The 144,179-nt window shown below is 41.5% G+C and overlaps 1 protein-coding gene across 3 annotated transcripts; it reads left to right on the top strand.

The window, feature by feature from the left end:
- Window positions 1-29,460: 29,460 nt before the first annotated feature.
- LOC126267357 (uncharacterized) lies at window positions 29,461-94,877 on the top strand. 3 transcript variants are annotated; one of them, XM_049972494.1, is made up of 5 exons: window positions 29,473-29,574; window positions 34,073-34,098; window positions 46,160-46,289; window positions 64,442-64,596; window positions 94,401-94,877. In XM_049972494.1, exons 1-5 carry the CDS (start codon window positions 29,529-29,531, stop codon window positions 94,605-94,607), a joined length of 564 nt encoding a protein of 187 aa, XP_049828451.1. In that variant the 5' UTR covers window positions 29,473-29,528; the 3' UTR covers window positions 94,608-94,877. The 3 variants fall into 3 exon arrangements, with proteins under 3 accessions (XP_049828452.1, XP_049828451.1, XP_049828449.1); XM_049972492.1 differs by having other exon boundaries at window positions 64,439-64,596; XM_049972495.1 differs by lacking the exons at window positions 64,442-64,596; window positions 94,401-94,877 and adding an exon at window positions 48,802-53,360 and having other exon boundaries at window positions 29,461-29,574.
- The last annotated feature ends 49,302 nt before the right edge of the window (window positions 94,878-144,179 follow it).

The raw sequence follows: 144,179 nt of genomic DNA, 5'->3' as shown, positions 1-144,179 counted from the left end.
GAGAGCTGCTGAAAGAACTGCGTTTGGCAAATAAGGGAGCAATGCGTGAAGCCTTCGGTGACTAACATTGCAGAATACTGCTGAAAGATATTTTACAAAACCAAAAGAATTCTGGTCATATTAAATGGTTTGAGAAGGTTCAAAGTTAGTGTCCAATCAGTTATGGACAAGACAGGAACTTAAATTTAGAATAGTCAAGCAAAAGCAGAAATTGTTAACACTGTTTTCAAATGTTCCTTAACAAAGAAAAACCAAGGAATATCGACCCAGTTTAATTCTCGTATCACTGAAAAGATGAGTGAAATAAGTGTTTGTATCAGTGATGTTGAGAAAGAGCTGAAATCATTAAAATTAAACAAAGCCACAGGGCCTGATGGAATTCCTATCAGATTCTGTATCTGCTTTACAGCTGAGTCAGTCCCACCATTATTTATAATCTAGTGTAGATCCCTAGAACAAAAAACCATGCCCAGTATCCAGACGAGAGCACAGTTCACATCTGTTTACAAGAAGGGTTGCAGAATTGATCAACAAAACTATCATTGACACTCATTTGTTGTAGAATTTTAGAACATATTCTAAGCTCAAACATAATGAGGTATATCGAACAGAACGTCCTCGATGCCAACTAGGGATTTCAACATGACATACTGTAGGCTGTAGATCAGGCCAGACATGTAGATGCAGTATTTCTCGATTTCCGAAAAGCGTTTGGCTCAGTTCCACATGTACACTGATTATCATAGTGTGATCGTATTTGATATTAGGTGAAATATTTGACTACATTGAGGATTTCTCAATAGCGAGGACACAGCAAGTTATCTTGGATGAAGAGTCTTTGACAGATGCAGAATTAACTTGAGGTGTACCCCACAGAGGTATATTGGATCCCTTGCTGTTCATGTTGTATATTAATGATCTTGTGGATAGCATTAATAGTAACCCCCGACTTTTCGCAGATAATGTTGCCACAGAGTGTCCCAGGGAAGTGTGATAGGACCGCTGCTATTTTCTATACACAAAAATAATCTGTCAGAAAAGGGCGAGCAGCAAAATATGGCTGTTTGATGAAGATGCTGTGGTGCACAAGAAGGCGCTGTCGACGAGAGATGTAGGAGGACACAAGATGACTTAAACTAAATTTCTAGTTGGTGTGAAGAGTGGCAGCTGGTTGTAAATGTACAAAAACATAATTAATGCGGATGACTAGGAGAATAGAAACCACTATGTTCGAATACAGCATTAGTAGCGTGCTGCTTGACATAGTCATGTCCATTAAATATAAAGGTGTAACGCTGCAAAGCTATTTTAAATGAAACGAGCAGGTAAATTTTATAATAGGGAAAATGAATGGTCGACTTTGGTGCGCAGGGAGAATTTTAGGAAAATATTTCCATCTGTAAAACAAGCCTCATGTAGGACACTAGTGCAAGTAGTATGGCTGTGGGCATTCTGGCAGCAAACGATGATTCATTATTTGTCAGGACTTCTTTACTGCAGAGTCAAGTTACAGCTTAATTAGGGGCGCATGCCATATTTTTCTGAAACCAACAACAGCACTTCCTTATCTCCAAGGTCTTTCCAGGAATCATTGCATCCTCTGCCACATACCAAAGATCCAGGAGGGGATGGCCTACCCAAACCTAATGCACTCCTTTAAATTTCACATGAAGCATCTCCCTCCCTGATTTCCCCTCTGCTCCCCTGCCCTGCATTCATGACACTGGGACTTGACTGCAGTTCACATGTATATCATATTTTGCTGATATTAACACACCCACTCCCACCCCATGCCTGCACTTCTGCAAATTTTTCATGAAGAACCCACACCCCACGCTTCCATGCTCCTGTGCCTAAGCTCCGCGGCCATGTTTGCATTATTGACTTCCAAATAGTTCGTTTGAGGACTGACTCACCAGACCTCATACTGAAAACTTTGGTTTGAAACTATATGTTATTCGCCATGGAATAATGGAATGAGCAGATAGCATATAATTAAAAACCAAAAACTGCATTGAAAATTAGTTTTCTACCATAAACACTCTCCGAAAAGCTCTGAAAACATAAAGGCAAGTGCATTTCCACATCCTACTTGATCCTGTCATCAGCAGATGGCTGCACTGAGAAATAGATGGTTCTCTACAAATAATTGAAAAGCAATTTAACCTTAAATACCATACCACAAACCCAGAAAACGTAAAATAACAGCAAGTCATCGTTACTCCAGCCACTGCACTGGAAAATCGAGATCATAGTTCGATCATTGTACTACGTCAATTGATGTATCCAGTAGCAATTAAAAACGCAACAGATCGTAAATTAATTATGATCTATATCTAAAATGTTGCAGATATTCTAAAATGTGTGCAGAACGCGCCAGCAGCGAGAAAAATGCAAAGGTCTCAGAGCTTGCTGCGTTAAAGTTCGATCCGTAGTTTACAGTTTCGTACTGCCATGAATAGAACGCTGCACGATTTACAAAAAAAAAAAAAAAAAAAACTCAGCAGAGTCATAAATTAATTATTTTATGCATCTAAGAAACTGATTTTTTTTAAATGTGTGCAGCTGCACTAAAATGTGCTGAGATTAAAATATTAAAAACGCTGTTTGACGTCACAATATTGGAAAGAAAGTCAGAAGTGTAAAAGAAAGCACGAGTTAATTTCCACATGTATACAATTAGTGCATCAAAATTCTGACGTATGTATTGTAACGGTAGGTTCAACATTTGACACTCATAGGACTTGGCGCTAAAAGTTCTATGTCGTGTAAGTAACCTGGCCAGGCTAATAAGTGCAGAAACGTAAGTGTTAGCTAAACAGGCAAATAAACAGACTGAATGTAGCTAATTAAGCACATTCCCCCCACCCCAAAAAAAATTCAGAGACAGTGCAAAAAGTACGACGTTTACATTGCCAGTTGAGGTTAATACACCCTCAACATCCAATGAAGAGCCAAAGAAACTGACACACCTACCTCTAATATCATGTAGGGTCATAGAAAATGTGCTGCCAGCTGGAAAGTCATCTCAGAATTCCTTTTTTTGGATAGACGCCTTCGTAAAGGACCATGGGCGGAATCTACATACGGGCAGCATTACAACTAGGAACCACTGTGTTTCCCTTTGTTCTCCATGTGTTGCGAGCACGAGGAAGTGCCACAACGTGCCATGGACTTAACTAATATATGAAGTAATACTGGAGGAAGTTGACACCATGAATCATGCAGGGCTGTCCATAAATTCGTAAGAGTACGAGGGGGTGGAGCCTTCTTGTGCACAGCATGTTGCAGGCCTCCCAGATGTGCTCAATGATGTTCATGTCTTGCGAGTCTGGTGGCCAGAGGAAGTGTTTAAACTCGGAAGAGTGTTCCTGGACCCACAATGTAGCAATTCTGGACGCTTGGGGTGTCGCATTGTCCTCCTGGAATTGCCCTAGTCCGTTGGAATGCACAATGGTCATGAACAGATGCAGGTGATGAGACAGGATCCTTACATGTGTGTCACCTGTCAGAGTCGTATCGAGGGTCCCATATCACTCCAACTGCACACGCCCCTCCATTTCAGAGCTTCCTCCACCTTGAAGAATCCGCTGGTGACATGGAGGGTTCATGGATTTATGATGTTGTTCCATACCTGTATATGTCAATCCGCTCGATGCAATTTGAAACGAGACTCGTCTGACTTGGCAACATGTATCCAGTCATCAACAGTCCAATGTCGGTGTCAAAGGGCCCAGGCGAGGCATAAAGCTTTGTCTCATCAGGGGTACTAAAACGTGCCTTCAGCTCCGAAAGTCCATGTTGATGATGTTCCATTGAATGGTTCCCACTATGACACTTGTTGATGGCCCAGCATTGAAATCTGCAGCAATTTGCGGAAGGGTTGCACTTCTGTCCTGCTCATCGATTCTCTTCAGTCGTCGTTGGTCCCGTTCCTGCAGGATCTTTGTCCGGCCGCAGCAGTGCCGGAGATTTGATGTTTTAGCAGATTCCTGATATTCACGGTACATTCGTGAAATGGTCGAACGGAAAAATCCACACTTCATCTCTACCTCAGAGATGCTGTGTTTCATCGCTCATGCTCCACCTATAACACCATGTTAAAACACACTTTAATCTTGATAACCTGTCACTGTAGGAGCAGTAACCGATGTAACAACTGCGCCAGACACTTATTGCCTTATATAGGCGTTGCCGACCGCAGGGCCGTATTCTGCCTATTTACATATGTCTGTAGTCGAGTACGCATGCCTATACCAGGTTCTTTGGTGCTTCAATGGATATGTTTGTTTACGAGCCGTACATGTTCTTGGGTTGTCTATGCGATATTTTTGTTAGTAAGGAACACCTTCGTCTTTCCTTCCTTTCCTAATGAGACAATTGTGTTATATTTATGTGTTTATGGTGGTGTGGTTGGTAGCAGGTTTTTATCTTTGTGGGCCATCTTTTTTCGAAATACAACTGCACAGATTCGATTCCCACTTTGAGTATTTATACATGTGAACAGCGCTGCTGACTTCTTTTTAGGATACTGTGATCAGTATTATCGGACAAATACAGCCTATAAGCTTTTAGGGTGTCTTTTGACTGTAAACTGCTGTTACTTACATAGCCTTTAGTAGGCCTGTGTTATTTGTAATAAAAGTAATAACAGGCACTCAACAACATCGTTTATGTTTTTTATAGTGATTACCCCAATGCATTATCTCTGGGACCTATTTAAAAATACTGAAACATATACTTTGAGGGTGTATTAACCTCAACAGGCAATGGAAACATCGTACTTTTTGTGCCGTCTCGGTAATATTTTCTTTGGGGTATGCCTAAATAGTTACATTCAGTGTGTCTATTTGTCTGCTTAGCTGACATTTATTTTTCTGCAGTTATAGGTCTGAGCAGGCCATAAAACTAACGTCAAACTTTTAGGCCTAATTCCCATAAATGTCAAATATTGAAATTACCCTTGTGGTACATACTTCAGAATTCTGGGGCACTAATTTGACAAATATATCTACATGTGGAAATTAACTCGTACTTACTTTTACACTGCAGAATTTTTTGCAGTATTGTGACATCACATAGCATTTTTCATCTATTAACCTCAACTAGTAATGCAAAAATCGTAATGTTGCACTACCTTGGAAATATTTCGAGTGTTTCTTGTGAGCAGTTACACTGAGTCCATCGATGTGCCTGCTTAGCTAACACTTAGTTTTCTGCACTTATTGAACTGGTCAGGCTATTTTCACGACATAGAATGGGTGCTGGACCCATATCAGACGGGAATAGCAGGGGTATTGAACGTATACAGTGAAGGGCAACGTAAATGTTCTCACGTTTTTTTGACTCATGGGAGAGTCTCACTGAGATGTTGAAAGGACTAAACAGGCAGACTGTTGAAGACAGACGGAAACTATCCTGAGAAACTTTGCAAAGAAAGTTTCAAGAACTAGCTTTTTAACGATGACTCTAGCACTATACTACTACAACCTCATTTCATTGCTCCAGTACGTATTATGAAGACAAGATTAGATTAATCACTTTTCCCACGCTCCAAACGTGAATAGAACAGGTAAAACTGTACTGGAGGGCGCACCCTTTCCCCTGTACTTTGCAATAGTTCACAGAGTATAGGTGTAGACGTAGGTGCAAATGTATCTCGATTTATAATAGTATTCTTTTCGTTGAGGATTGTGGGATAACAACGCCTTCAATGGCAAACAACTGCCGAGAGCAGACTTTGTCTTGTGTGCTTATGGAACAGCTTCGTCGACCTGGAGCTCCGATTTACCACAGTCTTTGAACATTTGTGATGATGCCTGCAAGAAGTACCACACGAGAATAACATCATGACTACATTCTTTTAAGACAACAAATTTTAATGGATTATTCTGTCATTGATCATTATTCGTGCACTGCACGTTCCTGTTGTCTGAATGTATTTTCCATGTGAAACCTTGAGTACAATCGGTTTTGTATCACGGACCATAGGCTTAGTCAAGTGGAGACAATAAACGCTTGAAGTCACCAAAAAAGAAGTCCCTGTGTCGGTTAGCATCCGGACTGGTTGGGTCAATACTGCTGCTGATGCGATTTCCTGTAACTGTCATCCGTGCAGGATTTTAATCTGTGGTGGCCACACCTCCATAGATGGTCGACTCGCTTAGTTTTCCTAACTTCAAGCTAGTTCATTTTAACCATTATTAATGCATTAATCTTCTCTTTCTGTGTTCAGTGAGTCCTCTTAAGTCTGCCTAATGTAAATAATTTTGAAGTTATAGAACCGTCACGAAATTGAATGAGTTTGACCATCAGCCACTACATTATCTATCGTGAATTTGTATAGTCCCATAATTCTAAGCAAAGTGTGCATATTTATGTGGAAGGTTTCTACCCACCAATTTTCTACACTTTTGTAGCTTTGTACGTGGTAGTGATTAATTTCGATGAATTTGCGGGTCACGTCAAATTCTGATAAAATGGTCTGCATCTGATTAACTCCCAACCCAGTCATTTCACGGCTATGTATTGAAATGTCAGTTTCATATTGAATTTCGTATCTGATATTTATGAGACGCTGAGAGGATCCTGTCGAATAGACTTAATAAACCAGCAGTATAATCAAGTAACTTTAAAATGAGTAAATGTACTCTACATTTCACCATCATTTCACAGTCCCATTCATTTAATTATGGAAGGCCAAGATATAATGATTATAATAAAGATGAGCTCCAAAAGTATTAATAACTAACGAAAAGATAAGCCTCTCTCAGTTCCCAAATAATATATGCACTGCTCACAAAGTTAACTTTCTCTTGAGCCTGTGTGCCCATCGTATATCCAGTCGAATTTTAAAGGCATTATCCGTTGTGCTACAGAAATTCATAATTAATTATATCACTAAGCCCTTGGTGCTACATTTTGTGTTCAAATCTTGTCGACTTTGATTTAGTTGGTTTAGTTTAGTTATTTGCATGTTCTGTGGATAATATTTGTGAAGTCTGTTTTTCATTTTTAATAGACTTCCTCAACGTAAAATATGGGAATATGTTAAACATTTACATGACTGTTTTAAGTTACTTTTTAGCAGTATTGTGTGGGATTATGTGCACATGATTATGCAGTTCTGGTAATGACACAGCACTGGTATAAAAATGTGTTTATGATCATTTGCAGAATACATTAGTCATAATTATACTTTATTTAACCGAATTTTACGTATTACAAATCTGCAGAATAACTTTACCGGTGGAGGTAACATAGTGGTTCAGACACAGAACTACAAAAGTGATCAAGAGGACAGTGACTGAAAATCCTATATGGCCATCCTGATTTAGGTTTTCCGTGAAGACTACTAGCTTCTTTAAAAGGGCGCCACGGATTTGCTTGTGTTTAGTATCTAATGATCTCGCCATCGATGGCACGGTAAATTCCAATGTTGAGTGCTGTCGACAAATGATTTCGAATTGATTCCATATTTCTAGATTTTCAGAAGGCTTTTGCCACTGTTTCTCACAAGCAGCTTGTAATCATATTGTGTCGTTATGGAATATCATCTCAGTTAAGTGACGCAATTCATGGTTTCCTGTCAGAGAGGTCACCGTTCGTAGTAATTGACGGAAAGTCTTCGAATACAACAGAAATAATTTCTGGCATTCCTCAAGGTAGTACTAGAGGTCCTCCGCTGTTACTTATCTATATAAACGATATAGATAAGAATCTGAGCAGCCGGTTTAGGTTGCTTGAAGCTGATGCTGTCGTTTATCATCTAATAAGGTCATCAGAAGATAAAAGAAATTTGCAAAATGGTTTAGAAAAGATATCTATATGGTTCAAAAATTGGCAGTTGAGCCTAAATAACGAGAAGTGTGAGGTCATCCACATGAATGCTGAAAGAGATTCGTTAAACTTCTCCTACAAGATAAAGGGATAAATCTAAATGCCATAAATTAAACTAAATACCTAGGAATTACAATTACGAACAACTTAAATTGGAAAGAACACATACAGGGTCTCCACAAAGTCTGGATCCATAGGGCATTCTAATAAATTATAAGAAATATTCTACATTCTATAAATATTAATAAATTAATAATAAAAGAATAAATTCTAATAATTCTAATAATTTTTGTTCTTCAGGTTGAATGATTGGTCTGTCTGAAGAAGAAAGTGTTGAGTTGGTACTCTTAAGTGGACGAGAAGTGTTGTCATATCACGAAATTGCTAACGAATTTAACCTTTGACACCCACGTCATCAACCTGTTTGTTTTAGTTCTATCAGAAAATTAATCGCTAGCTTAAAAGAAACAGGTAGAGTGTTGGACAAACACTGTTCTGGACGACCAAAAACTTCTCACGAAACGAAAGAGGCTGTTTTAGCCAATATTTATGCTAGTGCAAAGAAATCGCTTCATTGGACATCCATGGAGTCAGATTTTCCAAGGTCAACCATCCACAAAATACTGGCACAGAACAGGTTTCATCTGTACAAGTTACAGATATTGCATCACTTAAATGAAGATGACCTCAATAGATGCATAGATACGAGTGAGTGGTTTGCAGATAAATTGGATGAAAAAATCAATTTTAGTAACTGTGTGTTGTTCATTGATGAATCTGTGTTTTATGCCAATGGTGCAGTGAACAGATAAAGTCTTCGATACTGGTCACAAGGCAATCTCCATTTGATGGGTCCATCCAAACCGCAGGGCTGATGAAAGGTGATGGTGTAATGTAGTCTGTGTAAAGCTTATGTACTACGACCTTTCTTCTTTGATGAACATGCAAAGGGTGAGACTTATCCAAGCATGCCGAGAGACAAACTGATGCCTCAAATTGGGCGTTTGAGGGAGAGACCTCCAAACTGGTTTCAGCAGGATGGGACCTCTGTCCAATTTGCAGCAGCTTTTAAAGATTGGTTGAATGACAATTTTCGTCATTGGATTGGGAGAAGAGGTTGTGTGGAGTGGTTCCCTTGTTCGCCGGACCTTTCTCCCCTTGATTTCTTGTTCTGGGGCATGCTGAAAGAGAAAGGTTGTTCCATAAAGATAACAAATTTAAACCACGTGACAGAACGCCTTACCAGTCAGTATTCTAAAATCTATGACTTTTCAGACCTATCCCATAGAGTTCACCTTAATCTTACAAAGTTCATCAAATTATGTTTTGAAAAGCATGGAGGTCATGTTGAAAATATTATTTATTAATATTAAAGTGACTAAAATGTAATTTATTATTATTTATTAGAATTCACTGTGTGCCCAGTCTTTAGAGACACCCTGTAGAAAATGTTGTGGGAAAGGTAAACCAAAGACCGTTTTGTTAGTCGAACACTTAGCAGATGCAACAGATCTACTAAAGAGACTGCCTACACCACACTTGTGTGTCCTCTTTTTGGAGTACTGCTGCGCGGTGTGGGATCCTTACAGATGGGACTGACAGAGTACATTGAGAAAGTTCAGAGAAGAGCAGCACGTTTTGTACTGTCGCGGAATAGGGGAGAGAGTGTCACGGAATGATACACGGGTGGACATAATTTACACAGAGTCGTTTCCTGTTGTGGTGGGATCTTCTCATGAAATTTCGATCAGCAACGTTTTCCCCCGAATATGAAAATATTTTGTTGACACCAACTTATATAGGGATGTAGAGGACAATGAGTTATTTTTAGGAAATATGGTGCGAAATTGTGATTTAGTGTGTATGAGTGCGCGATGCGCCAGCCTCACGATAGACGGCAGACGAAGGCTGGCTGGTACGTTACGCAGGTGACATAGTTTTGCAATGAGCGTCGGCATGTGCGTACATGCGTGGCAGCCATCAACAGCCAGAATGCAGCATTAGCAGAATTATGCAGGCGCGCGCCGCGTGTGGCGTGGTTGCGTTAGCCAACTCATCGAGAATGTTCTAATAAACATGGCGCCACGTAAACGGCGGATTCAGCAGCGGTCTGCACCATTTAAGGGCATCAAAGGTGGGCGTCGGCATCTGTTCAACCGATTGGTCGTTCAGTTGCTGTTACGTCGTCATCATCAGTGAGGCTGTCCCTGAGGACAGGCCGGGGGAGGGGGTTGCCCACTGCTGCACTGGTGACTCCCAGCGTCGTCACGAGCCGTAGCGTCTTCAGGAGGCGAGCTAGGTTGGGCCTCGTGCTGCTTACCTCCTACCACCTGGGCAGCCACTGACCGAGCACAGCGTCACATTCCCCGGGCTCTGGGCATCAGCACATGTCCACCACAACACTAGCGGTGGTGCTGAGCTACCGGAATATGTATTGGAAGAACCAACAATAAAGACGAAGATTGCTAAAAAAAGCCATCTTCTTTTATCCAACCACTCCCTACAACTCCGACCACGTCACCTGCTTTGGTCATCCTATTACAAGTGGTGTCAGTGGGACAACCAGCGCATCATACACTCCTGTTACGATTGGTGACAGTAGTGGTCTTCTCCCTGGATTTGAAGGAAATTGTGGCTGGTAATCGATGAGGTTTATGAGGCACCTGAAAAGGGCAACAATGGATCAGCAACTCCTGCAACATGACAAGTAAGTGCCAATTTTTCATTTGGTGCTGTGTCTGAACGTGTAGCATAGTATGTCTTCCATTCCTGTTCTTCTTTCTGGGCTTACTGTAATCTTGATTCGATAGCTGGTAGTGATGGAGCAGTCTGTGTCAGCCGAGGTGGCTATTCAGCAGCTACTTGAGCAAGTGTCAGAATTAGAGATAGAGCTTGCTCGGTCTAAAGAAGCGAGCCAGGAATAGTATCCTGTTAATGCAGTAATTCTTGACACTAACGCTGCATCTTTGGTCACCCCTTTCTCGGGAAAAGCTGGGAAGGATGTTCTGACTTTTTTTGAGAACCTTAGCACGGCAGCTAGTTGGGAAATTGGTGTGCAGAAGCACTTTTGCATATGGTTAAGTTGAAAGTAACTGGGGATGTCAGAGCGTACGTTACATGCTATGAAGAATTAAGGGATGCTCAGACATTTGAAATATTCAAAAAAGGGTTGCTGGAAAGGTATCAGAGGAAAAATACGTCTACATATTATCAGGAACAATTCAATAGAATGTATCAAAGGAATGGGGAATCAGTAGAAGCTTTTGTAGATCGAATTCGAAAAATTAATGTTAATACCTATGAGCTAACGGATTCAGATAGAATTGATGAAGCCATTCTGCAGGTAGCTGAGCAAAGGGCACTAGTCGCATTTTTGTGGGGAATACAACCCGAAACCTACGGCAAGATTAGGATGGAATTCACTAAGACTCTCAATGAGGCAGTCGGAATCATTGTGGCGTTAGGGAAATTGAAGCGGTAACAAAGACGCGACACAGGAAAGCAGTGTTTAATGCAGAAGTAAAATGTTTCAGATGTTGTTGGATGGGACACATTAGACGCGATTGCAAGGAAGTGCAGTGCAGGAAATGCAGGCGTTGGGGTCATTGGGAGCTATGATGTATCATGCAGCGTAAATTTGCTGTGACAGTGCGAGAGAGAGAGAGAGAGAGAGAGAGAGAGAGAGAGAGAGAGAGAGACAAAGATATTGTCTATTACTCTGTGGCGGTCAGCGCTCACATAATTATTCTTAGGAAATACAGCTTTGGTTCTTTTTAAGAGTAAAAAATTTGAGGAGAGGAGTAATTAGCCTAGTAGTAGTAGTGAAAATACATACAAAAAAGGTTTTCTTTTTTTTTCAAAGGAGTCTTTATATACGGATGTTGCCATGTGATGCCACCTCAGACGCCTCCGGGAAGATGAAAGTCATGTTTGGGCATTTGGCACCATTATCGTAAGAGGGGAGTACTTTGGTCTCTCTTAACTCTTCATCATCATGGTGACGATGACCTTCCATATATAAAGACTCCTTTGAAAAAAAAATTGCATGTACACTCCTGGAAATTGAAATAAGAACACCGTGAATTCATTGTCCCAGGAAGGGGAAACTTTATTGACACATTCCTGGGGTCAGATACATCACATGATCACACTGACAGAACCACAGGTACATAGACACAGGCAACAGAGCATGCACAATGTCGGCACTACTACAGTGTATATCCACCTTTCGCAGCAATGCAGGCTGCTATTCTCCCATGGAGACGATCGTAGAGATGCTGGATGTAGTCCTGTGGAACGGCTTGCCATGCCATTTCCACCTGGCGCCTCAGTTGGACCAGTGTTCGTGCTGGACGTGCAGACCGCGTGAGACGACGCTTCATCCAGTCCCAAACATGCTCAATGGGGGACATATCCGGAGATCTTGCTGGCCAGAGTAGTTTACTTACACCTTCTAGAGCACGTTGGGTGGCACGGGATACATGCGGACGTGCATTGTCCTGTTGGAACAGCAAGTTCCATTGCCGGTCTAGGAATGGTAGAACGATGGGTTCGATGACGGTTTGGATGTACCGTGCACTATTCAGTGTCCCCTCGACGATTACCAGAGGTGTACGGCCAGTGTAGGAGATCGCTCCCCACACCATGATGCCGGGTGTTGGCCCTGTGTGCCTCGGTCGTATGCAGTCCTGATTGTGGCGCTCACCTGCACGGCGCCAAACACGCATACGACCATCATTGGCACCAAGGCAGAAGCGACTCTCATCGCTGAAGACGACACGTCTCCATTCGTCCCTCCATTCACTCCTGTCGCGACACCACTGGAGGCGGGCTGCACGATGTTGGGGCGTGAGCGGAAGACGGCCTAACGGTGTGCGGGACCGTAGCCCAGCTTCATGGAGACGGTTGTGAATGGTCCTCGCCGATACCCCAGGAGCAACAGTGTCCCTAATTTGCTGGGAAGGGGCGGTGCAGTCCCCTACGGCACTGTGTTGGATCCTACAGTCTTGGCGTGCATCCGTGCGTCGCTGCGGTCCGGTCCCAGGTCGACGGGCACGTGCACCTTCCGCCGACCACTGGCGACAACATCGATGTACTGTGGAGACCTCACGCCCCACGTGTTGAGCAATTTGGTGGTACATCCACCCGGCCTCCCGGATGCCCACTATACGCCCTCGCTCAAAGTCCGTCAACTGCACATACGGTTCACGTCCACGCTGTCGCGGCATGCTACCAGTGTTGAAGACTGCGATGGAGCTCCGTATGCCACGGCAAACTGGCTGACACTGACGGCGGCGGTGCACAAATTCTGCGCAGCTAGCGCCATTCGACGGCCAACACCGCGGTTCCTGGTGTGTCCGCTGTGTCGTGCGTGTGATCATTGCTTGTACAGCCCTCTCGCAGTGTCCGGAGCAAGTATGGTGGGTCTGACACACCAGTGTCAATGTGTTCTTTTTTCCATTTCCGGGAGTGTATTTTCACTACTACTACTAGGCTAATTACTGTTTAGCTCTACAGGACCTTTATTCTGAAATGTTTCCACACACCACCTAGTATTGTCTTTCTACGTGTGTGAGTAACTGTATGTTCACTGTTGTGGGTAAATACATACAGCGTACACAGTACAATGTGTGAAACTGATACCGATTACACGCTTCCGCTGTTGTAGAAATCTGCTCCAGATTCTGCAGATACCGTGTTGAGCTGAAAGTGTTAACCAAAGTACGGAGAAATATTCTTCGGGGATCTGTTGCATAGCAATCAGATTTGCTTTCAGTTCTGAGAAATTTTATTGTTCTGTTAACTGATTTCCTTCCATATACTCTTATATTTTACAATGTGAATCAAAAACTCGCAATGGCATCGATTTTTTACATCACAAGAACGACTCTCCTCTTCTCAAATTTTTTAGTCTTAAAAAGAACCAAAGCTCTATCTCCTAAGAATAATTATGCGAGCGCTGACCGCCACAGAGTAATAAACAATGTCTTTGTCTCTCTCCCTCTCTCTCTCTCTCTCTCTCTCTCTCTCTCTCTCTCTCTCTCTTGCACTGTCACAGCAAGTTACGCTGCATGATACATCATATATGCCCCTCTTGTGCACGAACGTTTTTGGGCAAAAACAAACACGAGCGTTCACACAACATTATATCGGTGATTGTTTATGATGCTGTATTAATGTCCTCTAGAGTATTAATGTTCACTATATTTCTTATGATATTTTGGTATTAGTGAATGACTATCTAAATGGAAACTATAGGTTTGGGTGCATATACTGCTGACAAAGCCTGTGCTGCTTGATAATTTCTGATGCAGCTTATATACATAGCTTACATGCTTGCTTTTATTCATTTGTCGAGGATGGCATGAGATGTGACCAGAAACCTTTTTCATCATCACTCAAAGCTTCTGTCACTCGCCTTGGGATGTCTTAAATGGATAATCTAGCCATTCGGCCAAGCCCCACAAAGGAAAACCTCGGGGTACATTTACCATCCTCGTAATTCTCATTTACAAAGAAAATTAATTGAATTACAATGGAAAATAAAAAAGAAATATTTACAATATGGATTTTTTGAGTGAATTTAAACACTATTTACAAAAGAAACACAACACTGTTAGTCTTCTGTGTCTTGAGGTGAACCGTCGACGATTCCCTTCTATCTGTCATCTCCGGGTAACTGATTGAATTCTATTCCCATTTCACCGTCTCCTCGTGGATATTATGGTTTTCCGCATATAGCTAACATGAAAATAAGAGTCAGTGTAAGTTCCGTGGAAAAGGTGTTTGATCTATGCTGAGCTGAAATAGAATCTAATCTAAACTTCTTTCTGATTCTCTGTCCTGAATTCGAAATATTCGGAAGTCATAAGGTGTTCTTCATTTCTATCAACAACCCTAGAATGCACTATACACAAATCCAACTGGTGCTGCCGCGTCAACTTATGCTCGTCATCTTTCAGATGGACTTTAACACTTGTTGATGTGCTTATAACGGAAAGCATTCACTCAGTTGGTAACTTCGCGAGCAACAATTGACATAACATAATTTACATACACAGGTACGTTACAACAATAGTACAATTATAAAGACAAGGTCCATCATAAAAGATTGAAGCAAAGTAATAGGCGTCCTTTTAAATCTGAGAGTGGGTTACCCCTTCTGAACAGCATGACTTCAGCTGAGCGAGTAAAAAAGCAAATACAAACATACACTGACATTGTTAAATTGACATAAGAAAAAATATCTTGCCATAGACCAGATTCATTTGAGTCACTAAACCATGGTCATTATGCATTGTGAAACCTGGTTGAAGTTACTACCAACTAAATAATTTTTTTTAAAAAGAAATCATTCATTCTCTGCAAACTGAAAAGAAAACCTATCTTTACAGTGGAAAACAAATACATAATGTCTGCATATCTCTCGTACATTATGCCTGAAAAGAAAAACTAACTACTAAATTGCAAAAAGAAAGAAACTATCTCAAGTATGATTCATAGATTTAATGAAAATTCTCTAATCAATATTATTTGATAATAATAATATCTTCAATCTTCAGAATCTTCAGTCATCATGAAATTGCTTTAACAAGTGATGAGGATACATTCCTTTCACCTTTCCATTCTTCACATCCTTCAAAACATAAGTTCCTGGATGGTGTATTTTGGTAATCACAAATGGTCCTTGATACAATAAATGCCATTTTGTGTTCTTCCTCTGTATAAGTGAAGCCTTAGGATGCGTTTGTACTAAAACTTGGTCTTTCACTTTATATATTTTTAATTTTCTAAGTCGATTGTCAAAATATATTTTCCTTTTTCTTGTCTTGTCCATTATATTGAGTGAAGATTGTCGTACTTTATTTTGTAGGTCTATTTTGTTAACAGCTACTTTAGGAATTGGTCTAATCCAGTCATTCTGTTCCTGTTTTCCAAACATCTGTTCGTATGGGGTGTATTCTGTCGTAGTATGTGGTATATTGTTTACAATTTCCTGAAAATCGTGAAGATAATCGATCCATTTGGGTTGCTGGTTGTGGCAATATGTTCTCATGAACCGGTTTAATTCACGAAAAATTCGTTCCACGGGATTCGACGAAGGGTGGTACACTGATGTTAGAATTTGTTTTATACCATAACTGGTTAATGTTTGCCTCCAACGGAATTCAGTGACCATTGACCCATTGTCAGAAAGAATAGCCTCTGGTTTGCCTACCTTGACTATATAATCCTTCACCAGCTTCTTGGCTATGGATGCAGCAGTAGCTGATTTTAATGGATAAAGTTTGACATACTTAGTGAATATATCAAGAAAAGCTACAATATATTTGCATTCTCCCCTTGATGATGGTAGAGGAACACAGACGTCGACCGAAATGATTGACAGTGGTTTAGTGGGTATAATAGGATGTAGGAAATCTTTCACACAAAAACTTCCTGGTTTGGCTAGCTGACAAATTTTACATTTCCTTAACTGTCTGTGTACTTTCCTGCGAATATTTGGGAAGTAGCAATATGCTTGAATCTTCCGAGCACACTTTAATACTCCAAAATGTCCCCAAGTGATGTGCATGTGCAAAATTAAGTCATCCTCATTCTTCTCGGGAATACACACCTTCCAATTATCTGAATCAAGATGCCCTTTGAAAAATAAGATGTTGTCCTCAGTTTTGTGCAGTCTCTTCAGATCATCGTTTCTAGGCTTTGCTAAAGTTTCCTTTATTGAATGCCAACGAGGATCTTCATTCTGTAGTTTTTCCATGTTCTTACACATGTCAAGAAAATGTTTCCTGTATATTCTATCAGTCATTATAAGAACATTAAATTCGGACGGATTGTCCGTGATGTTGATAGTTGACAAATCTCCATCTGGCATTCTAGACAGTGCATTGGCGATGAAATTATCCTGTCCGCTTATGTATTTAATTTCAAATTGAAACTCTTGGAGTGAGAGCGTCCATCTTGCTAATCTTGGATGTAATAATTTACATGTTCACAATAAACTTAACGGTTTGTGGTCACAGTATACTGTTGTCTTCGCTCTGGATAAGTAATAGTAAAGTTTCTTAAATGACCAGACTACGGCCAATGCTTCCCTTTCGGTAGTTGTATATGTTCTTTCACAAGCAGTTAAGAGTCAGCTAGCAAAAGCTATTGGACAGAAAGTTGATTTTCTATCTATCATCCTTACTTGGAAGAGGCATGAACCTATTCCAATTTGCGAAGCATCTGCCATTAAACCGAATTCTTGGCTCATATCTGGATGATATAATATTTGTGAATTGACTAAGGCATGTTTTATTGCTTCAAATGCATTTTGACATTGTTGCGTCCACACGCACGGAGTATTTTTGCGCAACAAGCTGTACAACAGTTCTGCATTGATAGGGTGGTTGTGAATGAAACGCCTGAAAAAAGAGACAACTCCGAGGAAGCCCTTTAACTGCCTTTTTGTTGTTGGAACTGCAAAGTTTTTGATTGCCTTTAGTTTCTCAGAGTCCGGTAAGATGCCTTGTCCATGTATAAGATGACCCAAAAATTTGATTTTATCTCGAGAAAAATGGGACTTTTGCAGATTTGCGGTTATGCCTGCTTCCTTGAAACGTTCTAACACTCTTCCCAATAAATCAACGTGCTCCTTCCATGTCGTCGTAGCTATGAGCATGTTGTCCACAAACAAAGTTAAATTGCTTCAAAGTGCAGGTCCCAATGCGTAATCTAGAGCATTTATAAAAACTTCTGAGCTCACGCTTAGCCCGAAAGGTAAAACCTTAAATTGATAGCTTCTACCTGCATGTACAAACGTGGTGCACTTTTTTGATGGTTCGTCTAGAGCCACCTTCCAAAATGAACTTCTCAGATCAATATTTGTTAAGTACTTTATCCCCTAGAACTTTGGAATTAGCTCATCGATATTTTTCGGATAAGTTCGCACAAAGACGATAATCTTATTTATCTGCCGTGCGTCTAGCACGAGACTAACTTTTCCTCCCTTTTTCGAAACAACACGAAGCGTACTACAGTATGGACTCGTCGAAGGTTCGAGCAGATCCCATACAAGCATCTGGTAGATTTCCACATCAACTGCCTTTCGTTGCTACCATGGTACTGGATAAAAAATACAGCAGAAAACTTGGTGTGGTGTCACATCTAAATGGCATGTGTATCCCTTGATTACACCAGGTCTTTCTTGAAAGACTTCATGATATTCCTGTAGAAGATAATATAATTGCTTTCTTTGGTGTTGTTGCAAATATTCAGGTTCTTGCACCTTTTCATACAACATATCTTCAGGGTTTAAAACTGGTTACAAGTAATTAATTTGGTAATACCGTGCAGGTTTGCTATGTATCCACTTTATTTGCAGCTCTCGTCCCTGACAATACTTTCCATGGGTACTATATTTCCTGAGAAGATTCACTTGATTTTTCTGATCCATTATTGTAAAACTGGCACGGCCTAGAGAAAAATCGATATGCCAGTTTCTCTCTCTAAATTCATCTATACCCAGGATACAGTCCTCAACCAATTTTTCTATTACAAGGAACGTGCCATTTATAGCTACATTTCCAATATATAACTGGAGTTGAGTGTGCACTTTAACTTGAGAAGACTTATGACCAGTAGGACCTACAATTCTACAACATTGAACAGGAAAAATCGGTGGATTTGCTTTCTGAAGTATTCTTTGAAATAACTTCTCAGAAACGACATTTACTGCTGCTCCTGTATCTAAAGTAACTTGTACAGTAATGCCATCAATTGTCGCCTGAATCTTCGCAACAGGTTCAGTGATATGTTCCTCTTGACAAGGTATCATATACTGCTGAAGTGCTTCTATTAATAATCTGTCATCATTGTACTGAAAAAATAAAATGACGCTTGAATTTTCGCCCCTCAAAACTTCCTCGACTGCACCGTCGGGGCTTCTGACAGTCGAGTTTAGTTTGACGATTGTCCATTATTGGTAGATGTCTGCTCCGTTACGTCAGTTATTATTGGTGGTTGATTTCTCCATTCATTTGCATTAGCATTTGGTACCCAACCTGAAGTTTGTGGTTAGTTGTGATATTCTTGGGTTGGTTGCTGATATCGGCGTTTTTGCTGATAATTCCCTTCTTGATAGTATCTTTTCCTCTTCTTATTATTCTTCCTCCATTTCCGTTTATATGTTTGTTCACATTGTTGGTCATGATTGCACTGGTCGGGATTTTCGTTACCAAATTTCACGTTTTTCTGGAAATAATTCACCTGTGGGTTTGGTGAATTGTGTGCATAAGGTTTTTTTTCCATACTGTTTGTTGTTACTATTGTATTTGTTAGGTTGGTGACTTGGTTGGTTATAGCACACACGTGATTCTTCGAACAGAATGTCTACTGAATACAATGTGGCTAGAAAATCTTCCACATGTTGTTCAGGCACATGTAGAAGTTTTTCCTTAACTTCAAGTGGAAGTTTGCCCTTTAATATTCGAATGATATAATGCATCGGAATTGGTTCAGTCCAGTATTTGCTTTTATTTATATGCTTTTCGAGATACTTTCTTAAAGATCCATTTTTGAAAGAAAAAGATTGTGGGTCAAAAACTTCCTTACGTAGTCTTTCTTGTACTCCCTTATTCCAGTATTTGTGCAAGAAAGCGCGTTCAAATTGGTCATAATCTTGACACCAATCGGATGCTTCTGAAGCCCACATCGATCCATCTCCATGTATGAATCCTGCAACGTATATAATTTTTTGTTGCTCAGTCCACATTCGCGGCAATATCGCCTTTAAATTGCTTGATAAATACCATGGGATTGATCGACTTCCTTTCGGGAATGAATATCTAGAATTGACGATATTTAAGCATTTTTTCTTCATTCATTGTCACAGGTGTATTCTGGTATCTACTTCGCTGTGAAAGATAATCTCGATAATTTGTTTCTGATTGATTACGTGAATATGCACCAATACATGGATATTGTTGCATGGATTCGGTTTCACTGGTTCCATCAGGAATGATTTCTGCTTTTTGATAAACTGCAAGTAGTTTGTGCCCCTCAAGTATTAACTAGAACCTGCTGGTATGTTTTTAATGTATTTTCTATCTTTGCTTTCCAAGCAGGAAATTCATCTCCTATATTCTCCTTAATCTCTTTAACTTCTGCTTTAAGTTGTTCTTGTGCAGCTTCGTTGTTAACTTGGACGTTAGAAACCGTTTCCTTCAAGGTTTTCTCAACATAATTTCGCACTGTCTCGGTTTGCTCTTTCGCCCAATCTTCAATGTCCTTAGAGAATGCGATCTTATGTTAATTGAAAAGTTTCTCTATGTGTTTCTCGCCTTCGAGACTGAGAGTGTCTATCCTCCGAGTAAGCTCAATGACAGCTTGCTTGTTATCGTGCTTAATTGTATTCACGTCTTGCACAATAGTGTTCTGTACATGAATAACTTCTTGCACTTGATGATTTAGTGTATCTTGACGACATAAGATGTCTTTGTATTTGTTTGTTAATTCCTGATACTGTTGTTCTTGTGTAGCTATGAGTTGTGCATGACTGGCAGTCAAGTGATTCTGCTTTGTTTCCAAACTCTGGAATTTTTCAGTAATCTTATCATTTATTTCTTTTAGTTTATTAGATTGCTCCTGAGCCAAATTAAATTGCGCACTCTCCAATACTTGGAATCTACGATTCATGTCATTTGCAAATGGGGATTGTGTGGTTTCCAACGCTTTAATCCCTTGTGTAATGACAGTCAAACTTGACATCAGCTGGGATAACAAATCGGTATTCTCAGCAATTGGCGATTGCACTGGGCTTAATGAGGATTGTAACGACACAATTTTCGGTACAGTCATTTCGTTTTCGCACGCGTCTGTGTCAGAGATGAAATTCATGTTGTTTGTTGGTTGATGCATATTTCTCTGGACTTCTTTCGACATATGAATGTCGGAACTAGCAACCGTTTGTGTCTACGGCGTGAGCGCATTAATTACTGCTGGTTGCTCAGCCGTAATCGACATATCACTAACTACGGCGGTATTAAATTCTGTGGCACTAGTTGACGATGCATTCACACTATTCAGTTCATTTTTTGGCATTGTGATGCGTGCTTGCTTATTGGCTTTCAACATAGGTCTAGTTATCACCAGGTAAATAAGCAATTGACAGTTTCTCCTCTAAATAAGTCCTACAAAAGTGACTATTAAATTTTACACACGCAAAAACCGTTAATGCCCTAATGCTGTTAATGTACACTTTACAATTTGACACAAACACAGTACATAGATAACACATAAAATATTGTCTTACTATGTCTACTGAAATACTGGAATTCTAGTAAAAGTAATGTAGCAACTCTATTTACACTTAGAAAATTAATACATTAAAGGTCACTACAATGCATAAATGCTCAAGAAAGCAAGTAATTCAAATGTTCTGGCCTATTTGAAGTTTCTGCTCGGCTGCTGGGACGGTGTACTTGTTCTCTTCACAAGATACTCCCGCACGTTCCGTTAGCATGAAACATCCAAAGGACTATAATGTAGTTACTCTATGAAACATTAATTACTAAATTACTAACATAGTTATATTACAGGTGCACTATGAGTGTTGTATCAGGATCGTGTCCTGTCTAATGGTAGACATATATAAAGACTCCTTTGAAAAAACAAAAGAAAATTTTGTTGTATGTATTTTCACTACTACTACTAGGCTAATTACTGTTTAGCTCTACAGGACCTTTATACTGAAATGTTTCCCCACACCACCACGATGTGTGAAACTGATAGCGATTACACGCTTCTGCTGTCGTAGAAATCTGCTCCAGATGCTGCAGATACCGTGTTCAGATGAAAGAGGTAACCAAAAATATTCTTCGGGGCTCTGTTGCATAGCAATCAGATTGCTTTCAGTTCTGAGAAATGTCCAGGTACTATTGTGGATTTGAATGATCCATGAAGTGACTTCTATTCCAAAGAAAACATCGAGCTATTTCACTAGAACTGAATGCTCCCGTCGGAACTATTCTCAAGCTGGTGTTTATTAGTAAATCACAATAGAAGTACATCGCTGGGTGTATAATAACACGCACCTTCTTGAAATGAACAATATTTTATTGTTCTAATAACTGATTTCCTTCCATATACACTTATATTTTACAATGTGAATAAAAAGCTCGCAATGGCGTCGATTTTTTACATCACAAGAATGGCTCTCCTCTGCTGAAATTTTTTACTCTTAAAAAGAACCAAAGCTCTATCTCCTAAGAATAATTATGTGAGCGCTGATCTCCACAGAGTAATAAACAATATCTTTGTCTCTCTCTCACACACACACTGTCACAACAAGTTACGCTGCATGATACTTCATAGAGTGTAATTGCAATGGGTCCTGGCAGAAACATGATAGGAAATCGCAAGGTGGGCCCCAACTCCCTTAGTTAAATGGAGCAGGGGTGGTGTGTTCACTGTGCAACACCCACTGTAAGGATTAATGTTAGTGCAGAATCAGTGGCAGACTTTTTTCTGACCGGCTTGGTGAGGGGCAGACCATGCAAATTTTTATTGGATACCGGGTCTCAGGTATGTTTGGCGAGTAGAAATGTACTCGGTAAAGTAGAATTAAAACCACCATGCTGGGCGTTAAGTGGCGTGGGTGGGGGGACAGGTGAAGTCACTCGAATCAGCAGTGTTAAACTTCCGAGTGGAAATGAGGAACTTCCAGGTGAAGGTAGAAGTTCTTGTAAAAGGGAGCAAAATTTCACTGGTCAGGAGAATGTGAAGAGGCTTTTCGAAAGTTAACAAATTTGTTAACATTTAGTCCGGTTTTGGCTTTTCCAGATTTTAGTAAACAATTTATATTATCTTGTGACTCTAGCAATTTTGCTTTGGGTGTTGTATTATCTCAAGAAATAGATGGGTAGGAACACCCAATAGCATATGTTTCCTGACAGCTTAACAATGCAGAAAAAATTACTCATCAACTGATAAGGAGTTATTGGCATTAATTTTCGGAATTACCTATTTCTGGTGTTATTTGTATGGATGATGTTTCAAGGTGATTACTGACCAAGCAGCATTTAAGTGTTTGTTAGGGCTTAAAGACCCAACAAGTAGATTAACTAAGTGGGCTTTGCATCTTAGTTAGTATGATTTTGAAGTGATTCATTGACTGGGTAAATCGCAGGGAAACGCAGATGGTCTGAGTCGTAAAGTATGTGCCATGGAATGCATAGGAATAAATGAGTACCAATGCGAGGAGGCACAAACCACTGACACACATTGTCAACAATTTACCTCGCAGCGACATTTCATCGTGGAAGACGGGATATTGTACCGTAAAACTAGGAACGGTCCATGCATAGTCATACCAGAAAAATTGCAAAGCAAAATTTTAAGGCAAGCACATGATTCAATGTTTTCTGGTCATTCGGGTGAAAGAGCAACGGAAAGGAGGGTAATACAGAGTTATTGGTGGTCAATGCATAGGCAAGATGTCTATTAGTATGTAAAGAATTGCATTCCGTGTGCTCAACAGGCGGAATTGAGTCATCAGAAAATTATGTTGCAATGACTACCGGAAGCAGATAGACCTTTTCAATTACTTCGCTTAGACGTCTTGGGACCGTTTGTGCAAACACCAGCGGGTAATCGCTATGTTTTAACAATAACAGATCATTTTTAGCGCTATGTGTCTATGACAGCTATTCTGGACCTGCGAGCCGAAATAGTGGCTCATGCCATGGTACATCAATGAACATTGAAATTCGGAACACCTGAAACTATAATTACGGATCAAAGGTCAAACTTTATGTCCGATTTGATAAAACAGTTACGCAAGTTGGTGCATGTCAAGAAATTGAGCACAAGCGCGTTTCACCTGCAGGCTAATGGTCAGACCGAGAGAGTTCATCGTACAATAGCTAAGATGTTAAGTTATTATGTAAATTTGTAACACGACAATTGGGATACCCTATCGGCGTTTGTAACTGCGGCGTATAACTCAGAAGTGCATGAAAGTACAGGATTGTCTCCATATGAACTACTGTTCGGTCGGAAGATGCCATCTCCGTTTAAATTGCTCCAGACCCGACCAGGAACTGATATTTTGGCCGTAAAGGATTTATCCACAAAGTTGAAAACAGTCTGGCGGCAGGTGAAAAAAATGAACTCTAAAGCGTTAGAGAGACAGGACAAAATTCACAATAGAAGGCAGCTTTACCCAAATATCATGTAGGATAATGGGTGATGATGATTAATCCGTATGCGTGAAAAGGCAAAACGAAAAAATTGGTATCCCATTATGAAGGTCCTTTCCGGGTGATCGAGATGACATCGCCGGTGAATGTAAAATTACAGCTTCCAACTCACCCTACTATTGTGCATGTGAGTCGATTTAGGCCTTTCGAGGGGAATTTTGAGGAACTCCCTTCATTGTCTGCAATAAATTCTAGTGGAGAGAAAGATGAATCTAAGAAAAAGAATAAGAAAGGAGTAGATAAACAGGAGAACCAAGTTAATTGTGGAAGCGATCAGACATGCTATTGTGCTCTTAGGCCATGCGTAAAAAGGAAAAGCTAATATGAGTTGTTTCTCTTCTGTTTCTCAGAAGACGTGAGGTTCTGGTAAGACCAGCAGTTCCAGCGTCATGTGTTGCACTGAAGAGGGAAAAGGGAAGGTGTGCACTATCTCTCAGCATAGTTATTCTGTTTTGCTGTTCCAACTTAGCTGAAGCCTTGAAGGTACATCCTATATCAAGTGTTGTTTTCTTCTCACGACAAGCGGACGTAATTATGTCCAGACATCAATCGACCCTAAGAGTGGACTGTAATATTTGGGCGGTTGAAGACGAAATCTGTAAATTAGAGGATACATTTAATGAACTTCATTCCATGGTGGCTAATCAGTCAAGGTTTAATGACACACAGGGGGAATATCAGCTACTATGATCATCTTTTGCACGCTTGCAAATTCAGTTGCGGAAAACTGTAGGGTTAATCCCGCATATCTGTAGGAAAAGAGGATGGTTAGACGCAGGTGACTGTACCATAAAAACTGTTTTTGGGACCGCTGACTCAGAAGATATTAAAAGTATTAATGAAAGGCTATGGCAGGTACAGGATAATGTGAATAGCAACCAGGGAATGCTAGATCTTCATCTAACTCAATTAGAGAGTTTGGAGAAAGATGTAGTTAATAATACGAGCCAATTACGAGCTTTGGCCGCGACCTTGTTGTCCCACATTAAGGCCACAGCCGACACAACCAATCACGCCTTGGGTATAATCAAGTACTGGTTGGATAACATCGATTCACAGCTGATAATCGCTAAGCTGCTCCGTTTTCTTGCTGATAGTATTACTGAAGCACGCATAGAAGCCATGGAAATACAGGAGGCTTTGTTGCACGCAATGCATGGGCATCTAACCCCAGTACTGTTATCTTCAAAACAACTTCGGGATGGATTACGGAAAGTTCAATCGGAATTGCCCGCAACCCTGGAGCTACTGACAACATAACACATGAACACTTATCTCTGTACTACAAAATGCCACTGTTACCAGTACGCGGACGGGTCCCCTGCGGAAAATTCGTATCATTATACCACTAACATGTAAGGATTGTAAATTTGAATGTTTTGCCTTGCATATGTATCCAGTAAAGTGGGAAATTTTGCAGAAACTCGTACAATTAACCATACGGGAAATACTGTTAGTGGCACATAATAGACAAGCTCATGTGTTCCTCACTGCACAAGACTTGCTGCTTTGTTGAACAGGTCCAGTTACCATCTGCCCCTCGAAACTGTTACACACTGTTCCCAAATCTTGTGAGTAATCTCTATTCCGCTCTCAAGAACCAGTCGCAGAGTGCCCTAAGGAAATTACAGCAAGCATGGTGCAGTTCTTTCAGCAAGTGGGTCAACATTGGGTGTTTTCAGTATTGGAAAACAAAGTCGTTATTTGCGTTTGTTACAAGCAGGGTAAGCAAGAGAGTACGCAAAGAATAGAACTGCACGGGCAGGGACTGTTAATTAACAGCACACTTTCCGTTTATCAACCGTGATTACTGGAGCTACAATCATGAACATACCACTCACATTGATCTATGTACCCGACCAACCAGTGCAATTCGTCACGAAAGAAAATCTCACTCTTTTGAATAGCACATTAGACCCGACCCGACTTTGGTGAACATGTTCTACCTATACTTCATAAGCCATTAGTTACCCTGTTGTAATCGTTTGATGATGTACTTCCTGACTGCTCAATAAAGACTGCAGACCATTTAGATTTAAAAAAATTCTACCTTACCAGTAGTAGGTTGATAATTATAAGCGTTTGAGATAAACCAGTTTTGTAAACTTCCTGTTAAAATTCCGCCCTTTGTGCAAGACGTGTTTTCAAACTCAAAAATCAATTGGATCAAAAATGGCAGTGACGCCGATGGCGTCTATGAAGGAGAAAGCGCAGTGTGTATTGAGGTCTCATGAAACACGATTGCGTATTATAGTTCAACTACAGTTTCGAAGAGACCCGTCTGATTAGAAGAACATTAAAGGACTGTATGAAAACTGTAGAGAGACTGGCAGTGTTGGTGACAATGTAAGAGGAGGCGTACCTGGAGGGATCGACGAAACTGTTGATACTGTGACTTCAGTATTTCAACGCAGTCTGCGGAAGCCGGTGCGTCGTGTTCCAAGAGAAACCGACATAGCTCAGAGCACTGTGGTGAAGATTTTACGCAAATGGCTGCTTTTCCTTGCATGAAAAGTACAACATCTACATGTTTTTCAGACCTATGACAGGCCTCGACGTGCTGAGTTTACTAAACACATGCTGGAACGAATCGATACGGACAATAATTACCTTAAAAAAAGGTTGTTTTTCCTATGGAGCCACTTCCCACATCTTATGAAATGTATACAGGTATAATGTCCTGATCTTGGGGTCTCAGAATCCACATATCGTAGTCACCCCGCAGTTACAGGGATTCCCAGCGTTAGTAGTGTTTCAGGAAGGTGATCCACCGCCATGCTGCGCGTTGTTTGTCAGTTCTTGGATGAAATCTTTCAGGACACGTGGATCTGTAATTTAATGTCAAGCCCCTTCAGATACACCGGTGTGCTCATTCCCTCGAACCGAATGTCGCAGTTTTAGGTTTCCAGCTTCCACCGATAAGTAACACATAATCATGTCATGCTTTCTCTACAGGTGGTCGCGACGTTATACTGCGTAGCATAGTCCTATAGAGTATCCCCCGCAATTTTGTGTTATCCAGAGTTTTGAATTACACATTTTAACGTGAACAGAAAATATTTCTGAGACAATCTGTTCATCGTTTAGATGGGTTTTTCGAGCCATGGTACAGTGGATACCTTAAGCTTTCCACTTAATGAAAACAACACCTTGGTCACTTCATCAGTTTCTGTGTATACACACCATAAATAGGGATTGGTTCAAAAATTTTACTTTAATTTATGACTGAGAGTTTTAATATTCACAAAAGATAAACTAGTATTCAAAGTAGTAAAATAAAATATTGTCTGGTATCTTCACATTTCATGTGCAATTAGAATAATACATTAAGAAAGAGTTTAAGGAGCAGTCAAATGAAATCAGGACGAATGGAAAAAAGTGGTTAAACTGTTTATTATTTCAAAAATAATCACCATAACTTAATAAGTTTTCCCCAGTGTGCCTTCATCGAAAAATGCTTCGGTTTGCAGTCCATAATTGCACCCAGGTGTGCACCTCTTCGTCCGAAGCAAACGACGGCCGCGTACGCCTTTCTTCAGGGCTCCAAAAATATAGGAATCACGAGGGAAGGGATCGAGACTGCGTGGGGGATGTGGCATGGCTTCCCATCGAAACTACTGCAGCGTAGTCGAGACAGCCTGCAAAAAATGCCCGCCTAAATACTGCCGAAGTTTTTTCAACCACGTTGCAGGAGTTTCGCTGAGAAGACCTGTCTCATACTCCATAGAGTCCCGATCTCTCCCCATTCCATTTCCATATGTTTGGAACCTTGAAGGAAGACCTTCCTGGCCGTCGATTTGCTTCGGACGAAGAGGTGGGCGCCTTGGTGCAATCTCGGTTCTTTATCTACATAGAAATTCCGCAAGCCACCTTATGGTGCGTGGTGGAGGGTACCCTGTAGCGCTATTTGTCATTTCCGCTCCTGTTCCACTCACAAATAGACGGAGGAAAAAACAACTGTCTTCATGTCTCCGTACGAGTCCTAATTTCTCCTATCTCATCATCGTCGTCCTTACGCTTGATGTATGTTTGCGGCAGTAGAATCGTTCGGCAGTCAACATGAAATGCCGCTTCTCTAAATTTCCTTAACCGTGTTTCTCGAAAAGAACGTCGCTTTCCGTACAGGGATTCCCATTTGAGTTCCCGAAGCATCTCCGTAACACTTATGTGTTGTTCGAACCTACCGATAATAAATCTAGCAGCCCGCCTCTGAGTTGCTTCGATGTCTTCCTTCAATCCGACCTCGTATGGATCCCAAACACTCGAGCAGTACTCACGAATAGGTCGCACCAGCGTCCTATATGTGGTCTCCTTTACAGGTGAACCACTCTTCCCTAAGACCTTTCCAGTAAACCGATGTCGACTACTCGCCTTCTTTATCAGAATTCTCACATGCTCGTTCCACCTCATATCGCTTCGGAACGTTACGCCCAGACATTTAAATGACTTCACTGCGTCAAGCAGAATACTAGTAGTACTGTATCCGAACATTACAGGTTTGTTATTACATTTTTCCACATTTAGGGCTAACTGCCATTCATAACACCAACTAAAAATTTTGTCTACGTCGTTTTGTATCTTCCTACAGCCATTCAACTTCGACACCTTGCTGTACACCACGGGATCATCAGCAAACAACCTCAGATTGCTGCCCGCCCTATATATATAGAGAGAACAACAGCGATCCTATCAGACTTGCCTGGGGCACTCCTGACGATACCTTTGTCTCCGATGAACACTCGCCATCGAGGACAAACTGCTGGGTTATATTATTTCCGTAGGCGACGGCCAACATTTTCGATAAAGGCATTGACAGTCTTGTTTCACATCGGTTGGTGATAAATGTTGAAATAATAAACAGTTTAATTGCTTTATTTCATCTGTATCTTTTTCATTTGACTGTACTTTGTACATACTTCTGATGTGCAGAACTCGAATCATGCCCTGCTACACACTCAGACGGTTCAGTTCAGTTTTAGTGTCTAGTAAGGCGAAGTACGTAATGGATACTGACTTGTATCAGTATACCCGGAACTCTTTGTTATGAAATCTCAAAACTGTTTCGCCATTCATCTTGAAACGAATAAGTTTCCCACTAGCTCAGATCTTGGGTATACTTTTGTCTGTGTGTGAAAGTGAAGCATGACTGATGTTATTTCCCAGGATGCTGAGTGTTCACAAACACCAAGAGTCACAAAACGTTTGCGTTATGATTTGCAGCAGTGAACTGCTTTCACCCTTCAGTTCATTAGCTAGAGGGAACACAACGTGTGGAGATACGACACGTGGAAAAGGAGAAGTGGTGTCCTTGCTGAGTGGCCTGCAGGAAACGTGGGCAGGTCGTCTAATTGCTGTTATCGGCTTCGGCCGCCGTCGGCGTGTAGCGAACGAGCGCGCGTTCTCATTTGAAGTCTACGGCGCCTGGTCAGTCACACCGCATTCACAATGCGGGCCACTGTGTGCTCGATAGTCCTCACTCTCTCCAGCTTGGGTAAGTTGATTAATGGAGGCGCCTGAAGTGTGGATGGTTAGGAGTTTCAGGTGCAGTGCGAAAACCCTAGGGTCCCGATTCCCGAAGACAAATCTGATTTCAACATTGTCGATATAAAACCTGAAGCAGCCAGAAATGCCTCAATGAAGCTTTTGTTTCCTCAGCAGAAATCATTTCGGGCCAGGTCACTTTACATACCGTTTCTAAATCAGTATTCACATTTTTCTCCTATGATAATCTTACTATTGTAAGTAAACGCAGCATTCATTGTGGATACACGTGGTAAAATACACACTCGAACAGTTTATCTTAAATCTGTGTATCAATTCCTCTACACTTTTCGACTATCCGGTGCATCGTTTCAGTAAAAGCCAAAGAATTGCCTCTCGGACACTCGTGGTGCATATCCAGTAGGACGGATGTGCCCACTTCAGTAGAAAAGCCCCTGGAGAGAAACGGCCGCTGATTGATAGAAAACAACGATGATGGTTTCTTATATGGCATTTTAAAACATATTTGTGCAGTAAAAACAACACATTGACTTTGCAAATACGGTAAATTTAGTACCTGATCCAGCTTAAGCAACTGTATATCTGCTGAAAAAATCAGCAACCAGTTTCGCGAAAGGAATTTCCTTTCTTTACGGCTTTACACATCTAGTGCTCCTCTTCCTGAGATTATAATTACTATCGCCTATTAGCAGGTGTAAAAAAAAGCAGTTGCATGCAGCATATTATCGTACTCAAGTGGATCATAGTGTAAAAATTAAGTGGGCAGTTGTGGATAGATACTAGAAAGAGGAATAAAACGACTATAAATGCGCATCATCAGAAGATATAAGTAGGTGGCAGCTCTACAAGAATAGCTCCACGTTACTGCTTCACCAAATATCCTCTAGGGTCTGTTTTGCATATTCTAGTCTTAGCTTGCCAATGCTGTTATTTACCGGCCGAAGTGGCCGCGCGGTTCTAGGCTCTACAGTCTGGAACCGAGCGACCGCTACGGTCGCAGGTCCGAATCCTGCCTCGGGCATGGATGTGTGTGATGTCCTTAGGTTAGTTAGGTTCTAAATTCTAGGCGACTGATGACCTCAGAAGTTAAGTCGTATAGTGCCCAGAGCCATTTGAATCAACCAGCTGTTATTTCTTTATTGTACTTTTTCCAGTGCCAAGTTATTTACACCTGGATACCGAGCAGATCTCCAATTAACTCATTCCTTCTTCCACTGACTTAATAACATCACCAGTCATTGCAGTACTTTTTTCATTTATCTATCCACATTCTTCGATAGCACTACATTTCGGATGTTTCTAGTTTCTTCTTCTCTGAATATCTGAGGTTCCTTGTTTCAGTTCCACACAATGCTGTGCTGCGTACAGACTGTTTCAGGAACTTGTTCCTCATATCCATGTTCATATATGATGCCAGTAGAGCTCGTTTATTGAAGACAACTCTCTTTGCCCGTGCCGGTTTACTTCTGTTAACTTTCGGCCTTCCTTCCTGGACCTGCTACCAAGATATGAGAATTCTTCGCTTCTTTCACTGGTATACTGTTTTGATGTTAAACAAGTCGTTCTTCTCCTTCCTCCCAGTCGTCACGACCTATGCATTTGTTTTCCTTATGCCATATTCTACGCTAAGTGTCCTGTCCCTTCCTTTCAACACATAATTTAAGTTCACCTATGTCTCCAAGTCTTAAGGGTCACGACGTTCGAGAGTTTAACATTTTATTCTAATTTATACTGGCGAAAGCTTTCTGTCGGTCCACAATTCCTAGAAAGGTATCCTGAGCTTTCTTCAGTCTACTTTCAGTTACTAAACACAATGTTAGAACCACTTCTACGGTACCTTTCCTCGTCCTGAAATTGAACTGATATTCGTACACTACGCCTTAAATTTTTCTTTCTAAACTTTTATATGTTATTGTCAAACAGTAGCACTGTCATTAGCATTGGCGGCCACATGACGGACCTGGAGGAGGGGAGCGGTAAGAGGGGGAGTTGTGAATTTGTATCAAAACTGGCAATTTTAGAGTCTCGCCCTTCTGGAAAAATTTCTACGTATGCCCATAAACAGTACAAAAAGTACAATGTGTTTCAAAAACATTCATTTGATTTTGCTAGATTAACTTTTTGCATGAATGAAGATGGAAACTTTGGGTGAATATTAACTCATCTCGCTAAATATTTTTATTTTCAAAAGAAGCACCCCAATGCACAAGGGTGTATTTTTTTTACATACTTAGACATGTGTAAGTTTTAGAGTTGGGTTTAAGATCAAATTTTTCATTTACCTGTGACTAATATCCGTTATGCTCTCAACCGGGCGCGCAGTAAACGTCCGGACGACAGTCAAACTCGTACCATGCTTTGGCGAGCGTCTCAGCAGTTACTGCTGTGCGCCATGGCGGTTGATCCAAAGTTGTTGGAAGGAGAGACACGAAGGCTGAGTCTCTGGTTGATTTGGGGGACGGGACCAAACGGCGAGGTCATCGGTCTCATCATATTCGGGAAGGATGGAAAAATAAGTCGGCCGTGCCATTTCAAAAGAACCATTTGCCTGAAGCGATTTACGGAAATCATGGAAAACCTAAATCAGGATGGCCGGACGCGGGTTTGAACCGTCGTCCTCTCGAATGCGAATCCAGAGTGCTAACCACTGCGCCATCTCGCTCGGTGTGGAGTCTTTCACAAACCCCACACAAAAATCAAGTGCACGACGCACAATGAAGGAATTATTCGAATGGGACACAAATCGGTAGATGTGATGAACATGTCCACGCAAACAAGTGACTACAACTTCAGAAACATTGGATGATTTAGCCAAGAGAAAGAGCTTCACAAACTGAGAAAGTCAATAACGCATTGGCCCACCTTTGGTCCATATGCAAGCAGTTACTCGGCTCGACACTATGTCTTTTTGAAGGATATTGTGCCGAATTCTGTCCAACTGTGGCGTTAAGTAGGCAAATTCTCGAGCTGGTTGGAGGCCCCTGCCCTTGATGCTCCCAATGTTCTCAATGAGGGAGAGATCCGGAAGCTTTATTGGCCAAGGTATGGTTTGGCAAGCACGCAGACAAGCAGAAGAAACTCTCGTCGTATGCTGGTGGGCATTATCTTGCTGAAATGTAAGCCCAGGATGGCTTGCCATGAAGGACAACAAAACGGGGTGTAGAATATTGTAGACGTACCACTGTGCTGAAAGGGTACCGCAGATGACAGCCAAAGCCATGCTATGAAATGAAATGGCGTCCCAGACCATCGTTTCTGGTTGTCGAGCCATATGATGGGCAATAGTCTAGTTGGTGTCTCACCACTGCCCAGGGATTCTCCAGGTACGTCTTCACTAGTGATCTGGGCTCAGTGCGATGCGGGACTCATCACATAAGACAATTCTACTTCAGTCAATGAGATTCTAGACCGAATCTGACCCACACCACTGCAAAAGGGCTTGTTGGTGTACAGACGTCAATGATAACAGGCGAAGGGGGCACCATCAGCCCAGTCCCCTTTCTGCATATTAATAGTCCTTGTCTTCACCGAAGCACCACTTGCATGGCAGATCAATCATGGGCTCTGAGTTCCTCTCTGGCGTTTGCTCGGTCCTCAGTTTCTTTCACCTCTCTAAGTCGACCACTTCATTCTTGATGCTGCGTTCAGCCCTGTGACCATTCCTGCCAATACCATCGAATAGTGGAACCGCTCCTATTCAAATGCCGAGCGATTCGCCGATTACTCCTACCGGTTACTTTGTACCCAACAACACGTCCTCTCCCAAACGCTGACATCTGCATATATTCCTCGTGCGCCCGTCTGTGAAGCACAGTTACTGTCCAACTGAGTACACGGAATCAAATTCGCACAGCCATTATGCCTTGGTTTCGACATGTCCCCTGTTTACTATCTTTATCAGCTGCGCCGTGAAATTGCGTTGCTGAGTCATACGTTCACCAATCGGCAGCCAAAGTTTACAGTTTCGCGTTTTAATTCGATACATACGTGAATATAAGTTTACGATCAATCTGCCTAGCTTCTTTCGTGGTCTTTTTTTTTCGTGTAGTGTGTGTACTACATTTCACATGGCACTACGTAGCTGTTCAGTTCCATTTTAAAGCTGTATATTCTGGACGATTTTTTTTTCTAAAGTAACGAGTACACCAACGTTTCTAACGTCTGAAATCGAAATCTTATGTTAAAATAAGACATCATAATAAATTTCGTGAACCATCCATCGTAATCGCCTAAATATCGTTCTTGTAGAAGCAAACAATTTTCAGGATTCGCAGAAAACTTTTACTGACCGAAGAATTTGAGAGTTATTACAAAACAATGATGTAGCTTGGATGTAGCTTAAACTTCCATCTTTATCAATGCAAAAAATTTAAGCGCAGTGTACATGGTTGCACTAAATTCTTTGTCAGCTTTAAATAATATTTACAGTGGTTATCCCTGATACAACATAACATGAAATCAACGTTTTTGTTTTTTTCATTTTTCAGGCTTCATCAGTGTTACCAATGGACAGGTAAGAACAATAACCATGACACATTTCAGTACGAAGAAAGACTATAGTAATTTTCAGCCGAAGCTTCTCACGTTAATGTTTACTTTTATAAAATTTGTAGTTTCGTAACGCAGTTGACTTATTTTTGTCGGTCTGAAGGCATTTTCTATCATGTCTGGAGATACTTTGATCTTATTCTCGATTCTAATGCGACAGGTCACTAATATCGATCTTACCTTTGTGCAAGGATAGAGAGAGAGAGAGAGAGAGAGAGAGAGAGAGAGAGAGAGATGGTTCAAATGGCTCTGAGCACTATGGGACTCAACATCTTAGATCATAAGTCCCCTAGAACTTAGAACTAGTTAAACCTAACTAACCTAAGGACATCACATACACCCATGTCCGAAGCAGGATTCGAACCTGCGATCGTAGCAGCCCCGCGGTTCCGGACTGCAGCGCCAAACAGCACGGCCACGGGATGGAGAGAGTGAGAGAGAGGAGGGGGGGGGGGGGGGGGGGGAGATGATGAAAGTATTGAAACCCTTACGAGAGATTCCAATAACCATATTCGGCCATCAGAACTATTAAAAATACCTTCACGTGGTTGACTAGCATTTGATACTTGGTGACCATCTGCTTTTGCTTTCAATCGTTCTGATGATGGTCAGTGGTGACCGATACCGATTAACCATAGAAAACGTTTTCCATGATTTCGTCAAAGAGAATATTAAGTATACAATAAAAAATCTATCACTATCTGTCGATATAATATCATTTCTCCAAATTCCAAGAAAGCCAGTTTACGAAAGTGAAAATGACAGGCAAATAAAAATATCCGAAATTACTCCATAAAATGGCGGGACTAGGACTTGTCTTACGAAAAAAAGAGTGGACATACCTGCTGAGTTGATAAGTTTGTGGTCTGTGTCCAGACCAGATGTGATTAAAATTCAAAGAAATAATATCGACGGCAGTTGACAAATATTGAACGGTAGCATCGTACATTGAAACCGCACATAACAGCAATGAACAGGCGGTCATTATGTCACCCGCCGGACAAGTGGCTTCACTTGCCCGAGTGTATTTAGTTTATATGCGATCTGGTAGAGGTCACTAGCTGACGAACTCTGTTTCAGCTGCTGGCAAAATACTTTCATACGTAAATTGAGGAGAGTAACTGCTTTCAGCTGCAGCGGGACATTATGCGGAGTCAGCGCCGACGAGCGTTAAAAGCTACGTTGTGCAAGACGCGACAGTTGGCTGCGACTGCGACGCTGCCCCCTCCTCTTTTCTCACCCTGGCAGACGGCGACAAGGCCCGCAACGCGCCAGGAGTCGTCCCTGTTTCCCAAGCTCTGGTCGGCGGCGGCGATTCAAATACATAAGAAAAATAAGAATTCCGATTTTCTTGCTGTAAAAAATACTGTATGTTAATGGAACAAAGTTACATCGGCTCCCAGAGTCAGTTTTTCGAAACAGATTTTCCTTTTACTTTAAAAAATTGAAAAATATCTCTTCCGGTTTTGTGTGTTTTTTTCGCTGTATATTACTTCTCTATCGATTGTGAGGAAAGTAAAAGGCACAAAAAACTGATGTCTGCGTATCTTTCAGTTTCACTTCACAGCTTGATAACGAGGTGTCTACTTTTCCGATATTGGTCACAGTTATTCCGATACTTAATTTACAAGAAACCTACTGCATAAAATTTGAATTGTGTACAGTGAAAAATGTGGTCGCTGGCTACTTTGCGTATGGTTCACGTTAGGTCATATATCGTTGCCGATGAAAAGAAGCTAATATATCGAAATTATTTTTAAAGTTGAGATCAGAATGATATCGATCTCCGTTTCCGAGATTTGGGCTCATATATCTCCGGGAGCGTCGCGGCTAGCCGCCAGTTCTGTCGACGCGCAACGTGAATCATGTGGTCGTCACACGATAGAGAATGCATTTGTTTTGTTTCGCTGACACATTTGGACCTAATGAAACTATTTTATGTCATATATTTCTCCGGTATGAGTTACCAATATTTCTCCATATGCTCTTGACAATTTCATTTAAAATGCCACGAAATGAGGGTTTCTTAAAAGTAAAGACATGTTGTCTTCAATATATTTTCTTCTCATTCTTGAGAAGAGTATAAATTACTCACCTTTAGTATTTTCTTCTGAACCTGAACGAGGATACCCAAGTAGATGTAGACGTCCTAACAAAACCAACAAATGTCAAAAACTTAAGTTTTTCAACAGAGCGAAAAAACGTTCAAATTAGTTTAATATCAAGACACCAATTTCATTTAAAATTTACTTTCAAAGTAAAGGTATTGTAAAATGTAACTTTCTCATTGTACTTTAGATTGTTCATTTTATAATGTACCTGCCGTTTTCAATTCTTATCGTCACAAAAAAAGAGTAATGCGAAAATTGACCTGCAAGTTCATCTTCATCATTCTAATTCTACATCTGCATGGATTATACTGATTTTCATAACAGGACTGAAAAATTTGCATTAATGGAAAATAATATATATTTCACTCATCTGCCAGTTTCAACTGTGCACCAATTTCTTCCCAAATTCTGTCTCTGAACGAAGTGTCCCTATAATTAGGGTTCTTTAAATCGTAAAGACAAGGATGTTGCGAGACCAGCTCACAGAGCATCCCATCCTGTGAGTGGTTCATTTCAGTTTTCCTTGACTGGCTCGACATCTTTCTGGCAGCCGTACATCTTTGTGTCGTCAGACTTCCGTCGCAACACTGCTCACTGGTGCAGTGCTGCGGCAGCTGCCGCAACAGTCGCGCGTCGCATCGCAAACTCGAACTGCGCATGCGCCAGCAGGCAACTTATGACGTCACGTAGCGACCCGTCGCAGTGGATAGTGTGCGTCGCGTCTTGGACAACGTACCTTACATGTCCAAGAGAACAGACACCACGAATTCTTATGAAGTGCAGTCATTTTATTTTACATTTTTATTTGCTTAATTTTCTAATTGTTTATTAATTTATATTATAATTGTGATTAGATATGAGAGTGAATGAAGGTGTGAATGTGAAATAATGTTTTGTGTGAAGTTTTTATGGTATACATTGAGGTAACTGGTCTCATGAGGAATATTCGAGAATGACGTGCGTGTTAGTCATTGGTACTCGGGAATTTGTTATAAACTATTTCGTCAGTTTATGGTACTGGCGAAATGAGATTATGATTTCTTTAAAGTAGTTTTGTTCAGACAGAGTTAATTTTATATTTGTGGGTTTTCAAAATTTATTTACGTTAATTTACTGTTCTGATTCAGTGATAAATTTTGATTGGTTATGTATACATGCACGGGATTGAGAGGGTTCGATACTGTCTTCCGATGGCTGTGATGTTTATCTGGAAGTCAGAAATTAGCATATTCGAGTGTACTTTGGGAACTAGAAACTTCTTTTGTGTGGAGAAGTGAGCAGAGTCGGGGCTTGGATCTAATAATGGTCGGACCTATTGGTAGGTGCTCCGATGAAAACTATTAATATTCTGATAATTCGGTACCAAAATGTTTGAGAAATGCCTTCTAGTTTAGAAGAGAGTTCAGTTTAATGCACGGTGTGAAATTTAGAACTTTTGATGACATTCTAAATAGCTAAATTCGAACGTAAATATTTTGTTATGTGAGACTGATTATAACAACTCTCCAGCGAGCTATTCTAAAAGAAACAATCCGTTTGTAAACTTTCCGTGAGGGATAACTAATAATTACAATAAACTGGCTACGGTCATGAATCAAATGTACATGTGGACTTTTCAGACTTTGTGCGGCTTAGAGTAAAGTAATTAGTAGCTTACCGCATTACAGTGAAATTTTACTCACGTAAATACCTTCATTTAAGTATTATTAACCTTCCACCGAAAACAAAAAATTAGTGCGACATGTGGTTAAGAGGTGTACAGCTGTTTTTTCTGTAGCTGTTTCCGGCTAAGAACTGCATTTCAGTAACTTCAGGGAAACGTCCATGTGAGAGGAGACTCACCACAAGGTGGGTGGAAATTTATTCGTAGTACCACCCCACCATCGCAATATATACCAAACAAATTAATAAGCGCTGGTACTAATCCCCCATGGTACAAGAAACAGGTCAGTACACTATTGCAGAAGCAACGATAAAAACATGCCAATTTAAAAGTTCGTAAAATCCTAAAGATTGGCGAAGTTTTACAGAAGCTCGAAATTTAACGCGACCTTCAATGCGAGATGCTTTTAATAGTTTCCAAAACGAAACTCTGTCTCGACATCTGGCAGAAAACCCAAAGAAATTCTGGACATATGTAAAGTACATCAGCGACAAGACGCAGTGAATACCCTTACTGCACGGTAACAATGACGATGCTATTGACGACAGCACCAATAAAGCAGAGCTACTAAACAAGATTTTCCGAAAGTCCTTCACAAAAGACGACGAAGTAAATACTGCAGAATCCGAATCAAGGACAGCTTGCAACGTAAGTAACTTAGAAGTAGATATCTTCGATGTAGCGGAAAGGCAAAAGTTCGATCCAGGTTGTATACCAGAAACGTTCCTTTCAGAGTATGCTGATACAACAGCTCCGTACTTAGCAATCATGTACAGGGTGTTATAAAAAGATACGGCCAAACTTTCAGGAAACATTCCTCACATACAAATAAAGAAAAGATGTTATGTGGACATGTGTCCGGAAACGCTTAATTTCCATGTTAGAACTAATTTTAGTTTCGTCGGTCAACTACGCTCAATGGAGCACCTTATCATGATTTCATACGGGATACTCTACCTGTGGTGATAGAACATGTGCCTTTACAAGTACGACACAACATGTGGTTCATGCACGATGGAGCTCCTGCACATTTCAGTCGAAGTGTTTCTACGCTTCTCAACAACAGATTCGGTGACCGATGGATTGGTAGAGGCGGACCAATTCCATGGCCTCCACGCTCTCCTGACCTCAACCCTGTTGACTTTCATTTAAGGAGTCATTTGAAAGCTCTTGTCTATGCAAACCTGGTACCAAATGTAGAGACTTTTCGTGCTCGTATTGTGGACGGCTGTGACATAATACGCCATTCTCCAGGGCTGCATCAGCGCATCAGGGATTCCATGCGACGGAGGGTGACATTTTGAACATTTCCTGTAACAAAGTGTTTGAAGTCACGCTGGTACGTTCTGTTTCTATGTTTTTCCATTCCATGATTAATGTGATTTGAAGAGAAGTAATAAAATGAGCTCTATCATGGAAAGTAGGCGTTTCCGGACTCATGTCCACATAACATATTTTCTTTCTTTGTGTGTGAGGAATGTTTCCTGAGAGTTTGGCCGTACCTTTTTGTAACACACTGTATAATCGCTCGTTCGTAGAAAGATCCGTACTCAAAGATTGGAAAGTCGCACAGGTCAAACCAATGCCCAAGAAAGGAAATGCGAATGATCCGTGAAAGTAAAGACTCATATTAAAGACGTCGATTTGCGGTAGGATTTTGGAACATATGCTGTGCTCGAACATCATAAATCACCACGAAGAAAACGCCTTATCGACAAACAGCCAATGCTGATTCAGAAAATGTCGTTCTTGTGAAAGATAATTAGCTCTTTATTCTCACAAAGCCATTAAATTGGTTCGATATTTTTAGATTTTAAGAAGGCTTTTGACACCGTTCCTCACAAGCGACTTGAGTGCCTATAGAGTATCGTCTCAGTTGTGTGACGATTCATGATTTCCTATCAGAAAGGTCACAGTTCGTAGTAACTGACAGAGAGTCTTCAAGTAAACAGAAATAATATCTGGCGTTCCCATGGTGCACATAAACTGTTTAGCACACAATTTCAGCAATCCTCTTAGACTGTCTGCAGACAACGCTGTCATTTACCGTCATGTAAAGTCATCAGATGATCAAAACCAACTGAAAAATGATTTAGACAAGAAATCTGTATGGTGAAAAAAGTGGCAATTGACTCTAAATCATGAAAAGTGTGAAGTCATCCACATGAACACTAGAAAGAATTAGTTAAATTTCAGCTACACTATAAATCACACAGATCTAAAGACTCTAAACTGAACTAAATACTTAGGGGTTACAATATGAGTAATTTAAATTGAACTATTACGTAGATAATGTTGTGTAGAAAGCTAACCAAAGACTGCGATTTATTGGCAGAACACTTAGAAAATGTAACAGGTCAACTAAAGAGACTGCTTACTCTACGCTTATCCACCCTCTTCTGGAGTTTTGCTGTGCGGCGTGGGATCCGCTTAAGATAGGATTGACGGATGACATCGAAAAAGTTCAAAGAAGGGCAGCTTGTTTTGTATTATCGCGGAATAGGGGAGAGAGTGTCATGGATATGATACACGAATTGGGTTGGGAGCCATTAAAACAAAGGCCTTTTTCGCTGAGATAGGAACTTATCATGAAATTTCAATCACCAACTTCCTCCTCTGAGTGTGAAAATATTTTTTTGGCGCCCACCTACATAGGGAGAAAGAGAAATCAGAACTCGCATGGAATTATTTAAGTGTTCTTTGTTTCCGCACACTCTTCGAGAGTGGAGCGGTAGAGTAGTGGCTTGAAGGTTATTCGGTTAACCCTCTGCCAGGCACTTAACTATGAACTGCAGAGTAATCATGTAGCTGCAGTGCAGATTGGGGCACGTTTCGTGAATTTTGTATTTCAGATGTTTCTATATCAACAGCTACTCTCTGCAAACCACTAATGTGCACCAAAACGGCACTTCTCACTGTTCCAGTTATCAGGGTTTCTTCCAGTACCATCCACGTATGGAGCACGGGAAGAACATTTGCTTAAACTCCTATGTGCGCGCTCTAATTGGTCTAATCATTTCTTCTCTGTGCCTACGGGAACAATACGTAGCAGACTGTGGTACATTATTAGATACCTCATCTAAAACTGGATCTTGAAACTTCGTAAGCAGGCTTTCACAGGACAGCTTGCGTCTGTCTTACAAGTGCCTGACAGTTCAAGTTTTAAGGCAACTCCAGGACGCCCTCCAGTGGATCTACACTATCGGTATCTCCGTTGGCTCTATTTTACATGGGTCCCACACATACTTGAGCGATATTTTAGAATGGGTCAACGTGTATTTTGCAACCAATCCCTTTTGTAGATCGACTGCATTTCCCTCGTATTCTACCAATGTTGTTGCAAGCAAAAAATTGTGATAGCTAATATAGGAAAGTACTTTTTGCATTTAGCGGGTCTTGCAGGTGCAGGTCATTAGTGCTGACTGATGTTTTGTCGGAATTTTTCGTAAGTGTCCCACTAGTGGTAGCTAGCTGTTCATAACAGGTAGCAGACCGATGCTATAAAGCGGCTCCATGCACTAGCTTCATATGTCATATGGAGCCTCTGTCTGAAAATTGAAACAATAACCAGATTTAAATTTTAAGAAAATATTGTATCCTGGACAGTTGAGTTTGTTAAAATTATCGAAGAGTGTCTGGACACTTATTTTTTGTGCCAAAGGTGGCCTGGAAAGACGACCACTATTTCTCGTTATTGGAAGACAGTTCGAGTGGCAGGATTTTATGGTGGCATACCTGTTGCTACCAGTGCGTGGGGAAGCAATTATCTGATTTACATTTATATTCGAGCAGTGATTTTATATTCTTTTAAATTTGCCTCTGGACGCGTCTGGCGGGATACCTGCGAGACCTATAAGTCAAAGTGCCAGGGGCACTCGCTTGCGCTTGAAGAGGAGATAATGAGGCGGTCTTCCTTAATACAAGTAAAACGGGTTTACGTTACGGCAGCTTTGACGAGAGGAATGTTACTTACAGGAGAAAGATGATGACCAATGAGAAAGTTTTGGCGTGAATCAAAAGCCAGTCATTCAGCTCCCTTGACCTGAACATTTTACCCATTTCTGGAGTTGTTTCGAACTCACAGAATCTTGGGGCAGTCAAGTAGCCCCCAGGCATTTGAGACGACCTGTCAGTCCCCAGGAGGGTCAAGTTAGCCACACTCCCTTGTAGAACTCTGCATGTACTTTTCTCTCAGAAATATGATATACATGGTACATGAAGTATTGACGCTGACAACAGACGACTGGCAGTTGATCATCACGCCGCCACTGCCTCAGCATGTCATAAGCTCCAAACATTCTTACTGTTGGGGAACGGCACAGATGAAGACGTTTGCAAGGCGGCACGCCTATTGGCTCGGCATCGCGCATGTCGAACAGAGGACGGATCGCTTCTGCACCGCTTGCGTGTCAACAGTTCAAAAATGGTTCAAATGGCTCTGAGCACTATGGGACGTAACATCTGAGGTCATCAGTCCCCAAGAACTTAGAACTACTTAAACCTAGCTAAGGACATCACCCACATCCATGCCCGAGGCAGGCTTCGAACCTGCGACCGTAGCGGTCCCGCGGTTCCAGACTGAAGCGCCCAGAACCGCTCTGACACCCTGGCCGCCCGCGACGGTTCGATGTAAGACCAGTGCCGCAGCGCCCGTGTGTGCGTATAATTGAGATCTTCGCCGATCCATTCTTCAGAAAGATGTGGCTCATTCTCGTGGCGCCTCCTGGAAATTCCCACATGTCATTCGGATACCAAATGCCACAGAAAGGGAAACAATAAACGCATCGCAGAAAATATTTACTATTGAAGGGACCCCAGATACAGGCTCTTCAAACAATGCCCCTTAATTCTCATATAGTATTTATCTTCTCTCGAAATGGCATAACACACCTGACAACAGCGCCATTCCACCCAGACTCCAATGATGAAGCAGAGGGCTTCGTTCGCACCTCCAAGTGCAGATGAGAGAACTTATATCAGACGCATCCAAAGCTGAGATCCTGACCCAGTTCCTGGCCTCTGGCCTCCTGCACGACAACACCCATTTAGAGTCGCACCATGGCAAACTTCTGCATGGCCACCGACCCCGGACACGCTGAGACCCCTTGCGGTCTGCGACACAATCTCGCCAGTTGAAGTGTCGCGGTTGCTGCTCTCTGGTCACAGAGATAGTACAAGGCAATTTCGAGAAAGTACGAGGACGGCTACTAGGTGTCATGAGAGCAGCCCGAGGACGACAGATGATTGTAGAAGCCAATGGCACGAGGCTGGTATGACTACAAACCAGCTGCGACTCCACCTAGCAGCTTCCACCTTGATATAAGCGCCACCAACTCGGGAGCGGGCATGGTACTGCTTTCGACACCAGGCAGATACAATCAACCATAGGTCCAGCGACGTCTAATGGAGTCACTCGTTCGGTGGGACCACTTTCCTACTCTAGCAGTGAGGGCCAGGAAACCAAAACAGAAGCATCATGACGATGCCGCCCCCCCTCCCCCCTCGAAAGCACAATGCAACCACAGACACCAGATCACACATGCTGGTACGTCGATCCCTCTACCGACGAGATGATTGACAGTGACACTTTCCACACTAAACGCCTTAAAATGTGGAGAACGATTCAGTATCTTTATCCTCAGACTGCCAGATCGATAACCGCGATATACAATGCCAAAGACTTCAGAAGCGACCAATAAGAGGCACACTGGAGCAGTCACGTGGACCTCGGCTTTGATGTCATACAGGAAACAAAACCGGTCGCCTTGCCACAATGAACTCACTGCATACCGTGTTGAACTCCAGTATCTACCTCTCTCACACTATGCATACGTGACTGAGCTGCTTATTGGATCCCTCTTTGGAATGCGAATACACAGATGAACGATGGATTTGCGTGACCACAGATCATAAGGGTTCTTCTCTTGTTTTGAATCTACAGCTTCTCGTCGGCCCTGCGTAAACTTTTTTGAGAACTGTCAATTGATAACTGTGTACCCATAGTTATCGTGTAACAAAGAGTGTCTGTTGCATTTTAGCAGGTGTAACAAAATCTGTTGATGGAGTAATGAACCAGGATGAAAATATAAACTTCTCGACATAATTTCTAAATTCACTAAATGTTCCCGGTATTCCCTCGCAGGAAAGCTTCTAAATTACATCTCAGAAGCAGAGAAATTGACCGGAAGCGAAATACGCAAGTCAATGTTATGACCAACAGTTCCACTCCTTTAAGCTAACTTATCAATTTCAGGTGATATTAGCGTACATCATGTCTATCAATAACACTCAAGAACAAGCATTCGAGTGGTTTGGAGTTGGTTTGAAAGTCTCATGTTCCTTGCAGGACAACTACATGTTCAGCGTCTGCGTTTTGGACAGGCAAAAAACTTAGTGATCTTTGTACCCGAAAGCAAAATAGCAATTCCAGTTTGTAGCTATACATTTTGAATTAGTTAGATGGTATACAAACGAAATAACTGATTGCACTTTTTTACCCACGAGTCCTATACAGCTAGTTACATATAAAACATACATTCATTTGTCAATAAAGGTATGTATTAAAGTAATTTTGTAATATGATAAGATCATGTTGGACTAAACACAAAATGTTTGCAACTGAGATAGATTCTAACACAAAAAAACAACACACACCGAAAGAACTATCCGAATGGGACACAAATTGGTAGATATGATGTACGTGTGATTGAAGTTTCAGAAAAAAATGGGTAATATATTCAAGAGAAAGAGCTCCAACAAGTAAAATACATCAGTAGCACGTTGGTCCACATCTAGCCCTCATGCAAACAATTACTAGGCTGGGCATTGATTGACCCACTTGTTGGATATGTTCCGGAGCGGTATCGAGTCAAATTCCGTACAATTGGTTGGTTAGCTCATCAAACTCCCGAACTGGTTTCAAGACCCTGCCCACAATGCACCGAACTCCTCAATTGGGGAGAGTTCCGGCAACCATTCTGGGCGCTGTAGGGTTTGGCAATCACGAAAGCAAGCAGTAGAAACTCTCGGCCGTGTGCGAGCGGGCGTTATTTTGCTGAAATGTTAGCCCAGTATGGCTTGACATGAAGGGCAACAACGCAGGGCGTTGAATGTCATCGACGTACCCCTGTGATGTATTTTGACGGCATCCTACACCCCATCTTACTGAAACTTCCTGGCAGATTAAAATTGTGTGCCAGACCGAGACTCGAACTCGGGACCTTTGCCTTTCGCGGGCAAGTGCTCTACCATCTGAGCTAGCCAAGCACGACTCACACCCTGTCCTCACAGCTTCACTTCTGCCAGTACCTCCTCTCCTACCTTCCAAACTTTACAGAAGCTCTGCTGCGAACCTTGCAGAACTAGCACTCCTGAAAGAAAGGATATTGTGAAGACATGACTTAGCCACAGCCTGGGGGATGTTTCCAGAATGAGATTTTCACTCTGCAGCGGAGTGTGCGCTGATGTGAAACTTCCTGACAGATTGAAACTGTGTGCCGAAAGTTTTCAGCGCCCACTCCACTGCAGAGTGAAGATCTCATTCTGGAAACATCCCCCAGGCTGTGGCTAAGTCATGTCTGCGCAATATCCTTTCTTTCAGGAGTGCTAGTTCTGCAAGGTTCGCAGCAGAGCTTCTGTAAAGTTTGGAAGGTAGGAGACGAGGTACAGGCAGAAGTGAAGCTGTGAGGACGGGGCGTGAGTCGTGCTTGGGTAGCTCAGATGGTAAAGCACTTGCCCGCGAAAGGCAAAGGTCCCAAGTTCGAGTCTCGGTCCAGCACACAGTTTTAATGTGCCAGGAACTTTCACATCAGCGCATACTCCACTGCAGAGTGAAAATCTCTTTCCCCATGTTATTGCCCTTTAGGGCAAGCCATCCTGGGCTTACATTACAGCAAGATAATGCCCTTCCACGTACGGTGTGATTTTCTACTCCTTGTCTTCATGGTTGCCATATCCTACCTCGGCCAGCAAGGTCGCCAGATCTCTCCCCAACTGAGAACGTTTGGAGCATTATGGTCAGAACCCTTCAACCAATTCGCGATTTTAACGATCTTACGCAACACTTGGACAGAAGTTGGCACGATTTCCCTCAGAACGGCATTCAACAACTCTGGAAACTGTTTGCCTAAGAGACAGAGGTGAAACAACGCATAATTGACTTGCTCAGTTTGTGCAGCTCTTTCTCTTGAATAAACCATCCAATATTTCTGTTTTCAGGCGTTTATTTCAGGGTATTTCACTTGTCTCTGTAGGATGGCCGCTGTTCGGTAACTTGCCGAGACCATCCTAGCTCTACTGCGGGTGGCAGGCTGCTAACACTGCGGCTGTCTTCTACGGGAGAGAGTCTGGGACAGCTGGTACACGACGCACCAGACTCCAGCGGTAAGACTGACTTACAACAACAACGAGGTACACTACTGTAACTGAGACACGCAGCAGACAGTCCAGAGTTTTATAGATTTCTTTGAATGGCATCATACATTATTTGACAACACTGTTCGTCGTGACTGTTACATACAGACATAGCTACATACTGTCGCTTATAGGACACAGTAAGTGACATCGCAATCGCCAAGTATTAATATAGAGAAATTCAATATTAATACAGTGATTACAAACGAGCATGTCTATTTAATGCCTAATGATTAGAGTTGTGAAACTACTGTAGATTATCATAAGTAACTGTACACTATGACAGTTTTCCAAGGAACTTTGGACAATTAACATCGTAGCTGTGTTACCTGTATGTTAAGTGTGTTGCATACCTATAGGCCGTTACACTAATTTCGATTGCTTTGTTTGTGTACGCAATTAGTCTCTTGCTAGGTTCCTCTAGAAACCAGAAGGGAGAACAACCTAGAATCTGAGTGAGGACATGTAAGTGCTGCATAAGTTATGGAACATTTTTGTTCAACATCGTTATCCTTTTGTCTGTTACTTAAAAATAAATAGTATGTATTGCAAAATTGAAACTGTCAAAGAAAAATGTTGATTTGTAAAATGAAACAGGGGTATGTTGTAGTAGAAATAAAGAAAACAATACAGATTCATCATCAGTGCTATAAAACACAGTTTCCTACAAAAATAGAAAAACTCTATACAAAAACATATCAAACATTGTTTTAACACTTCGTCGAGCTTATATAAAACATCTTTCCAGTATTCATAAACAACTTCCGCACTTACTTGTAAGAACAAGACACTTTTGCCTTTTATCAAGATGGAAAACGATCTGTTGAATACAAAATAACAACAAAAATTAGATAGATTTTTTATGTTTGCACATATAAACTGTCCTTGCATCAGAAGTAATTGCTTTGGTTGCATAAAAGCAGAGAAATTACGTGCTCTTCAAATTTTTATTTCTTATAAAATGGATTTATATTTTGTAAGGATGTAAAATAGTCAGTGGCCTAACACTGACTGACGTGTGGTTCCAATTATGTGCAAAACAAATCAACATAAAACAAAGAGAGGTCATCGGTTACAAGTTTCTCTCTCACACATTCATGTTTCTTTCCTTACCAGTGACACCAATACCATTGGCAATCCTATCATTAGTGATGGGATAAACTTCGTCCTGAGATACTCTGCATTGTTGCAAAATTTATTCAAAATGGAGGCTTCTCTTACCTCCTCTCCCTGGGGTTTGATATGCAACGTCGCAATGATGTCACTACCACACCCATTCCTCCCCCCTCTCCCAGTTACTTTCCATTCCCCCACTTCCATTCCACCCTCCCTCACTTCCTCTCTTCTCCCCCACTTGTGAATTGGTGGGAAAACACTCTGTGCTGAGCTGTTGGTGTGCAAGGATCTCACCAGTTGTCTGTACGATGTGCTCAGTAGATGAAATGTTGGTTTCAGACAGGGAAGAGTTGAACATCCATTTACATATAATCATGCAGCTGAGAACTGTGTCCAGAGCGTCCTGCATGAGGCTTGGAAAGCACAGATATTGGGTGAGGGTAACAACAATGTTTTCCTTCAAATAACGGTGATACAGTTTAATGGGGTGAAGTTGCATTTCGCAACTCATGCTGACAGATGCATGTGCTGTAGCTGCTGATCTTTCATGATAAATCCAGTCAGTCTTCCAAAGAGCAAAGAGACAAGCCACTCTTCCACTCTGGCGTAAGCATCTATGTGTTTACAATGTGTTCAATTGATGAGTGCTGGTGTCAAACAGAGAGGAATTTAATAAGTGTACTCCATGTAAACATGCAGCTGAGAACTGCATTAATAGCTCCCTACATGATTGGTAACAAAATATATTGGATGAGCGTAAGAAGAATACTTTTCAGCAAATAATGGTGATGTAGCAGGGTGACTGAAGATGCATTTCGCAGCTCATACAGATTGCTACCTGCGCTAGAACTGTCTACCTTTTTCAAAATGGCCCATCAATATTTGTAAGAGACAACTGTGTGTTCTTCACCAACAATCCTGGACGACTGAGTTAGTTCAAAAAACAGCCACTGAGGGAACCTTAAATGGGTTTTGACCCCCCCCCCCCTTCCCCACCTCCAATATACTTCACTTGAGAATCAACAGGAACACGCATTCCTGCCGTCCACCGCCTGAAAACTGATGTAAGCCAATAAGAATGCATGAATGCTACTTCCAGTCACATGAGAGTGATGTAGAGGATAGAAGCTGAACGATGTAGCCCATCAGTCTCAGCCATAACAACAACAACAACACCAACAGCAGCCGAGATCATCCAACGTCTCCCATCATAATAGGAAGAAGCAGAAGAGTAAGTAGTCATTAAATGTCTGTGCTACTATTACTGCACATAGTACTTCTTCCTTTTCTCTGTCAAGTTCCATCTCTTTGTCAAACTACATGTCTATGTAGTGGGTGCTTATTGCTTCCCTTATTTGTTCGGCAGCCTCCAATGCATCCAGACTGGCAGCAGCAGCAGCCACGTTGTTGTTGGGACCGGCAGCAACATCAGACTTTTCAGGACCTGCAGCACCATGGGATCATGTAGTGCACCTCACCAGCATTTGGAGCAGGACAAGCTGCTATTATCCATCTTCAACGTCGACTTCTGTAACGAAGTCACCCAGCCACCCTCTGACTCCAAGAAGAAATGTACTGAGGGTCCTACTCCACACGGTGCAGATCAGTGCTGGCCTCTGACGTAAGCACCATCCCAAAACATTCCAGTGTTACTGCAAGGACAGAGTGTAGTAGTGGTGGATGAGTAGCTGCCAGTTCCTTCCAGTGTTCTAATACCATTCACTTCAAATTATAATTTAACAGCTCAAAGACTGGTATAGAAGCACCAGTGGATAGTCACTGGCACGATATGTTAGAGATCGAAAATGCACCGAGAACTGACAAAGTGCAGTTTACGGAGTTGGAATAAGATGACTTGTGCAATGTAGAACCCTACATCAGTCAACAGATGACCACAGAGTCTAATCCATCCCATTCTCTCCCAGATATTTGGTGTGCTGGTCTGACGTTATCTATAACATCATTGGACATCGGTGGTGCACTCATGCTGAGATCAGGTGGTCGTTCCATTTATTTACAGCACTCCACCATTATGAACTTATTCGGTCTACAGATGGTGCAAATCATTGTGTTGGAAAGACTTAATAGATGGTTGCCTTATGTTCAAACTGTGTGTAAATACATTTTGAACTGTCTCCATACGTATAGTGCGCAAGTAGACGATTTAGACCACTGCATCAACACGGTGCCAAAAGAAGAAACTGAAGGGATACCCATCACTTTGAGGGAAATGAAAGCTGAATTCTGTGTATACAAGAAAGGTTTATTTGCCAAATTCTGTACAAGTATTAAGATGAAGAAAGAAACAATTGGTTTTGTTGCAGTGGTGCACCCTGTAAACGACTACTGAATAAAAATAATAACGATATTATAGCTATCAGTATTTTCAGTGCAATATCTACAATACTACAACAGCAGAACGTTGTGTGAATCATGTCATTGATAAACTGAATGGTAAACGACGCTTTCAGGTGTATGTATAATCTTTAGCTTAGTTGATGACATATATTTTCTAAAAAAGCCTAATGCACGTCAATATCTAGTGTAGTCGGTATCATGGCAGGATGTATGAAGTGTCCTCGACATAAGGACTTTGTTGTAAGGGTCTGGTCCTGTGATGTCACGGAGGAAGACCAGAAGAAGAAGAAGAAGAAGAAGAAGAGGAAGAGGAAGAAGAAGAGGAAGAGGAAGATTAGGATACATGGCGTAAAATACACGACATTCACTTAAACCAGTGAAGTCCTCCAACCACAGAAAGTAAAGCCACGCACTGTCTTCAAGTTCGATGATGTTGCTGTGGAAAACCAGGATCAAGTTCTACGATGTTTCAGTTTCGGACATCATATGGGTGATGATGTGTTTTATTTGAGTCAGACATATTCCAGAAGTCCAAAACTGTTGGTGAGGGATAATGTCAACTTCATTATAGCCTTCACAAGACAATTTGAATTTAAAGCACATTTACTAAGAAAATGAAGCGACTGATGCGTCATTCAATGAATCTGTAAAAATATGTGGAGACTGCTGGAATCACACACAGAGTATGGGTTTCTCGTTTATGGTAAAACAAGAAAGCTGAATGATGGTAGGTATAGACGCAACTTGGAAGAGGCTTTGAGGCTAGAATGTTAGTATACATCAAGCCATGGACAAATCTGTCTGCATGTCAGGCACTCCACCTGAGACGCTGGGTGTACATAAACAGAGAATTCTTCTACACATAGATGGAAAGTTTCCATCTCTCTAAAATAGAGTTAATGGCCTAGAGATCTATTCCCTACAGATTCTGAGAGAAATCAACGCATTAGTTCAAAAAATGGTTCAAATGCCTCTGAGCACTATGGGACTCAACATCTGAGGTCATCAGTCCCCTAGAACTTGAACTACTTAAACCTAATTAACCTAAGGACATCACACACATCCATTCCCGAGGCAGGTTCGATCCTGCGACCGTAGCGGTCGCGCGGTTCCAGACTGAAGCGCCTAGAACCGCTCGGCCAACGCATTAGTTGCTAGTGTTACCCCACTTGAAAAGAAAGTAAACGACTTAGCTGTAAAGATTGATAGAACTGAAGATAATGTGCGAGACTGAACTACAAAGGTTGATAGGAGCATATATAAGACATGTTCTGTTGAGGAAGCCCGCTTAGTATATAACAAAATGCCGACTAAGCATAAGGTCATTGTGACACAGAAGGCTGTCCGAGAGAAGTTACTGCTGTTAAAGTGAGTACATTTAGATTGAGAGCAAACACTGAGAGAAACCTTTAAACCAGTTACTGAACCCATTGATGAACTCTCTGCGAAATTACACAGTTGCCAACTTCTATCTCAACAATAGATTGATTCATACAATTTACAGATTCTCCCCATCAACTGGAAGAAGATAAAAGATCAGTGGTGAGGAACATTTGTACAGCTGCATCTAAATTGGAACCAGCAGTGACCTCGAATGTGCAGGGACGCGGAAGCGGAGGTGAGCTTCAACCAGTTGGGAACTGTCAAAGGCGAAAGAGACGACGACGACGACGACATTCAACTCTCTGGAACCTGTCGGAACTGGAAGCAGCGGTGGCCTTCAATCAGCCGGGACTTCCAGCAGCCACCAGATTCCCATCATCCTCATACTGTCAACGAAGACAGTATAGGCACCAGGTATAAAACCAATGTACGCAACGCACAGTGTCACAATTTACAGCACAACAGCGAGGCACGTGCAAACTACAAGTTTTTTAAACCAGTAGATCTGAAATCTCGCAATATGATGAGTGTTTTATGCGACAGACCTTATGCCTCAACCGCAAGAACGTTGAAATTAGGATTGTCATCAAACACTAAGATGCTTTGATCCTCCCATATAGGAGTTTCATATGTCTTAATGGATCATTTACAAAAAAGATGGTACCTCCAGTGGCATCGAACCTTACACGTCATGCTTTTGTGTTCCTGTTTCATGAGATATGGTACGATGTTAAAGGGGTCAAGATTTACGACATAAACAATACAGGTATAACATCAACTCTTATAATGTATGTCCCTGCTTCTCCCTTGGATCTGAACGGTTTAGAAAATGCTGGGTGGTTCATACATGGGACAGTGGGTAGAACAGTGTAGAATTACAAGAAATTTTCTGCACCTACACCTCTGAAACTGCTTATGGGATAATTTGAGGACATGTGGTGAATTGTTCTAAATTCTAAACAGGAACTTGTTCTGGTACAGAGTGCAACAGGTAACTCATGCACTCAAGGCGCCTGAGAGAAGAACGAGATCACCATCAATAAAATAATATGGAAAATGCCAGACGTCACTGTATCTGATGAGCAGCGTTTGAAGCTTTTAAAAGTTTGGAATGCTGGTGTATTTCTACCTTTATCTTCCAGTCATGGGAGATTGTTGAGTACCCAGCGCTACCAACTGCAAGCAGTCAAACGTAGTCTATGAAAACCTCTGTGCAGTTAGAGACCCCCAGATTCATCATACTTTCGTTTCAGACAAATAGAAGAGAGACTACACCAAATGATTCCATCAAATTTGACAGCTGTTGGTTAACCAACTCTAGATTCTACCTATATGACAATTTACACCTGCAATGGGATGAAAAGGTATACAGCTAGCGTATGACATGTATGTTAGTTTCCGTGCTTCTTACTATGAAGAAGAGAAGGGATGTCTACTATGCCCACGGAAATTCAAGGATCTGGAGCCAATAATCGTAATAGACTGCTCAAAACAGAATGAGATTATTAAAGCTGGACCTATAGGTGTATGAACTGAATTTGAATCTTCGCACATTTCCCAGAACACATTGCAGCGTTTGCTCCAGTTCTGCATGACTGTGTGATTAACTGTTGCCTGCTCACTGGCGTTGTGCAATGAGTTGTAAAAATCAACAAGTGCCGCACTATATCCAGATCATTTCACAATGGTACCTCAAGGCGTGAACATCATTACAGACGTTCAGGGTTCATATGATGTTCAGTTTAGGCAGTTCATATTTACAGAAGTTGCATTCATGGCAAACACAGAAATGCCAGTGTGATAGAGACATTTTCAGCAAACAATGCATCACAGAGATCATTCAAGAGTGCAAAGTGTGCTAAAACACAGAGGAGTGCAAAGAGGTTAACACGTTTCTACAATGGAATTCGCTGCAATGATCCTGGTATACTGTATAAAGATATCGTGACGTCGCTTCAAATATTCGACCACATGGATACCACCACTTACGTCAAAGGGAAGGAGAAGATCACATGAAAGCTTCGAATCATTTAGTTTGCCACTATTCAAGACCTGGAATTCTATGTGTCCCCTGCTCTCCACCAACTCAAGAAGAAGATGGTTGAAAAGATTGTCGTGTTTGCTTATGAAAATGTAAAATTACTGTTGAGTTGGATGAAAAATAAATGAATTTTTCGCTCAAAATATGTATACATTATCTCCTTTACACTATGGTAGTACGTAGCACATCTGTGGTTCTGCTCAAGCACAGGAAATATAATAATTTTAGACGTTTGCTATGTGCATATGGCCGCAGACTTGGACACATGCCTCCTGCCCCCATAAGGAAACACGTGCAGCACGACAGGCGTAATCCCATGGAAACATTACATGTATTTTGTTATTCTGCATATTAAGCTTCAGCTCCTTAACGGCACTCATGTTCAGAACTATCAGCTGTGTCTTGCACGTCTTTTATATACACAATTAGGGGAGGTTTGAATTGTTATGAATCTTTCATTCTTTCAGTTCTCGCAGAAACAATTTAGTTGTTGAGGTTACAGCTTGATTCTTGAGATACAATATAGTTCTGGATATACAATTCAGTTCTTCAGATTCAGTTTGGTTCTTGAGATACAGTATAGTTCTGGGGTACAGTTTAGGTCTTGAGATACAATTTGGTTTCGATATTCAGTGCATAGATAATTATTACTGTGACTTGCTACCACTTGATTCTAATATGCTCAATGCAGAGGTACTTTCAGCTTACACACTATTACTAATAACTATGACTAGAAAAATCAAAACCTTCCACAGTCCACCAAACTGTAGCAATGGTTGAGAATATTTTTATACTCTTCAGTACCACTGGTTGAGAATGTTTTTAGATGGAGTGGGAGCTATCTTCACTAAAACCTAATCGGGCTAGATGACTGGCAGCGGTTGAAACTTAAAAACTGATCTATTTACAAGTGTACATGGTACATAGCAATGGGAGCACACATTTTGTATTCAAGGTATATTTAGGAATGACATTTTTTCGTTGTTGGCATATATGATATGCATGGAGACCGATGTCTACATGAGCATACACGGAAATATTTACAAATGACACACTGTGTGCTGGGGAATATCTGTAGGTGCACATAGTACACAGCTATGTAAGCTCCTATGATGTGCAGGGGATACTTACATAAGTGTACATGATACACAACTAAAAATATTTACACTATGCTAAACAGGTCATCCCTACAACATTTAAACACACACACACACACACACACACACACACACACACACACACACACACACACACACACACTCAAGTCTCATCAAGTGTATAGTGCGAGTAAGGCCTAGTTTCAGTACTGTTCTCACAAATGACCTGTTTGTCGTCATTAGGCGAATGACCGACTTTAAATTGGAGTACAGTGTGCGCCTTGTGTCCACTCGATCGAATACTAGTTTGCCGCACCATATGCTGCAGCAGAGCACTGCAAACATCAATTTACAGGCACTGGAAATAGTCAAATAATCTTCCATCAAGAGGGCTCTCGATGCCACACACCCCTTTAGCCGACCTCTCGATGGCTTCTTCCAACGTGCAATATGCTTACACTTTTGCTCGAAGACCTACAAACTCCATAATAGGTGACCCATTCACATCGTCTTTCATAAGTCCGATAACCTTCTTGTTCTATGGAACAGTACCGTAAGGATTATCAACCTCGTACCCAGCAGTGTCGCATGCTTCATCATAGTACCTCATTATGTTATATGGATTGCGGCCCTTCGCGGTATAAGATGAAGCTATCTGTATCCATATACAGTAAATTTGGATCTTGAAAAGAGTTTTCACACACCTGTAGTGGAATTGGTACATGTGGAGTTTGGATCTACAAGCAAGTGCACATCTGTCTCCATATACAGCTGTGCATACTCTCCAAAAGTGGAGATGTTGAATTTTGCATTCCTTATGGCATTGTTTGTAAGGTTGCTGTAGAATGCATTTATGTCAGGTAATCTAGTTTCATTGATTTTTGCATAACTCTCGACACTCTTGTGGGAAAACACACTTCCTAGTCAAAATGGTTCAAATGGCTCTGAGCACTGTGAGACTTAACATCTGAAGTCATCTGTCCCCTAGAACTTAGAACTACTTAAACCTAACTAACCTAAGGACATCACACACATCCATGCCCGAGGCAGGATTCGAACCTGCGACCGTAGCGGATCCAGACTGAAGCACCTAGATGTTAAGTCCCATAGTGCTCAGAGCCATTTGAACCATTTTTTGTCATGCCCCTCGATTCTTACAATTGCCGTCTCGTTTCTGTACACGTTGTAAATAGTCCTTCTCTCTCTGTAGACTAGGAAGTGTGACCGGCCGGTGTGGCCGTGCGGTTCTAGGCGCTTCTTGAACCGCGCTACCGCTACGGTCGCAGGTTCGGGCATGGGTGTGTGATGTCCTTAAGTTAGTTAGGTTTAAGTAGTTCTAAGTTCTAGGGGACTGACGACCTCCGACGTTAAGTCCCATAGTGCTCAGAGCCATTTGAACCATTTTTGAATACTTCCTAGTCACAAGCAAATATTTTTCCCCGTCAGGAACTATGGCTCAAGTGATTTGTAAGTCCTTCTGAGCTACAGTTTAAACAAGTTTCTGGAGTGGTGCCTGAATAAAGCGTAGCGAGTCAAGGAACTGGAGAGTGAGTCTTGGTTTCATTCGTTTGGAGCATGAAATATACTTCTCAACATTCTCATGCGGGACATAAACTTGATCTTTCTGCGCACCGAAATTAGCCAACAAAAGCGTCAAATGCGCTTAAATTCTGAAAAGAAACGGGTATGTTCGTTGTAATTGGTACTTCAAGTTGCATGTATTGTGAGCTGCATTATAGACCTTCCCTGCAAGATGGCAGTGATCCCTATGAGGGGTTTCCGCCTTTCTATGTAACATAACGCACAAATACACACATCAAAAAAATTTTTTCCTAACCTCGGTTCTGTGAATTCCGGAACCTGTACAGAAAAGTAGACTAGAGATCAACATAAACGTCATTTCCACCCATTTTATTGTTAATGAAAATCACACATTGCATATTATACCACCATAAAGCGAGACCTTCAGATGTCATGGTCCAGACTGCTGTACACACCGATACCTCTAATACCCAGTAGCACGTCCTCTTCCACTGATGCATGCCTGTATTCGTCGTGGTATACTATCCACAAGATCATCAAGGCACTGTTAGTCCAGATTGTTCGACTCCTCAATGGCGATTCGGCTTAGATCCCTCAGAGTGATTGGTTGGTCACGTCGTCCATAAACAGCTCTTTTCAATGTATCCCAGGCATCTTCGATGGGACTCATGTCTGGAGAACATGCTGGCCACTCTAGCCGAGCGATGTCGTTAACCTGAAGAAAGTCATTCACAAGACGTGCACGATGGGGGCGCGAATTGTCGTCCATGAAGACGGATGCCTCGCCAATGTGCTGCCGATATGGTTGCACTATCAGTCAGAGGATAGCATTCACGTATCATACAGTTGTTACGGCGCCTTCCACGACCACCAGCGCTGTACTCGGTCCCATATAACGCCACCCCAAAACAGCAGGGGACCCCCCACTCGTTGGACAGTGTGTCTAAGCCGTTCAGCCTGACTGGGTTCCCCCCCTACACGTCTCCCATGATTGTCTAGCTGAAGGCATATGCAACACTCATCGGTGAAGAGAACGTGATGCCAATGGGGAGCGGTCCATTCAGCATGTTGTTAGGCCCATCTGTACCGCGCTGCATGGTGTCGTGGTTACAAAGATGGACGTCGCCATGGACGACGGGATGAAGTTGCGCATCATGCAGCCCATTGCCCGCAGTTTTCGTCGTAACCCGACGTCCTGTGGCTGCACGGAAAGCATTATTCAATATGGTGGCGTTGCTGTCAGGGTTCGTCCGAGCCATAATCCGTAGGTAGTGGTTATCCACTGTAATAGTAACCCTTGGGCAGCGTGAGCGAGGCATGTTATCGACAATTGTCCTCTCTCTGTATCTCCTCCATGTCCGAACAACACGGCTTTGGTTCATTCCGACACGCCTGGAAATTCCCTTGTTGAGAGCCCTTCCTGGCACAAAGAAACAATGCGGACTCGATTGAACAGCGGTACTCACCGTTTAGGCTTGCTTGAACTACAGACAACATGAGCCATGTACCTCCTTCTTGGTGGAATGACTGGAACTGATCGGCTGTCGGAACCTCTCCATGCAATAGGCACTGCTCATGCATGGTTGATTGCATCTTTGGAGGGGTTTAGTGACATCGCTGGACAGTGAAAGGGACTGTGTCTGTGATGCAGTATGCACAGTCAACGTGTGCCTTCAGGAGTTCTGGGAACCGGGGTGATGCAAAACTTTTTTTGATGTGTGTGTAACAGTCAACCGCTTCCTCATAAAATTTCGTTCTCCCTCAAGGTGGTCATGGGAATGTTGGTGGTTAAAGCTTATCAATATTCCACGAAAGTACGAAAGTTGCTCGTGCTCAGTAAGTAACCATACCGCAGTATTATCCATGACATAAGATTTGTAGCCGCGCGGGATTAGCCGAGCGGTCTTGGCGCTGCAGTCAGGATTTGTAGTGGTTAACACTCGAATCGCTGGACGATACAAACTGATACACTGCCGTCTAAACATCCATGGTGGTGTCTGATTGTTCTATATCGTGTCTCCCTACCACTTTCGCGCAACGACGCTCTGAGCGTGTTTTTTAGGGAATTGACTAGTTTGAACCTGGGACCTGTTACTGGTAAGGAGACGCCAGACCACACATGACATGTAGGACTCAGAAGAGTTCAGTAAGACTAGCGATGATATAAACAAAATGATCTCAGCGTCAGATCCACTGCACTCCCTGTAAAAGAATCTTAATACTAACTAAATTTAGTGGAAGGGGTTTAAGGCTTTCCTATTTTTAGTTAGCTGGTAAAATAACGTCGAAAAAGCAGTTAAGTTTACCATTGGAAATTTTATTCTACTCACAAAACATTGTTTATTAATTGCACTATTGATAAAAGGAAATGTTTCAATACAGGATGGTAAAAACCACTGCGTTCAACAAAAATGTGAACGAATATTCCCTGAGTGGGTTTCCAAGTTCTACAATGGATCGAAGGATGACCTATGCCATATCACATCTATAATCTAGGTTTAAATTAAGTTTCACAAAAGATAAAAACTATCAAAATGGTCTACAGTGACCCTGAATTATCTTTAATTACTTATCTAACTTGTCGTAAATTACAGTGGCTGATGTGGCTTTTCAGTAACTATATAACAGAAAAATCATCGCGTTTCAGATTTTTACTTCAAGTGGCAAATGTGAACACCATGAGCTTTAATTGACGATCGACACTAGTATTACGCAAAAAGGCGGTGTAACAGATGAGACTTCTGCAGTTCTGAGTGAAGCTTTATGCGCTGCACGATCCAGACTGTCTTGAAACATACATTTGTGGTTCCGCATGTGTTTGTGATGATATTTGTTCATCAAGAATTTCGAAACGTGTTTGTTGCTGTGCACGCTGTCTGCTTTCACGTATGTTACTTTCCGCCTGTGACTGGAGTCGCAAATGCGTAATATCTTCGTTAATTGCTTGTTTTTCCGGTGCTGTTACAGATACGGATGTGGTTGCACACTCTGTGCTTGTTCGATCCTGTTCACTACGCTCTTCAATGGTTTGCAACAACTCTGTTCGCAATTTCTGAAATTGTCGCTTCGTTTGAGCTTCTATTTTGACTATGCGATTGTTATATCTTTTCAGCGCTGCTTTTGTGATACGTTTGTGTAACACAGTGTTTTCAACAACTTCACGCGCTGTACCTGCTGCTTGTCTAGTAATTACGTTTATCTGTTTCTTTAGTTTCTTGACATCTCCCTGGGTGTTGTTACGTAATGTTTTGATCTCGTCCTGAATGTCATTACGCAATGTTTGTACGTCCCCTTGTACCTTGTCAATGTCTGTTCTCAATTGATTGTGACCTGTTATTAAGTGTCCTATCACTTCTCGAGATTCTTTTGCCTCGTCTTCAATATGACTTACGTGTAACTGAATTTTTTTGTTTTGTTCTTTAATATCACGCATTTGTCTCGTGGCTTCTGCATTCTGAATATTAATTTGGTTCGGCATGTCTTTATTTTGCCTTTTCATGGTTTCCGTAATTTGTTGTAATAATTCTGCCAGATTGGTGGGTCCTATTGCGTTTTGTTCCGACGTCCTACGCTCTGTGTTTTCGCCCAACCGATTGCATTGACCTCTGCTGTGACACGTTTCTGCTCGCATTCCTTGTACTCTGTGGTGAGGGAGCTCTGATTACTTGTACTATGGGTTCTACGTATTCAAGACGCAAGTTAGAATCCTCATCGACTGTGTCACTACTTTCCTGCACCTCTGTCGTACGCTGACTTACGTTTTCTATTCCTTGACGTATCCTCGTTATGGTGCGTTATATGTCCTATTTCTCGCGATACTGCATCGTCTGTTGTACTGTCCTCTATTCTCTGTCCATTTTCATGCTGGGTCTCTACCTCAATTCTGTCAAGGTCTCGATCTGCCATTGCTAATCTTTCCGAATCCCTACTTTTCTGTTTTAAAAGCAATTCACGCGCCCTACTTCGCGTCAACATGCGCTCATACGATCTCACGCGTTTCATAAACTTTTTGCACACACGACTTGACAAACCATTCACTTACTTGTTGGGTCAGAACCAGCTTGTCAACGATGTATCAGCCACCTATGCGCTTGCATTGGAGAGAAAACTTAATTCTAACAATATTAAAATTCATAACTTAATTCTGCTATTGTCTCTGCCAGACTCATTTCTATTGAATACCTTTACTATCAATCGCTGCAGCTACTGTTTTCGACTATGTATAACTTGAGAAAAAAAAAATTTTTCAGTACGAAAAATTTTCAGCAGGTATTTTTCTGACCTAGTTAGCCATGTGGTCGACCTTCAATCATGGTATTTTACCATCCTGGCAGGGTCGGCATTTTCTAAACATCCATGGTGGTATCTGATTGTTCTATATCGTGTCTCCCTACCACTTTCGCGCAACGACGCTCTGAGTGTTGGATTTGCCTGACACCTTACAGCCACATACGGTACATATTTTTCTGTGAAATTACTATGTGAGACTGTGGGGCCACCCTCTCAGCGTGTCACAGGAGCGAGGTTGGCGTTCTAAATCAGTGTAAACTAGTAAGCGGCATTGCTTCTGGTGGAATGCCTTCTTAAACTTAAAGAATTTGTTTTCCTTGGTAGGCATTATAGCACGTATCGATTTCCTGATAAAGCAAACTGCTTAATGATTGCTAAAATGTCACTCGTGGAAAAATAATTCAGACATCTTAAGCAAATATGCTTTATATGATGATCTTCTGACAATTGGGGGGATAGAGGGCGGACACATACTTGATCCAGCTGTAATGATAATACTTCTCCTTATGCTCCTCATATGTGAACAGCAAATTCACATGCATCTTATGGTGATTAGCAAATTCCGAGAAATGAACGCGTCTGACGACTCTGTTCTATACTTATCATCTGAGTTACAAGCGCCCAGCCAATAAGCGTGAACTTATATATTGGTATTCTGTGCCTCAATTTTAAGAATGTCCTTGAGTGTAAAGGGAAACTCGATACCATCAAAATTATAAAGTCCACGAACGTCAGTACCTCTAGTGTATCGAGTTGGGTACTTCGGATGATCCTTATGATTGTAATTTCTCTTGCAAGCCAGCAGCGACCATGCAAAACAATAGCTGTCTTCTTTATTTTTGGACATTAATACGAGCCATCTTAGCTGAAATATCCTAAGGAAGCTCGATGTAGCTGTGCCCGCCATTGACTGTATCATGGACATGACAGTGGTTGTCTAGATATAGTACACAGCTGAGTGCTTTACCTGAACCTCTAACTTCCATTTCGGAAAACGGGGCCCATATAGCACTCAAGGTGAATTTACGGAGCCACTCAGCGATTGAGGTGATCCAGGACATCACTTTAATTTTTTTTTTTTTTTTTGAGGGGCTGTGTTATTTCACAGCGCAATAATGCAGCACTCTTCATTGACCGATATCGTGGATCATTAATGATTTTGGTGATTTTTCTTTCTGTAGTGGGAATGCCTGCTTCAAGGAAGATGCTCGGATCATGGTACCCTCTCACAGCATTCTCTATAGGGGTAACTGAGATCTGCTCGTCAAAAGCATCCTCAATCACTGAGTAGTTTAATTGCAGTATGGCGCCACTAACCTGGTATCCGTCACTAACAGGATGGGACAGAAAGCCAGTCTCAGTTGCCTGTGGTGTCAGAGATCTAGCAACTAGAGGGGTGGAGACCCACAGCTGTCAGAGTGGTACGGCAGAGAGTGACAGTGAGGAATATTCCCCGTTAGGATATCTGTCAATTGCATCGTCAGTTTCGTTGAGGTCGTCTATTGTAACAAGAAATATAAACTCACTTCTTCTTCTTCCTGTAACGTGGGTGTATACCGCAAGATTTGAAAAAAAAATGTACCTACAAGGTTGATGTGCTGGTGGAGACACGGCAGGAGGAGACTGCTCCTGAGGCTCTGTACTAGCAACTTCTCTTTCATCCTCCAGCTCGCGACTTAGCTCTCTTGCATTTCATGAATGTACGCTGAAACAAAGAAAAAAAAAGACTGGAATACAGCTGGAAGGTGAAAAATAACAAGAACTACATATCTAAAATATAGTGACACACACACACACACACACACACACACACACACACACACACACACACAGAAGATTTAGAATAACACCTTTTTCTACGCATCATAGTAAATAAAATTCTGCAGTGAGAAGTTCCAGTAGTGTAAGCACCAAAAAAATCATCCTTGGCTAGTCTTCACACTTTCTGACAAAAACCCTAATACAACTATTATAATCCAACGAGAAAAGTACTGAGTGAGAAGTTTCAACAGTGTGAAGTGCCAAAGATCACACACTTGCTGAGTAAATAAACCCAACAGAAATACCAAATGCCCGCCGTTTCTAACTTGTTCCTAAATATAAACACACACACACACACACACACACACACACACACACACACTGAAGATGTAAGCATGTTTTGTAACTACACAGTACTTCCTCTTCCTCAACTCGGAGGCGTTTGCTGCTAGCACTGCTGGTGTCTGATGATGATGATGATGATGGGAAGCTTTTGATCTTGGCGGCGAAAACTCAAAACAGCGCACCTGTAGACAGAGTCAAAATGAGGGCGACTGAACCATGATGAGAGTATATATAACCTCTGTCCCGATTGGTTAACCGTTTTGCGTTCACGATGACAGTCTCTCTGGCCTCTTGAGCGTCTGGTATGGCTGGATATGGGTCCGCAACTGCTGGCGCGGATGAAATATGTACGGGCCTCTCCCGGCCAGAGCCAGCGCGTTTCCCCAGCAATTAGGGGACGGTACGTACTTCGTGGTCGTGAATGTCCGCAATCAAGTTTTTGTCCCCAGGTATGTTCAGTGTAAGGTGGAAATGTTGTGATGGAAGAGATTGCTTGTTTTCTCAAATGTTGGTGCATACAAGACCTGAGATATATTTAACGCTAGCATTTATTTGTGACAGAAATTTAATTACGTGGTTTGCAAAATGTTTGTATGTGATTATCAAGCGTTGAAAATATATTTTAGTACGAAGAAGAATCACCCTAAGAGGGTGGTAAGTGTTTTACATGATCTATTTGATTCCTACAAATTGTTAAACAATTAATTTGATACATAGTACAGATGGACTGTTTCTCACCAAGACCAAGCACTTTCTTCTTCTTTAAAATTTTTCCATGTAAAGATCAAAGTTTTTTTCGCGATATGCCGCTATGCTCAGGCCATTTACGATGCGTTTTTCGAGGTATAGATCAGATTATAGAATTGTTTTAGTTATCGTTTTAGCATTGTCGTGCCAATTTCGAGAGGTATTGTCGATTAGGGCATACAACAGGGTGAACAATAGACACGCAATCGGAAAAAGTGGATGCAGTGGGCAGCAGAAAGTGTGGGGGCGGCTGTAGGACAGTTTCGAGCACCCTCTGGTGGCGGTATTGAGAACTAGAGCAATCGGTCTTCAAACTTCGAGGTGAACATATACATCAGAAATAGTGTGGACAGGGGGAGCAGCTCAGAACAGACTTTTTCCTGCCAATTCACAAGTGGGGGAGGGGATGGGAAGTGGAGAAGGGGATGGAATTCAGGGGAGAGGAGGGGCGAGGGAAAGTGGGATATGGGGGAGGCGTGGTGATGGAGGGGTGGTGATATTAGCTGTTCGACATTGCCACATCTACCCCTCAGGGAGAAGGAGATGGGGGAGTGGCCGCCATGTTGAATAAATTTGGCAGCAATGCACAGTGGCGCAGGACGAAGTTGATACCAATACTACCATTTACCATGTCATGTCCGCAGTATATCCAAATGGCCGAAACAGTAGTTTTGGTAGAGCACAGCTGTAATAGTGATACATCATGAAGACTTACAGAGAATGTAAAACAAAGTTCAAAATTTCGATCATTGCACATTTAACTGTTACTCTAGGAACATGTTTGTTAACATAATGAGCAATCAAAATTACAACTATTATTTCCATTCAGATGAAAAGATATTCTACATCTGTCTTCAAGATTGGATTTCAAACTGTAATGCTCTGGTGATTATTTAATGTACTAATGTGTTGTTTAGAAAAAGTAAGTGAAAACAAATGTTTTAAAACTTACACTGCATCATGATAACTGCTGGGCCTAATGTCTACCAGAAGCACATAATTAAAAAAGTACTTCTAATGTACTGTGAAATACACTCCTGGTTCTAGCGGAATGGAACAGAGGTGGGAATTGATACTTTAATATGGATCCAGTTGTATTTTGCGTGCCGTATGACACTTTCCCACACTACTGTCGAACACCATGCCTTCAGAAGACACATTTGTCGTTAAAAGGGTCTTTTCATTGATTACGAATTTTGATCGTAAACATCCATAGTTCGACGTTCTTCTTTATGTAGTTTTTACCTCATATAATAGCAGTCTGTCAGAAATATTGCTCTCTTTAACATGTTTGTCTCCAGTATATTTGGAAGCCAGGAAGCTCATCGTCATGCGTTGTGTAAAAATAAATCCCAATATAGATTAACGTATTAGACATGGGTTAAAAAGCGAACAACACGTTGTTGCAGAGAACTGTTTACTATTTACTTCTTTTACAGCAGCAAACCGGATGTACCCGACCTTCGGAGGAAATGCAAGAGAGTCTCACAGAAACGACTACCCCAGTGAGGCTCCAGACAGTCGCATCTTCATTGGACGCAGGAAACACCTACGTGTCTGTGCGAATTACTGCTCCAACCCACGGACATCTGACGAGGTAAAGAGAAAAAATAAACAATGACTACCCGAAACATTTGTGAACTACTGACTTCCAAAAAAACACAAACACTGATGTAAATGTATACAAGAACGATTCGTGAATACATATGGATGCAAGAACGGTGTCATCACAGTACGAGATGGGGAAGGCACGCGTTATCAGTTTTCACAGCATAAAATAGTTGCACATTACGCTGCCAAAATAAGTCTGTTCACTTTCTACAGCCTTCACCACTGTGATCGACGGGGTCGACAACGTATCTGAGTACACATTTTCAATTACAATGAACATTTACACCTATACTCCACAAGCCATCTTTACCATGCGTTTTTGAGGGTAATTCTGGCAACACAAACATTTCCTCCCTTCCCGGTTCCTTTCTAGATTTGTGCATTGAAAAAATATCTGTAAGAGCTCTAATGTCTGAGATTTCTCGTCGTGGTCTTTTCTTCTCGTTGGGGTCATTTCGCGAGACGTACGTTGCAGGAAGGACTATATTGATCGACTCTTTTCAATAGTGAACGCTTCCGTGATACACAAAGCATCTCTTGTAGCGTCTACCACTGTGTCACTGGGGTTTGTTGCCATCTCCGCAACGCTCTCGCTTCAAATACACTGAAGCGGCAAAGAAACTGGTACAGGCAAGCGTATTCAAATACAGAGATATATAAACAGGCAGAGTATGGCGCTGCTGTCGGCAGCACCTATATAACAAGTATCTGGCGCAGTTGTTAGATCTGTTACTGCTGCTACAATGACGTCAAGATTTAAGTGAGTTTGAACATGGTGTTATAGCCGGCGCACGAGCTGTGGGACACAGCATCTCCGAGGTAGCGATCAAGTGGGGAGTTTCCCGTACGAACATTTCACGAGTGTACCGTGAATATCAAGAATCTAGTAAAGCATCAAATCCCCGATATCGCTCCGGCCGGAAAAAGATCCTTCAAGAACGGAATCAACGACGGCTGAAGATAATCGTCCAACGCGATAGAAGTGCAACCCTTCCGCAAATTGCTGCACATTTCAATGCTGGGTCATCAACAATGGTCTTTTGGAGCTAACTTGTGTACCCTTGATGATTGCATGACACAAAGCTTTATGCCTCACCTGGGCCATTCGACACCGACATTGGACTGGAAACCAGTTGTCTAGTCGGAAGAGTCTCGTTTCAGATTTTGTCTAGCGGATGACGTGTACAGGTATGGAGACAACCTCGTGCAGGGGACTGTTCAAGCTGGTTGAGGTTTCTATAATGGTGCGGAGAGTGTGCAGTTGGAGTGATATGGGGCACGAGTAGATACGACTCTGACAGGTGACACGTACGTAAGCATCCTGTCTAAAGCAGCCTGTCTGGTTACCTTCATCCATTTGTGTCCATTGTGCATTCCGGTGGACTTCGGAAATTCCAGCTGGACAATGCGGCACCCCACGCGTCCAGAATGGCTACAGAGTGGCTCCAGGAACACTCTCCTGAGTTTAAACACGTCCGCTACCCACAAAACTCCCCAGAAATGAGCATTACTGAGCGTATCTGGGATGCCTTGCAATGACTCTTCAGAAGAGGTCTTCACCCCTTCGTACTCTTACGGATTTATGGACAGCCCTGCAGAATTCATAGTGTCAATTCCCTCTAGCACTACTTCAGACATTAGAGTCCATGCCACGTTGAGTTGTGGCACTTGTGCTTGCTCGCGGGGGCCCTGCAGGTGTACCAGTTTCTTGGGCTCTTCAGAGTAAATGATCTCAAGGGGAAACGCGCAGCTCATCGATTTTCTCCATCTCCTTTACTAATTCAGCTTTTTAAAGATCCCAGACCGATCAATAATACTGAAGAATCGACTGAACAAGTGTTTTGCTAGTCACTTTTTTCTTGGATGAATCGATTTTCCTTAAGATTCTTCTCATTAACCGAATCATGACACCTTCTTTCCGTACAGTCAGTTTTACTCATTCATTCCAGTTTAGGTCACCTCAGATGATTACTGCTAGGAATTTAACGGATGTTACCATTTCCCGTGATCTATTGTCAACAGCAGAATCGAGAAGTTATAGATCTTTTTGCCTATTTATGCGCAATACATTACGCTTACTCACGTGAATGTTCAGTTGTATCAACCGTTGATCTCTCACAAGTCTTCCTGCATTTCGCTACTGTTATCTGTTGTTGCAACTTTCCAAAGGAGAGCACAATCAGTAATAGTGAGATGGTAGTGCTAGGACACTTTTGATATCAAATTGATATCCAAATTAATTAAATTGATAAATTGATTACCCAACCCTGCCCAATGACGTTAAACCAACCTGCCACCCCCAGATGGTTTCATGTGTTTTCCTCAGCCTGATATGGGTCCCCATCCATTCCCCCTCCCCATCCCCACTCCTCCCCCACCAACTCTATTGATGGGAATTTAGAATTTTGGTGGGAATTCTATAATTTGGCGGGAATTCTAAAATTTTGGAGGAACTTAAAAAATGGTGGGAATTTCTTTCCCCTGCAGCTTTGCTGATGGCCTACCCCAACCCCCACCCGGAAACTCGCGGGAAATTAAAAATGGTGGAACAATTTCCAAGACTTAGTCCTGGTCCTTCTGGGCCAAAACCCCAAGTGTACTACCGAACACATGGAAACTACCCAGACGCAGGAGAGGAAGTTTAGGTCACTGTACTTTATTTGTTTTGGTTGGGATACTGAAATAAGGATTGGGCTTAATTATGTAATTTATTATAAGAACCAGGCCTAATTACACAACTCTACACATAGTGCCACACAAACAGTGCCTAAAATCGAAATACAACTCAAAAATTAAAGATGCCATACCACTGGTGTTATATTGCTGGGAAAAAATTTCACATTGCCACTCAAAGTTAGTGGCAGACGTACTCAAACTCAATCCTTCGCGTACAAGCTGGCAGGAAAAAGGTTGTAGTGGAAGGTACTATACTTAATTTGTTTTTTGGGTGGGAAATATTTTCATCTGACAAGATGCTGGTTTTGGACGGAGAGGAGTTTAATAAGTGTATTACCTGTAAGTATACAGCTTAGGACTGTTCTATCGCTGCCGTAGTTTGCTACAGACAACTCACCCTGCATTGCTTGGCAATCACCCTGCAGCCCAGATAATCAATACCAATACACGCTACCACAACTGATGGAAAATGCTTCACTGTTCTAATTACACATCAAAATTGTCACGAAAAGAAAATGATGGGTCATGATTCAAGACATGTACTGGGGATTGAAAAAAATTATTGTAATAACACAACTACAGCAAGATTGCAAAGGGGCAATAGTTGCAGCTGTATGCTCCCTGACGGGCTGTCACGAACTAACCTGCTTGTAGGCAATCTTAACCCCCTGCCCTACCCCCCCTCATCTCTATCTCTCCTCACTGTAGCTACGATGAGAATAAATGTCCTCTTTCTTTTAGTGTCCATTTTCTTTCAATTTTCTAAGCAAAATCTTTATAGTTTTTACACTGAACTGTAGGATACAATTCTCATCTCATTATTCTGCGACATCCAACCAAGTGCAGTGCTACCGATTACAGATGACCAAAATTCAGAGGTTGGAGTGGGCACATTCGAGTACAGTGCTGTACTATACAGTCTGACTAATGTGCTGTTCTATCTTGTACATAAGAATAATACTCACGAAAGGTTTTCTCCAGTCTTCCAACGGACATCTAGCACAAAAATGACCATTTGCCATTATTGAAGAGCTTTAAGTCTATAGAGGGAGCCTTGGTTTGCTGTTATTATTGGAGCATTTAGACAATATTATTGCGAAATATCGGTAATATAATTTGCATCAAAGATGTTATTCTCTTTAGCAGGATGAATTTAAATGTACTTACATACCTACAGAATCCTTTTGTGAAGAGTTTTTCGCTACTGGAGGGGTTGTAGCAGTGTCGAATACAACACACAACAAATCGAGATTGGTAGTACGCTCACATACTCTTTATATGTATGTGTGTGGAGCTGCCATCGGCGAACGGTTGCGGTTTGAACTTTCTAACTGTTCATCTATAAATTACATTGCCAGAGGTGCGCACTCTTTAGGTATGGAGAAGAGAAACTCTCACGTTCCAGGTTGCTAAGTGCAGTTGACACACTGTAAACTAACGAATAACTTATTACTAGCATAAAAAATACCTGAAATCTACAGTTTGTAGATGTCCTGACATGGTTGTGGGACATATCACAGTCAAAAGGTGTAAACAAAAGTACCGAAGCTCATGTGGTAAGCAATAAGGACATATGTTATGGGAGAAAATATTAGTGCAGCAACAGAAACCAACTCAGTACACATGCAACTCTCTGGTGCAGATTGATACACAGTAGAGTGGAAGTCATACGAACATGTAGAATTGTGAAAGACTTTGAGTTTCCATCAAGTCAATCGCTACATGAATCTACAGACAACCTCTCTTTGTTTCCGGACTACGAGTTTCCAATCTTCACCGCTTGTAGTTTCATCTAGATATGAGTCGGGTGTTACTATACTTTTTATGATCTTCCTCTCCACAATGCATGCATGTAGGTCATCGGGAAGAGCGGAATTCTTGGTATTTTTTGTAGGCTGGTGTATAGGACACCCAAAGATACTCATATAAAATCGAACAACGCACGGGTATGCCAACAATATGACTATATACATTCGGAAAACTATCAAAAAATATGAAAAAATGACATATAATCAATAAAAATCTAGGAAAACCTGGTGTAAATACGAAAAATAGATAGGAAATACGATGAATTGAAGTAAATACGACGGCATTTGAGAATTCGGTAAAATAACTTGCAAAATTACGCAAATTGACTGAGAATACATAAAACAGAGAAAAAGTACTATAAAATTCTGAAAAATGAGGTGGATTGGGGGTACCCGGCCACTCAAGACCGTGAAAAGCTTAAACATTATGCTCTGGCTGCATTCAGTTTTAATCCTCCCCCTGTCTCTGTAAACTACGTTGGTTTTCGTAATGCATACGGCAACAGAGACGACAAGAGGCGCTATATTATGGCAAGCGGAACATTTCAAGCCCAATAGCTGTGTTCTCACACATGCAGTCAAGTATAGATATTATCGAATTACAGTTGATTCTCACAAGCAATGTTATTCCTGAAATATTAAAGCGAAGAATCAATGCGTTTATCAGAATTAAGCCATTCCCTAGACTGTTATGTAGGAGACTGGACTGATGCCACATACATCACCTTCAATAGCGTGAGGGGGTTCTATTCGAGAATCGTGGTGTCAGGACAAAATTGCTGTATTATCCTACACATGGGCAAAACTATCTTACATTAGACCAGAACTTTTTGTGTATGAGGAATGCTGCCAGAACCGTGGTGATGCTACTGTAAACATCCGTTACGTCTCCTTTGGCTACTGTTCATGGTGCTTAATCCATAATAAGAAGTTGCTGCTTGCTCGTGTGCATTTTCGTGCATCAGGGCGTGGGTGGTGCCTCAATGTGTCAGCTCTCGAAAATATTCATGTCGGTTTTTCCTCGCTCCATTTCCTAGTGAGACATAGACGCATCGATCAAAACTGATACTACTGCTAACAATAAGAACAACTACTGCGGGAATTGTGATTGAAGGTACATAGAGTATAGAATCCATTAATTTCCTAAGAGACATTACAGCAATCTCCTGACTTCGTTCTAGTTGATTTATAAGCAGCTTGTGCTGTGGATAGACACTGATGATGCCTTCCTAAGACACCAGAATAGTGTAAAAGTAGTAGTATTATCATTTTAAAGTTTGTCACCATAGTGGCTGAGGTAGAAAACTTGCAAGATGGTTGTATTTCTGATGCTGGACAAATATATTCTGTGTTAAGTATTAAGAGCATTGCATTCCACACGACTAATTCTTAGAAAATCAGGTGGCTTTAACAATATAGCATTTGTAGATGCAGAACCGTGTAACCATAGGAGTGTGTGTTTATGTTCTACAATCATTTCACCTTTCTGGTACTGAATCCAGACTGTGGAATAATACTTCAGAATCGATAGCACAACTGATTTACGTGAAATGTTTCAAACTCCGTCTGTCTGAAGCTCCATCATATATAAACCACGCCGGCCGTTGTGGCCGAGCGGTTCTAGGTGATTCAGCCTGAAAACGCGCGACCGCTACGGTCGCAGGTTCGAATCTTGCCTGAAGAATGGACGTGTGTGATGTCCTTAAATTAGTAAGGTTTAAGTAGTTCTTAAGTTCTAGGGGACTGATGACCTCAGATGTTTAAGTCCCATAGTGCTCGGAGCCATTTGTATAAACCACACATTTCTTCTTAGCCATCTGTTATATCACTGCAACACTCTCACGTCTACTATACACCGAAAAGAAGTACTATCCTGCTCGACATGCATGCATCTGTAGAGATTTTGTGCATTTCGATGGGTATCAAGGGTAAGACTGGTGTGAGACAATCTTTGCTGAACAGCAGTTAAGGACACAGTTTGTCCTGTTCCTTCACAAGCAGTGGAATGTAATGGGTGCAGAGCCCTCGCACTCTTGGTCAATTGCAGGTTAAATTGGCGACCGTGTTGTAGGGAGGATTGTACAAGGACAATGTGGAAGGGCTCTGTCAATCTCCGACTTTATCCTACGAATGCAAGAGTACTCTGTGATGCCCGTCCACACATGGAAAGATGACCAGTCTAATCCTAAACTCTGCACCATGGTCGATGTGCTGAAAATATGTAGATAAGCTCATTGCATCGGTATAAGACTCTGTCTGGTATACTTTGGTGTATATGGCTGTTGGACGTAGTGCACAGCCATCTATCCGCATTCGCAATCTGGTAAATGGTACTTGCAAAGTAGTGGAAGGCTTATTTAGCGACGATACAGAAATTGTCCCATATTAAAGGTATCTTTCCCATCCCATCTATCCACCAATGTGGTGCTGATTGACTGGCAACACTTGGTTGAGATGGAGAGAGCCTCGGTGGGAAACTGAATATCTGCTACTTGTCACTGTAGAGCATGGGATTAAATGTAGAGGTCATCACCTTCAGACAGTTGTCTGGAAGTGTTACTCAGTGCTGCAGACTCGTCCTATCGCCATATGCTGAGATGCCCTCCAGGTGTTTTTTTTTTCACAAATAAGATAACAGTACCTCTTTTTATTTCTACTACCTTGCAAGTGGTGTGAGCAGCACCTTCCAGTGAAGGTCAACACTGGAACAGTAATCATGTAAATGACTGCAAAATGAGGAAGCAATGAATGCTCTTCGAAATGGAACACTGAGACATCCGGTACCCGATCACTGTCAAAGATGAGATAAACTGTTTAGGTCAGCACCTTTGGATAGCTGTTGGAAACGGTCTACAATGCCGCAAACTCATCCAGTTTCCATGCATTGCAATGTCTTTCACATTTTTGTCAATGAGAAATATCACCTCTGAGTTTCATTACTACCGCTCTTTGTGTTGTGGGAACTGATGGTTTACACTATTCGATGCTCAACTTTCTCTGGGAGCCAATGGATCGAAAGTGTTAACTGTCGAGTTAGCACCTGACAAAGACCTCAAAGTCATGGTAGAAAAACAAAGTGTATGGCGGTGGTCAAATCTGTGATGGTATACTGCTTATATGTGTTACAGCCGAAAAAAACAACGTATTTAGCTGCATATGAACGAACAATGCAGGAACCTACTCTTGTGGTTGATAGTCTGTCGGATATGGTCTTCCTCGACAACACTTTGCACAGATGTGTGCACGCGACTTTGACCATTGGCCACTACCTCGACTGCAGTGATATGTGTATATGCAATATGCTTGATGTCAACAAGCAGATGGGATTTGTTTTTCGATATATCGGAAGAGAGAGGGACATGGCAAAATCTTACAAGAGGTTTTGTTATAAGGAGTGGTGTAACTGGTTAAAATCTGGATCCTCTACACCGATTTTGTTCATAAAACCAATAAAAATCAACTGTATCTATTCTCGCTGAATCATGACTATTTATGTTAGTATCGTCACGACTGCGTGTTTAAAAACTGGTGATACCCCAAGTCCTACATTATTTCGTACTTCATAACCTCTGAATATAAAGTAGACACCACCTGAGTTATACCTCACAGTGGAACCTCGAAATTGTAGTGTTTTTGCCAACATGTGAGTAGATTTCGGTAAACAGACTGTGATGATAAATTGCTTGTAAAATTAGAATGCAAGAATTTGCTGCTTCTGTGAGAAATTGTCTGCTGGATGAAAAGAATTTTACATACAGATCGGTAGAGGGGAGTATGGAGCAAAAATGTCAAATGTAAGCACACAGACAGTATTTGGTTTCGATGTAACGCAAGAGAGAGAGGCGCGGTAAAGTCTGATAGAAGGTTGTATTACAAGACAGACTCTCACGATTTCTTTCGTAAACGCCAGTATGATATAGCTTCACATTCATAAAACAGGACCAGCCATAGTGCGCAAAACAGGAATTCCTCTTGAATTATAGTTTCTTGTTGTCGAATGTAGAATGATTGTGTTTTTTCCGACATGTGAGAAAATGCCATGAAATACTGTATTGTCTAATGTTACTTCATGTATCTGAAGTGTTTGTAATACATAAATGCATGACAGTTTATTTACAGATGCTAATTCTAACGCGAGAGATGCTCTCCATGAAGCCGAAAGAAGTTGTTTATAATAGATGTTTTTTCTCCAGAGTTTGAATCTCGCTTTTTCTTTACGTCGATGATGGTTTCAAAATTCAGTGTACATTCTGTGATGGTCGGTAGTTTTCGCAACATAAGTGTGGATTTTTCCCCTCATTTTGTGCAGGGTGGACATGTAGAGGAGGTGCATATCCCGAGCTCTCAATTTTGGTCATCTGTAATTGGCGGCTGTACACTAGATTGGATGTCGCAAAATAACTGGAAATTTGGAAATCTGTGGTAGGGTCTTATGGCACCAAACTGCTAATGTCAACGGTCCCTAAGCCTACACACTACTTAATATAACTTAAACTAACTTACGCTATGGACCACCCACACATCCATGCCCGAGGCAGGACTCGAACCTCCGAAGGGGGGGGGGGGGGGCGAACGGATCGCACAAGGCGCCTTAGACCTCGCGGCTAACCCGTGTTGCCGCAAAATAATGAGATGCAGATTCTATCTTAATAGTCGAACGTAAAAACTATACCGATTTTGCTTGTAAAATTAAAAGAAAATGGACTGCAGCTATTTTCATGGAAAGAGGTCATTTATTGGCTCAAATGGCTCTGAGCACTGTGGGACTTAACTTCTGTGGTCATCATTCTCCTAGAACTTAGAACTACTTAAACCTAACTAACCTAAGAACATCACAAACAGCCATGCCCGAGGCAGTATTCGAACCTGCGACCATAGCTGTCGAGCGGTTCCGGACTGTAGTGCCTAGAACCGCCCCGTCACTTCGGCAGGCAGGACATGTATTATCGTCATGATTATGTTTTCCTTTCTAATAGATGCTCGCTTGTAGGAGGTGCGTAGACGTTAAATACAACTGCTGCAGTGAATTATATTCCCACTCAGAATGCCGTGCACTTGCCGGCGGAACTACTAGCCGAGTGGTTGGTTTGCTCCGTAGGAGGTCGCAGCTGAACTTCTAGACAAACCACTCACGACTGGAGTAGCGTTCATTTATTTCGCTTTTGTTCTGAGGGATGCTGGCATCACAGTCTGTTGTATGTGTAGCTTTGGTCGACGTCGATAGCGCTGACCGTCCAGCCACATCCTCGTTGGGGATGCATTGCACGGAAGACTCTGCAACAGGTAAGCTGAAGTCTATTCCGGCGACAGCGGTCGGCATAGGCTGTGAGCTGCCTGTTTACTAAGCAATAGATGTTCGAAAAAGCGGTCTGGAGAGTTCTCTAGAAATTCGTTGTTATTCCCGGAGGGAGGAGGGGGGGAGGGTATCCAGTCTTTCTGAGAAATACGATTCATAGAGTGCATGAAGTGTCTTGTTCTTGTTTTTGTTTGTCTGTGACTGATTTCCGCAGACTGGAGGCAGTAAATCAATGCCAGCAGAAGGTTCTCTTGTGGACCGTTGGCTACAAAATAGAACAGGCCTCTATCCTTACCGAAGTTGAGGGGAGAGAGCGATGAGGGGTGGTAGGGCAGGGGAATAACACTGCCTCCAAACTGAATAGTTCGTGACAGCCAATGAAGGAGAACACAGCAACAACTGCTGCCCCTGTGCAATCTTATGGGATCTGTTTTTGCTTTAATTGTGTTATTACTATGGTTTTTTCCCAATCCCCAGTACATGTGTTGCATTATGACCCATTGAATAACAACTGTTTTCCTTTCCACGACATTTTCGGTGTCTAATTAGAACAGTGAATCATTTTCCACTAGCTGTGGTGGCGTGTATCGGCCTCGATTACCTTGGCTGCGGGGTGACTGTCGAGCAATGCAGGTTGAGGCACTGGGTGCATCCGACTGCAAATTGTTGTTCATGTCGGCACCAATGACTCCTGCCGTCCGGGTTCAGAGGTCATCCTCAGTTCGTACAGGCGGTTGGCGGAATTGGTGAAGGCGGAAAGCCTCGTTCGCGGGGTGGAATCAGAGCTAACTATTTGTAGTATCGTTCCCAGAACCGACCGCGGTCCTCTCGTTTGGAGCCGAGTAGAAGGCTTGAACCAGAGGCTCAGACAATGTTGCGAAGATCTGGGGTGCAAATTTCTCGATCTCCGCTATCGGGTGGAGAAATGTAGGGTCCCCCTGAATAGGTCAGGCGTGAACTACACGCCGGAAGCGGCTACAAGGGTAGCGGAGTACGTGTGGAGTGCACGTGTGGGTGTTTTAGGTTAGAGAATTCCTTCCCTAGGTCCGACAAGACGCCTCCTGGGACGCAGCAAGATATGAGTAGGCAAAATGCTAAAGGGAATAACAATATTAATGTGCTAATAGTAAACTGCAGGAGCGTCTATAGAAAGGTCCCACAACTGCTCTCATTAATAAACGGTCACGATGCCCATATAGTACCAGGGACAGAAAGTTGGCTGAAACCAGACGTAAACATTAATGAAATCATAAACTCAGATTGAAATGTATACCGCAGAGACAGGCTGGACAGTGAAGGGGGAGGCGTGTTTATAGCGATAAGAAGTGCAATAGTATCGAAGGAAATTGACGCAGATCCGAAATGTGAAGTAATTTGGGTGAAGGTCACAGTTAAAGCAGGCTCAGACATGGTAATTGGATGTCTCTATAGGCCCCCCGGCTCAGCAGCTGCTGTGGCTGAGCACCTGAAGGATAATTTGGAAAATATTTCGAGTAGATTTCCCCACCATGTTATATTTCTGGGTGGAGATTTTAATTTGCTGGATATAGACTAGGAGGCTCAAAGGTTCATAACGGTTGGCAGGGACAAAGAATCCAGTGAAATTTTTTTAAGTGCTTTATCTGAAAACTACCTTGAGCAGTTAAACAGAGAACCGACTCGTGGCAATAACATATTAGACCTTCTGGTGAGAAACAGACTGGAACTATTTGAAACAGTTAACGCAGAACAGGGAATCACCGATCATAAAGCGGTTACTGCATCGATGATTTCAGCCGTAAATACAAATATTACAAAAGGTAGGAAGATTTTTCTGTTTAGCAAAAGTGACAAAAAGCAGATTACAGAGTACCTGAAGGCTCAACATAAAAGTTTTGTCTCAAGTACAGATAGTGTTGAGGATAAGTGGACAAAGTTCAAAACCATCGTACAATATGCTTTAGATGAGTATGTGCCAAGCAAGATCGTAAGAGATGGAAAATAGCCACCATGGTACAACAACCGAGTTAGAAAACTGCTGCGTAAGCAAAGGTAACTTCACAGTAAACATAAACATAGCCAAAGCCTTGCAGACAAACAAAAATTTACGCAAAGCGAAATGTAGTGTGAGGGCTATGCGAGAGGCGTTCAATGAATTCGAAAGTAAAGTTCTATGTACTGACTTGGCAGAAAAATCTAAGAAATTTTGGTCTTATGTCAAAGCGGTAGGTGGATCAAAACAAAATGTCCAGACACTCTGTGACCAAAATGGTACTGAAACAGAGGATGACAGACTAAAGGCCGAAATACTAAATGTCTTTTTCCAAAGCTGTTTCACAGAGGAAGACTGCACTATCGTTCCTTCTCTATATTGTCGCACATATGACAAAATTGTAGATATCGAAATAGACGACAGGGGGATAGAGAAACAATTAAAATTGCTCAAAAGAGGAAAGGCCGTTGGACCTGATGGGATACCAGTTCGATTTTACGAAGACTATGCAAAGGAACTTGCCCCCCTTCTTGCAGCGGTGTACCGTAGGTCTCTAGAAGAGAGTAGTGTTCCAAAGGATTGGAAAAGGCCACAGGTCACCCTCGTTTTCAAGAAGGGACGTCGAACAGACGTTGCAGAATTATAGACCTATATCTCTAACGTCCATCAGTTGTAGAATTTCGGAGTAGGTTCGGGTATAATGACTTTTCTGGAGACTAGAAATTTGCTCTGAAGGAATCAGCATGGGTTTCGAAAAAGACTGTCTTGTAAAACCCAGCTCGCGCTTTTCGTCCACGAGACTCACAGGGCCATAGACACGGGTTCACAGGTAGATGCTGTGTTTCTTGACTTCCGCAAGGCGTTCTATACAGTTCCCCTCAGCCGTTTAATGAACAAAGTAAGAACATATCGACTGTCAGACCAATTGTTTGATTGGATTGAAGTGTTCCTAGATAACAGAACGCAGCATGTCATTCTCAATGGAGAGAAGTGTTCCGAAGTAAGAGTGATTTCAGGTGTGCCGCCGGGGAGTGTTATGGGACCGTTGCTATTAACAACATACATAAATGACTTTGTGGATGACATCGGAAGTTCACTGGGGCTTTTTGCAGATGATGCTGTGTTGTATCGAGAGGTTGTAACAATGGAAAACTGTACTGAAATGCAATAGGAACTGCAGCGAATTGACGTATGGTGCAGGGAATGGCAACTGAATCTCAATGTAGACAAGTGTAATGTGCTGCGAATACATTTAAGAAAGATCCCTTATCATGTAGCTACAATATAGCAGGTCAGCAACTGGAAGCAGTTAATTCCATAAATTATGTGGGAGTACGCATTAGGAGTGATTTAAAATGGAATGATCATATAAAGTTGATCGTCGGTAAAGCAGATGCCAGACTGAGATTCATTGGAAGAATCCTAAGGAAATGCAATTCGAAAACAAAGGAAGTAGGTTACAGTACGCTTGTTCGCCCACTGCTTGAATACTGCTCAGCAGTGTGGGATAGGCACCAGATAGGGTTGATAGAAGAGATAGAGAAGATCAAACGGAGAGCAGCGCGCTTCGTTACAGGATCATTTAGTAATCGCGAAAGCGTTACGGAGATGATAGATAAACTCCAGTGGAAGACTCTGCAGGAGAGACGCTCAGTAGCTCGGTACGGGCTTTTGTTAAAGTTTCGAGAACATACCTTCACCGAAGGGTCAAGCAGTATATTGCTCCCTCCTACGTGTATCTCGCGAAGAGACCATGAGGATAAAATCAGAGAGATTAGAGCCCACACGGAACCATACTGACAATCTTTCTGGAATAGAAGGGAGAACCGATAGAGGTAGTCAAGGTACCCTCCGCCACACACCGTCAGGTGGCTTGAGGAATATGGATGTAGATGTAGATGTAGGTCTATAGCGAACTCTGATGTCAAACAGCGATGGAGCCCGCATCTCGTGGTCGTGCGGTAGCGTTCTCGCTTCCCACGCCTGGGTTCTCGGGTTCGATTCCCGGCGTGGTCAGGGATTTGCTCTGCCTCGTGATGGCTGGGTGTTGTGTGCTGTCCTTAGGTTAGTTAGGTTTAAGTAGTTCTAAGTTCTGGGGGACTGATGACCATAGATGTTAAGTCCCATAGTGCTCAGAGCCATTTGAACCATTTGAACAGCGATGGATAGAATCCTCAGCTGTATGCTTACTGGTAATACACTTATTAAACTCCTCTGTCCACCACCAGCATTTCTTCAGTTGAAGATATTTCCCACCATAAGAAAACAATATCGTATCTTCCATTCCAGCATTTTTATTGCCAGCTTGTAGGTGAAGGGTAGTGTTCGAGTACGTTTGCCACTAGTTTAGAATGGTATTGTGAAATTTTTTCCCAGGAGTATAACACCAGTTGTATGGCGTCGTCAATTTTGGAGCTGTATTGCGATTTTAGGCACTCCTTTTGTGGCGCTATGCATGGAGTTGTGTAATTAGGCCCAATCGTTGTGATGGATTACATAATTATGATCAATCTTTACTTCAGTTTCCCAACCAAAATAAATAACGTACACTAACCTAACCCTCCTCTCCTACAACTGGCTAGTTTCCATGTTATGCGGGTGCACTTGGGCTTTCTGTCCAGAAGTACTAAGATTTGAGTCCTTTTACATGTGTTTGGGGGGTGCACTTGGGCTTTCTGCCCAGAAAGACCAGGGTTTGAGTCCTGGAAAGGGCACTGCCGTTTTTAATGTCTCGGGTGGGATTTTGGGTGGGACATCAGCACAGCTGTGGCAGAAAGAAATCCCCTCCATTTTTGAAATTTCGCCAAAATTCGAAATTCCCGCCAAATTTCTTAATTCCCACCAAAATTCGAAATTCCCGCCAACAGGGTATGTGGGGGAGGCTGGGGAAGGGGAGAGGACGGGGACCCACGTGCAGGCTGAAGAAAACACGTGACGTCTTCTGGGGTGGAGATGGACGTGGGCATGATAGGGGGGTGGGGGTGAGGTAATTAATTGACCAATTTAATTAATTTTAATATCGATTTGATATCATAAGAGTCATCGCATCGTCATCTTTCTACTAGTCCATCGTTTGTGACCAGCCTCACGAACCTTCCGTCGTTAACCGGAAATATGCAGGCATTGAAAATTGTTTTTCGGAATAAAAGAAGTGGTAATAAACGTTGTTCACCTCGAAGAGGGACATCCATTAACATAACGCTCGTACCCCCTGGACCACCCCCAGGGGCGGGAGAGGGGTGACTTTGATATCTTAAAAACAAACCCCAGTTTTTTAAATGCTGATTTGGTTTCCCCGTGAAAAAGTATGTAACTTTTATAACATTTCTTTCGTTTCATGATTGGTGCCGCTGTAATCTTTTCACATGAATATGGGGTGACAATTCCTGCAAAATAGTAATATATCACAAAAGTACACGTCCAATTAAGAAAATCGAAGTACATTTTTTGATATTTGGGAAAATGCTACCATGTGACACCGTCTACCGTCCCGCAATGCATTTAGCTTTAACCAGGAAAAACGAAGTAGTAATTTGTTCCCTTCGGGGTACTTAATTTTGGTGAGTCCCCTTGCCTCCCACAAGTGTTTCAGTGCAGCAAATGTTCGAATTGTTGTCCGTTGTTTCTAATGCATATTACTACCCTGCGTCTGAATGACAATCCGGCATGTATTAGTGTCTCTGCGCTAATCTTTTCACATCTATTGCGAATTCGCTGCCGCATACCTTCGGGGGTTGTTGGTTCATTCATGTGAGTTCTCTCTTCTGGCCATCCCCACGGGAAAAAAAAAATCGGCGGAAGTCAAATTGGATGAACGTGCGGGCCACGTTAGAGGACCTCCTCGTCCAGTCCATCGACCCGTATAGTTTCGATTTAAAACTTCTCTGGCTAGTCTTGAGTAATGCACAGGGCATTTATCGTGTTGAAACCACATATCCAGCATTGTTTGAAGTGGAACATAGTTGATTAGTAGGGGTAAAACATTATCCACAATGTCGCTGTAAATTTGACCAGTGAGATTACCTTCTATGAAGTATGAGCCAATTACCTGCACACCTAAAATACCGCAGCAAACGTTGACGCTCTATGGGCGTTGATGTTCAACTTGCCTACCCAGCGGGGATTCTCCTCTGACCAATAATGCATATTATGTCGATACACTTGACCGTGATTCGTAAAATTTGATTCACCACAGAGAAGTATCTGTGAAATCAAATTATCATTGACTGCCAGTTGTTCCTGTATCCAGTTGCAGAAATTCAGGCTATTGTGAAAATCGTCACCATGCAGTTCTTGATGCAGTGAAAGATAAAACGGATGCCGTTTGTGTGCATGGAGTATGCGTAGAAAAGTTCTTGGCGAAATTCCTGAAGCTTGCGCTCATGTGAGGATTTGCAGGAACCGCAGCTAAAACATTCACTGTGTTATTTTCCTTTGTCACAGGCCACGGTTGTACTCTTTCTATAGGTTTAACACTTTCCGTTTCAGTAAAGAGTTGGACAATACTGCGAAACGTTGTTGCAGACGGAACATTCCTTTAAGGGAATACACTCCTGGAAATTGAAATAAGAACACCGTGAATTCATTGTCCCAGGAAGGGGAAACTTTATTGACACATTCCTGGGGTCAGATACATCACATGATCACACTGACAGAACCACAGGCACATAGACACAGGCAACAGAGCATGCACGATGTCGGCACTAGTACAGTGTATATACACCTTTCGCAGCAATGCAGGCTGCTATTCTCCCATGGAGACGATCGTAGAGATGCTGGATGTAGTCCTGTGGAACGGCTTGCCATGCCATTTCCACCTGGCGCCTCAGTTGGACCAGCGTTCGTGCTGGACGTGCAGACCGCGTGAGACGACGCTTCATCCAGTCCCAAACATGCTCAATGGGGGACAGATTCGGAGATCTTGCTGGCCAGGGTAGTTGACTTACACCTTCTAGAGCACGTTGGGTGGCACGAGATACATGCGGACGTGCATTGTCCTGTTGGAACAGCAAGTTCCCTTGCCGGTCTAGGAATGGTAGAACGATGGGTTCGATGACAGTTTGGATGTACCGTGCACTATTCAGTGTCCCCTCGACGATCACCAGAGGTGTACGGCCAGTGTAGGAGATCGCTCCCCACACCATGATGCCGGGTGTTGGCCCTGTGTGCCTCGGTCGTGTGCAGTCCTGATTGTGGCGCTCACCTGCACGGCACCAAACACGCATACGACCATCATTGGCACCAAGGCAGAAGCGACTCTCATCGCTGAAGACGACACGTCTCCATTCGTCCCTCTATTCACGCCTGTCGCGACACCACTGGAGGCGGGCTGCACGATGTTGGGGCGTGAGCGGAAGACGGCCTAACGGTGTGCGGGACCGTAGCCCAGCTTCATGGAGACGGTTGCGAATGGTCCTCGCCGATACCCCAGGAGCAACAGTGTCCCTAATTTGCTGGGAAGTGGCGGTGCGGTCCCCTACGGCACTGCGTAGGATCCTACGGTCTTGGCGTGCATCCGTGCGTCGCTGCTGTCCGGTCCCAGGTCGACGGGCACGTGCACCTTCCGCCGACCACTGGCGACAACATCGATGTACTGTGGAGATCTCACGCCCCACGTGTTGAGCAATTCGGCGGTACGTCCACCCGGCCTCCCGCATGCCCACTATACGCCCTCGCTCAAAGTCCGTCAACTGCACATACGGTTCACGTCCACGCTGTCGCGGCATGCTACCAGTGTTAAAGACTGCGATGGAGCTCCGTATGCCACGGCAAACTGGCTGACACTGACGGCGGCGGTGCACAAATGCTGCGCAGCTAGCGCCATTCGACGGCCAACACCGCGGTTCCTGGTGTGTCCGCTGTGCCGTGCATGTGTGATCATTGCTTGTACAGCCCTCTCGCAGTGTCCGGAGCAAGTATGGTGGGTCTGACACACCGGTGTCAATGTGTTCTTTTTTCCATTTCCAGGAGTGTAGAATAGCATACCTCTGACGAACTTCGTCAGGATTTCTATGAGCTTCAAAGTGCACAGCACTGATATCGACCCTCTCTGCAACCGTTAACGTTTGTGGAACAGTTGCGACGAGATGTGTACAGTCCGAATCATTGAAGTAACATGAACAGTCTGACCACGGACTGAGCTTCATTCGATTGCGGCAGGTGTCCATGACAGCATTATCAAAAATATCAATAATATCAATAAAGTACTTCGACTGTTTTAATCGAATATGTATTTGTTTGAGAAAGTACCGTTTTGCAATAATTGTCACATTATTTCCACGTTTGCCGATTACAGCGCCACCATCATGAAACGAAAGAAATGTTTCATGCAGTAGTTACATATTTTTTCAAGGAGAATCCAAATCTGCAATAAAAAATAGGGGTTCCTATTGAAGATTTCAAAGTCCCTCCCTCTCCCCCCCCTCCCCCCCCTGCCGCCCCAGGGGGTGGTGCAGGGAGTTGAGCGTTATGTTAATGGATGACCCTTTTCCAGATGAACAACATTTATTACCACTTTTTTTAAATCCGACAAGTATTTCGCCAAATATTTCGAAAAACAAATTTTTATTCCTTACCCTGTATATTATAAATATAGCCCAGTAACATTCTCTTGCCCGCTCAGTTAGCCGAGAGGTCTAACGCATGGCTTTCCGGCGCAGGAAGGAGCGCCTGGTCCCCGGCACGAATCCGCCCAGCGGACTTGTGCCGAGGTCCGGTGAACTGGCCAGTCTGTGGATGGTTTTTAGGCGGTTTTATCATCTGCCTCGTCGAATACGGGCTGGTTCCCCTTATTCCGCCTCAGTTACACTATGTCGGCGATTGCTGCGCAAACAGGTTCTCCACTTACGCGTACGCCACCATTACTCTACCACGCAAACATAGATCTTACAATGGTGTGGTGTGAGACGTTCCCTGGGGTGGGGTGGGGGTGGGGGTGGGGGGGGGGGGAGGGGGGGCGGTGTCCACCCGGAGCCGAACCGCACAATAACCGTGGGTTCGGTGTGGGGCGGCGGATGGGTGAAGTGGACTGCCGTAGTCGTCGTGGGGTTGTGGACCACTGCGGCTGCGGCGAGGACGGAGCCTCTCCGTCGTTTCTAGGTCCCCGGTTAACATACAATACAATATTATCTACAAAGGGAACCTACTACTCATTACACTTAGCGAGACTGGCGTATGTTAAATGTCAAACTTCCCTGTAGAGTTTCATGCAGAGAGTACATGTGACACTTTTGGTGAGAATTCGTTCATGGTACGTTCATGTTAAGGTTGGCAACTCTCTCTGTTTGAGAGCAACTCACCATGTTCCGACACCTAGTACAACGCTAACGTAGGAAAAACAAATGCCAGACTGAGAGCCGCGCGGGGTAGCTGAGAGGTCTTGGGCGCCTTGTCACGGTCCGTGCGGCTTCACCCGAGGGAGGTTAGAGTCCTCCCTCGTTCATGGTTGTATGTGTTGTCCTTAGAGTAAGTTAGTCTAAGTTAGATTACGTAGTGTGCAAGCATTTTGGTCCCATAAGACCTTACCACAAATTTCCAAATTTTTACAGACTGAGATTTGCTGCAACAGTCCTCAGTAAAGTGTAATCCACCCACAAAGGAGATAGCGTACAATGCTTCCGTTCTGTCGGTACTTGACTATTGCTTCTCACACTGGGATCCTCAAGAACTACGATTTAGAAAAGATGTAAAGAAGATTGAAAGATGAGCAACGAGTTTCGTCAAGCGTTCGCGAAACGGCGTTTTTTGTCACTGAAATTCCGAGCGCGTACATTTCTATAAGATTTCTAACTACGTAGGCCATATCTCGCCAAAATATCTTGAAAGTGAGATCAGAGATATCCGAGGTCACACCGAGGCTTATCAGCAATAGTTCTTCCAGTGCACTACTCTTGAATGGATTGACGCATGGAGTAAATATCAGTGGCAGAAGAAGTACACTCCCGCTATACGTAGTAAGCCTGCTTCCAGCTTATAGATGAAGGCGCAGTACAAGTAGAAAGTAGTGGCCCTGCAGTTCCAGTTTCCACATCTGCTGACACTACTTATAATGACCCACTTGTTCTGCATGAAAATGGAAGAAAATTCAAATTTTGTTCAGAAATTTGCAAAATTATGTCAAGTCTAAACGATTGGAATTTGGAAACAGTTTTATATAAAAATTACACACGAGTTAACTGGAACTCGTACAAAGTAACAAAGTAAAAATAAGGAGGGAATTCAAAATAAATTGTTTATGCTAACTTGTATTGCGCTAAGTTGGCCCTTGAGTCGCGCTAAGGTGGTCACAAAGTAGAGGTATAAATCATTTTTCGTCTTGCTTGGGAACCCCCCTGGAGTTGTCAGTTGCGTAGAAAATATCATTGTTATGTTACAACTCTGCTTCATAGCGTTAACACATGCCTCATTGAGGTCGTCGGACTTAAGGAAAACAGTAACTTTAGTAGAAGAACTTGGCAGGTTTTACTTCCTAAAATGGAAGCAATTGTTCTTAGAAAGTTGATTGACATACATTTGATAGTAAATTTTACCTTTGAATTTTATTCATTTCACGTTTTTGCTAAAACATATAGATTTCGTGATTTCTAGTAGTATGTATCTCATGCCTCAAAACTGTAGCAGAACTATTTTTTAAAATGTTTTATGTTTATCGGTTTGTATTATTTTCAATAAAAGACTAAATCTTTAAAACTTGTATTCAACTTTATTATCTGCGTGAGAATTTCAGGTTTTCAAGCAGTGAAGTACGTTTAGTGGATTTTTTTCCGTGAGGTTTAAACGAAGATGGCCAGCTTCGGCTTCCGCCATCATCGACGAGTGTGAGTCAGAAACGTAGAGAGTAGGATGCAATACTTCCGTTAGTGCTTGCACCAAATAACCTTCTTCAGATGAATTTTCACATATTTAGAAGGCTGGTGAGGGCATCACATCCTTTTACTGTCACTCAGCCGAGGACGAACCTGCGAAAAACAAAGATTTATAAATGTGTATGGAAACAAGTTCGATTCACGCGTAAAGAAAGGGTTATTAGTTCTGAGGAAAAAGAAAAAAAAATACTTTACCTTGCACCACGCAACTCTTTCCGTCAACCCCTATGTGACACCTGTAGAGAACGACGAACGAGGATGTGATATTACCGAAGTCAGAGTGGAAGAATACATATATCCAAGAGAACTCTTGTTGTAAACGAACAGTGGCGGCTAATGTTCAGACATCAGAAATCTCAAGCAAGCAGCCACCGCCAACAGATCAGTTGCAACGACCAAACCCGCAATTTTCTGGCCAATGCTCTCACCAACTGAACTGTGCAGGTACCTACGATCTCACTGTTGGAAACCCGAAAGGAAGCGACGGACAATCTGGTTGCTGACACGCAGGGTCCATGGATTCATAAGGTTATCTCCATACCCGTACACGTTCGTCCACTCGATACAATTCGAAACGAGACATGCCCGACGAGGCAACTTGCTTCCAGTCATCAACATTGCAGCGTAGGCCTAGTAGAAACCCTTGCATGTCGCAGGAGATGTGGAATTTAACTGAGGAAAGGAGAAAATATAAAAATGTAGCAAATAAAACGGGCAGAAGGGAATTCAAATGTCTAAAAAAATGAGACTAACAGGAAGAGCAAGATGGCTAAAAAGGAGTGGCTAGAGGACGAATGTAAGGATCTAGAAGCATATTTCACTAGAGGATAGATAGATACAACTTACTGGAAAATTAAAGAAGCGTTTGCAGAAAAGAGAAGCAACTGTATGAATATCACGAGCTCAGATTGAAAACCAGTGCTAAGTAAAGAAGAGAAAAGTGGAAGGTGTTATGTACAAGGGGGATAAACTTGAAGGCAACATTATAGAAAGGGAAGGGGAATTAAATGAAGATGAGATACAAAATATGATGATGCGAGAACAAATCGCCAGAGCGCTGATGACCTAAGTCGAAACGAGGCCTCTGGCGTAAACAACATTCAACAGTACTACTGATAGCCTTGGTAGATCCAGCTACCACAAAACTACTCCCTCAGACTTAAAAGTAATAAATCCAATTCAGAAGAAAGCAGGTGCTGACAGGTGTGAATATTGCCGAACTACCAGTTCAAAAATTCATGGTTGCAAAATATTAAAACGAATTCCTACTGAAAAATATAAAAAGAGTTAAAGTCGACCTCAGTGGACATCACTTTTGATTCCGGAGAAATGTAGGAACACACGAGGTAATACTGACCTTACAACTTATCTTAGAATATAGGTAAAGGAAAGGCAAACCTTCGTTACACTATTTGTAGATCTAAAGAAATGTGACTGGAACAAAATCTTTGAAATTCTGTAGGTAGCAGGGATAAAAGTGAGCGAAAGGCTATGAGCAACTTGTAAAGAAACGAGACGTTGTTTATAAGTGTCGAGAGTCATGAAAGGGAAGCAGCGTGTGAGAAGGGAGTGAGACAAGGTTGTAGCCTAACCACGATGTTATGCAATATGCACATTGAGCAGGCAGTAAAGAAAACAAAAAAATTGGAGTAGGGATTAGAGTTCAGAGAGATGAAGCAAAACCGTCGAGGTTTGCCTATTATACTGTAATTCTGTCACCGACTGTAAAGGACTTGGAAGAGCAGATGAACGGAATGGACAGCGCCTTGAGAGGAGGATATGAGATGAACATCAACGAAAGCAAAACAAGGATAATGGAGTGCGGTCGAATTAAATTAGATGATACGGGTGGAATTAGATTAGGAGACGAGGCACTAAAAGTGGTACATGAGTTTTGCTATTTGGGCAAAAAAGTAACTGATGATGACCGAAGTAGAGACGACATAAAATTTAGACTGGTAATGGAAAGATAAGCGTTTCTGAAGAAGAGAAATTTGTTAACATCGAATACGGATGTAAGTGTTCGGAAGTGTGTTTGGAAGGTATTTGTGTGGAGTGTAGCCATGTATGGAAGAGGAACACGGACAATAAACAGTTTAGACAAGAAGAGAATAGAAGCATTGAAATCTATTGCTACAGAATAATGCTAGAGATTAGATGGGTAGATTGCGTAAATAATTAGGAGGTACTGATTGGAATTGGGAAGTCAAAAAATTTGTGGCACGGCTTGACTAAAAGAAGGAACTGGCTGAAAGGACACATTCTGAGACATTAATTTCCCCAATCACCAATTCAGTAAGTATGGGGGGGGGGGGGAATAAAAATCGTAGAGTGAGACCTAGAGATGATTGCAGTAAGCATATTTAAAAGGATGTAATTATTCGGAGATGAAGAGACTTGCACAGTGTAGAGAATCATGGAGAACTGCACTGACCAGTGTTCGGACTGAAGACCACCACCACAACAACAACGTTGTGGGTGACGAGAAAGGCACGCTTGCAGCATCGCATGAGCAAATGTTTGTGTCTGTCTGAGTTTGTTGGTACGTGTGTTCATGCAGCTTCCTTGTATTTTGGTGTTTAGAAAGAAGTTTTCAAATCGAGGTTTCTGGAAAGCCTTGCATCTCTTTTCGGCTTTGGCAAATGAAAATCTCTTCCCAAGCTTGAGAATCTCTGTTTTCCTCTGGTCGAGGAAAATGGGGGCCCACGCTACGCCCTATCGAAGAACTACTGCAGAAGTTAATAAAGGCATGTACCAAAGCGCTATACACATCTTCCATATGTGATAACATGACGCACCTCTCACAGGTCTCCATAGGGTAAGCTCACAGACTTGTGCATTTGAAACAAAGTCTGAGTTCTGCTATCCACATCCTCAATTTCAGAATCATCATCGTCAATGTCATCATTATGTAACTGATCGGCACTAGTCTGTCAAATATCAATGTAAATGCAGTTGTTTACTCAAAGTCAAAGGGATATGTGTTATTGTGGTAGGCCTTTATTTAAGTGCTCTCTTTCTGGGAGCGATATGGGGAAATTTTAAGGTCCACCTATCACAATATACATAAAATAATTGCTAAACTTACACGTTCTGGAAAAGAGATATTGTTGAAAACAGTATAGTTGGTATAAAAAATTGTGAACGAACAGCAAATACGAAACGAACGGTTGCTGATGGTAATCCATAAATCCATTTATTTCAGTTCATTTGTCATGCAAATATCTGTTGCTACCTCAGATAAGTTTGCCAGTTAGATGACTGCCTCCATATGTATAGATATTAGAGTTCAGAAGTTATTAGCAGTAAAATGACCGATACCTGAAATGTTTGAAATACAGCACGTGGAAAACACTACACCTTTTTATATGCGTTTAAAATGGAATTTAGATTAATAAAACCAACTATGCAACTGTTTATGGCTGATGCTAGAGATTTATTACATTACTCAGTTGTAACTACATTCGTGCGGTAAATTATTACCCCACGTGTAATTCTCTTGCTTACAATTCTGTTTGTATTGCAAAATTACCACTCCGTTTCCACATAGACTTAGTACTGGCTGTACTTTTGCACTATGCTGGCGCGTGCTAACTAGCGACCATTATTTCCTAAGGACGTACCAGTCGGGGTCGAAATCTATTCCACGAACTTATGAAAGTTACTTTTCTTATTAGTAATCACAAATTGTTTGTAATTGTTTTAGACAGAAAAGAGCGACATGTGAACGAAGATCAAACTTTGGAGTTATTGTTAGATAATGAAGGCTGCTGATTCGTTGGGTACACCAGATTCATTTCAAGATGCAGCCGGATTGACTGACAGTGAAACAGGAGTATCTGATCATGAAACTGACAGTGAAATACAAGACGATGAAGAGGCACAAGAAGGGAGTATTCGCGAAGAAATACAATAAATAGCAAGATAATCTGGTTATTTTTATGGAAAAAAATCTTTTAAGTAAGAGGATCAAGACGGTGCATCGGCATCTTATAAACAACTGATCATGACGTTGATAATGGAAATATCAAAGAGAGGACAATACTTTCAGAAATTTTCTAGGAACGTGCATACTGCAATGGACATAGGTGTTTGCAAAAGTTTTGAAAATGACAGCAAGTTATACGACTCTGTAGTGCAGATCAAAGCGGGGCTGAATCAGCCAACGAAGTCTAGGTGTTCCGGTGCCTCAACATGCCCACGACCTAAGGTACACAAAAACTACCAAAACATACTCTAAATGTCAAAATACATGTGAAAAATTTGTTCCTGCAACGAAAAGTTGTATGTCTTGATTGTGAAGAATGAAAATAAGTCCTTAATTTATTCTTGCATATACCTACTGTCATTTTCATTGAAACTCATTGTTTATTTTTTCTTTATAGTTTACCTAATTGACCGTTATTTGATCTCAAAACATGTTTCTCAACGAAGCTGAAGTAAGCTTTCTTTGTTTTTTAACGTAACTCCAAAACTTCTTTTTAAGAGCCCGATGTTAATGTAAGAGCCTTAACTGGTGCTACGATCACGTTTTCTGTCTTCATAATGATTAATTTTTCATAAATATAAGCCGTCTTTTTATTGATGATTTAAATGTTTAGAGAAAGGTAGAAGTAAATAAGATTCATATGGTTTTCGTTTTGGGGTCGGAAACTACCCCACGAAGTACTAACGCCAGTCTAAATAAGAAGTACAGTTAAGAAGCTTAATTGCGATCTCATTCGCATCGACGTAGAGAGAAAACTTCTACAATCTGTCTTGTGAAATAACCGTGGTTGTTCTGCATACGGCCGTTGTCCCCAGAGTCTTCCCTTTTGCGCAGATGATCTAAACCTTCAGAGCGTAGTTCCTGGAGCAAAACAATTAATTAACGTCACGTTCCGACAGAGTACATACCACTCTCTAACAGCAGGTCAGTTTTCAGTTTCACACTTCACATGTTTCAGATGACAACAGGATACACGTTGAGCGTAGCATAATTATGTGTAGCAGGCAGCCGATCACAAGTTTCCGTTCCACCAAAGTATTCCTCCTGTCAGTGGATCTACAAGTGTCACTAACAAAATATTCTCGGGTTTCAGGCCGGCTTAGTTTGGTAACTTCCCACGAGATTTCGGCAGGTATCTCCTCTGCCATCGTCAAGTGGTTGTGAATGCCGCTGGAGTGCTTATGTAGCCGCCCCGCCACCTGTTACGTCACTAATGCCTAGTCCCGCACCACATACGGCAATGTTTTGGTGGTGCGCCCGCCACGTCAGCTTCAGCTCGCCAACCCCAGGACCCCAGGCAGCACTCAGCTGCAGTCCACCGTCTTTATTGAGGGCGATGTCCGATATTTTGATCTCTGTTGCTTAATTTACTACAGTATCTCAAAAGCCGTTGGTCCGCTTAATAATACAAGTATCGTCGAATGCAATTCGGTGTCCCTTTTCCAAGGCATGCTCCACTACAGCCGATTTCTCTGGATAGCGTATGCGGAAACACCTTTCATGTTCTATGCGGTGCTGTTCAGTAGTGCAGACAATCTGACCGACATAAAAGTGCCCACACCCTCACGGTATTCTGTATATTCCAGGTGTTCTGAAGCCTACAGTTCTTTCACAGGCTTCATAAGTTTGCGGAACTTTTGTGGGGGCCTGAAGACTGTCGTTTAGATTTTTCTTTAGAAGCCGGCTAATCTTCCCTGTTATTAAGCTGCAAATAAGTTAAAATGTAATGTTATTCGGAGGCCTTCTGTTTTCGCAGCTTAGACTAAACTACCTGTGCAATTTGTCTGTTGTTGTAGCCGTTTTCCTTGAAAACTTTAAGTAAGTGGATTAGTTCCAGCGGCAGCTGTTCGGCGTCTTAGACGGCTTCAGCTCGATGTACCAAGTTCATCAGAACATTTATATGCCGGGTGGTGGTAGCTGGTGCTTATATGTGGGCTCCCGGTGAACACTGCTCCGAGACGCCTATTGGGTTTATGGCGGACAGGAACGTGCAGGGAAGACAAAGTTATAACAACAGACTGTTACAACCACAGACAAACTTCGAAGGCATTTCTACCAAAGCCGCGAAAGCAGAAAACCTACGAAGAAGACACATTTTGTGGCTCAATAACGATAACGGTAGGCCGGCTCGTGAAGAAATACAAAATCGACACAATATTCAGACCCCCATCAAAGAGCCGGCATCTAATGAAGCCTACAAAAGACGATGTAGCCCTCACAACACCTGGAATAGGTAAGATACAGTGTGGGTGTGGCCGTTTTATGTCGATCAGATTATTTGGGCTATTGAACAACACCACATAGAATATGAAATACGTTTCCATCTACGCAATCCAGAAAAATTAGTTGTAGCGGAGCATACACTGGAAAACGGACACGACATTGCGTTCGATGAAAATTTTATTAGTAAATGGACCAACGGCTTCTGGTACAGCGTAATAAATTAAGAAATAGAGATCAAAATATCGGACACCACCCTCAATAAAGACGGTGGATTATAAATGAGTACGGCCTAGGATCCTTGATTGGTGAGTTGAACCGGGAGCCGCGGTCGCGGCACCAACACATTGTCGTATATGGTGCGGGACTGGGCAGCAGTGACGTCACTGGTGGCGGCGCGGCTAAACACGGCAGCGGCATTCACACAGCTGTGAACCACTTGACGATGACAGAGGGTATCTCCCCCCCGGAAGCTCGTGGGCGGTTACCATTTGACACGGCGTCAAACCTGGGAACCCTTTGTTAATGGATATCGCAGAGAGAGCATGCTTTCGTAGATGCAAGTTTCATCACAATCATAACAAAAATATTATGACCAGCTGCTTAACAGCACATTGGTCCACATTTGTTCTTGTGGTTTCAGTTGCTGTCTTTCGATCTCGGGGCCACGAGACCAATTCCCAGTCTTGTTGAGGATTGTTTCCGGTCGAAATGGGGTGTGTGTGATGTACTCAGCATCATTTCAGCATCTTCATCGACGTGCAGTCACTGAAGTGGCTTGTACCAAGCGACCGAACTCCCCAGGAGTAGATTGTAGATTCACGGCTAAATATGCAAGACGAACTTCTGTTTTACCGCATCTCCTGCCCCCAGCCCACCAGTCGGCGTTGAATCTCGCGGAGGGCAGTGCTCATAATGTTTTGACTCATCGGTGTGTCTGTTGCGTGTGTGTGTGTGTGTGTGTGTGTGTGTGTGTGTGTGTGTGTGTGTGTGTCAGAGAGAGAGAGAGAGAGAGAGAGAGAGAGAGAGAGAGAGGGAGAGCAAGAGAGACAGAGGGGGTGGAAGGGAGAGAGAGACTGACAGAGAGAGAGACAGAGAGGGGTGGGGGTAGAGAGAGAGAGATTGACAACGGGATACCAAGAAGTTAGGATCACGGATTTGCTACAAATTTTGTACACTTTTAGTAGTCGGTTAGGACAACATAATGAGCGAGTAGCAAGGCGATTTCGAGAAAATATCAAGAGAAGTCTTATGCGTCAATGTTGTACCGGTGTGTTGCAAGTGCAAGATGGCGGCGGTCATATGCTTAACCTTGAAGTTGCGTAATCGGTGGATCGCTGGATCGAGTAGCACTTTATTTTTTATTCACATTTTTTCATCACTAGTCATACTATTTCATACATATTATATTTCAAAGGTAATATGACGAAAATAAGCGTGTATTTGCAAGAACTTGAATCTCCAATGATATTTTGTTGTCTGCTGTTTTCTCATTACCAAAACAAATATTATATTTATAATTATCAACAAGTAAACGATCAAACGCATAAAGTTTTTCTGAAACTTATACCTGGTATGATTTGCGAAGACCGTTTTACCTGTAATCGGGTAAGGTACCGAGAACTGCTTTGCAGGAGCATGCTTGGATCAGCGGATAAAGGTTTCGGGGACGAGAGACAGGCTTGGAGACCCCAAGTCAAACATCGATAAATAAAAGTGTAAATTACATCATGCAATATGCCATAATATGAGGGTAAGCCGGCCGCGGTGGTCTCGCGGTTCTAGGCGCGCAGTCCGGAACCGTGCGACTGCTACGGTCGCAAGTTCGAATCCTGCCTCGGGCATGGATGTGTGTGATGTCCTTAGGTTAGTTAGGTTTAAGTAGTTCTAAGTTCTTGGGGACTAATAACCACAGCAGTTGAGTCCCATAGTGCTCAGAGCCATTTGAACCATTTTTGAGGGTAACGTACGAATAATCGTCGCACATGCTTTCAACATTACAAATTACAGGATGATATTTTTCGTACAGACTCGGCATTATTACATCGTATGAATGCAGTTTTAACGCATGCGCAAGGAATCTTCGGAGTTTCTAAGGAAAATCAAACCTCATTAACATTTTGAAAAAAAAAAAAAAATCTCTTTCTTCCGCCAATTTAGATGCAAATTATGCGTAGCGCAACATTTTATTGGTACTGAAAATTTGCGATGTACGATTGAATGTATTTTTATTACATCTTCACGAAAAGTAATTTCTCGTTGACGAAATAAATCTCGGGTGAACAGCCTGGTATGAGTGTGCACAAGACACAATATTTCGGCAATCGACCGCGTTGCCATCATCAGGTGTGTTCATTGTCAATCAGATATGAAGAAATTTGAAGGTGCTTCAGATAAAGTTTTTAACTATCCTACAGAAATAAAAGTCGCATAATATTTGTTGTATTAATAATAACATTGAAAATTCAATAAAAGTTCGCGCAAATACACGTGTCTTTTCATCATATTATATTTAAAATGTAGTATGTGCGAAATAATGTGACTAGTGTCGAAAAAATTGTAACTTCGAGAAAAATATGACCGGGACTCGATCCAGGGATCGACCGATTACGGAATTTGTACGCTAACCACGTGACCGCCGCCAGTTAATGCTCACGTTCGCATCGTAGCGGTACATCACTGGCGCGCACAACTTCTCTTGCGATTTTCTCTAAATCGCTTAAGTAGTACGCCTTACTTCTTGCGCATTTTTCCTGATGGGCTGTCAGAGGTGTACAAAATTCGAAGTTCATCCGTGATCCGAAAGTCGTGGCCTCCCCTTGCGAGAGAGAATTTCTGTAAGGTGAGATATGTAAATTTTGTTGTATTTATTTGAGAAGCAATTTATGATTCTACTACTTATAGCCTCATAAAAACAAGCTCCTTCCAAGGAAATGGAATGAAATCTAACGCCACTTTTTTTTCAGAGATCGACATCGCAGACGAATCGAGACGAACTGACCTTGACGCCTTCGTCAAGGCCAGCAAATGGGATCTCTAGAAGTGAACCCAAAGTTCTAGGGAAGTCTGACGCTGATTCTACAAAGAAGTTCGGCATTCAAAATGCGAAAAAGTTTATTGTAGCAAAACATGGACATGATAAATCTTCTAGGGTCAGCCACAGGAAGATTTAGTCTTGAACTGTGGGCACTGGATTGCAACATGTAGTGATGTAGCCTTGAAGTATTATTCTTCTGTATAAACATAGAGCTCACTGTGACGTACTACGTTGCGTGACGTTTTTGCATAATTCAACAAATGAGTAGGTTTTGAGAACATGCAGGAGACTGTAATCGAAAAATTTAAAAATCTGTTGTCACATTATATGTTTTGTTCCATAGATACATAGGATGAAGAATATGTCATGAAAAAAGAATATGTAATACATATTTACAAGAAACTGAGATTGCCAATGTTCCTTCGAAAAATCCTGGGGGAAACGGTCCTCGTGGTGGTGGAATTGGTAAAATATCTGAAATATATTTACATTTCAAGCGTAATAGCAGACTTGTTTCAAACATATAAAAGTACTTAACAATGGAGTGCTTAAGATAATTCTTAATCTATTATATCCACACATCATTAATCTGAAAACGCTTTTTAGCAATTATTTACAACTTTTTTTCTTTTTCTTTATGTTGGTCGCTTTACTGCAATGAAGATGAGCGGAAGTCGGATTTCACTTTATGCGTATGTTATCTGACATTATGAACATTATTTACACCACCTGGTTCAAATGAAATAACTTAACGTGAAACACGAAATCGCGCAGGGGTCCGGTAACAATGTGATAATGATGTAAACTTGAGGAGAACTATGGCACTACTGAATAGGTGGCTAGAATAACCGCTCACTTGATGTTCAAAAATTCTTATTTAGTGATGCGTTTGGTGCGCAGCCTACCATCAGAACATCAAAAACAAAAGGCTTCAGATAAAATGTGGAGTCCCATGTGTCAGCTATCAGCATCAGTACTCAACTTGAGGAGTATAAGTCTTCGTACTGTGTATGAAAACGTCTGTTTTTGATGTTCTGATGAGTCAGTAGCTTAGAATTTTTGAACAACTAGTGACCAATTAGTCTAGCGATCTGTTCAGCTGTGGCATGAGGCTCCTCAAGTTCAAACGAAATATTCATCAACAAAGCAGGTGCCCACCAATAAATCCTGTAGGTTCCTCTTATACTGCACTTCAGTTGCAGCTAATCTAATTATTCCTACTGGCACGTTATTGAAACTGTATGTTCCTGAATAAGGATCACTTTGCTGAACCAGAGTAATCGACTTGAAATATTTATGTAGATCATTCTTGCTTCTAGTACTGATCTTATGAACAGGACTTCTGATTTCAGAAAAAGGTATATCGAATTTCATTAACGAAAAAATATATTAGTAAGCAGTAATTAGTTCCCCCAATTCCTTGAACAGGCCTCTTCAGAACAGTCTTTACTTCACATCACAAATAACTCATTTAACATGCTTTTTTGCTCATAAAACTTTAGCTTGGACTCATTATTTACAACGAAAATGGTCCTGATGACATTATGGAATGTAAGTAAGCGAAATATGTTTGCTTTTTTATCAGCAGTTTCTGATAGCTGATATAAATAAAGATTTCCTAAGGTAGTTCGTCAGTTCCGTTGTTTGTTCCAGATTGAATTTGTTATCCATTGTAATCCCAAGAATTTAACACTGCTAACCTCCTGACTGTCACTCTCACGTTCTGAACTACATGCAGTGTTAAATACATGCAGTGTTCCTTTTCAAAGATTAGTGATAAGGAATTGGCGAGGAACCATTCGATAATGTCTCTGAAAATTGAAATGGCAAGGATCATAGACCTAGGAGTGGAAAGATGCTGAGAAAAAAATTAAAACAGTTTTAACAATATTTGTTTGCCTTAGCGGCGTTTTAACATTAAAAAAATAAACTATGAAAAGCCATCATAAAACATTTAACAGATGCCACAATGGAGGTGATAATTCAGGACGTTAAATACTTAAAGACATTTTTAAAGTTAAACGCACACAATTTGCTTTAGAATACAGGAATCAGTTTTAACAAAGTTTTGAGCAGAAGATAACTGACGATATTAATCTCGGTTTAAAGGCCCGAAACAAATCTCTATGCGATCAAAAGTAACCGGACAAGTGGGTGATAATGACTTACAAGTTCGTGGCGCCCTCCATCGGTAATGCTGGAATTCAATATGGTGTTGGCCCACCCTTAGCCTTGATGACAGCTTCCACTCTCACAGGCATATGTTCAATCAGTTGCTGGAAGGTTTCTTGGGAATGATAGCCCTTTCTTCACGGAGTGCTGCACTGCGGAGAGGTATCGATGTTGGTCGGTGAGGCCTGGCACGAAGTCGGCATTTCAAAACATCCCAAAGCTGTTCTATAGGATTCAGGTCAGGATTCTGTGCAGGTCAGTCCATTATAGGGATGTTATTGTCATGTGGAATTCAGAGACGGCAAAGGACTTGGAAGAGCAGTTGAACGGAATGGACAGTGTCTTGAAAGGAGGATATAAGATGAACATCAACAAAAGCAAAACGAGGATAATGGAATGTAGTCAAATTAAATCGGGTGATGCTGAGGGAATTAGATTAGGAAATGAGACACTTAAAGTAGTAAAGGAGTTTTGCTATTTAGGAAGTAAAATAACTGATGATGGTCGAAGTAGAGAGGATATAAAATGTAGACTGGCAATGGCAAGGAAAGCGTTTCTGAAGAAGAGAAATTTGTTAACATCGAATATAGATTTAAGTGTCAGGAAGTCACTTCTGAAAATATTTGTTTGGAGTGTAGCCATGTATGGAAGTGAAACATGGACGATAACTAGTTTGGACAAGAAGAGAATAGAAGCTTTCGAAATGTGGTGCTACAGAAGAATACTGAAGATAAGGTGGATAGATCACGTAACTAATGAGGAGGTATTGAATAGGATTGGGGAGAAGAGAAGTTTGTGGCACAACTTGACTAGAAGAAGGGATCGGTTGGTGGGACATGTTTTGAGGCATCAAGGGATCACAAATTTAGCATTGGAGGGCAGTGTGGAGGGTAAAAATCGTAGAGGGAGACCGAGAGATGAGTACACTAAGCAGATTCAGAAGGATGTAGGTTGCAGTAGGTACTGGGAGATGAAGAAGCTTGCACAGGACAGAGTAGCATGGAGAGCTGCATCAAACCAGTCTCAGGACTGAAGACCACAACAACAACATTGTCATGTACCCAGTCCGCCACAGATCGTTCAGTATGAACAGCTGTTCGACCCTGTTAAAAGATGCAATCGCCATCTCTGAATTGCTCTTCAACAGTGGGAAGCAAGAAGGTGCTTGAAACATAGGTGTTGGCCTGTGCTGTGATAGTGCCACGCAAAACAACAAGAGGTGCAAGCCCCCTCCATGAAAAACACGACCATATCATAGCACCACCGCCTCCGAATTTTACTGTAGGCACTACACACGCTGGCTGATGTTCACCGGAAATTCGCCATACCCACACCCTGCCACCGGATCGCCACGTTGTGTACCGTGATTCGTCACTCCACACAAAGTTTTTCCTATGTTCAATCGTCCAATGTTTACGCTCCATACACCAAGCCAGGCGTCGTTTAGCATTTACTGGCGTGATGTGTGGCTTATGAGCAGCCGCTCGTCCATGAAATCCAAGTTTTCTCACCTCGAGCCTAAATGTCATAGCACTTGCAGTGGGTCCTGATGCAGTTTGGAATTCCTGTGTGATGGTCTCGATAGATGTCTGCCTATTACACATTACGATCCTCTTCAACTGTCGGCGGTCTCTGTCAATCAACAGACGAGATCGACCTGTACGCTTTTGTGCTGTACGTGTCCTCTCACGTTTCCACTTCAGTATCACATCGGTTGGTAGGACATGTTCTGAGGCATCAACGGATCACAAATTTAGCATTGGAGGACAGCGTGGAGGGTAAAACTCGTATAGGGAGACCAAGACATGAATACATTAAGCAGATTCAGAAGGATGTAGGTTGCAGTAAGTATTGGGAGATGAAGAAGCTTGCACAGGATACAGTAGCATGGAGAGCTGCATCAAACCAATCTCAGGACTGGAGACAACAACAACAACAACATCACATCGGAAGCAGTGGACTTAGGGATGCCTAGGAGTGTGGAAATCTCGCGTACAGACATATGACACAAGTGACACCCAATCACCTGACCGTTCCAAGTCTGTGAGTTACACGGAGCACCCCATTCTGCTATCTCAAGGTATCTAATGACTACTGAGGTCGCTGATATGGAGTAACTGGCAGTAGGTGGCAGCACAATGCACCTAAAATGAAAAACATATGTTTTTTTGGGCTGTCCGGATACTTTTGATCACATAGTAACATCTGTTCATTAAACATACGGTAACACATGGCGACTAGGTCGAGGTTAGCCCAGACAGTGTTTAGTCTCTTGATTCAGCTTGGGTCAGGAATTCTAGAAAACACACACACAACAAAATTTGAAACTACATGGGCTCAAGCTAACACGAACAGAAAAAAACTGCAATTCGCACTACTATAATCTTCGCGAGACGCTTTCAAGTTTTAACTGTGACTCGATAACGACGATAGTAATTTGACACATGCGTGTTTAAAAAATCGTACAAGTGCGAGAAGGACTCTCACAAAAATTTCCTCTTGGTACCTCTACCCATTCCTGAGGAGAAATGGTCTTAATAAATGGATGGACAGGTGGCCGATGAAGTCATCCTATAAGAGTTCCATTTTTACCGATTGAGGTACAAAACCCTAAAAAGGACAAATACTTCCAAGTTCTTCCATATGGGCCTTTAAAAAGATGCACACAATCTAAACAATAATTTCTAGTTAATAAATAAAAACAGAAATAAAACTTCTAAAACAATCAACACTAAAATCTAAATTCTGTTTACCTTTCAGAAATAGGATTAAAAAACCCAGCTTGTACGGGTAACCCGAAATGTTGATTCATCTTGGAGGACTAATATCAAAACTACCGTAATTGCAGTCGTTATTAAAAGGTAGGCATCACTGTAGGGGAAAACTCGAATTCAATATCAACAGGAAGGCATCACTCCAACAACGATCAGCACTGTAACGAAAAATGCTCACAGTTTTTCTTTCTACTCTAGTTCTTGGCTGCACAGTGAATACTGGCAGTTCAGCATCCACAAACCAAGGCAGTAGAACCAGGAAATGTGCCGACTCTGAAGGGGCAAATCGTGAGACCAAGAAGGCAGAGGAAAGCAGTAACACTTCAGATATAGTAGGTACCCAAAGTCATCGAAAGCGCGACGAACCTCAGTCCTCGACAAGCAATCCCTGTTACAATCCAAAAAGCATGAAATGATTGCGGGTGGGATTTAGTCATCTCGGAATGTAGCTTCTCGCAGGATGCCCGTGGACATGTCGCCAGGATACAAAGAGCAGAGAGGTTTGGTGAGCGGTAGATAGCGACTGTGACGTATGTAAGCCTCATAAATTTCACCAACCGCTCTTCTTAAACTATACTTTTGCTGTTTGTTGCAATTTTGTATCATCTGTAAACAAAGCAAGCTTGGAGTCTGTTAATGTTACTGCTGACAGGTGATTAACATACACAAGAAAAAGTAAAAGCCCTAAGACGGAACCGTGTGGGACACCACATGTAATTAGTTTCCATTATCTTAATACATGTCTTTTCCCTACTGACATCGTTTGTTTTCTACCAGAAAAAAACAATTTCAAACATTCTGCAGTACTTGCAGTTACCCTTTTACGTTCTAATTTATTTTAAAGGAAATTGTAATTTAGATACTCAAATGCCTCTGACACGTCTTATAACAGTAGCCAGTAACTTCTTATCTAGTGAATGACATACATTTTCACTCATATTTAAAACGCTTTCTCAATATATGAACGCTCTCGAAACCTAACTGTAAGTTTGAGAACTAGCTTTTCTTAAATGTCGAGAACGCTCACAAAGGTGAGATTAGACAGGACTTTGATAGCATTATTTTATCTCTTGTATTTACAGTACTTAAAATTTCTACCATTTGTCTATAGAGAACACTCTGTGTACACGATGTTTAGACTGTTTCTTTTTCTTGTCATTCATCTATAACATTATTTAAACCGACATTGCTCCGTGTATTCATAACGGAACTATATATTTTTGTCACTTCCGAAGTAAAGAAAAAAAATGGTGAACGAGCATACGTTAGAACCACCACTCCCAACTAAAAGGCTGCCGTATTCGGTGAAAGGGTGTATCACGTCTAATACATCACGCGTTACCAGCCAGGGGAGCAGGGAGAGTACACTGGCACTCACAAAGGCGAGCCTAAAAGCTACAGAGAATGTTTGACGGCAGTGTGACATAGCGGACGCAGTCCAGCTCAACGTTTAGCACGACGCCTATAGGAAAGATTTCTGACAAGGCAGATTGTTATGGATACGCAGCCGAGTCCGACTGAATGTGCTCAGTAAATGCTGTTGTAACTAAAATCATGATCTGGTAAGCACACATTATTAGCATAGTGTTTATGGGCTACATTACTGACTAACGTCGTTATTTGTTTCACCCAGCCATAATAGAGCAACATTTTGTGAACACCATACTGAAAAAAAGACAAAACTTAGGGGAAAGTGGTTGTGTAAGCAAAATAAGTTTTAAACCATGGTTCGCCTCCATTCATACATTGTTTTCAGTGGACACAAACCGTACGGTCTGAGAGTTAAGAATTACGAGCATTATATAATTAATAATTATAGCTTTCCGCAGAGGATATGTTTGTGTGACCGAATGATTCCAAAGAATTGTTAAAAATCTTCATGTGTAATTTGTAGGTTTGTTTAAATGACAGTGTGGACAACAAAACAGTACTGTGTATACAGAATGAGATTTTCTCTATGCAGCGGTGTGTACACTTATATGAAACTTCCTGGCAGATTAAAACTGTGTGCCGTACCGAGACCCGAACTCAGGACCTTTGCCTTTCGCGGGCAAGTACTCTACCAGCTGAGCTACCCAAGCACGACACGCCCCGTCCTCACAGCTTTACTTCTGCCAGTACCTCGTATCCTACCTTCCAAACTTAACAGAAGCTCTCCTGCGAACCTTGCAGAACTGGCACTCCTGAAAGAAAGGATAAGCGGAGATATGGCTTAGCCATAGCCTGGGAGGTAAAGAGCTTGGCGCAGTAGAGGAATATGTGGCACGCAGCATAAAACCAGTCAGAAGACTGATGACCCCAAGAAAACCACTCTTTCCACCCGCAATGAATAATGTTATTGTGACAGTGGATGGCGATTGACCAATCACTTTATCAATAAAGATAATTATCTTGTTTCGAAAGTATATCTTGCTATTAGTTACAGTTATTTTCATAGTATCTGTCCCCATCTGCATGCTAATCTGTGGTGGAAACGAATGCAGAAACATGATTCACGTTTTTATATAGCTAAACCGCAAGTGTATAGGGGAAACGGCGTGGATGATTGACTAATGTGTCGTTCTAACACCAGACACCATGGTGTTGCTGTGTTGGTACTGCGGTACAGTTGGAAGCAAAAGAAAAACTACCGCTGTCATATTCTCAAATGGCATCGAACTCTACTGTCAGATTTAGTGATGACTGATTCTCCACGGAAAAATATCCTAGAGATTAAATGGTCTCCCTTCGGATCGCCGTGCCGACCTCCGTGGAGCTGGATTTGTTACCGGTAGGTTCGATCAAAACGTGAAATGCTGAAATGGCAGGGAAGAAGGCGTTGTTTTCTCGAAACCCTATTCAGCTAGTTTTTAGAACAGGCATTTGCCGCAGACAGTAGAACGGTCGTAGTGTCACATACATCTTCCGCAAGGACCGTGAAGAAAAGATAAATCAGGGAACTTACGGAAGCATGAGAATAGCCGTTTTTTCTCGCTTTGTTTGCGAGTAGGACAGGAAAGAAGATCACTAGCAGTAGTACAAGGAAGCTTTCGTTGTGAGTTGTACGGTGGTTTGCGGAGTATTTGTGCATACTTCGATTAAAATACCTTCATGATCGACGTTCCGGCTAACGGAGTGGTAGGGGCTGCGCGCCCACCATTCTTAATTCCTACTCGAGCGCTATGCGTCACAGTCTCGCCTGTTCCGCATGTGCTTGCAGAACCTTGACAAGAGTTGGTGGCAGCACTGGCAACTGTGTCCATCTCCACTGCATGCAATGTGATTCACTTAGGAATGATATAATACAGGGCGAGTCGCGTAAGACGTAACACCACCTTTATTACGGGGGCGATTGCACGTATCGGCATGCGGTTTTCGACGAATCATAGCGGACTATGGGGCACATACGTTGGAACATGCACAATAATCACAACGTTTCTATTTCCAGAATGAGATTTTCACTCTGCAGCGGTGTGTGCGTCGATATGAAACTTTCTGGCTGATTATAACTGTGTGCCGGACCGAGACTCTAACTCGGGATCTTTGCCTTTCGTGGGCAAGTGCTCTACCAACTGAGTTACCCAAGCACGACTCACGCCCCGTCCTCACAGCCCTACTTATGTTAGTACCTCGTCTCCTACCTTCCAGGAGAGCTTCTGTAAAGTTTGGATCGTAGGAGACGAGGTACTGGCAGAAGTAGGGCTGTGAGGACGGGGCGTGAGTCGTGCTTTGGTAACTCAGTTGGTAGAGCACTTGCCCGCGAAATGCAAAGATCCCGAGTTCGAGTCTCGATCCGGCACACAGTTTTAATCTGCCAGGAAGTTTCATATCGACGCACACTCCGCTGAAGAGTGAAACTCTCATTCTGGAAACATCCCCCAGGCTCTGGCTAAGCCATGTCTCCGCAATATCCTTTCTTTCAGGAGTGCTAGTTCTGCAAAGTTCGCAGGAGAACTTCTGTAAAGTTTGGAAGGTAGGAACGAGGTACTGGCAGAAGTAGGGCTGTGAGGACGGGGCTTGAGTCGTGCTTGGGTAGCTCAGTTGCTAGAGGACTTGCCCGCGAAAGGCAAAGATCCCGAGTTCGAGTCTCGGTCCGGCACACAGCTTTAATCTGCCACGAAGTTTCAACGTTTACATTGACCGAGATAATGAGGCAAGTACATGTTTTTTAAATCGGACGCTATACTTTTTTTTTACCATCATTCGAACGCTCTGGAAAAGACGCGTATAGTGATGTAACGCATGTTGCTATTGTGATTCAAAATTACTTAAAAGACGCTGGGAAATATTGTACAATTGAAGGTCGAGGCGGTCGGAAGCGGCTGCAGACTGTAAACACGCCTCGCGCGACCCGGAAAGCAGGCCGCGTCGTACGACTAGTAGCTCGTGCGACGTTGGAACAGTGGGACGTGCGTCTCCTATCCAGAAGTAGTTGCTGCTGGAACATTACGTCCAGATATGTACACAAATCAGGAGAAGTTAGACATCTTACTTCTGTATGGCGAATGTCGTAGGAGCCGGTCGGGGTGGCCGAGCAGTTCTAGGCGCTACAGTCTGGAACCGCGCGACCGCTACGGTCGCAGGTTCGAATCCTGCCTCGGGCACGGATTTGTGTCATGTCCTTAGCTTAGTTAGGTTTAACTAGTTCTAAGTTCTAGGGGACTGATGACCTCAGAAGTTAAGTCCCATATTGCTCAGAGCCATTTTTTGAATGTCGTAGGAAAGCTGTGGAAACCGTGCGACGGTACAGGGATATGTATCCTGATCGTCGGTGTCCTACTCGCCAGGCCATTGGAAGAGTGATTATACACTAGTGCGAACAGGCAGCTTTAACAGCAAACAAAGGAGGAGGGAGAAGCCTGCGACCGACAGAGACCGGGTAGAGGCTGCTCTGTCCACGACGTTTATCGATCCTCATTGCGGCACGAGACGTATTGCCGCGGAGTATGGGGTCAGCCAGACGAGTGTCATGCGCATTCTGCACCGGCATAAGTTCCACCCATGTCACCTCTCACTCCATCAGGCACTCGAAGGATGCGGTTTCGAACGTCGTATGGAGTTTTGTCGGTTTGCTCTACGACGCCTGCGAGATGATAATACATTATCCAATCGTGTGCTCTTCACCGACGAAGCAACATTCACTAATAACGGGAATGTAGATTTACGTAACATGCTCTACCGGGCAGCTGAGAACCCACATTGGCTGCGTCAGGTACAGCACCAAAGGCCATGGCGCGTCAACCTGTGGTGCGGCATTGTAGGAAATTACATCATAGGACCTTATTTCATTACTGGACTATTAAATGGAAATAATTATGGCGACTTTCTTAGGAGCATTCTACCCGTTCTGCTAGAGGAGAGTGGTTCCAACACGATTACTGCCCAGCTCACTCCTCACGTGTTGCAAGTCAAATATTGAACGAGACATTTCCTGACCGCTGGATTGGACGGAATGCTGCAGTACAATGGCCTGCAAGGTCCCCCGATGTGACTCCACTTGATTTCTTTTTGTGGGGAACACTGAAAGATGCGGTCTACCGCGAAGCCCCAACAACGCCAGATGACATGCGCCGCCGAATCGTCACAGCTTGCTGCACCATATCATCCACTGACCTTTCATCTGTTACCCATTCTCTTGAACGTCGATTACAGATGTGTCTTACAGTCGAGGGTAAACCGTTTCAGTACGTGCTTATGTAAAGTACAACGTCATGTTTTGTTAAGAACACTATGAATTGTGAAGGTTATCAGTAGGTACCAATGTATCATTAAACGATATGTGTCAATGACCAGTAACGTCCTTGAAGTATAAATGTAACACGTGTGGACAATGTGTATACCAAGTAGGATATCCTTCTGTCGTATTGTTTAGTGGGAGGTGGTCAGCATATGAATGTGAATAAAATGATTATCGTATCAGATGTGTATTCTCTCTAATTATAATGTCCAATACTAGCTATGGAAACAGTAGTATCACAGCAAACACTTTGTTACCCTACAGATACACTCAGGCGTCACTCGGTGAAGAGTTTGGTTCAAATGGCTCTGAGCACTATGGGACTTAACTTCTGAGGTCATCAGTTCCCTAGAACTTAGAACTACTTAAACCTAACTAACCTAAGGACATCACACACATCGATGTCCGAGGCAGGATTCGAACCTGCGACCGTAGCGGTCGCGCGGCTCCAGACTGAAGCGCCTAGAACCGCTCGGCCACTTCGGCAGGCGGTGAAGAGTTTCCCATGACGCATCCATCAATAACATTATCAACGGCTTACTGTGCGTCAGGTGTGACATGCAAGCAGGAAGGGGGCAAAGCTTAAAGTAGAAACTGCGTGACAAAGCGGTTGCCATATTTAGACAGTAACTATTCATTTCAGACTGGGAATGTCCATGCACTGGCATATTTCTCATAATCCCGTTTTGATATGCAATTAGCTAGCACGTGCCATAGTTAAATACGAAGCGCGACTTGCCACCCTGTGGTGTATCGTGAAGAGGAAGGATGAGGATTTACCTACGTAGCGTAGGCCGTGCATGCCGCATAGAGCACGGCAACTCGGCCTGCGCGCCGCGCGAGGTGTGTTTACAGTCTGCAGCCGTTTCTGACCCCATCGACCTTCAATCGTACAATATTTCCCAGCGTCTTTTAAGCAAAATTTGAATCACAATAGAAACATGCGTTCCATCACTGTACGCTTCTTTTCCAGAGCGTTCGAATGATGGTAAAAAAAAAGTATAGCGTCCCACTTTAAAAAAATGTACTTGCCTCATTATCTCGGTCAATATAATCGTTGTGATTATTGTGCATGTGCCAAAGTATGTGCCACATAGTCGGCTATGATTCGCCGAACACCGCTTGTCGAAACATGGAATCGCCCTCGGAATAAAGGGGGTGTTACGTCTTACGCGACTTACAGAGCAGTCTACGTGCAATGCTGTAGGAATAATATGAAAAAATCGAAAAAATGATAGTCGGAAGGACTAAGCTTACAGTCAAAACAAACTTCGTTGATATTAAGAGCAAAGGTAGTAACATTAAGAGTAGAATCGGAATTCCACTGTTAAAGGCGGAGAAAAGAGCGATAGGTGGAAAGAGTACACTGACGGCCTGTATGAGGGAGGGGTCTTGTCCGATGACTTGACAGAAGAAGAAACTGGAGTCGGTAAGAAAGACATAGGCGATGCAGTGTTAGTGTCAGAATTTGAAAGAATTCTGGAAAACTAGAGATGAAATGAAGCGGAAGACATAGATGTATTGCATAGGGACTTCTAAAGTCTTTGGGGGAAATGGCGCCAAACGGCTATTCAGGTTGGTGTGTAGAATGGCGACGTACCATGAGACTTTCGAAAAAATATCATCTACACAACTCCGAAGAATCAAGACCAGGTATATGCGAAAACCATCGCGCAGTCAGCTTAACATTTCATGCATCCGGGATGATGACAAGAATAATATATAGGAGACCGGAAAAGAAAATTGAAAATCTGTTACTTCACGATCAATTAGAGAGACACATCTAACTTTGCGCTTGATAATGGAAGGCAGGCCGAAGGAATATCAAGAAACGCTAATATGTTTTATCGATCTAGAAAAAGCGTTCGACAGTGTGACATGGTGCAAGATATTCGCCGGCCGGAGTGGCCGAGCGGTTCTAGGCGCTACAGTCTGGAGCCGCGCGACCGCTACAGTCGCTGGTTCAAATCCTGACTCGGGCATGGATATGTGTGATGTCCCTAGGTTAGTTAGGTTTAAGTAGTTCAAGTTCTAGGGAACTGATGACCTCAGAAGTTAAGTCCCATAGAGCACAGAGCCATTTGAACCATTTACAAGAAATTCGAAATTCTTGGAAATACAGGAGTAAAAGGCTGGTGATGCACAACATCTACAAGACCAAGAAGGAAGTGCTTGGGTTAAAAAGCAGGTAAGACGGTGATGCAGTCATTCACCCCTATTGTTCAATGTATACATCGAAGAAGCAATGTCGGAAATAAAAGGTTCAAGAGTGGGATAAAAATTCAGGTTGAAAGGATGTCAATGATAGGGTTTGCTAGTGACATTGCTATCCTTAGCGAAAGTGAAGAAGAATAACAGGATCTGTTGAATGGAATGAACAATCTAATGACTACAGAATATGAGTCGCGAGTAAATCAGGAAAAGACAAAAGGAATGAGAAGTACCAGAAAACAGAATGGCGAGAAACCTAACACCAAAGTTACTGGTCACGAAATAGACGAAGTTAAAGAATTCTGCTACTTTGGACGAAAAATAGCCCTTGACGGAGGATACAAAAAGCGGAGTAACACCGATAAATAGGACATTCCTGGCCGAGATAAGTCTACTGGTGTCATTGGCCGTAATTTGAGGAAGAGATTTCTGAGAATGTACTTTCGGAGCACAGCATTGTAGGGTAGTAAATCATGAAGGCTGGGAAAATCGGAACAGAAGAAAATCGAAGCGTTTGAGATGTGGTGCTACAGAAGAATGTTGAAAATCAGGTAGACTGATAATATAAGGAATCAGGTTATTCGCAGAATCGGGCAATAAAGGAACTTAACGGAGAACACTGACAAGAAGAAAGGACCAGGTCATAGCATACATGTTAAGGCAGGAGGTACTAAATGTGTATCGTACAAGAAGGAACTGTAGAACGTAAAAACTGTAGGGGAAGAGAGAGATTGGACTACATCCCAAAAATAATTAAGGATATAGTGTGCAAGTAAAAACTGAAGAAGTTGGCCCAGGAGAGGAATTGGTGGCAGACCGTATCAAATAAGTCAGAAGACTGATAACCTGAAATAAAAACTGTTCCCCTCTAATGTTGATATAGTCCGCAGCTCTTATGGTACCTCCAATTAGTACCGCAGGTCCCATGGAAGCCCATAATGTACCACTACTCCCACCGGCCTGTGTCCGTCGCGCGGTGCAAGTTTCGAGCATATGTTTGCCTGGATGACAGCATGTTTGGGTACGACCATCGACTTGATGTAACAAGGAACGCGATTCATCCGTTCAGGCGACACGTTTTCATTGATTCACGGCTAAATCTTGAAGACTCTCCGCATACTGCAATCTTAATTGCCGATGCGGTTCTGTCAACATGGGAACAGCTGCGAAACCCTCTGTTAACAAAGTGTGCTCAACGGTTCTCTCCGAAACACTTATGAGTGGGCTAGCATTGTACTCTGATGTCAGACATATCCCTTTCCGTAGTTTATCCTGGTTTGCAGAGAAGACATGTGTCCGACATCCGCGTTCTGATAGGAGGCGTAGACGTCCTACACCTTGTCACCTACACGTGGTTTCACCGTACTTTAACCTTTTTTCATTATGTATAAATCCAAATCTGAGTAATTCTGAAAATGTTTGCCTGGAGTGTAGCCTTATATAGTAAATATATCCCGGATTGTAAGTAATGCATAAAAGAACAATAGATGTGACAGAATGAGTAGAAGATTACATCGGTAAATTGGATAGCTAATAAAGAGGATTTTTCGACTACTTCATTAGTTATCCAATGTAACCATGTTATCCAAGTTCTATTAAAGTGATAATTGGCTTGGAAATTTCTTTTCACGACCGCGATAGAAAGTATCAGATTTATTTTTCTACTGGTGGGGTGTAGTTATGTCGTAAATTTTGAGATGTTGAATCATAAATATAGAAAGTATAGAATTGACGTATCCCCAATGTAATGGAAACTCTATATTGAGGAAGCTATTAAGGATAACAAGAAGCAATTTGGAAAAGTAATTATTGGTCAAGCGAGAAAAAAATAAAAGCTTTGAGGTTTGCAGTGACGGAAAAGAACTTGGAACAGCAGCTGAACGGCATGGATCATGCCTTCAAAAGATGTTATAAGATGAACATCTACGAAAGTAGAACAAGGGTAATGGGAAGATCCAAATTATGTCAGGCGATGCCGAGGGAATTATATTAGGAAATGAGACATTAAAACCAGTAAATGTATTTTGAGTACTGGGCAGCAAAATAACTAATGATGGCAGAAGCAAGGAGGATATAAAATCTATAGTGGAGAAAAAATTAAACAAGACGAATTTGTTAAAATCAATTTAAATATTAGTTCAGTGTTTGTCTTGAGTGTAGCTTTGTATGAAGTGACATGTGTTCGATAAGTAGGTCAGGCAAAAATGGAACACTATCTTTTGGAATATGGTGCTATACGAAATGTTGGAGATGTGATGGGTAGAGCGAATGACAAATGAGTAAGTATTAAATCAAATTGAGGAAAAGTAGAAATTTATGGCACAACTTGAACAAAGGAAAGACCAGTAGGTAAGGCATGTCCTGAGGCATGTCAGATTGATAATGGAAGGAAGTGTGGTGTACGATATTGTAGAATAAAGTAAGGACGTTAAAAGTTAAGGCAGCTTGGTGTTGCTACGCAGAGTGGAAAGGCTTACACAGAATGGACTACCATGGAGAGCTGCATAAAACCAGTCTTCAGGCTGAAAAGACCACAAAAAGAACAGCAACAGCTGCTGACCAGGCGCGAAGCTTCGCAAACTACGATGCTGCATGCCTACGTTGTGCAGAATTCCGATGCTATGTTCTTTGAGACATTTATGCATGTTCAAAGAAACAAGCACTACAGCCGTTGTGAAATATATTAAATGTATTCGCAGCCGCGAATATGGACAACCATGAAATGTGTAGTTGATTGGCGGCAGTGAAACTTTGTACCGGATGGCGACTGGAACTGAATTTCCGTTTCTCGCTAACGGTCGCCCTGTCATTAGGCTATCTGAACACGCTTTACGACCACAGTGAAACTTCCATATGTATTCAAACGTGTATGTGTCTCAAAACTGCAGTCGTACATTCACTCTGGAAAATACAGGCACTGCAACATCGTCTTTATTTGACTACTCCGTCAAGCGACTTTCAGTTAAAATGTTTCCCCTGTGCAGGACTATACATAATGAATGTATGGCTGCAGGTTTGTAGACAGGTGGTTGGCGGCGCATGGAAGCTTGGGTCTAGCTGTAAGCCGTGCCCGAGGAGCTTAATGTTAAGACGACCCCAGTGCATGGAAGCTTGGGTCTAGCTGTAAGCCGTGCCCGAGGAGCTTAATGTTAAGACGACCCCACACAGTAAGCGGGAAATCCAGGTTCGATTTCTGCTCCACCACAAATTTCCATATGAAGCTGGTATCTGTACAGATATCATTGGTAATCTTGCAGCTCTCGAAGAATGAAGTTACAATTAAAGCTAGACCTTTCGCTGCTTACAGGCGTTGATAAATATCAACGGGGACCGTTGAAAAATGTGCGCCCCGACCGGGCAGCGTGCAGCGTGCCAGAGATAAGTCCCTGCACTCGCATTGTCGTCTGTATCCTCGGTGACTCAGACTGACAGAGCGTGTGCCATATAAACAGGCAGTCCTGGGTTCGAGTCCCGGTAGTGACACACATTTTTCTACTGTCCCCGTCGATATTTATCAACGCTTGTAAGCAGCGAAAAGTCTAGATTTCATTAAAACAAAATCAATCAGTTATACAGGTGACAGTTGTCCATATTCGTAACTGCGAATACATTTCATGAGAGTCACAAACTAGTTGAAGAAGAGGCACAATTAGACTGCAATGAAAATTTTCAAAACATTAATATTCTGGTATAAAAAAGAGCACACAATTAAAGAACATTGAATAACTTCTAAGATGACAAAGAGCGCACGAACCCTGGAACACGAACACAAAAACAAATCCAGCAGACATTACTAAGATAATTAAGCAATAGGTAACAAGAAATGTTAAGTTACGAGGTGAGCGACAGAGAGAGAGACTGACGAGTAGTCTTTCGCGGCAGTAGAACATTTTGGCTGCTATCTGTACGGCAGTGCGACTCACGAGGCCTAGCGCCATCGTTCATTTACGACATGTGGTATCGCGAGCTATAGGTATTAAAATGAACCAGGTAAGTGCTCACCAAATTAGCTGCCTCCCTACTCTTCTGAAGCTTCAGTAAACAGTGTACCAAAACTGCGCCTAAATTGTAGATTTACGTGACATAGCCAAAGAAAATCGATCGCAGAAAAGTGTGTTGTCTCTTCAGAGACCAACTAAAATTTGGAAGAGGGGTGGGAGGAGTCTGGAAGGGTGAAGAGGAGCGGCTAAACTGTTTGGATTCTATTCAAAGATTTACCTAGAAATGAAAAGCCGACTGACGAAAATGGAACTACTTTGTGTGGCACATCTTTCTCAGCCTTTTTGCAAAACCAACGGTTGGGCGTGTTGTAAAATCGAATCTGAAAGAGAAACAACACGTAACTCAAATTTTATAATGAAGTGAAACAAGAAGACTATGTCAAACATACTAATTATTCCATGGGTATGCTGGAAGCCATGGAGGAAGAAATATTTACTGCACTTTTCATTTATAGTGACGAGGCAAACTTCCACATAAATAGCAAGGTTATTTGACACAACTCTCGAGTAAGGGACACAGAAACTCATCATGTGTAAGCGAACTCCAACGTGATTAACCTAACGTTAATATGGTCCCTGCAGTGTCAGCACACACTGCACGACCCATTTTTCATCGCTGAACTGTTTCAAAAAAACGTCTACCTGGAAAAATTTGAGCTAAGGCTCACGCCAAAACTTGATCCGGATTGTATCTTTCAGGTAGATGCAGGTTTCACACATTTTTAAATCACCGAGTTCAAAGCCGTTGGATGAATCGTACTCGACATAACGACGCTGTGTTCCGCTCTTGGCTACCTAGATCTCAGAACCTAAAACCCATTATGTTTTAGCCAACACTTTAAATAGAAAATGTACATTTCCTCAAGTATAACGATGGGTAATAACAGGAAGTCTGACCCAAAGAATGCAAAAGAAGCTGTAGTAGTACACTCAGTGTGGACAATGGTAGTCGTCAGACCTGAGGTATTCTGCACTGAATTTTAGCCAGACGTTTTGGTTTTGATCACACAGATTTTCACGTTTTCCCTCAACACTTGCGAATGTTTACGAATTGAGTGGCAGTCTAGACTCGTTATTTATATGACATACATTTTCAAGCTTTTACACTAAGTAAATACTGGGAGTCGGCTTTTGTATATAAATAAACGTTTGAGAAGCACAGATTTTGCTCTTATGTGGGTTCGTGACAGCTTCTACACTAATGAGTCTAATTGTAAAAGAACACTGTAGCATCAGTTTGTCCCACTGAAAACAGTGTACCTCGCAGAGTACAGGAAAGCAAGTCTTCTCCATGGTACAGCTAACAATAAGAAACAAAAACCACATGGAGCAGATAACAGTAACAAGAAAGTAAAAAAAATTGTTTATTATCAGCATCCGGCACAATTGAAAACATTTCAGACGCATCCAATATGTCCGCCATCAGTGTTGCCACCACACTTACACAGAAACGAGTATATAGAGCCATATCGCACTATGCAGGTCTAGGTGTCACACCAGCCAACACCTGCGCCTCCCATCTCTCTGCTAGTAACTACCCACACTGCCCACTTTCTGCTATAAAAGTGTCGTGTGACGTCACTCTTAAGGCGCCAACCAAACCATACTAAATGTCTTTTCATTGAAATAATAGTTCATACAATTTAAAATGACACTATTGGCAAATTTAACGGGATATTTAGTGCATCATAAACAAAAAGCGAGATTCTTCACTGACTTTTAGGTTCTGTTTGTGTGCAAAACTTATTTATAATACATTACGTGACTCAAATTGACATGGGTATATAAGGACTAAAATGTACAGAAATGAAACACACTACAAAATTGCCAAAATAAGAGAGTGAACATAATGTTTTTGATATGTATACCACAAATTGCATTTGATGTGTGTAGTACAAATCCGAAATCGGATTCTGACAAGGTAACGTATTTCGAAAGTTCTCTAAGCATTTTTATCTATGCTTCAATTAATTAATATTTATTGAAATTTTAAGTGAAACTACTTATCTTAATTAAAATGTTTTGACCTCATATTTTGATTTAGAAGCCAGAATAACTTCAAAATTCCTTAAAAAAAGCATCGTAAAAATGATATGAGCACTGCTCATGTCTTGTGCTTGGTGGGATTAGTTCACGTAATACGTCTTCCACGAAACCTATTACATCACGTGGTTCTGACGTCTAGCAAATATCGGAATTTTTGCGCACAATTTCTAAAAGGGAGCCAAAAGTTGAAACGTGAATCACACGATGAGAGCTGACAGAGTAAATGGACTGATATGAAAACAGTCTGATAATTTTAAGCAATTGATAAGTTTAAGCAGTTCTAAGTTGTATGAAAAATTTTCTGTTACATTAGGTCAAAACCAACTTTTACTGAGTGAAAATTCAGTTTATCATGAACGAAGAATATTCTAGCTGATGGTATCGATTAAATGTAGAGTCATTGCTTGCAATTGATCTTAGATTGACAAAGACAACGGAAATTCCAGTAGAACTAAATCACAACTCGATTAGCTTTATCAGCGAAATTGTATTGTATTGTATTGTATGGAATCTGGGACCTAGAAACGACGGAGAGATTTCATTCCCGCAGTAGCCCGCAGCGGTACACAACCCCACAACAGGCTACAGAAGTCCACTCACCCCACCGCCGCCCCACACCGATCCTAGGGTTGTTATGCGGTTCGGCCCCCAGTGGACCCTGCCGGAACGTCTCACACCAGACGAGTGTAACTCCAATGTTGGCGTGGTAGAGTAATGATGGTGTACAGGTACGTAGAGACAGTGTTTGCACAGCAATCGCCGACATAGTGTGTTTGACGCAAATGAAAAACCGCCTTAAAACCATCCACAGACTGGCCGGCACACCGAACCTCGACACTAATCCGCCGGGCGGATTCGTGCCGGGGATTGTAATATATGTATCCTTTAATTGTCATTTTCTATTTTTACTACATCTTTGGCGCCTGACGTTGGGCCATCTGCATTCCAGCACCTCTAATTTTTATATTTGGTGCCTGTACTGGGACCATCTGCATTTTAGTTCCACAATTTACTTCATTTTGACGCCCAGACTGCTACCATACGTGTTCCAATTCCTCAATTTTCAACATTACAAAAGGTGTCTCTTGCAGCGAAGATATCCGTGCACCATGAAAGAATGCCGTATTAGTGATTATTGGTAAAGGACAAGGTACGGACCCTATGATAATCAAACCCTACAGACCAATTTGTTTCCTGAACATTTTGGGTAACATATCCAAAAATTATTTTGAAAAATATACAAGATCATTGATTACAACACAGTATGAGGCCTCATCAGTACGTCAATAAATAAGGTGATCTCACTAGTGACAGACCTTCTACTATCACTCTAGCGATTAGACTCATACTGCTACCGCTTTTAATAACATCTGGTTACTGTATTTCTTTGATCGCCTTAGTTGAAGTGTCCTTGGTGATGTACAGCTGCCTGAGAGACTCTAACGACGTGAGACAACTCTGTTCAAGTGCTCAGGACCGAAACAGAGGAATATCACCAACATAATTATTAAAAATCATTGTTTATTTTTCGTGTACAATTTTTCAGATATAGTTACACTAAGTCACTGCAGGGATTTTACGCGAGAAGGAGGCCTGAAATAATAAGTAAAATGAAGTGTATTCGTTGGGTTCTTTAAGACTCTCGTCCATATAATGGCGCTCTGGGAACATGGCTTTCTAAAAACAATACTTTTGTCTAGGCAGTATCGTTAGGTTCGTTTACGTTTGACAGTTTTGACACTTCATTCATCAGGTCATATTTCAGTATAGTGTTACAAATTCCGCCTCCATTCTGGTATCATTAGCTCATCAGATCAACTCATCTGAAATTCTTCTTCGTAATTACTTTTTGCACCAGCTCCATAACAACTACTTGTGCCATAACAGACCAACTATTACTGAAAAAGAACAGAGGTACTAGAAGTCGCAGTTAGCGATCTTGGAATACGCCAATGTTTTACATTCAAAGGATTTAATATACAGTTAAATATTTTATTACAAATATTGTCAAATTACTATAAAGGATAAATTATAGAATGACATTGATAATTTAAAATAGATTACAACTTCGAATTAAATTTTGAAGTACGAAAAATATATGTTTTATGAAAAGTAACTTTCATGTCAATTCCAGATTTAATTTATGTGCATGAAACTATTCGGCTAATTCATATTATTAGAACTGCAATAAATACCAAGTTACAAATTTTGATTCTGATGGATCATCTTAAAAATTTAATGCTAGTATCGTATTCTTCGATACGTGACAGAGATAGAAGCACTGACCAGTTATATAACAGCAGGGGTCAGTGAGCGGTCCAGTTTTAGGATATAGAGCAAGACCCCATACTACAGGAGTTACATGACAGCGGTATCGTAACTCTATTGGTACGACGTGTTGTTCGTTGGAAGCAGTGAGTCGATGAGAATTACAATAAAGTAGTATAATGCTGCGCTCCATGAACTTGAAGGGTAGTTCGAAGTGTCAAATTGTCACTAGCACCTCATAAAACTACGCGCCTCCTGCTGGAAGGGAAACTAGTAAGAAATTCTAAAATGAAATTAAAAAATGTAAAGATTTGAAAAAGCTTAGTAATGAGATACCAAGGGATATATACCTGGAGGAATGTCATAAATTAGAGCATCTTATAGTGAAGGCTAGTAAGAGAAGGTACAAACGTGATACACAAAATTGTAAATACTGCAGAAGTAAAGTTTCCCCTTCGTTTGAAAACAATAGTGGCATGCCATCAATTTTTATTATGGCAAGTTAGCTACATCACTTACATACTCTGAAAATCACTGCGATGAGCATGACAGACAGTACCTCACAAGGTACCACATGTTAGGTTTTTTCCCATTCCAATCGCATATTAAATGTGGGAAGAATGACAAATGCCACTGTGCCTGCTGTAATTAGCCTATTCTTCTCTTTATGATCACTCGCTAGAATGATACCTAGACAGCTAACTTAAATCAATACGTAAATGAAGAAGTACATGTTTTTCATCGGCTGTACAAATTTATTATTTATTTCTTAGCAATTTCGCTGTAGCGACCATCGTCACAGGAAGAAAAAAAGCTGCACAATAGATAAATGGGCGAATTCTATTGAACAAATGGAAAATCACATTCCTCTGAAGAAGATGTTTAAGTCCGAAACCAACAGTAAATAAATGGCAAATTTTTACAGCTGATGACAAAGACACAATTCTTCAAATTTATGATAGCTGTATTGAGCCACCTCATTAAATTTTTGGATACGTAAATATGAATACAAGATTGCGTTTTACAACTGCTGCTGGGGCAATTCAGGCACACTCACGAGAATGTTCGAATTTCTCCCTAACATGGGAAGGGGAGGCTGGCTAAGCTTATAGGTGACAGTGTAGTGGGTGGTGGTGTTGGTGGTAGTGGTATCACTCATGAAAACATTCCTGTAGTAGTTGGTGTTAGAGCTGCACCTTTATTAGACTGAAGTCAGCTGATAGGCATACCTGCTTAAAGGAAGTGCCTCTAACTAAGGGCTCACCTCCAGAGGATGTAATGTTACCAAGTAGAGAAGGAATTAGCATATTTCATGAAAATGTAAGAGGTATTAGAGATAAAGTTAGTGAACTGCTAATAGATGTTAACTCTGAAATTATTGGTATATCAGAACACCACTTAAATAATTTGATAATTCAGAGGCTTCCTTTACCATGCTACAGATTAGCTGGCTGTTTCTCAAGGAGTTCCTTGCAGGGTGGGGGAGTGGCTCTGTACGTAAAAAACAGTATTTCATTTGAGTCCATAGACGTATCACGACACTGCACTGAATAGATATTTGAAAGTTGTGCAGCATTAGTTGAATTTAGTGAAACCAAACTTCTAATTGCTGTTGTTATAGGTCCCCTAACTCCAACTTCAGAGCATTTTTGCTTAAGCTAGAGAGGGTTCTTGATTCACTTTGTAGGAAGTACCAGAAAGTAGTTATATATGGTGACTTCAATATTAATTTTGTACATGATTGTGCAAGAAAAAGGATGTTAGCAGATCTCCTAAATTCATATGATCTGATGCAAACTGTGTTTTTTCCGACTAGGGTGCAGGAGAACAGTAGCACAGTCATAAAAAATATTTTTATTCATTCTTCATTACTAGATGGGCATTCTGTTAGTAAAAGGGTGGATGGCCTTTCAGACCCTGACGCACAAATTTTAACACAAAAAGGTTTTTGTACTCAAACCAGTGTCGTATTGAATTACAAACTACGTAGGAAAGTTAATCCAACAGCAACAGAGAGTTTTTCAAAACTTGTCAAGGAACAAGAGTGGCAAAATGTTTATAGTGCCAATAATATAGATGATAAATACAATGCTTACCATAACACATTTCTCATGCTCTTTGGGAGTTGCTTTCCACTAGAACGTTCTAAATGGGGTACTAGCCGTAATGGACAGCCCAGTTGGCTGACTAGTGGGATAAGGTTATCATGTAGAACAAAGCGGGAATTATATCAAAATGTTAGAAGTAGTCACAATCAAGCTACAGTACTCCATTACAAACAGTATTGTAAGGTGCTTAAAATGTTATTAGCAAGGCAAAAAGTATGTGGTATGCAAATAGAATAGCTAATTCACAGAATGAAATTAAAGCCATAGGGTCAGTTGTGAAGGAAGTGTCTGGTCAGCAGCACAAGGTTGATGATATAAAGTCAGTTCGCAGTAATAATATTTCTGTTACTGATATATCAGATATACGTACAGTATTTAACAACCATTTTCTGAGCATTGCCGGTGAATTAAATAAAAATTTAGTTTCTACAGGAAAACATATAAATTTCTTACCAAATGCCTTTCCAAGATTGACGTCTGAAATACTCCTCTGTGATACAGACAAGAGGGAGATTGAGTCAATAATTAAATCACTGAAGACTAAATACTCTCATGGTTATGATGGAGTGTCTAGTAGAATCTTGAAGTACTGTGCTGCACATGTTAGCCATGTATTTAACCATATTTGTAATTTTTCCTTTAGGAACAGTCAGTTTCCTGAGCGATTAAAGTACTCAGTAGTAAAGCCGCTTTATAAAAAGGGAGAAAGCGATAATGTAGATAATTTTAGACCTATTTCTATGCCATCAGTGTTTGCAAAAGTTATCGAAAAGGCTGTGTACGTAAGGTTAATTGATCATTTTATATCATACGATTTGTTATCAAATGTACAGTTCGGCTTTAGAAGTAGTTTGACAACTGAAAATGCTATATTCTCTTTTCTCTGTGAGGTACTAGATGGACTAAGCAAAAAGTTTCGAACGCTTGGCGTATTTTTTGATTTAACATAGGCTTTTGACTGTGTTGATCTCACGATATTGCTCCAGAAGTTGGACCATTACGGAATAAGGGGAGTAGCTCACAATTGGTTCACCTCTTACTTTAGCAACAGGCAGCAAAAGGTCATTATTCACAATGTTGATAACGGCTGTGATGTGGGACCTGAGTGGGGTACTGTCAAGTGGGGGGTGCTCCAGGGATCAGTGTTGGGGCTGCTCCTGTTCCTTATTTATATTAACGATATGCCCTCTAGTATTATGGGTAACTCTAAAATATTTCTGTTTGATGATGACACTAGCTTGGTAGTAAAGGATGTTGTGTGCAACATTGACTCTTTTTCAAGTAGTGCAGTACATGACCTCAGTTCATGGCTTGTAGAAAAAAAACTAACGATAAATCACAGTAAGACTCAGTTTTTACAATTCAACAAAACCTGACATTTTAATCTCACAGAATGGGCATATGATTAGTGAAACTGAACAGTTCAAATTCCTAGGTGTTCAGATAGATAGTAAGCTGTCATGGAAAGTCCACGTTCAGGATCTTGTTCAAAGACTTAATAATGCCATTTTCACTGTTCGAACGGTATCGAAAGTGAGTGATACTTCTACATGTAAATTAGTCTACTTTGTTTATTTTCATTCACTTATGTCATATGGTATTATGTTTTGGGGTAACTCTTCCCATTCTAGAAGGATATTTTTCGCTCAGAAATAGGCGGTTCGGGCAATACGTGGTGTGAGTTCACTAACCTCTTGTCGACCTCTGTACACGATTCTGGGTATTTTGACATTGGCCTCTCAATGTGTATATTCCTTGTTGTCGTTTCTTGTTACCAATATTAATTTATTTTTAACAATAAGCAGCTTTCACTCGGTTAATACTCAGCAGAAATCAAACCTCCATTTCTATCGGACTACCTTAACTCTTGTGCAAAAAAGTGTGCAGTATACTGCAGCATCCATTTTCAATAAGCTGCCACTCGAATTCAAAAATCTTAGCAGTAATCCACGTGCTTTCAAAAGGAAACTGAAGAGTTTCCTCATGGGTCACTCCTTTTATTCTGTCGAGGAGTTCCTTTAAAAATTAAGCTGATTCTCATTGTATTGCTGATAGCGTTTGCTTAAACTTATGGACTGAATTTCTTTCAAGTTCAGGAACATTTATTTTTACGTGTTAAAGCAGAATATAATTTCTCCACTCGCCGAGCCTAGTGCTACATACCTGCCCGGTCAGGACCCATATGCTACGTATCTATGAAAAAGCGGAAGACAGTTGAACGATAGTTACGCCTGTGACAGAGTGGGCACTCAGGATAACACTTTGTCGGACTGTGTGCTCTACGATGTAGTGGGTAATGGGCGTCAGACATTAAGAACTCTGGATCTTAAAGCAGCATTGAGGAACAAATCGATCTGATGCATTTTGGGCGAAACTGTAGCCGTAGTAACTAAGAAGGTCATGAGGCACTCAACCAAAAATCATCACGATTCCATCCCAACAATTCAGTAGTTTGTATGGATGAAGAGAAGACAAACAAAAGGAAACGGTCTTCAAGGCTGTCCATCACGTTAGTGCATATATTACAACAGTACGAAGTCTGAGAAGTTACATTGGACTGAGGCGTCAGTTGTGACGATGGAAACGCTGCCGGTGTGTAGCCGTATGTCCAAGGAATTCGGAGACAATGGTTGTTGACCGGGGTAGTTTGAGAGCGGATCTAGGAGCAGAAACACCCTTCTATGATTTACATCTATATGGATGTTCACGTTGCAGTTTTGGCCTCTAGGTGTTCATTGTCTGAACACAGCAGGGAATACAGTAACTCAGAAAATCCTATGGTTGGCCAGTATCGTGTGTAGTGGAAGAGAGTTGTTTATGTCAGGGAGCTGGTAGTAGGCCCTACACCATTCTGCGTGGGGTAGCAGTGTAACGGTACAGTTATGCCCCTGTAATCGTGAACATGAAAACGTCAATGTTATAGATTGATTTATTACTCAATAACGTACAGCACCCATGACGATGCTCAGAGAGGTCACCGACGCCAGGTCGTAAGTTGTAGGTGGTCCAAGAAAAGGTGAGACAATCGGCAGCGTCGTGTTTCTAGTAGAGTGATACTGGCAACGACCACAAAACGACGTTAACCACAACAGCGGGCGGCAAGCGATTTGTGTACACCACAGAACACGGATGCCAAGTTGCACCAGTTGAGATGAGCTTAGGTGCGCCGAATCACACCATGGTTCCAGTGTGGACTAGATGGCTCACAGAAGCATCAGTGTGTGATCACACTAGCAGAGACAGACTGCGTGGAGTTTGCCCACACAAGCGACGGCGGTTCGTTGGCTGGCCGGCCCTGCGTACGAATGGCCGATCTTCAGGGTAGGAGTCTGGAAGCACCTGAAGGACGCCCCCAAGTGGCCTGTCGGTTCGAGGATCCTAAACCCATAACATCTGACTTGGCTCAAGCAGAAAGGATGCAGTAAGGAGCGCCAGAGTTCAGAGTGGTGATTTGTTAATCCATATAGACAGACAGAATGTCGTAGGAGACTCCCTGGGCTGGTGGCTGGCAGATCCCAGTACCTTTGGCTAGAAAGTACGAGTACTTATACTAACTTGGTCCGTCTTCGTTTTGCTACAGCATCAGTTTCTAACAAATAAGGCGCAACAAATCAGGGCTTGGATATGGAGCACCAAGGTCAATCAGGCCACAGTGGCTCTGCCTTACTGTTGTGTCAGTGTTGTCTCCGCTCAGCTGCTGCACGTGGGAATCGGTATCCTGAAGTCAGTACTTGCCATATCAGTAGGTATCCTCGCTTGTGGCTGCGTCTGGGCAGCTCCGGCGTGACCTGCTTCCACGGCCTCTTCCATTATCTGAGGCAGCGGTGCTTACTCAGCTATGCCAAAAAATAGTGGTCACACTATACACCTCCCTTCCTCGGTAGATCTTGCTTCCAGGTCTCAGCTCATGGTAAGCCGTTAAGAATTCGACGTAAGAGCAGCAAACTCATAATTATGTATAGTATATTCAGTTTTCCACATAAATTAATCATTTTAAACCACAATGTTAATTGGCTGCATACTTAACCTACATGGCATCCCAATGGTTAGCCCACTGGCTTCTCTCTTGTTTACACATAACAGTTACTCAGTTGAAGTGCCACTTGACAAACTACCAAGGCAATAGTTTCCGATTGTGTACTCCCAATCCATCCCTTGTAATTACTCAACAATAAATAGATTCATTCAATAAATTTCTTACGTTTATCAGGCTGAGCCTATGCCCAATTTATTGCATTTAACTGTTCCTTGTTGGTTACAGGCAATCCAGTCAATCTCGTGTAGTTGTAAGTTTACTGAACTTCTCTCGTTTTCCACCAGCAAACATTACTCAGTTCACCCATCACGCAACAAGTTAAAAACGAATACGGGGAAACCTTTTCCCTCTTAACAAATGTCTTATCAAATCGTCTTTTCACAGAAAATCTTGGTACTCAACTGATCTCTTACGTTAGGCCTTTCTTTCCGTCTGTCTAGTAGTTTCTTTGCTCGCTGTTTTGGTATGCACATGAATCACGTACGGTACTACCATACACATTACGTTGACATTTAATTCCACTTTTTTTCCTCACTGTAATATTAACCGCTGACTGCATCCTTCTTGCAGTCTTAGATTTCCTTGAGACTTGTGGTACTGCATCACGCGCGTTGAAGCTCGGCGATTTTGCCTGCAGTTTCACTGGTTGCTCCCTCATAACATACGAACTTTTGGGCTGTTTATTACCGGCAACCGTTTACTCCAGCTGGAACAAAGTTCACCGAAATTCCACCGTTCATGATGCTTACTCCTACCTCAAATATGCATTAAATTTTGAGTGTCATCATTTTTGTGAACCTCCCAGTCCTCAGGCACACTGGAGGATTTAGCCTCGTCGACTCGGTGAGTAGTCTCACAAGCATTTTTATTGTTTCTTTTCCTACCATCTCCCTGATTCTGAGGAGGCGGAACCATTACATGTGGCAACGATTCTTTGTCATTGAGAAAGAAATACGTCCGAATCACTTCATTACCAACAATATTTACTATTTACAAGACAAGTAACTCTATCAACGGCTTCCTGTGCGTTCTATGCAGTATCTGCAAACAAATTACCATTTGCAGTTCCTTTCGGTACACAACAAACGTCGTCGCACATGCGCTTCCCTGTACACCTGACTCAGACTCCACGGCGTCGAAACGACAACCACTCAATGGTGTAGATAATACTGCACCTATACCAGTACCACCCACACTGCTACTCCCATACTCTCGCAATGCAGATGATTCAGACTGTTACAATATTTCAAGTTTTTAAGTTTTTACGAGTTCTTGGAGTTGGTAATTCTACATTACTCTCATTAACTTCTACCACATTAGAAATCTTTGTGTCAGTTAAACTTACACAATTAACTTCTTTCTCCATACTTCCCGCTGCCCCACAAATACTACCCTTCTCCTTTCACTCAAACCTCACCGAAAGCCTCGTTTCCCTCATCGCCTTATCGTCTCTTCTCCGCACGCTCTGGAGTGACCCTATTGGACGAGGCTATGTTCTTCTCCTTAAAATTTATTTTCTCCGCTATATCTGCCTGGTCTCTCTAACAGTCGCTATTTCTTTATAAATATTTGCTTTATATCCTCTCAACTCAGCTAATTGGGTTGCTTATATATTCAACATTACCTCTGTGGTATCGACAACGTCATGATTAGCTGTCTATCAGTCATACACAAATGACAAGGACACTTAAATGTAATACAAGTATAACACTTCTTGCTCTAACTTAACTTCTCCATCCGAGTGAATGCTCATAATGGGCCATTATTTCTGAGTGTAGCACTTCTTACATCGATTAGCGTAATTTCCTGTTTATATATTTTTTCGATTGCAAAATATGTTTTTTTTTCAGTAGAAAAGATGATTTCAGAAGCATACTGAAGGTTAAATATAGCTGCTATAAATTGATTATGGCCGGCCGGGGTGGCCGAGCGATTCTAGGCGCTTCAGTCTGGAACTGCGCGATCGCTACGGTCGCAGGTTCGAATCCTGCCTTGGGCATGGATGTGTGTGATGTCCTTAGGTTGGTTAGATTTAAGTAGCTCTAAGTTCTAGGAGACTGATAACCTCAGATGTTAAGTCCCGTAGTGCTCAGAGGCATTTGAACCATTGGAATTGATTATGGTTGTCGTTTTGCAGCTCTTAGATGAGATACAGGTTTCTGCGTGTGTGTTGAGACTGCTGCAATGGGAGTGTAGACTAGCAAAGAACAGAGAAAGATCTGCCAATGAGAGATCTCATTGGTTTTGAGGGAGGTGCGTAAGCAAATTTTGCTACTTGGAAACACGAGGGTCGTTCTGAAACCATGCCCCCAATTTTTTTTGCGTTGGTGTCCGAGTCACGTCATTTTGTCTTAGTTGTAATTCTTTAGTGTTCCTGATTATGTTCTGTTGGTTTTTTGACTTGCAATGGACAGCGGCAGCAGGTGAGCGTTGGCAAGTGGCGTGAGACATCGACGAACCTATGTGTCATTGAATTCCTCACTGCTGAACAAATGGTACCAACTGACATCCATCGACGGTACATCAGGTTCGAATAATTTGAGACGGTGAGTACTGCGTTTTAGTAGAAGTGAAAACTATGTGCATGAAAACCATGACCCAATCGATATCGTTCGGCTGCCATCCTTTATAATGAACAGCGTCTCGATAAACTTATTGGTGATGACCGCCGAATTACAATCAAGGAACTGTGTGCACAGCTGAATGTCGGCTGTAATGCGTTACACGAGATGTTATGCAACCTTGCTTACTGGCAAGTGTGTGTCAGATGAATGCTGTGGATGGATACACAGTACCAAAAAAATCGTGGAATTGTAATGTGTCGTGACCTATTACACCAATACGAGGCTGCAAGTGAAACTGAAGACCATCATCACCAGAGATGAAACGTGGCGTCCAGAAGACGTGACGTCCACAAGACATGAGTGCGTACATGTGAATTTTACAACAAAGGAGTTCGAGACAACAGCCATCTACAGGCAAATAAGTTGAGCCCAGTCTTCTCGATTGCACAGGCTGTGGTTCAGACCGCAGCGAAAGTGAATAGGCAGAAAGCCCGAATTTACATAGACCAGAAACGAACAGAAGCTTTCGGTTGCAATACGATAAGGCCTGACCTCGCAATAGTTTTGCAACCATGGAACTCATCGCCAAACTTACTTTGTGTGTAAATTGAAGGTGGAGGGGGGAAGAAAGAAAAGGACAGGGACGAGCTGAATCGGTACTTTATCCGGAATCAGCAGCGGCGAGTTAAAAGATGTGCCAGACTAGGATCCGAACTCTGGATCTCCCACTTACTAAGGCAGATTCCCTAATATGGTGCGCCACCCGGACACATCGGGTATCGTACCTGTGCGGACTATCTCAGCGCGCCTCTAGGCCGAACCACACTACGTCTAGCGCCACCTACCTCCAGTCTCGTCCATTTCCTTCATGCTCGCTACTCTGAGATTCCCGCGGGAGGTGGGACGTATTTGTGCACCTGCACTGAAGAAGGTGGATTCGTTTCCCATCTAGGCGAATTAATTATAGGATTGCGTGGTGTCCCTTCCGACATGCCCGGGAGAGCAGACACCACGCATTCATGTATATTTGCCTTCACTTTTTACTGTGGTACCACACTCAACGAGAAGTCCTTATTTCGCACCTCCAGACTTCCCGACTGCTTGACCAACATTTTTCAGAGTCAAATGCCGTCGTCAAAACTGTAAGAAAGTGGTTGGCTTCAGCTAGTTAAGATTTTTAGAAGCACAGCTTGCAGATTCTTGTGTATCGTTGGCACGGTGGAAATTACCTGGAAAAATGACGTCAGGTGGCTGAAATCTTGATCTATTTCACCGCGTTATAATGCTTTCTGTATCAGAGTAGTATCTGTGAAAAATATGGGAAGTGTTATAAAGTTACAGAGTCTAAGAATTCAGTAAATGTGTGGAGTGTTGTTGGTGGTCGGAATGAGCGGTTTGTCCAGAAAGAGGAGAAGGGCTTGGACACATACATGCAAGCAGAAAGAGTGTATTGCGAGTGAGCTGATGTGGGACACTAAAATTAGCTGTACGAGATACAACATCCAAGTCGCATGGGATGTGCTGTTCAATGTGATTTTAAAGCTCAACGTGATACGCAGCTGCAGCGCTCTTCAGCAGCACTCACCGGCTTTATCTGGCTAGCAAATCATACAATTTGTTTACGAAAATGAACGGGCAAAAAATTTCTATCTTAGCTCTATTAAAACGCCACCCATGTCCACATGATAATCATGTTGTGATGACCCTTGTATACATGTATTAAACCTTCAATGTGCATGAACAGGATTTAATGCAAAAAGGAAAGTTCTGTATTCAGTCAGCAAGGAAATCAGATTATAAAAATTCCATTACAAATATATTTATCCCAACACTTACAAGATTTTGTGGATGAATAAAGAAACACTGGAGTGTGATGGAACCAGACAGTGATGCAAAACTAACCCTGCAATTAGTTGGTCCATGCTCCTCAGCATTTTCACAAAGTTGAACAGTCTCACTCCTGAGAGCGGCTCTGAGCACTATGGGACTTAACATGTGAGGTCATCAGTCCCCTAGAACTTAGAATTACTTAAACCTAATTAACCTAAGGACATCACACACATCCATGCCCGAGGCAGGTGATACTTGAATTTTAATCGGACTTCAGCATTTATGGATCGATCTCGCGAGTTTAATCACTTAAGGTGGGTAGGGCGTCAAACGGGCAGGAGAGGCACCACAGGAGATTTTAATTTCCACTGTCTATACTTTTACAAATAAATTCATAAAACTTTGTCAGCATGACCAGGAAGGATTCAGGATTCACACTCATATCAGTGGAAGTTCAAAAACATAACAAAATGGTTTTTTTATGTGAAATTGCATAATTTTTTCACTTACTATTGGCTGTATTTGTAGCTATAGGTACAGTTTTCTTCTTAAATAAAAGAGATTCTTCGAAGAAATTCTAGAGTTCCATGCACCTGTAAGTATGGTTTGTATGCTGTACTACACTCCTGGAAATGGAAAAAAGAACACATTGACACCGGTGTGTCAGACCCACCATACTTGCTCCGGACACTGCGAGAGCAATGATCACACGCACGGCACAGCGGACACACCAGGAACCGCGGTGTTGGCCGTCGAATGGCGCTAGCTGCGCAGCATTTGTGCACCGCCGCCGTCAGTGTCAGCCAGTTTGCCGTGGCATACGGAGCTCCATCGCAGTCTTTAACACTCGTAGCATGCCGCGACAGCGTGGACGTGAACCGTATGTGCAGTTGACGGACTTTGAGCGAGGGCATATAGTGGGTATGTGGGAGGCCGGGTGGACGTACCGCCGAATTGCTCAACACGTGGGGCGTGAGGTCCCCACAGTACATCGATGTTGTCGCCAGTGGTCGGCGGAAGGTGCACGCGCCCGTCGACCTGGGACCGGACCGCAGCGACGCACGGATTCACGCCAAGACCGTAGGATCCTACGCAGTGCCGTAGGGGACCGCACCGCCACTTCCCAGCAAATTAGGGACACTGTTGCTCCTGGGGTATCGGCGAGGACCATTCGCAACCGTCTCCATGAAGCTGGGCTACGGTCCCGCACACCGTTAGGCCGTCTTCCGCTCACGCCCCAACATCGTGCAGCCCGCCTCCAGTGGTGTCGCGACAGGCTTGAATGGAGGGACGAATGGAGACGTGTCGTCTTCAGCGATGAGAGTCGCTTCTGCCTTGGTGCCAATGATGGTCGTATGCGTGTTTGGCGCCGTGCAGGTGAGCGCCACAATCAGGACTGCATACCGAGGCACACAGGGCCAACACCCGGCATCATGGTGTGGGGAGCGATCTCCTACACTGGCCGTACACCTCTGGTTATCTTCGAGGGGACACTGAATAGTGCATGGTACATCCAAACCGTCATCGAACCCATCGTTCTACCATTCCTAGACAGGCAAGGGAACTTGCTGTTCCAACAGGACAATGCACGTCCGAATGTATCCCGTGCCACCCAACGTGCTCTAGAAGGTGTAAGTCAACTACCCTGGCCAGCAAGATCTCCGGATCTGTCCCCCGTTGAGCATGTTTGGGACTGGATGAAGCGTCGTCTTACGCGGTCTGCACATCCAGCACGAAAGCTGGTCCAACTGAGGCGCCAGGTGGAAATGGCATGGCAAGCCGTTCCACAGGACTACATCCAGCATCTCTACGATCGTCTCCATGGGAGAATAGCAGCCTGCATTGCTGCGGAAGGTGGATATACACTGTACTAGTGCCGACATTGTGCATGCTCTGTTGCCTGTGTCTATGTGCCTGTGGTTCTGTCAGTGTGATCATGTGATGTATCTGTCCCCAGGAATGTGTCAATAAAGTTTCCCCTTCCTGGGACAATGAATTCACGGTGTTCTTATTTCAGTTTTCAGGAGTGTAATTTCATCGTAGAATATCTCTTACTTATGAAGAAAAGAGTAACTATAGCAACAAATGCAGCCAATAGTAAGTGAAAAAGTGGTGAAATTTGACATCTAAAAAATTATTTTGTTATGTTTTTGAGCTTCAATCCTGAGTGTCAATCCTGAATCCTTCCTGGTCACGCTGACAAAGTTTTATGAATTTATTTGCAAAAATATAGACAGTGGAAATTAAAATGTCCTGTGGTGCCTTTCCTGCTCCAAGCCAGCCCGTTTGTTGTCCTGTCCCCCTTAGGCTGATGTCCCAAGAGCCAACAGTTTATGACTTATATTGTAGCTACGTTATTTGGTAGCTCTGACTGCCTGTAATTATTTTAACTGTTTCACCCATATTATGTTACGGACAGCAGAAGGTTGCTGGACTTTATGCAGGATTTATGTGAACCAGAATCCTCACAGCGTTGGTTTCGTGATGGCCCTTATACTCTATGTCAATATAATCTTGCTTTATCAACGTCAAAGAAGTAAAGAAATGGAATTTCTCAAATTTTTGTGCAGATGAGACGTGGAATATGCTGCTGATGTTCTGCATGCTACCGTGGCTATTGTCTAACATTACTGGAGCGATTCTGGTACCACCAAAGCGCCCAGAGGCCGATGTACTGAAGGGAGCTCTCAGAACGTCGCGCCTAGTTTTCCAGGATGGTGCAGAGGCCCACGTGTCCACCATCGAAACGTCGGACGAGCAGACTGCGTCTTTCGGCGCAGCACTGCTTCATCACCTGCACCTGCTTGGAGTGGCTGCGCCCCAGAGCAGTGCGTCGTTGGTGGTGAAGATCGTGACGCCACTATGCGGTGATGAACAAGTCCCATCATTTGTTCCCGCCAAGAGTGCTCAGCGTCTATATATCGTTGTTGTTTCGTTCTCGGATACTCCTGGCGCCGACGATGTTTATGCACGCCGATTGCTTGCTGAAGCTTTGAGATCCAAGTTCTTTCATCCTCGACTGATTGCTTTAGGAATCGACGGACTGCGTATCCTAGCTTTCAATCCGTACCACGGAGTAAACTTCACCGGCTCCTTGGTAGACTTGACGGGTAACGACGCAAGCGAATACGAACCCGCACGAAATATGAACGGGTACCCCATTACAGCTAGCGTATGGCACTTCCCTCCTAAAGTTATCGTAGACGTCAAAGGTAAAATGTGGGGAGTAGATATTCGGATATATGAGACTCTTGCTTCCTTGCTTAACGCCTCTCGAAATCTAACGGTCTATGAGGACAACACACATGCAGGCCGTGAGAATGCAATGCGGCATTCGGATTTTATTGTCAACTGCAGATTTATCAGGATAGAGCAGGAATTCGAAGCAGATTTCCTATATCCGTACGAAAAATGCTCCTATTGTATTATTGTTCCCAAAGCACCGCCGATACCCCTATACAAACACTTGTTTTTCCCATTCTCCTCAGCTGTCTGGTGTTTGCTATTACCGACTGCAGTTTTCAGTGCATTTTTGTGGTGTGTCATCCGCAAGATCAGGCAACGTCTCTTTGATAGCACTGCTGTCGACACAGCGAGTACAGTGCTTCTTACTCTACGCGTTCTTATAACAGGTAAGTTTATATTTAAGGTTTCAGCTGAACTTTGAGCATTTAATTAATTTTCTCCTAATCATTATATGAATACAGTAGTGCATATGTATATTTTCTGTGAATACATTGTCTGCTGTGTAGTGTGTTACAAAAATATACCGCCTTTCTAAGTGATATTTATGATAATAATTATGCAAGAGCTATATCCTACGTTTGCCATTGTTTGAAAACTAAATTTTTTTTCGAATAGCCACATAATTTTTGTTTTTAATTTTTTACTTAACCTTATGTTGTACTTAAAATGTTTGTGTGTTATTCTTCCTCATACATATTTGATGGTAGTATTAATACAAATCGGCTAATTCTTTGACATGAAACAGAAAATATGTACATATTTTTCCTTATACTGCTAATTTTGACGTCTCTAATTTAGCGCATCGTCTCTAATACTTCACTTACTATAAGTTTTGCAACAATTACATAACTATTTTGCCCATTTGACCTAAAATAGCCTAGAACACTCTACACCACATGGAGAAAAATCCCTGGACAACCATTGATATCGTTCCAAGGACGCCAGCCAAGTACTTAATGCTGTCTAGGAGCTGCGGTTCCTGAGTTTAATGTTGAGAAGGGACTTTCCACTGATCGATGATATGGTGGTGGTCGAATTTTTCGTTCTTCCTAAAGGACAGAAGACAGTTGTAGCCTTATTTTAGGCGAACATATCATGTACGTAAACAACGTAGTAGATGCAAGCACTTGCAGCTGACCCTAAATGTAAATAATGTAACGTGTTACGAATGAGTCGGTGGAAGCGTCTATTACTGTATGCTAACGCGATCAGCGATGTTACTGCGAATACTCATAACCGTTAGCTACATCTATATCTTCTAGGAGTACGAGTCCATACTCATGTATAATGGGACTCCTAGACGATTAACAGTTGTAGGAATGGTTGATGTCAGAATGAAATTGAGTAAAGAGTCCTAAGGAAATTTAATCCGCCCAAGAAAGTAACGACTTATAAAACCTTAGTGTAACTGATGCTTGGGTGTTGCTTGTCAACCTAGGAGCATTAGCAGGCAAGCACGAGTAATTCAAAGAAGAGTAGCGTATTTGGTGACTCATTCACTTAATAACCTCATTACACATATACTCTTTCAAGTCCAACAGCTGACGCTATAAGAAGTGTTATGAATCACGGAGAAGTTAATACTTAAAATTTCGAGAGTGTTCGTTCCAAGAAGAGTCAAGCAACATATTGCATTATACTGCACGTATCTCTCGAAACTATTAAAAATGTGCGACCTAATTCATAGGCTTAGGGCAGTCGTTTACCGAAGGCAGCATTGATGATTGCAACAAGAAAGAAGGGAAACCGTAGAGGTACACAACGTAGCCTTCGATACATACCGTAGGATGGTTTGTGGGGCATAAGTGTCAGTGGAGATGTTCGAAGTCTTAATCATTTTCAACAGAATTTTGTCACAGACCACATTTAATAAAAGAAACTCAAATTAGGGAAAACCATATTCAGCTCGTCCCACAATCTCCTCTGAATGTCACTCTTACCAAAATACTCTAGGACAAAAACGTTCATATAGATCCACATAAGCTTATGTGGGTGTTACCTCTGTTCTTCGGTTATAGCGGAAGCTTACAAAATCAGTTGACGTAGATGTCAGAAGCTTGATGACGTACACTTTAGAATTGCGCGGCTCCAATCAGTTATTTTCTTAGGTTTATTTGAGCCTATAGCTGTTACGCTTAGATGAGACTTGTACAAATGAGAAACTAGTGGCCTAAAATCATACCCCTATTTGAGATCGTTCTCCAGGAATGTGGTGCCGTATTGAGAAGGCATACGTACACTATGTGATCAGAAGTACTTGGACACCCCCAAAAAACATACTGCCAGGTACTCCACATCACCGACTTCAATAGTCATTAGGTATCGTGAGAGAGCAGAATAGGGCCCTCCGCGGAACTAACGGACTAGTGTGGTCAAGTGATTGGTGTCACTTATGTCACACGTCTGATCGCGAGATTTCTACACTCCTAAACATTCCTAGGTCCACTGTTTTCGATGTGATAGTCATGTGGAAACGCGAAGAGACACATACAGCGCAAAAGCGTACGGGCCGAGCTTGTCTGTTGACTGACAGTGACCGCCGACAATTGAAGAGGGTCGTAATGTGTAAAGGGCAGAGATCTATCCAGACCATCACATAGGAATTCAAAACTGCATCAGGATCCACTGCAAGTACTACGACAGTTAGGCGGGAGGTGAGAAAACTTGGATTTCATGGTCAAGCGGCTGCTCGAAGGCTACACGTCACGCCGCCTGGCTTGGTGTTACGTGCGTAAGCATTGGACGACTGAATGGTGGAAAAACGTGTGGAGTTACGAATCATGGTACAAAACGTGGCGATCCGGTGGCAGGGTGTGGTATGGCGAATGCTCGGTAAATGCCATCTGCCAGTGTGTGCCGAGCCAACAGTAAAATTCGGAGGCGGTGGTGTTATGATATGGCCGTGTTTCTCATGGAGGGGGCTTGCACCCGTTGTTGTTTTGCGTGGCACTATCACAGCAAAAGCCTACATTGATATTTTAAGCACCTTCTTGCTTCCCACTGTTGAAGAGCAATTCGGGGATGGTGACTGCATTTATAAACAGGAACGAGCACCTGTTCATATTGTACGGCGTGTTTCGGAGTGGTTACACGACAATAACATCCCTGTAATGGACTGGCCTGCGCAGAGTCTTCCACCAGCTGGTTGAACATATGCCTGCGAGAGTTGAAGCTGTCATCAAGGCTAAGGTTAGGCCAAATCCATCTTGAATTCCAGCACTACCGATGGAGGGCGCCACGAACTTGTAAGCCATTTTCAGCCAGGTGTCCGGATACTTTTCATCACATAGTGTACATCTCCTGGTCAACAGCTAACGTTGATTAACGTTTCGCGACTGTTTTGGTCACACAATTTAAAGAACACGCAAACTCATTAGCCCTGTCGTATCGCTGCCAACATAGATTTCGACAAGCAAAGAATATGCTACAAGTAAATGTGATCACTTTCACCATCATGACTTTTAGAATTGTACTGGTTCCTTAATGTCATTGCGAGTATGAACATTGGTTGGAAGGGTACCTTTTCCTTGCAATCCGTAGAAGAAAGATGTTTTTAATTTAAGCTGCAATCAGAGTTCTCACGGTTTTTTTCCTTATAACAGAATTAAATATGCTCAATAGTTATCATGTCTGGGAAGTTTGGTGGCCAGTGGAAGTGTTTAAACTCAGGAGAGTGTTCCTGCAGCTATTCTGCAGCACTTTTGGACGCGTGGGATGTGGCATTGTCCTTCTGGAATAGCCCAAGTCCGTCGAAATTCACAATGGACATGAACTGATACAGATGATCAGACAGGGAGAACTAGAATACCGCCCCACCCTCTTTAATGGTGACCAGATGGCAAGTTACTAGCAGAACATCATGTGGTATTTTTAGTGTACTCATATCCTGACATCAGCATGCACAAAACTTAATGTTGATCTCTTTGCCTTGAGACAAACAGTGATTGCATGTATGCGTGTTATAGGGTTATAGCACTACTCACTGCAACGAGGTCCTTTCCGATGATATGCATACCAGTTGTCCTTCACTATAATGGCGAGTGATTAGCAGGACTGTGGTCAGTTTGTCAGATGTGACACGCAGCGGTTGTCGACAGTGGCGCCTGATACTGACAGGCCACTGCCCACAACTTTTGAGTCTATACAGTACTGCAGTGCGTGTATTATAACGAATTATGATGCAAAGTTTCTTTGGACAAGGATGAGTGTCCAAAGGAACAAGTACTACAGCCACTACAACCGTTATGAAATTCATGAAATGCATTCGCATTTGCGAATATGGATTGCCATCAGCTGTATAATGGAATGACGGAATTTGTGGCGGATCGGGACTAGAACACGGATTTCCCGCTTATCATAATCCGGTGATTATTACTCGTTCAGCTCAGTGACTTATTAACTTCTGCCATGGCTGCAGGAAATATGGAGATTGGCTTGAGAAATAACGGGAATGTTTCCACACTTTTGACACGTCGGGTATAACAGTAGATTGTTCAGGCTCTTCCAACAGGTTTCGATGTTTGTCAAGTCGAAGCACATCAGTTTGACTCCTACAAACTTTATTGTAACGCACTGCACGACATCATACACTTCAGTTGTTGTGTAGTCATGTTACGCATTAAATTCACGTTGAGGCGCCTTTTAGGAGCGCTAACGACGCTCACATATGTCAACGGGAACTACACAGTATTGGGGTTCACCGATCCTATCCGCATGCTCCACGAATGTCGAAGACATTACGGACCTACCTATTTATGTTTAGAATTTCCTTTCTCGAGGCTGAAATTTCATCTCCTTACAACGTCACTCACTGTACACAATGGCCAATGAAATCTCAAAGGCAGAATCACCTGTCTCATTAAACGTTTTCCGTAACTATGCAACCTTAGGTTTATCCCCTGAAGCTTTCACTTTGATAACTATCTCTAATAAGTGAATCTACCTGGTTCGCTATATCTTGTACACACACAGTATTATTTTAGTATTGGGTAGATTTTCTTTAACCTTATATTTGATTGTTAGCACCAAAGTAGAGCATTCTGCAGTATTATTTGATTTAAATCTGTCATAACTGGCAAGGTTTACATTGAAATCAACAATTATTAGATATAGACGAGAAAATGCTCACCCTCCAATTTATAGAGAAACCTACACAGCTCTTTACCAGAGTAAAAATTGTCTTTTTGGAATTCGCAAAAACCTCCAAAGTGCTTGTTAAAATAGTAGTACTGTTAATAGCTCAAAGTGATCTCAGAAATTCCAAAGTGTCCTCGTGGTGCACCTTCGTGATGAGCTATAAAAGGTCAAAGCTCTCAATGTGGTCACCTTCTATAGTCGCGTGCGCCCAAGAGTTGTCAAGAAACTGGCCGAGTTCTTCACACAATGTCCCACAAAGGGACATAGATGTGTAACTAGGTATTTGGTCAGTATGTAGATGGTGAATTACTAGTGTTGCCTCTTGGCTACAGAGTTACAGCTTGATTGTGGCTTTTGCAATGTCGTTGTAGGTGTGGCAAGACTGATAATGTCTCCCCTTGCGTATAAATATGAGGATTTCTCGAGATTTTTCCAGAAGATTGTTAAGGATGACATTCATCATTTAGTCACAGTATCAACAGTCCTGCTTGATGGAGGGTCCATGAGGTTCTCATCACACCTCATTCTTTGATTACTTGTGCCCAAAGATCGTGTATATACCAGCACCACTGACTGAAGAATTAATATTTTACTTCTTGAAGGGTTTCATTCTATGATGTCAAGTATGCTATGAGGGGATGTCAAATGAAGACCAAAAACCCGCCACAATGGGCCAATGGAATTCAGAAGTAATCACGTGCTAAGACAGTTATCCCACTGAGAGACGAGATGATCATTTTCCGTTTTATAGAAGGTAGTCAGCCACTGATGGATCAACAACCACAACCACTCTTGCATTTCCTCGTCCAACTCACACCAAAGTCCACACATGTTTTTCTTCAGGACGCTAAAGATGTGAAAATTACATAGCTGTACGCAGGATGTTGCAGTATTTCTCAGTTAAATCGTTGAATGTAGGACCTGGCGTTATTATGTAACAGGATAATTCCATCAGACACCGTTCCTAAGTGTTTCAACTTCACGGCGCGTGCAGTTTCTGCAAAGTGTCGTCACAGGGGTGCATATTGAGTGTGGTTGCAATTTAGAGGAACTGTATGAGCAGAGGGTAACGATCGCCCCCACGCTACCAATCGCACAAAGACTACACTTCAACGATTTGATCGGGAAACACTGCAACATCCTCCGTACAGTCAGACAACCTGGATCTTTCACCATGTAATTTTCACTCCTTTAGCGGCCTGACGACAGACATTCGTGGACATTGGTTAGTAAATAAAAAATGTAGGTTCTCGGACACTAGGACAATTTTATAAAAACAAAAAATGGCTTGTTAACGCTCACAATTTTTCATTTTCCATAAATTTGGCCTAATACCCCAGAATCTACATTTATTATTTACTATTCATTTTACCTAATAATATTAAAAGATAATAATATAATAACAGCTACAGTTAAAAATCACTTATTTAACCTACATTTCCCATAGGTGAGTGTAATCTAACTGAATATATTAGAGAATTAACTATTATTTTAATAAACAATTTAAAAGAAGCATTCTTAACAACTTTTTCTTAGTCCCAAAGATTGCCCTGTTTTTGACTTTTGTGAAAAATGCGATTTTTAAAATTATATTAAAGAATAAATACACAAAATTATTGACTTTCTGTTTTAGCAGCCGTAGAATTAATTTGAGTTGTTATTTTCCATTGTGAATGTAGTAAATCAATAAAAATATATTCAATATAAAATACTAACTTATTTTTTGTAAAACTAATAACAATTTTTTTGTATAATTGGAGACTGTAATTAAGAAATTCAATACTGTTGGTGTCTCAAAAGAGTTTAAAAAATAACTGAACTAGAGATAAATGTTTTATATGACATTACTGACTGTGAATATTAACTACAAGATATGGAGAAAAAAATAGTATGTACCTTAATAATGTTTTTAAAGTGTTTTGCGAAATAGATATTACAAATTAAATGGTAATGGGGAACTTGAAATAATTAGAAAAAGACAAATGGAATTAAAGTATAAAAAGTAAAGAAACTTAAAAAAATAAAAATAATGAATTTGAGGATATAGAGTTAACATTGTGGTTTTTTTAAAAAAAATTATGGAATTTTGACATTATAACTAAATGATACATTTTTTAATTTTTTATAAATATAATAAAATTATTAATTATAAATGAAGAACCAAAACTAAATCGAAGCTAAAGAAAACATACTTATGATATAATTAAGATATGTGAAAAAGATATTGACTGTCCTATTTGTTTAATTGATGAAAATAATCGTCAATTTGTTACAACCAATTGCTATTATATTTTTCAGAAAAATGCATTGATAAATGGTTAAATGAAAAAGAAAACTTAGGACTTTGGAGAGGCACTATTTAAAATAAAGAACTGACATCGGTTGAAATATTGACAACATTTGATTCTTTACCAGCAACAGTAATTAGATCTGTGATCAATTTTTTGATTTTTTCACCATTAACTAAAAGATCTTTTGATCTTTTGTGTTATAGAATTTAACTATTCAGAATTCAGTATTATGAATCTGATGATGATTTTCATGATTCTTATGTTTAAATAATTTATATGATTAATTCAAAATTAAAATTAAAAAATCATAAAAATTATAAAAATTTACTTTATCACAAATCTAATAAATTTTTTCTATAGAAATGGAGCAAGCGCAACAAGATTGCTCTGTTAAAATTAAATTCTGTTAATATTGCAATACAGAGAAATCATTTGTTAATTTTACCACACAAGGATATAGAAAAGATAGTTATACAACTATAATTGGAAAATGTATAAATAAATATCATCTACAATATTACAATAGTAATCGAATTCCTTGTGAAAGTGGAAAAAAAGTTGTTAAATATTATTTTAAAAACATTTACAATGAAATCGAAGTGAAGAACATAGAAAAATATTATTAAGAATAGATAATGAGGAAAAAATTTAACCTAGAATGAAAAATGAAAAAGTTATAACTGAAGATAAATCTACATCAACAAAGATTTGTGTAATTCGTTAAGAAATTAAAGATTTAAATTGCTTTTAAACAAACCCTTCCCATAAAGATAAACATAACAATAAATGTAAGAATCTACTTTAGAATATATTAAGAATAAGAAAGCTTTATCTTTATGTTTTATTATTTAGTAAAAAATAATCCTTTATGACTAGTTATGTATTACATAATAATACTTATCCGTCTATTAAATAATTATCATTTTATTAATAAAATAATTTTTAGAAATCTAATGAATTTCTTTTGTAGTAAATAGAAGAGCAAACTAATTGACTGTTAAATTAAATAGTAAACTAATTCTTGTAAAAAGTAATTGTTAAAAACAGATCTGTAAAGAATAAATAATAAATTAATTTCTTAAAAACTAATAGATAGTTAAACTAAATAATAGACTATTTGTTTAAAAACTAATAGTTAGATGCAATAATAAATTTGTTATCTTTTGGATTCATTATTTATTAAATAATAATCTTTATCCATCTATTAGATAATTACCATTTTATTAAAAACATTTTTTTATAAATCTAGTAAATTTTTTTGTAATAAATAGAAGAGCAAAATAGAAGGTACTTTTGCTATTCAACTACAAAAAGTCAATGTTGCAAGACTTCATGAGTTTTGGAAAGTAAATAATTTACATAAAGCCGATTTTATTACATTCCTTATTAGTAATCATTCAAATCTTATTAGTAATCATCCAAATATGGTTGTAAAAATAAAAGTGAAAATAATATATGAACTGTTCAAAATAATAAAAAATCAGAAGTAACTGATAATAACAACAAGTATATAACTGAAAAAAATAAAAATTATATAACTTAAGTAAGTAAAAATTATAAAAGTGTTGTTAATATTTATATACCTCGAGGTGATACAAACTATACAGCCGAAGTAAGCGAAAATCTTCGGAAAAAGTTACCATTTTATGGAATTTATGATGTTTTTCAATAAAAAAAATAAAAACAATATTTACATTAATCCCAGGAGATAGAAAACCAATTAAAGATTACTTAGTTGAATGAGCATTTACAAATAGATTACAAACTCTAAATTTAGAAAATTGTATAGATGACCTTGATCCTAAACAGGTCTTAAAACAAGTAAAAATAAAACTATTTTAAAGTATGTCATGGTGTAAAGATAAATTTGAATTTATTTTTTTAATATAAACTAAACTACAAGCTGATAAAATAAATGAAAAAAATTCAAGAATTTGGACAAAAAAAAACCAAACAATTTTATTTTAACCGAAAAAGATTTTTGTAAAATATATGATAGAAGACATATTTTAGAAAACATTTCTAATTTTTATGGACATGGATCAGGTTGGTCATTATATAGAAACTACATCTACATCCATACTCTGCAAGCCACCTGATGGTGACTAGCAATTAACAGATATGTGCCACTAAGAGGATCGTCTGAAATTGGTTTATCAAATGTAAAAAAAAGCTTGTATTAACGAAAAAAATACTAACCAAAAATGTTTTTTCTGGTCTATAAAAGCAGCTTTGTTACATGTACATGAACATCCAGAACCAATAACAAAATATAAAAATGTTGGCCTTCATCTTGACAAAAAACTTGAAAATTTTGAATATCCTGTATTAGTTGATGATGTTCCACAAATAGGAAAAATAATTAATGCATCTATTAATGTTTATTCATTTGAAGATGACGAGAACTAACAAGTATATCCATTAAAAATTACAGAATCTAAAAATTGATCTAGACTTGTATCAAGTGAAATTAACAAACATGAAACAGTAAAATTTAATTGTGGTTTGTGTTTACTTCATTTCAATAGAAAAAAATTAGATAATCATACAACAAACTGTTTAACTAATAAATCATTAAAAGTTGAAATGCCAAATGAAGGGGAAAATGATTCTTTTAATAATTAACAATATAGACAAAAAGTTCCATTTGCTATTTATGGTTATTTTGAAAGTTTCCTTTTAAAAATGGATAATTGTGAACCATATCCAAAACACTATATACAATGAAATATTAAAAACAAGAACCAAATGGATTTTGTTATTATCTTTATATATATATATAAATCTTGTTGTTTATAGAGGACCAAGTAGTCATAAAAAATTTATAGAATGTATAAATCATGAAGTTGAAGGAATTGGAGGAATATATTCTGAAATTGAAGAAATGAAACCAGTTACACTTGAGGAATACAAAATGTATCATATGTCTACAGTTTGTACACTATGTAAATGTCATTATATAAAGAATAATAATAAAGAAAGCCATCATGATCATTTAACTGGGCAATATTTTGATCAATTGTGTAATGATTGTAATTAAAAACTACAACAACTTCATTTTGTACCTTATTTATTTACATAATTTATTTATTTGTGATTCACATCTTTTTTAGAAGAACTTGGTTACGATAATAAAGAAGTAGTACTAATAGGATATAATGAAAATACATACCATAGTTCTGGTGACCATATAACCTTTAAAAAAGAAATTTGTTCATACTTTTAAATTAATGCCTTCTTCACTTACGAAACTTTCATAAAATTTAAAGAAAAGTCAATTAAAAAGTATTTTTCTCAGGAATTATTTAAATAGTAATTAGAAAAGGTTTTTATCCATATGATAATAAGGATTCTTGTCATATTTGAAGAAATAGAATTGCCAACAAAAGATAAAATTTATAGTAAACATAATGACTGTAATATAACTAATGAAGATTATGAACAGGAAAAAGTAGTTTGGTAAAAGTAGAATATAAAAAATCTTGGTGAAAATCATGTTCAATCTCTTAAAATGATGTTTTATTGTTAAGTGATGTTTTGAAAATTTTAGAAAAAATGTGTTAATACATATTATTTATATCGTTCTTGGTATTTTACAGCATAAACTTTATCTTGGGATGGAATGTTAAAAATGACTGAAGAAACACTTGAATTATTACATGACTATGATATGCTGCTAAAGGTTGAAAAAGGAATTAGAGGAGAAATTTCACAATGTTGTGAAAGATATGCAAAAGCAAATAATAAATGTTTAAAAGATTTTAATAATAAAGAAATGTAAGGTTTTGTAATGTATCTCGATGCAAATAATTTATATTGTTTTGCTATGAACTAATATTTACCATATGTAGCTGTTGCTGTGGTCTTCAGTCCTGAGACTGGTTTGATGTAGCTCTCCATGCTAATCTATCCTGTGCAAACTCCTTAATCTCCCAGTACCTACTGCAACCTAGATCCTTCTGAATCTGCTTAGTGTATTCATCTCTCGGTCTCCCTCAACGATTTTTACCCTCCACGCTGCCCTCCAATGCTAAATTTGTGACCCCTTGATGCCTCTGTACATGTCCTACCAACCGATCCCTTCTTCTAGCCAAGTTGGTCCAAAAACTTCTCTTCTCCCCAGTCATATTCACTACCTCCTCAATAGTTACGTGATGTACCCATCTAATTTTCAACATTCTTCTGTAGCACCACATTTCGAAAGCTTCTATTCTCTTCTTCTCCAAACTATTTATTGTCCATGTTTCACTTCCATACATGTGTACACTCCATACAAATACTTTCAAAACGACTTCCTGACATTTAAACCTACACTTGATGTTAACAAATTTCTCTTCTTCAGAAACGCTTTCCTTGCTATTGCCAGTCTACATTTTATATCCTCTCTACTTCGACCATCATCAGTTATTTTGCTCCTTCCCAAATAGCAAAACTCCTTTACTACTTTAAGTGTCTCATTTCCTAACCTAATTCCCTCAGCAGCACCCGACTTAATTCGACTACATTCCATTATTCTCGTTTTGCTTTTGTTGATGTTCATCTTATATCCTCCTTTCAAGACACTATCCATTCCATTCAACTGCTCATCGAAGTCCTTTGCTGTCTCAGACAGAATTACAATGTCATCGGCAAACCTAAAAATTTTTATTTCTTCTCCATGGATTTTAATACCTCCTCCGAATTTTTCTTTTGTTTCCTTCACTGCTTGCTCAATATACAGATTGAATAACATTGGGAAGAGGCTGCAACCCTGTCTCACTCCCTTCCCAACCACTGCTTCCCTTTCATGTTCCTCGAGTCTTATATCTGCCATCTGGTTTCTGTACAAATTGTAAATAGCCTTACGCTCCCTGTAATTTACCCCCACCACCTTCAGAATTTGAAAGAGAGTATTCCAGTCAACATTGTCAAAAGCTTTCTCTAAGTCTACAAATGCTAGAAACGTAGGTTTGCTTTTCCTTAATCTAGCTTCTAAGATAAGTCGTAGGGTCAGTATTGCCTCACGTGTTTCAATATTTCTACGGAATCCAAACTGATCTTCCCCAAGATCGTCTTCTACTATTTTTTTCCATTTGTCACTAAAGAATTTGCGTTAGTATTTTGCAGCCATGACTTATTAAACTGATAGTTCGGTATTTTTTACATCTGTCAACACCTGCTTTCTGTGGGATTGGAATTATTACATTCTTCTTGAAGTCTGAGGGTATTTCGCCTGTCTCATACATCTTGCTCACCAGATGGTAGAGTTTTCTCAGGACTGGCTCTCCCAAGGCTGTCAGTAGTTCTAATGGAATGTTGTTTACTCCCGGGGCCTTGTTTCGACTCAGGTATATCAGAGCTCTGTCAAATTCTTCACACAGTATTGTATCTCTCATTTCATCTTTATCTACATCCTCTTCCATTTCCATAATATTGTCCTCAAGTACATCACTCTTTTATAGACCCTCTATATGCTCCTTTCATCTTTCTGCTTTCCATTCCTTGCTTAGAACTGGGTTTCCATCTGAGCTCTTGATATTCATACAAGTGGTCTCTTTTCTCCAAAGGTCTCTTTAATTTTCCTGTAGGCAGTATCTATCTTACCCCTGGTGAGACAAGCCTCTACATCCCTACTTAGCAATTTTGCACTTCCTGTCGATCTCATTTTTGAGACGTTCATATTTATTTTTGCCTGCTTCATTTACTGCATTTTTATATTTTCTCCTTTCATCAATTAAGTTCAATATTTCTTCTGTTACCCAAGGATTTATAGCAGCGATCGTCTTCTTACCTACTTGATTCTCTGCTGCCTTCACTACTTCATCCCTCAAAGTTACCCATTCTTCTTCTACTGTATTCCTTTCCCCCATTCCTGTCAATTCTTCCCTTATGCTCTCCTTGAAACTCTGTACAACCTCTGGTTCTTTCAGTTTATCCACATCCCATCTCCTTAAATACCCACCTTTTCGCAGTTTCTTCAGTTTTAATCTACAGTTCATAACCAATAGATGTGGTCAGAGTCCACATCTGCCCCTGGGAATGTCTTACAATTTAAAACCTTTTTCCTAAATCTCTGTCTTACCATTATATAATCTATCTGATACCTTTTAGTATCTCCAGGGTTCTTCCATGTATACAACCTTCTTTTATGATTCTTCAAGAAGTGTTAGCTATGATTAAGTTATGCTCTGTGCAAAATTCTAGCAGGAGGCTTCCTCTTTCATTTCTTCCCCCCCCCCCCCCCAAATCCATATTCACCCACTATGTTTCCTTCTCTCCCTTTTCCTACTACCGAATTCCAGTCACCCATGACTATTAAATTTTCATCTCCCTTCACTATCTGAATAATTTCTTTTATTTCATCATACATTTCTTCAATTTCTTCGTCATCTGCAGAGCTAGTTGGCATATAAACTTGTACTACTGTAGTAGGCGTGGGCTTCGTGTGTTTCTTGGCCACAATAATGCGTTCACTATGCTGTTTGTAGTAGCCTACCCACACTCCTATTTTTTATTCATTTTTAAACCAGTTCCTGCATTACCCCTATACGATTTTCTATTTATTACCCTGTATTCACCTGACCAAAAGCTTTGTTCCTCCTGCCACCAAACTTCACTAATTCGCACTATATCTAAATTTAACCTATCCATTTCCGTTTTTAAATTTTCTAATCTACCTACCTGATTAAGGGATTTGACATTCCATGCTGCAATCTGTAGAACTTTTGTTTTCTTTCTCCTGATGACAACATCCTCTTGAGTAATCCCCGCCTGGAGATTCAAATGGGGGACTACTTTACCTCCGGAATATTTTACCCAAGAGGACACCATCATCATTTAAGCATACAGTAAAGCTGCATGCCCTCGGGAAAAATTATTTCTGAAGTTTCCCCTTGCTTTCAGCCATTCGCAGTACCAGCACAGCAAGGCCGTTTTGGTTATTTTACAAGGCCATATCAGTCAATCATCCAAACTGTTGCCCCTGCAACTACTGAAAAGGCTGCTGCCCTCTTCAGGAATCACATGTTGTCTGACCTCTCAACAGATACCCCTCCATTGTGGTTGCATCTACAGTACGGAGATCTGTATCGCTGATGCATTCAAGCCTCCCCACCAACGGCAACATCCATGGTTCATGTTGAAGGAATTACCATATGGTGGATTTGAATGGGGGAATCATATAATTTTATTTATACAAAAATAAATGAAGTTTCATCAGTTCTGAAAATGGTTACATATTTGAAGTAGACCTAAAATATTCAAAAGAATTACATGCTTCACATTTAGATTTAGGTGTAGCTACTGAATCAAAGCTTGTTCCAGGTACAAA

Source organism: Schistocerca gregaria, chromosome 4 (assembly GCF_023897955.1).
Source record: "Schistocerca gregaria isolate iqSchGreg1 chromosome 4, iqSchGreg1.2, whole genome shotgun sequence".
Lineage (NCBI taxonomy): Eukaryota > Metazoa > Arthropoda > Insecta > Orthoptera > Acrididae > Schistocerca > Schistocerca gregaria.
The sequence above is the reverse complement of the archived record's forward strand: the minus strand, read 5'-3'. Positions and strand labels throughout refer to the sequence as shown.

Coding starts and splice junctions, on each gene's coding strand:
- LOC126267357 (XM_049972492.1), top strand. CDS start 29,529: ATGCGGGCCACTGTGTGCTCGATAGTCCTCACTCTCTCCAGCTTGG. Junction 29,575..34,072: donor CCTCACTCTCTCCAGCTTGG/GTAAGTTGATTA, acceptor TTCATTTTTCAG/GCTTCATCAGTGTTACCAAT. Junction 46,290..64,438: donor CGACGCACCAGACTCCAGCG/GTAAGACTGACT, acceptor CTTCTTTTACAG/CAGCAAACCGGATGTACCCG.